Consider the following 142,500-nt stretch of genomic DNA (forward strand, 5'->3'; position numbering starts at 1 on the left):
CGATGGATGGACAAGTGACCGTGGGTGCACTTTCTCTCCCCCGGTGGGTCGGTTTTACAACACGTATAAAAGAACCAGCTGTGAGTTTGGAAGTTTACTGTGTTTTCAGACAAGGTTATTATTTTGACAACAGTACAATTTATTTTATAACATTCCCTGCTTCGACATCCGCCACTGGACCGCTGGACACATGGTTTTCTGATTGCATGCTCCACGGTCCGAGGACGGATCTTTATGCACCACTGGTGACCGGAATAATATTTTAAGATAAGTATACTGTTTTCTTCAGTTATCTGTGCGCGATGAGTCGCTTCTCAGTTTGAATTATTGTTTTGATTTTTGATATTTCAGGGAGTCGGACAAGGCTAAATAATGTTTTAGTATCGCTCAGTCTATTTTACCTTCACTTGTTTTAACACATAAATTGCTCGGACACATCCTATCATAGGCTATTGTCCCCGCCAGCCCAACATAGGGGAAATACAGTAGGACAGGAGACACCATTCATTATAACATTCTTTTAAATTATAACATTTGTAATTACTTATTAATCCTTTATAGTTTACGGTTGGCCCCTGTAACATTATGTGTCGTGTCTTTGAATTTTGAATTAATGACAAATTATTGTTCTCCCCGTCGGAGGAGTCAGATAACTCCTAATTATGTTCTGGTTTGACACGCGTCGTAAATTAACCCTTATCTGATAACAGTAGATGGTCATTTTATCGGTCGTTATTTCTGTGATTTTCAAACTTTATTATTTTTTTTCTGTACCTTTTTGTTGCACGTTTGAGTAACAGAATAGGGACTGCAGTTTCCTGTTCTGAGGACATAGCAGACTGTTGGTCACAGATTCATGCTTGTCCATATTATTAGTTGGTGTTATTAAGCACGAGACTTCAGTTTAGCCAGGACAGAAGTTATTTCTGTCCTGAAGGAAATCTTTACAAGATTTCGTTAAGTTTAGCCAGGACAAAAGCAATTGTTCTGAAGGGAGATCTCTTGGCCAGTGCAATAACCCAGCCACTTAATCACATAACAAATCGCGTGGTTATTTTATTAATAATAGCTGTACCCAGCCACTTAATCACATAAGAAATAGCGTGGTTATTTTATCAATAATTGTCCAGTATTATTTTGTTATCTGTCTGTTTTGGTACCGAATTCGCTCCGTTTACTCTACGCCTCTCACTCCCCCGCTTGCCCTCGCGAAGCAGAGTGGGGGAGTCAGAAGCAATATGTTATTTTTTAGACCGTATTTTGACCATTTCTGTTCTGGTAAAATAATTGGCATGAAGGCCTCTAATAATATTCAAATGTTTGGACTATAATGTATCTGACAAGTTAAGTTAAGACAGAACTAAAATGTCTCCTTCTCCACTTTCTCAAGGAGTGGACCCGATTGGACCTGCTGTCGGTGACCCCCCAGGATTTTTTTTCTCCCCACCATGGCACGTGAGCTCACTGTTTTATCATAAATGTCACTCAAAGTGGCAAAGGGGCAAGCCGACAGCAGAGCCAACGGTAGCTTAATACAACTCACACACTGTCAGACTAGGTTAATATGGCCCAGGAAGTTAAAGGCTCAGAGACAAAAAACTTGTATAAATGTTGAATTTATACAATTCAACATTTATACTCCTCTCTTTCTCTAATATGCCGTCTGTCTCTCAATTAACCTAAAATAAATCAATATTGTTACTTCCTGTCTTTCTCTATCTCCCTCTCTCTCGCCATGTGAAAGAAAATAGCAGCTCTACAAGCTCATATAATGTAGTCTCAAAGTCTAATAATTTAGTGGAAATAACAGTCTAATATTTGTCTTAAAATCTAGTAAAATAGAAATAAAAATACTGAAACTTGGAACTACTCAGAAAACAAAGAATATACCTCAAAACCATACTTGATTACAGAACCCAAGTAAATGTACTCAATTACTTTCATCACTGCATCTTAAATCTTGGTAGATATTATTGCCGGTGAACTATACTAGATTATTATACATTATTGATTATCACAATAATAAAGACACTAAATCAATTTACAAGGAACCCCAATTCACACACTTTGTCTAGAATATTTTCAAAATAATCCAACTTGCTACAGAACAGATTGCCTTGAGTAGCCTGAATCTATCTCTTATCAGTCTCTCTGCTCTCACTACTACTACAGGCCTTTGTCCACTAAAGAAAACCTGTATGTCTCTCATTACACTCATAACACTTCCTTCGATAGTTATGAGACAAAAACTTGCTTAAGTTGTTATAAATCGTATTTTTTATCCATGATTTAACCTTGTCCATGAGGCCCCTGTGTCCTAAATAATGTGTTCCAAATTCCGTTGTTTCGTCGTTCCGGTTTGCCTTACAAATTACTTTTTATCTGCGGCCCTGTTAAAATCAGCCATTAAATCGGTTGTGTTATTCTTTTTAAGTCTTTAAAGTTCAGAGGTGGTTTTCTACACCTTAACTTTCTTATCTATTTCTCAGTTTTGATTGTAGGCTATTCATGCCTTTTTGCACCGTAAATCACAGAGGTGTCCAGTACTTTAAGATTTGTAGCCTACCTGCTGTCTTAAGAGTCTAGCTAACTCTTAACACAGCTGCAGTTTTTATTGTTTAATGTTGTTTTTAGTCTATTGTTTTCGTCTCTTTTTGAAGACCTCACAGCCGTTGGTCCGGAACTGTGGGTCTTACGTTGGCAGCACAAAACTTCATTTTATTAAGATTTGCATTCATCCTGAAGTTAGTCAAGTCTCCTGAGTTGCACTCCCACAGAAGTTGTTCTTACTTCTTCTGTTGTGAATTAAGTCAAGTCAGGATTTCACCGCCAGACCAGCATTGTGTTTCCTGGTTCTGTAGGAAGTTTTGGCCAGTGCATAAGACCGACACAGCTGGTTTTCAGCTATCTTATTTAACCAGATTACTGAGAGAAGTTATGGTTATGTTATGCTTACATGTCTTTGTTTTAGTCTTATTATTATTTTTAATTCCATCTCAGGCCAGCTGAGGTGTTGAGAACTAAGAAGCCCCCTTCTGAATGATGACCTCTAAACTGACTGACCCATGTGTGTAAATGTATGAGAAATTGTCTACATGGATACATGTACTGTATGTATGTGTGTTTTAATCCTATTTTTCTCCCCTGGTCTATTGAGTGAAAGAAAAGGAAAAAATCAAACCCAGTATGAAGTGAGCAGTGTTGCATGTGTGTGTGTTTGTCCGGCCGTGCAGTACTGTACGGTATGTGTGAGTCGCTGGCTCGCATTTAGGCTTGCTGCTTAACGCTTGCTGCTTGCGCTAGCTCTGCCTATGTTTTATTTTATTTGGAGAAACTGTGGGGATCGTTATAAACTTCAAGTGACTTGTTACATACTGTTTCTCTCAAAATGGGTCTTACTCTGTTGTGTGAATCTGTTTCTATGTGTTTCTCCTAAAAGTGATGTTTGCCACTCTATGTTCCTTAAAGGTATATTCAGTGATTGTATTTCATTCAAATAAAAATATAATTGGTACATTTTCCATTCATTCTCCTCACTAGAATGTGTGCTGACCATATAAGGACTTCCACCATGGCCCGTGTTACGAGCATAGCTAGATTCGGGTTTCAGAGGTGGCCAGCCAGTCCTTGACCAATCAGGGTAGAGTATGGCCGTAGTTATGTTATGATGTTTAGTTATGATGGTCGAAATAAAAGTTTTGAGAACCAGTTGCTCTGAATTAAGAACGCCTGCTAAATGCCTAGATTGTAAACTACTGAACACATAAAATGCCATAGTCTCGTAATAAATCAGTATCATACATATCCTGAAACTGGAGACGTAGGCCTAGCGATATTCAGTGATTGGGTCTAATGATCAAAACGAGAACATAATGATGTAAAAAATCTATAAAAAACTAAACATTTCGACACTGTAAGGCCAGTAAGGAACAAGATGACCCCCGGCCACTTTCATTATCACTGAATACACCTTTAACACACCCTGGTATTCTAACATCGTGATTCCGACAGCCTTGACACTGTAACAAGTGTCTGATATTTCACTGGTAAACCATATTTCAGTAAACAATCTTTATCCTCATGGGGTGACGGCAAGAGCTGTCAACAACAAGATTCACCATCATGTCAACAACTCAGTTGTGTTCTGTCCACTGATTAAGGTCAACCCAGCCCATGAGGTGACCACTTGACATGATATTACATCATGTCTTACAGTAACTATATAAATTCATGTCAACTGTTCATTTCATTTTGTTTTGTTTTTCCAGGTTTATGACAGGTTTATTTATTTTGGTTGGACTGGACGGATTTGACCTCATGTTTTATTTACATTTGATTTTGTCCGTTTTTCTCTGTCCTCCTGTCTTGTTGAGAAAGGGGCACCATGTCCGGTGGAGCCGTTCATTTTGTTTTTGCTTCCCTAGGGGCTGGTGTCCATTTAATTATATTTTATTTATTTTGTTATTATTATCTTTTATTTGTATTTAAACCTTCTGTCTGTGTTCTGATGTCAAAGGGGCCCTGTTCATACAGTGCCTATGTTACAGAAGAGGCTCGGACACTTTACTCCCTCTCTGCCTCTGCGTGCGTGAGCGTGCGTGTGACTGTGTGCCATGGCCATGGCGGGTATGTGTGAGAAAGTGTTAGATATGTTTTGTCTTCCTTTCTACTGATTTCATCAACATTCTGATTGTGGAACTTCCTGTTCCCAGGTCCTCTTTGGGTGACTTACTGGTAGGCCTATTAAGAAACATTTGACACTGATTTAACTATTTTATGATTTTAAGTCATTTTTAATTTGTTTTGAAAGTTTTGAATAATTGAAGAACTGTGAACAGATTATAAATCTGTGGTCTGAAAATGTATTTTTATTTTTATTATTTTAACCATTTAGCCCCAAACATCAACAACATCATTTTTGCCACACCTTGTGTCAAGAGGGGGGAGTATGCTTGATTGTTTGGATTAGGCTTTGATTTTCATTGTTTAACGTTTAATTTTGATTTTGAAACTTTTGATTTTAAAACTTTGTATGTTTTGAGTATGTTTGTGTTGTGTGCATTAATCCTTCTGCCCAACACAAACAGACTATCAGAACGGCTTACAGCCACTCAACACCTATAAGGGCTAACCATGACAACACCACAGCGGAGGAAAAAATACAGAGGGCGGAGAGTGAAAAGGGGCACCACCAACAGACGATGGGTCACCAGTGCACGAGCCAATCAACCGCAGGACCAGAGCTATGCTCTGGTTGTCGGTGGGTAACGGAAATGCACTGTGAAGAAAAACATTTAGGTGGAGAAATTATGATTGTAAATTGTTGAAATACAAGTGATCTGCCGCCAAGCACTGTCATCCTCTAGGCCCGATGGACGACAGGCGGTGCCAAGGAACCACCAGAGGCCAGAGGGCAGTGCGAACGCGCCATCATCACAGCGGGGGGCTATTGCAGCCTCCCGGGCCTGTGAGTATTCTGAAATCGCACTGTCGAAGAATTAAGCCGCTATAATTATGACTGAAGAATCCATTGTATCGATATTAGTGAACTGCCGCAAGCTTCTGTCCATAGGAGCTGTCTGAAACCCACCTAAAGAACCCTCTTCCACTCTTCGACCCGTCTCCGCCCATCTCCGACCCGTCTCCGCCCTTCTACAACCCATCTCCGACCCGTCTCCGCCCATCTACAACCCATCTCCAACAAAACCTCAACTCGATCCCTGGACTTTGCTCTGTCTCTAGCCCTCATCATATCGAGGACTTATGGACTTATGGACCCCTTTTTATTTTTATTCTGTCCTGACAGGTTGCAGGGGAAGACTGATCAACTAATCTTGACGTATCAATCTGATTACAAGGGGTTATTTCATTTATGTGTAAACATGATAACATTTTTGTCATTAATGTCATGTCAACTCTAACCCTAACGATAATTACAGTCCTTTTACTATTGAAGAAATGTTTTAACCCTAACCCTAACCCTAACCATTTTTCATCCCACTGTGTGCCTATTTTGTTTTCTTTTGTTGATCTATTTGATAAAAAGATCAATATTAACCAGCCGGTGGAATTGATAGGTATTTTGTTATGGTTCATATCATCTTTTTATCAATACATATTGATGACCACCTGAAGTTGAAGGCACAGTGACTGTGTCATAAAATGTCATGTACAGTACAACACAAGGTCTCCGTCTGGTTGAAATCAGACCTTATCAACTGCCTGGAGCCTGTACCGAAAACAATGAGAATTGTTTTGGTTTATAAGGCTCAGTGTCATCCAGACACGAGCAAGGACATCTCTCCTCCCAGGAACCCTGTATATGGACTCTTTGTCTTGTGTTGAAACGTCATCCATTGACTGATGAAATGACCATACTTATACTCATGTCAAAACATAATTTGTCAGAGAGAGCACGAACCATTGATTATTCTGTACTGTACCTGTCTTGAATACTCTCTCTCCATAGTAAACATACCATTCTCACTCTGATCACTCTCCTGTCTTATTTCTGTGTGATGGATTATTGTATCTCATTATGGGAATAAGAAGGTGTTGTTGTTTAATAATAATATATCAATCAATAATGATTTGTTGGCTTTAAGTCTAGCTATTTCTGTTATAGTTTCCCCTTCTAAACTGACCTCAGCACCAGGAGGTTGCTGAGAGATTTGCTGAGTGGGAGGGCCGTGAATAGGGCTTATTAGTATAAGAATTGGCAACACCTGTGTTTAGTTTCATGTCAATAGGTCTTTAAATTCTTGAGATCACCACTAGATGGCGCTGATGCAGAGCTGCAGCTGCTACACTAACATACTGTAACAGAAAAGCACAGAACCTGATTTACCCGACAACATGACAGAGAATGATCATTCCAAGTGGGAAAGCAGGATGCAATATTCTGAATCTGCAACACTGATGCGTATTATGCACCAGTAGTGTGTCATCAGGGGCGTCACAAGGGGGCGGAAAGTGGGACTGAGTTACTAGGGCCCAAGTTGGAGGGGCCCTAGTAAATTTAGCTATTGAAAAATAGCAGATATACAAGCTCACAGCGCGGCACTCGGTGCCGCGCTGTGAGCTTGTAGATCTGCTATTTTTGAAAAGTCTTGAAAATGTGTGCAAATGACTTTGAATATATCTATTTTTTTAAGCGAAAATGTGTCACTCAAATTTTGCTTCTGGGGGGGTCCCTGGAACTAAATATTTTGAGATGGGGGTCCATGGTCAAATACATATAATTTTGGGGGTCCTTCACATGAAAAGGTTTGAGCACCACTGGCATAGAAACATAGGGTTTCTCAAAAAACCTTAGAAGGATTTTCAATATTCAAAAACTTTCACGATTTTAAAATAGCAGATCTACAAGCTCGCAGCGCGGCACTCGGTGCCGCGCTGTGAGCTTGTATATCTGCTATTTTTCAATAGTTAAAGCATAGGGGCCCCACAGTGAATCCTTGTACCCAGGGCCCAGAATTTGGTGGGACATCCCTGTGTCATTAAAACTCGGTGCTCATGACATGAGCTGAAAGGCCGACAAGAGCCTCATGTAGAGTCCGACACCACTTTGTGCTATGGGTTACTGCATTGTATCAAATGTCCATTTCTGGGGTTCCTGCTGGCCTAGTGGTCAAGGCGCATACCACATACAAGGAAGGCTATGATGCCTGCTGGCGTCGCCGGTTCGATTCCCGATCCGGAAGACCTTTGCCACATGTCATTCCCCATCTCTCTCCCCATTTCCTGTCAGCCTACTATCCTATCAAATAAAGGCATAAAAAGCCCAAAAACAAATCTTAAAAGAAAAAAAAATAATGTCCATTTCTGTTGATGCAGTGCAGTCCCTAGGGTAATGATCCAAGGAATCGAGGGCGAAACATGTTTTTTAACTGTACAACCCAGGGTTCAAGAGAGGCCAGTTATAGCGGCACCATGAGGCAGATATGAAAACTTTGGGGCAAAGCAGCACTCCTATCAGTCCAGCGGTGCCTGGGATTAGCTGTTCACAAATGGACGGACAAACAAACGGATCTGGCATGGCGGAGATAATAAAATATTACAAATTTACAAAAACAACAGACAAAAACATACATACAGTGGTATAAAAACAGTACAACTGATTAAAATGACACACATTAAGTTTAGGCAATAAGTTAAAGGGATATTTCACTTTCAAAAAAACTTTTGGTAATTTTATCATCTAATCAGGCTTTTATGAACACCCTGAACAGTTTTTAATTAGCTTGATTGAATATTTAGATATTTGATGTAAATGTTACCAGGCCCTCCAGGCCCAGGGCCTCTCCCCACACACACCCATTGTAACTTCAAACTTCATTTTAACCATGATAGATTCATTAAAACACCCATTATTTTTCTGGTGACTCATATTACCCTCCTAATACGTGAGCAGGCCGTGTCTTTTCGATAACTTTTTTCATTTATTTTTAATAATTATTTTTTTGTATTTCATTTTTTCCATTTTCCCACATAATTATTAAAAATAAATGAAAAAAGTTATCGAAAAAACACAGCCTGCTCACGTATTAGGAGGGTATTATGAGTCACCAGAAAAAAATGGGTGTTTTTAATGAATCTATCATGGTTAAAATGTTTTGAAATTACAATGGGTGTGTATGTGGAGAGAGGCCCTTCCACTGCTCCCTGTTGAAAGTGGAATATCCCTTTAATTATTACACCCTGAACAATGTAAAAATAAAAGAAATACAGGGTATTATTATTACAATTTATTTACTGATCTTTCAAGGAAACAAACAAACAAATAAATAATCATTGTACCCCTATTAGGGCAAGAAGTTCAGTCACACGGAGGGTAGTCTCTCCACGACCAAACTTTTCCTTGTCGATGGCTAGCCAGATTGCACGGAGGGAGACTATAGCGCCGCTGCTCCTTTACACGGAAAGGAGACAGTTAAGGTCGTCGTCTAGTTGGGATGCACCTTGGGCATCTCTCGGCGGTCCTCTGAACACATCCTGCTGGGAGGAGGCCAAGGGGCAGACCAAGGACTAGATGGGGATATTATATATCCATGCTGGCCTTGGAATTCCCCGGTGTAAAGTGGCCAGGCACGTGCACACATAGACGATCAAAGGGGGCTTGAGCCCCTGCCCTTTTTTTGTCTGTAAAAAGTGCCCTCTCCAGACCATGAATGCAGTTTTTACTATGGTGAATGCAAATGCCCTCTTTCCATGCCATATACCTGAAGGCAGCATTCAAGAGCGCCGTCCATGGCTGCTGTGGTGACTACGTGTTGCGTTCTGTCGGTGTTTTGGTGTTTGTCTGTTTTTTGTTTTTGTTTATGTTATATGTGAAAAAATTGATTTGAATGCAAAAATGTAGTATGCCAAAGCAAATTCCTATGTGTATTACACAATGGTTAATAAAGAAATCTGAATCTGAATCTGAAGAGAATTGCCTTGTCCAAACTCTCCTGAACTTGAATGCAGCATCTTATGATGAAAGAATAGCCCTCTCTGTGTAGAAACCCATGCCGTTACGACACATCTCCAGTATTGACTTGATTATGCTTAGTTCAGTGTGGTATCAAGCACCGAAAATATTTTCGATATTTTAACCAAAAGGCCCTTTTAGAAATGTCAGCCCCTGCATCTCTAACATTCTCTGCACGTCCCTGAAAATGGCTAATGCGGGGGTCATCACCAGACACCATGCTTGCTGGCTTTTAGTAGACATTTTGTCAAAATGCTGTGTGTTCTTTCCAGGCATTCATCATTTGGTGCAATCTTAAATATAAAAACCTGAAAGAAACATGGTTTGCAAAAGGTTTCTTTTAACTACTAGACGTTATTGTTCATGAATATATCAAGAGATTGATGAAACATGGATGACGTCATCCATTCTCCATTGTTGTGTATCCACAGTTGTGCTATTCCTTGGTGCAGTGCATCGGGCCTCTGCTGTCTCTAGTGTTTCCTCATCGTCTTTGTCTTTAATCTCAATGCTTGATTATTTTGTTTTACTAGGCAATTTGTGTTGCATTTGACTGAAGGCTGTGCCATGTATAAATACCATTTTGATAGATTGATTGATTGAATTGGGGGGCTGAGGTTAGAGAACCAGCATCTGGGTGGCCACCTTGGACTCCTCTTTCCACCTGCACTTGGCCTCCACCCAGGGTATCAGACACAGCACGGCTCCTCCAATGATAGGCGGGATGCCGGCCACGTAGAAGGCCACGTCGTAGCTCCCCGTCCTGTCCCTCAGGAAGCCCACGAAGGGCGCCCCCAAGGTTATAGGCAGTGACATCATTCCCATCATTAAGCCGATGGCCTGGGACACATTCGCGGCCCCCACCAGCTCCAAGGCGATGGGGGACATCATGCAGAAGAAGCAGGAAAAAAGACCCATCAGAAGGCACACGGCAATTAGTTCACCGAAGGTGTGACACAGGGGGATCATCATGGACATTAAGCCAACAACCAGGAAGGAACACACCTGTAGGTACACCTTGTTGACTCCTTGGATGTGGTCACCCACCCAGCCACAGATGAGGCGGCCCACACCGGATGTGATGCCAATGCACATGAGCAGGACCTCTTTATCGGCGTCCAGTCCAAAACGCTCCTCTGCGAATTTCATCAGGTGAACGAAAGGCACAAAGTAGGTGTAGAGGGCAATGTGGATTCCAAAGGCCCAGATACGGTATCCCACGGACTTCCAGATGTTCACATTGAACAGTGGGTGGCAGCGGCTGCCCGTGCAGGCGCTACTCTCCTCCCTTCTGCTGGGCAGCAGTGGCGTGTAGGTGAAGCCGGCCAGCATGAGGATGAACATGAGAATGCTGAGGAGGCGCAGGGTGTGGTGCAGACCCACGCGCTCCAGCAGACCCGGAAGCACGAAGGCCAGGATGACGGTGAAGACACTGCTGCCCACTGTCACGATGCCGTTGACCAAGCCCAGACGTTTCTTGAAATAATGGCCCAGGATGACCAGGCTGGGCTGAAAGGCAAAGGAGCAGCCAGAAGAAAACACAATGCCGTAGGTGAAGTACATGGGCCCCAGGGACGTTACGAAGGAGCTGGCCAATAATCCGATCAGGGCCACGGCGGCCCCGCCCACTGCGGTCACTCTGCAGCCCAGGGTGTCAGTGAAAACACCAACGATGGGAGAGCAGAAGAAAATCATCCCGAAGTAAAGAGAGCCCACCCAGGACGTCCTGAAGCTGAGGTCCTCGTCATCCTCAGAGCCGAATTCCTTAAGGAGAGAGACGAACAGGATTCCGAAGACGTTGCGAGACCCGAACACCGCCCCGTTGCACCACATGGCAGCCAGCATAACCAACCAGCCCCACCCGCCCTCTGGGTGCACAAACCTGACCTCCTCATCAGCTCTGGTTGTGGTGGCCGGGACCTTGGCGACTGTGGTCTGAATATCAACGGTCTCAGTTGAGACCTCAGTCGTTGTGGTCTTGATGTCAACCATGGATGTAGGATCTATGTATGATGCATCCTGGTTGGATGTATGGAGGACGTATCTAGATGTATCTGCATCCATTCCTTGCTATTTGCTTCCTTCAGACGTATTGTGAATGTCTTAATCTATAACCTATCCAGTATTACATACTCATACCTGTAGGTAGGATGTATTCCATCAGCTGTAGTTTGTTTTCTACAAATATTGAGGATTGTCTGAAGTTGTATGCTCCCTTCTGACACAGCTCGGGACTGTCTCTTCCTTGTGTGCCGCCTAGGTGATGCCTAATAATATTTAACTTCACAAAAACTATGCCTAAACCTAACTTTTAACCCAACCCTAATCTCACGAACACTATGCCTTAACCCTTACGTCATTAACACTATGCCTAACCTCAAAATCACTTCCTGTTCCACATTGGCGAGACACCGGGAAAAGAGGGAGTCCGGACCCAGTTAAGGCAATCACTCTTTCTGTCTCTTTCTGCAGTGCATCTCCAGCTTACATGTGAGCTGATGGAATTAATGCCTCTACCCAAAAGATATTATTCTATATACACAGGGTTGCTATGACAGGGACATTGATGTCACATTCCAAAATCTGTACTGATCATAGACTGTAAAAAAGAAAAATATGTAGTGGCTGTGATGTCATCCATTGGCTTGTGGATTCCCATTTTGGAAGCCTTGAATTTGGCAAATTGACCGTCACAGTCCATGGGTAGACACATGACGCCACCATGGATGTTTGCAGACAGAATTGAACAAAATGGAGATGAGAGAGTGAACTGGAACTGGGGATATGCATTGCATCCAAGCGTGAAGTCAATATGACGTCACCTTGATATGACTAGGACAATATGACATAACTAGTAAGACACCTCAGGGTGACATGCGACCTCGCCCTAAAGGGCGAGGTCGCGCCAATTCTTGACTATCTGGCCAACCACAGTGTTTCTCTGACGATTCTAGTTGTTATCATTCTGGGGGGAGTTTGTTCATGTTTTTGTGAGAAAGGCCCTATCGCCAACCCCACCTAGGGTGTGAGCGATGGGGCCTAAACATGGAAATGTGAAGAACACTATATATGGAGATAGTCCAGTCCATCATGTCATAATGGGACTACCGTCATAGACAGTAGCCATTGTTAGGCCGGAGTCAATGGCTGTGTCTATGACAGTAGTTCCATATGACATATTGGACTAGACTATCTCCATATATAGTGTTATCCACATCTCCATGTTAGGACTCATATATGGGCATAAAAAGTATGTCATGTGACATCACTTCCTGTACAGACAGTCAGCCATTGACTCCGGATTAACAATGGCTACTGTCTATGACGGTAGTCCCATATGACATATTGGACTAGACTATCTCCATATATAGTGTTATCCACATCTCCATGTTTAGACAGCCAATGACTCCGGCCTAACAATGGCTACTTTCTATGACGGTAGTCCCATATGACATGATGGACTGGACTATCTCCATATATAGTGTTATCCACATTTCGTGTAGCCGCCCTGTACAGGAAGTGATGTCACAACTCGCTGACATCACACTGACATCACAGAGGATACGGAAGGACGGTCACGAGGATACGGAAGGAAGGAAGGACACTCAAGCGACACGGTTCTTCAGAGTATATGCAACATTCATTGTGATGGCACACTCACAGAATCAATTTTATGCCCATACATGGAGTTCCCTGACTATGTTATGTCAAAACATGCCCATATGTGGACATTACCAAATATGGGCATTTCCAGATATGTCCTTAATATTGATAACATTGGGACAGGGATCTCCATATATGGGCATAAAACGTATGTTAATTAGTAAAGCCAAGCTTGGGTTTGATGCCTTGGGATTTCTATATTTGGACATAAGTGTGTACCCAATAGGTCATCATCTGGAAAGGTAGGGTGTAAATCAGAGTAAAGCAGGCTTTTGAGCTTGTTAGGGCCAGAGATTGATGACATCAGAAATCCCCATATATGGGCATAAAGGGATTTTGCTTTTGGGAATACCCATATATGGCATTTTTATTTTATTTTATCCTTTATTAATAAAAATACATGTATGTATCCATATACATATGGAGTTCAATATTGATGTTTTTGGAGAAGGTATGTTGTAAATGTATGCTACTTCCTACTACCGAGGTCCTTGGCGTCGGTTAGTAGTATGCCCAGCACATAAGATGTGGGACGTCACAAAGCCTGCGGCCATGTAGCATTTTCCATCAGGCCTGTTGGTTTTCTATGACGGTAGTCCCATATGACATGATGGACTGGACTATCTCCATATATAGTGTTATCCACATTTCGTGTAGCCGCCCTGTACAGGAGGTGATGTCACAACTCGCTGACATCACACTGACATCACAGAGGATACGGACGGTCACGAGGATACGGAAGGAAGGAAGGACACTCAAGCGACACGGTTCTTCAGAGTATATGCGACCTTCGGTCGCAATCAACATGATGTCTGAGATCCTCATGGACGCCAAAGAATTATAAGACCCTGTATGCTAGTTATACTATGCATCAGATGTTGGTTACTTGTTTACATAATGTTTTTTTGGGTTTAGACATATGCCGCCAAATGTTAAGAATGTTATTTAGATAGCATGTTGTTTGGACAGATGGGACGCTAGCTTTGATTGAACTGGTATCCTAGTTTCTTTACTTGTTTTTCTTTTTTGCTGCAATCTATTTACTTGACCATTTACTCTGGCCTTGATATTAAAGTCTTGCACTTTATGAGTTGCTCTAGATAAGCGTGTCTACTATTTTTTTTTTTACAATATATTTATTGAGTTTTCTTTTTTTTAACAGAGAATATCAAACATATTTTTTTACAAACATAAAACAAAAACAATCCCTTAACAAAACCACAACACAATATAAAGAAAAACAACAACACAATTACAAAAAAAAACAAAAAACAATAATAACAATTTACATATTTTCTTTTGACATACAGAGCACACATACCAACAACACCCAGATTCCCATGCCACAAGGCTGTATAATTGGCTGCAGAGGGAAAACGTCTACCCCGCTCCCGGTTCCTCCATCAAATGCGAAAGATCGTTGCCCTTGACATAATGAACAAAATTCCCCCATATTTTCTCAAATAACTCTTGTTTGTTTTTGAGAGTGTATGTGATTCTTTCCAAGGGAAGGCACAAAGAAAGTTCCCTAAACCACTGAGCGATGCTGGGTTTCCCTGTCTTTTTCCATGAAAGGGCGATAACCCTTTTGGCTTGTAGGAACCCACGGTCCAGAAATTTTATCTCGCAATTTTTTATCTTATGGCCAATCGGGTAAAGGCCTAATAGGAAGAGTTTTGGGTCTAGCTCAATATTAATAAGTAGTATCCGTTGTAACTCCTTTCTAACCTCCTCCCAAAACTCCTTTATTTTGGGACATGTCCACAAACAATGGAACAGAGTGCCTTTATCATCGTTACATCTGATACAAGTGTCTGGGTAGCGTGTCTACTAAATGCCTAAATGGTAAATTGTTGATTAACTAGATGCCTACAGTCTTGTCATAACAGTAAAATGTAATACAGCTTCACATAATTACATTAATAATAATGGATAATAAATAGGGCATATATGATATGATATGATATATGATATGATATGATATGATATAGTACTTTATTGTCAGTTCACACTGAAATTTGTCTTGCGAATACAAAAAGGTTAAACAAAATCCATTGCAAGCATTTGTTTTGCATGAAAAACATTCCTTGGGCAAAAATTCACACAGAAAACGGTGAAAAGTGATGAATCATCACCTTTTTTACCTTGTTTTTGATGACTCATCACTTTTCACCATTTTCTGGGGTCGAAATGTAGCCCAAGGAATGTTTTTAATGCAAAACAAATGCTTGCAATGGATTCAGAATCATGAAGAACCCCCAGTTTGACCCCTCACATGCTACTTAAAGCAGATTTTTTTTTTTTTTTTTTATATTTTTCTTTTCCTGTGTAGTCAGTGTAGTGGAGTCAATGGGACAGTGAATATACAAATGGCCATAACTTTTTTTCGCGATGTTTCCGGCAGAGCAGGCCTCTCATTCTGTGGACCTTAATGACCAAACTAATAGATAAAACAGAAATAAAAAGTACGGCAGAAAATCACAGATCACCCTATTCCTTGAGCTTTTGGGCACCACTCCTCCATTGAACTCAATGGGCTTTTGGGTTTAAGTATAAAAATGTGTTACGAGAAAAATACAAGCACACACAGGCTACTGTAGGGTGCCAAAGAAAGTTCTGAGGACAACTATAGCCCAAATAATGAAAACAACTAACATGTGCTCGCTGCAACTAAGGTGATGACCGGCAGGGGAGACTCAAGGCACATAAAGAGGTCTCTGACAGATGTGAGGGTGTGCCACTGCCTGCCACTCAATGGGTGAGGGAGTGGGGTGCATACTAGGATACAGACAACAATATACCATATACAATATATAGAGGGTATGCGCATGCATAAAGTGAATGACATATCGAGTGGCAAAGTGAGTGGCATAGTGAGTTAATCAGATAAGACTTCTTTTTTGGATATATGGGCTGTCAAAGGCCAGAAAGTAGTTTTTTTCCCACTCAATAGATGTTCCCACATAACTTCCAGGTATGAGGCTGATCGCTGATGTCACGTGCATACCCTACAATACAACTTTAAAAATATATAAAAAGTCAACAACTTCATTACACAAAAACAGAAAACTCAGGAGCCAACAATAATAAATAAATACTCAATTCCCCATTTAGAAACAGCCTCTATTGCTGCTGGTGAAATATGAGCTAACAGACTGCATGTAGTTTAGACAGAGGTATGCATCCCGACCCAGTGGACCCACAGCAACATAGCAGAATATATTTTGAATGTATTTTTTTCCCAAGTTTTGAACTAATACAAGGTGGGGGAGCTCCCTTTGGTGGTGTGATTTTGAACATCACTGACCTTGTGTTTTTAAATGTGGCTTATTTGTTTAGATGTGTTGTTTTTATGCAAATAGTTATATTCTGTATTGTATCACTGAGATTTGTTTCAAATGTAAATTGGAATATAAATAAAATATATCATTAAAAGGAAAATCAGGCTATTACTATGTCAAATATAATCATACCATATGGAATGGGGATATATGGCTGCTGTTGAGTGGAATAAAAAATCAACACAATTCAGAATTTAATTTCCTCATCTTATAAGAAGAAAACCCTTATTTCTCAGAATATCTCAAAGTTAAGACTTGCAAATAGATAATTTTAGCCGCAAATTTATTAAAGGGGAAGACCACCCATTTTCAATATTGAACTATGTCATTAATATACCTTAGAGGAGTTGTGTGGAAATAAAAAAAAAGTTCCCCCCCTTCTGTGTTGCCTAGAACTGGAGGATTGATTTTGGGGTTTGTATTGTAAATTACAACTTGATGACATCACACATTGTACTTTACAATACAAACCCCAAAATCAATCCTCTAGGCAACACAGAAGAGGGGGATTTTTTTTCCCCCCACACAACTCCTCTAAGGTATATTAATGACATAGTTCAATATTGAAAATGGGTGGTCTTCCCCTTTAAGGATTGTGTGTATCCAAACATTCCTATGGCTGGCTACAGACATTTAAGCACTAAGTTGAGTGAGAGTTGTGTGGGGGAGGCGGGGGGCAGAGACAGCACACTGCATTCCGGATGGAAGTCACATGGTTTGAAGTCTAGTGAGAGTCCTGTGGTGTTCTGTTGCATGCATCAAAGGCTGGCTACAGACCTGCAGGCACAAAGTCTAGTGAGAGTTGTGTGGGGGGAGCGGGGGGGCAGAGACAGCACAATGCATTCCGGATGGAAGTCACATGGTTTGAAGTCTAGTGAGAGTCCTGTGGTTGCTTAAGCACAAGCACACAAGCACACAACACGCACAGGGACTGTTGTAGGCAAGCATTAGAGGGCAGACAAGCTGCACTTGATGAGACAGAAGGGCAGGGTTCAACTGCCAACCAATAGGGCAGAAAGGCCATGATGCAATCCCACACAGCCGTGTTCACTTGTAGTTTGTAATCCACAGCAGCAGAGCCTGTCTGCACTGCAGTGACATGAAACCTCCATTTCAGAACGAAAAATATTATAAATAAATTAAAGTTAAGTGTGTTTCACAGTAAAACATTTGAAAATAACAATGAATATCACAAATATTTCTTTGCATGTCATACATAGTGACAGTGATGCCTACACAGATGCAATTGATTAATAATAAAATGATTCATAATAAAATGTAAGCTTTATACAGTGGTGGAAAAAATACTCAAATTCATTGCTTAAATAAAAGTATCCATACTGAAACATACAAAAACTTTGTTACAAGTAAAAGCCTGGAATTCAAAATGTATTGAGTAAAAGGTACTCTGCCTTCACCCGATGACAACTCCAAAAGAACTACATGGCCAAATACCATAACCGCCCACGTCCGCAAAGCATTGTGGGAAATGTATTCTTTTTTGGAAGAGACTTTGACTGAACACAGAACTTTGATGAACACAGTGCGTTCCAGTGTGATTGCAGCCTTTCACCACCCAACTTGCTTAAGCACAAGCACAGAGAGTTGTAGGCAAGCAGTAGAGGGCAGACAAGCTGCACTTGATGAGACAGAAGGGCAGGGTTCAACTGCCAACCAATAGGAGAGAAAGGCCATGATGCAATCCCACACAGCTGTGTTCACTTGTAGTTTGTACTCCACAGCAGCAGAGTCTGTCTGCACTGCAGTGACATGAAACCTCCATTTCAGAACGAAAAATATTATAAATAAATTAAAGTTAAGTGCGTGTCACAGTAAACATTCGACAATAACAATGAATATTACAAATATTTCTTTACATGTCATACATGGTGACAGTGATGCCTACACAGATGCAATTGATTGAATGTGCTATTCATAATAAAATGCAAGCTTTATACAGTGGTGGAAAAATACTCAAATTCATTGCTTAAATAAAAGTATCAATAGAAACATACAAATACTTTGTTAAAAGTAAAAGCCTGGAATTCAAAATGTTTTGAGTAAAAGTATTAGTGTTGGCATTAGAATGTACTTCAAGTGCCTAAAGTAACTTTTTTAAATAGCAGATCTACAAGCTCACAACGTGTCGCATGGTGACGCGCTGTGAGCTTGTATATCCATTTTACGTGTCACCAAAAAGCAGCAAGTACTCTGCCTTCACCCGATGACAACTCCAAAAGAACTACATGGCCAAATACCATATCTGCTTCCTCCTCAAGCAGAACCGCCCACTTCCGCAAAGCATTGTGGGAAATGTATTCTTTTTTGGAACAGACTTTGACTGAACACTCAACTTGGACTGAACTCAGTGCAGTTCCAGTGTGATTGCAGCCTGAAAAGTTCAAAGTATGGGTTTAGTGTCCATCCATACATGTGATTATTTGTTTTAACAGTCTTTAAAATGATCGCCAGAGGGCGGTATTGCCTCATGTAAGTAGTAGAAATGACCTCGATGTTTGTACTTAATAGGCTGAGGCAGATATTTAGTCATCATTGTCCACGTCCTGACGGCTCCTGGCATAAGCAATATAAGCTGTTGCTTAGGGCCACAACCACTAGGGGAAAATCTTCTAGCTGTGAGGCGAGGCTCTAACCACTGCACCACCGTGCCCCCTTAAATCATTCTTAAAATAATAAATACAATACTGGCTTTCAAGCAGTTTCAAGGGGCATACTTGACCCTTCTCAGGGGCACACCAAACGTCCCCAGGCACAGTGGTTGAGAAACACTGATCTATCATAAAGACAGGTAATTTATTAATTAATTTATATGAGATACATAAAGGTTTCCTGTGCAAATAAGCCGAAAAGCTTACTAGGATCTCCTTTTAGTTGACCTTGTAGGCTTGTACCAGTGAACTGTACTGTCATGAAACTGTACCTTTTCCTATGCAAACTTCTAATAAATTCTTCAATCAATCAATGAAAAGCTGATGTCATCCAATGGTAAAGTCACCAATTGGTGACCTCACCAACAACAAGTGCAACCTGATATAAATAACAAGGCGCAAGTTAGCCTTGGAAACCGGGCGCAAGTTGGCACCTCGGCAGAGTGCCAACCTGCCCACCCACATACACAGATCGCAATACTTGCGTGCTCTGCTGGCGCACAAGTGTACAAGACGCAAGTTGGCACCTCGACAGAGTAAACACAGGGTTGGTGATTTTAGACCTATATACAGACAGATCTAAAGATTTGCACCTTTTCTGGGTTTTTCAAATTGTTCATGACCCAGCTCCCAGCTATTGTTTTAGAAATGTATAGTTTTGTTAGAAATACATGGCTAATACTACATTAATTCGTTTACAAGACAAGGACAAAACTAACTGTAGCTTATCAAGGATTGTGTGGACATCAATGTGAAATCCACGTTAGGTTTAGTTTAGTATCCATGAATGTGATTTTTAAATAATCCGTCTTTACAATTACCACCAGGGGGCGTCATTGCCTCATGTAAGTAGGCTTAATAGCAATCTGAGTTCCCAGAGGTTCTTTTTTTCGCCAGCATGTCTTCAGCGGACAGAAGACATTGCCGCTGGTCAGACTCCAAGAGCCTCTTTTCCACTGACATGGCCCAACACCACTCCACACCGCCCACTTGTGCCAGGTTTTCCACTTAACTACAAGGACCTGGGTAGAGACGTAGAGTGGTGTGAAAGCGGTACTAAAAAGTATCCAATCTAGAGTATAGGTCTGAGCAAGGCCAAACAGGGCCAAACACTTCATAGCAACTGATCACTCACTGACTTTTCATTTAGACCAGGATATAGTTGTAATACATGTTAATAGATTCTATTGTGTTGACCGCAATTAAACCACAATTATAATCTATTAGTGTATTATAATTATCACAGTAATACATTAATACTTTATAGTGTATTATAATCACAGTTATAATCCATTATAGTGTATTATAATTTAGGATAGATGTAATACAAATTTATATTGCATTATAATCACAGTTAAAGGGTCAATTTGTTTCTTACCTTTAGGGGTACTTTTGTATAATGGAAAATGTAGATATTTTGGTGTGGTGTGGAGTAGTGTTGTGCTAAAGCTGCAGTCAAAAAGGGGCTCAAGAATCAAACTCCCAGATGGGTCAAATGCCTAAAGTTGTAGGGTATGATTCAGTGACCAAGATCGATGTAAACACAAATGAACATCAATCAGATGGTAGAAGGACGTGAAAGAAAGTTGACTGCATTGCTAAATTAAAATAATTTATTAATTAGCTACCTGTGAACTATTATGTATTCTATGTGCTCTTGTAATTATAAAGTAGGCTAATGCATTCTCAACCTTTTTTTAATTTCTCCAGGTAAATTTGATCTTTCACAAATATATTATGTTTATAAATAGCAGATCTACAAGCTCACAAATTCAATGCTTTACATTGCTGCAAGCTTGCAGATCAGCATCATCAGCTGTATTTAACAATAGGTTAAAGTGCAAACACATTTTAATGCTAATACAACTACGATGTACACAGATTAAATAGATATTTGTGTGTTTTCAATGTATTTCAGTGAAAACTGAATGTATATCAGGCCCTGAAAGCTCATAACCTTTCCCCTACTGAAGAGGTTCTCCTCTTCCCAATAATTTCCCAGTAATGATGTAGTTGACCATTAGTGATTCAATTATGCCCCACTGACAAATGACATGTCATTAGCATGTCCTAAATGTAATGCATTTAGAACCAAACCAGGCACTACCTAACCAGGTTTCTCTCAGACGTGTATAGCAGATCTACAGGCTCACAGCGTGGCACTCGGACATACGACAATGTATGGATATATTTAGGATGATGTAATGTTACACGAGTCCTGCCGGGAAATTAAGCATGGTACATTCATCATGATATATCATTTACTGTCAATTTTCCTTGTAAGTTGCACTAGGCTATATAAGGGCTCAGATTTGAGCATTTTGTTGGTCTTATGCTAACTGACTTCGGAAGACTCCTCCTGTCCACTCCTCGTTAGGATGGAAGTAAAAGTCTAGCTCATTGAGGAGACTTGCTGTGATTTTCAACCTGAGAAGAAAAGTGTGCTGTTGACTGAGAAGATACACCTGTGAACATTGAAAATAAACAAGATCTGTTGTAACTGAGAAGTTGTTGTGGACAATCCCTTTCATCATTTTTGTTGTGACATTGTATACAATAAACTGTTTTTAATTTACAAAGTTACTGCCCGTCTCATCTGTTCTGCTGTCTGCAGAGGAAACAAGACTTCTCCTCAAGCCTGGTTTACAACAATTTCCTTTGGCCAGAAGCACTTGGCACCAACCACAGAGCCAATACTAGTAACCGGTGTACTGACCATGGTATTACTGTGCTTAACTGACCAGCCAACTGGCCTGACCTGAACCCTACAGAGAATCTGGGTTGTGTTGTCAAGAGGAACATGACAGACACCAGACTCAACCACACAGATGAGCTTAAAGGAGTAGTTCACCCCCAAAATGACTTTTTCATCATTTTGGGGGTGAACTACTCCTTTAAGGCCTCTATCAAAGCAAACCTGGGCTTCCATAATACCTCAGCAGCACCACAGGCTGTTCACCTTCATGCCACGCCCCATTGATGAAGACATCTGTTCAAACGTTTTCAGACCAAGTATCAAGTTTGACATTTCTGTATTATACATCCTTCTTTTGAGTGGTTGTGTGTAATAGTATGTTAAGTAATAGTAGTATAGTAATAGTAATATTCTGACGTATGGATTTGATTTTCATGAGCTGTATGCCATAAAAATCCAAATTAAAACATGCACTGCATTCACAATGAATCTAAAATACATGAAAGTTTAAAAAATAATTATAGCCTATTACAGAAAAAAATGAACTTTTACACAATACTATGGGGCATAGCTCAGGCGTAGAGGAACCTTTATTAGAGCACGAAGGGTTCCCAGTTCCCAGTATAAAAGCCATCTGTGTGCAAAAGTTGGAGTCTGTAGAACCAAGACTCACAAATAGTCCTGTTTGTGAGTCTCTCTATAATATATTATAGCCTATATTATAGGCTATAAAATAGTGACTCCCGTGACACTTTACCTTCATCTGTGACTGTCTCACAAATAACTATGCGGGAGGGATCGGCGGTCAGAAATGAAATCATTGAGGGGACAGGCGGCAATGGTCAGAAATCAAATAGAGCGTGATTTAACCTGCGCAGGGCTCTACCACAATGTTTCATGGCCAAATTTGTTGCTTCATTTCCAGCATTTTACATCGATTGCCTTCACACCAACAGTGAACTGTATGCTGTTGCACATCCAAACCACCGTTTCTTTGTGGATTCACATTTATTTGTTTGATCCACAACAGAATACCCATGAGTCTTCACACCAGCCGAAACAATGCACATTTTCCAACAATGCCCTTGGGGATTCATTTTAACCGCAATAAAACATGCCTGTGAGGATGCACCCTTATGGAACCGGATGCTAGAGTTATGTTTCTCCACTCAGTTATTCATGTTTTTCCTTTAATTTGTCACCTGTCTGTATGAATCTGTATAACATTTGACATGATAGGCATCAAAAACATAATAATACAGTTGTTTAACATAACAATAAAATACCATGTGTACTCAAATCCATGCAGGGGCCAAATAGTTTCAATATGAAAAGAAATGTTCTCATTGGGCTTTGCCGCAATGAGATGCGTCACAAACAATCATTGAAGTAGTAATAAAACGTTTAAAAGTAGAAAACAATAAAACACCATGTACTCAAATCCATGCATGTGACAAATAGTTTCAATATGAAAATAAATGTTCTCATGGGGATTTGTAGCAATAAGGTGCGCTTACAAAGAGGAGCCAAGGATTATTCATGATGACCATCCCAATTCCATTGGGGAGTCTCTGCCTACGACAAACATGAGAGAATAAAGAAAATGGGTTACAGCATCAACACTTCAAACAAGCACAATTGGTTTAGTCATTTGATAATAAGATCACTTGAACAGCCATGCAAGATTAAAATGGGGAAGAAGGAATATGCTTCATACCTTTCTTATTCTTATCTCTCCATTTGTAATGTGTTAAATCCTTCGAGCCACCTGTAATGAGACAGATAAATCAGGCACTTCCATTCCGAGCTCCATACTTCAAAAAAAGTCATATATCAGGTCATACTTGTCGCTTTCTTTAGCATAACAAAGAACACAGGTCTCTTGCGCGCGCACACACACACACACACACACACACACACACACACACACACACACACACACACACACACACACACACACACACACACACACACACACACACACACACACACACACACACACACACACACACACACACACACACACACACACACACACACACACACACACACACGGGATGCGAAGATATACCGGTACGGATCGTAATCGCGATACAAACGTCCGCGATACGGTTGAATCGGTTCATTCAGTGTGTACCGGTACAATAGACGGCCGAAATCGTGATGGATCGTACCGTGAGTGTCTGGATCGGTAGATTCCGCGAGTGTATCGGTTCTTCCATATAGTATTTAATTCTATCTTGTGTTTCCGAGGCGCCATGAATGCACCATCATCAGCCGTTCAACCCCCTCCCCAAAAGCCAGTCTTTAACGCGAGCTGCGACTCGGACAGACGGACAACATCTGCACTCTGCATGCAGGCAACCAGGGAGACAGACAGTGCAGCGAAATGCGAGTGAATCAACACGGACGAACTAGCAGCCCCACGGGTTAAAAAGATGCAAGATTAGTTGTACAGTACTTAGCTTTATAACATCCAAGTCCGCTGCGCTGATTGTTGTCACAGAGTAGCACAGGCTGATCGAGTGATATGTAATCAATAGCCGTTTCTTAGCGAATCTCCGACGGACAATTGATTGAGATCATCTTCTGCGCTATATTAACTGCACACACACAACAACAATGTTGCTGGGTGTTGTAGGACTACTGCTTGCGTTTAAAACAAAGTATTTGTCACTGTTCTACAACTTTCCTGTTGATGCAAGCAACTCTCTCACTTTCTCTGCTGCTGCTCTGCTCTGGGAAAGAAGCCTAATTTATACATCGCAGTACAAGGGTGTCGCACCTAAAATAGCAGACCTACAAGCTCACAATGCGTCGTGGATGCGACGCGCTGAGAGCTTGTAGGTCTGTTTTAAAACATTTTGGCTATAAAAATTGCATAATCCTGGATTAAATATAATATAATATAATATAATATAATACAAACCAGGGAGGGACTTTATTGTTTTTCAGGTCAAGGACCCCTTAGCTCAGACAGAGATCAAGCAGGGACCCTCGCTGTAGGCTAGGCATTATAGCCTACTGTATCACACAAATATTTGGCAGGCCCTCTGTAATAACCCTGGATTGGGGTCCCTGACTCCCAGTTGAGGACATATAGGCCTACTAATAATGACATAGGCCTTCTATATGATTAGTTATGAAACAATTCTACAATAGCCAGCAGCTTTGTGTTCTCCCAGAATACTATAGGCCTATGTTGGGTTGTTAGACAGAGCCTAGTACTACAGTAAAACAATAAAGTGCCTTGAATTTAAATTTCATAATTTTTTAGTCGCTATGTTTTGTAAATTTTGGGATTTGGGCTTGAATCGTGGTGAATCGTGAATCGTATCGCATCGTATCGGGAACAGGGGTGGATCGCGATGTATCGTATCGGCAGGATTTCAATGTATCGCAATTATATCGTATCGCTGGCAGTGTATCGAGGTCCGTATCGTATCGCCTCAGTGGTCGAGATTCGCATCCCTAACACACACACACACACACACACACACACACACACACACACACACACACACACACACACACACACACACACACACACACACACACACACACACACACACACACACACACACACACACACACACACACACACACACACACACACACACACACACACACACACACACACACACCTGTTGGTGACGGTACAGTGATCTGTACCGTCATGAAACTGTACCTTTTTCAATGCAAACTTCTAATAAAGTCTTCAATCAATCAATAGATAGGTAGTCAAAGTACAGTGTAGGTGTAGGCTACTACTTATTTAGCTCTCACTTTTTCATTAACAAAGAATAATAAAGTCATATCGCCGACATTCCAGCGCAATTACACTGGAGTATTCGATTCAGTTTTTAAGCGCGACCCGCTGCGTGCTGTCTGCAGAGACATAGCCTAGGCTTCCAAACCCTATTATTAATGAGGGAAAATAGCCCTCCTCATTGGCTGTAGTGGCACGGCAGAATGATGCAAATGAGGAATCTTGGGTTTGGAGACATTGGAGGCATTGACAGGGCGTATTTCTACGACCTGATAAAAATAAACTAAAAGCCATTTTCATTCAATCATTTATAGACAACTGCTATGATTAACAAATCAATGGGGGTGGCATAGCTCAGGGATAGAGAAACCGTCATTAGAGCACAAAGGGTTCCCAGTTCGAATTTGGGCTCCCCCAGAGTGAATGTTGAAGAGTCCTTGAGCAAGTCTCTGAACCCCTAGTTGCTCCCGATGAGCAGGTTGGTTGGTGCCTTGCATGGTTTCCTCTGCCATCGGTGTATGAATGTGTGTGTGAATGGGTGAATGTAATGCACAATCTATGTAAAGCGCCTTGGATAAAAGCGCTATATAAATGCACCAAAATAAATGAAATACATACTTTGTTCGGTCGGATGTATGGGGGTTGACTTCCGTTTGGTCTCACCCCTGGCCTGCTCCATGGTCTTCTTCCTCAGAGGGTGAGCAGATCCGTGAGAGCTGTGTCTCTGTCTGGGAGCGGCTCCGTGAGAGTTACGTCTCGGTACGGGAGTAGACTCTTGAGAGTTGTGTCTCTGTCTGGGAGCGGCGTCGCGAGAGTTAAGTCTCGGTCCGGGAGCAGATGCATGAGCGTTAAGCCTCTGTCCTGGAGCAGACTCTTGAGAGTTGTGTCTCTGTCTGACAGTGGCATAGTGCAGGGGTCCTGGCACAGTTCTCGTCTTCTCTTCGTCCGTTCCCACGCTGGTCTTCTTGCCTAAACGACTGCCTAAAGGATTCAATTCACGAATACTACCTTCCAGTATTTTCCTTATCCCTGAAGCTGCAGAAGATGACTTTCTGGGGCCTTCCTTGGAGACGGTAGGGCCTTCTCTGGGTTTAAAACCATTTGCTTTTAAAACAGCTGAACTTTGTCTGGAATTTGTAGGCTTTTCCCTTGCCTTCCCAGAATTTACAGTGGATTCAGAGAATAAGGATTCCTGCCTGGATTTGAATCGTCTCGAGGGTTCCAATTCAGGACGGCATCTTCCAGAGTTCTCCTCTTTGTCATTTTTGCTTTTTCCGTTTTTGGCTTCCTTCTTTTCAGAGTAATGCTTTGGAGTTTTTAAAATTGTCTCCTGTATCTTTTGAGTCTCCGTTTCAGGTTCGTGTGACATGCTCCTGCGCACTGGAGAACTTGATTCAGCGTCAACATTGTCATGCACACCACTCTCAGAATTGGATATTGACCTAAATAAAAGCGATGGATTTGGGACTGTTAGGCGGTTTCTCTGTAGTGGGGATATTGAGCAATCAGAGCTGTTTTCAGTTTCAGAAGAATTGTACTGTGGACTTCTCTGCGGAGTACAAGGCCCCCCCTCAATGTCAAGGGAGCTTAAACCTCCCTTTTGGCAGTCAGCTGGCTTGTTGTGTTGTTGGTCACGTTCAGCCTTTGATTCAGAGTATTCAGAGAACATGTTTTGACTTTTTGAACGTTTTCGTCTCTTCACTTTTCTTCTATCAACCTTTCTCTCACTAAAATCGGAGTCATCAGAGCTGCTCTCCTTTTGGGGCATTGGGTATTCTGAGCCGTTTTCAATACTTTGCTGTGGACTTCTCCGAGGCACTGCTCCAAATGGAGGTTTGCTCCTGCTCGGGGCAATGGGTACTGCCGTTCCAGTATTAGACTGATTGACCTCAATATCATGGATACGATCAGGGTGTATCCCTTTTGCTTCCTTAAAGCTATCCATGTCGTCAAACACTTCCAGCTGAGAAGAAGCTGGTATGGACTTTGAGACAACATCTGGGGGTATATATTTAAGGGATGATATCCCAATGGGACCAATAACGATCCAGTCATCGTCTTCCAACTCATCCTCGGTTTCGTTTCCCCACTCGTGTGCATTCACAGATGGAGATTCATCCACCATCGATTCCTCATGCTGTTGAGGTTTTAATAGCCCATCTTCAATCTCATTGTGTTGCAGGAAGCCCACGGCATTAACTGCGGCTGGGTTGCAAAGGACTCCGTCTACAGAGGGTATATCAGTAGCATCCTTTTTCACACACGCAGGACATGGCTGGGGCACAAAATCACCATCATCATTCTCAATATAAACTGGACATTTGCAGGCTGGTTCTAAAACACTCTCTCCTTGATTGAGCGGATTCATGTCCATTTGCGGACCTTCTTCATCAGTAACATCTTCATATTGTAGGTCCGATTTATTTTGGGTGTCTGACAGTATCTTCAGGGCTTCCTCACGTGGGAGATCAGTCATGCAGTACAGATCGTCCTCCATCTCCTCTGCCACAGGTTGTATGCTCCAGGTTCCTCCTTTCCTCATCTCTGGTAGGGAATACAAAAAAAAAAGAAAAATTATAAATGTGTAACACCAGAACTAATAAAAGCCGTCTTTTCTCTGAACATTTACTTTAACAATTATCTGTTAATTTGCTGCCAAAACAAAGTCATACTTACATACCTAATATAATTATCATATGTCAATAATCATAAAACTAGTAAGACGCCTCAGAGCGACAAGCGGCGAGGTCGCGCCACAGTGATGTGGACATCAGGGATCTCCATATATGGGCATAAAAGGGATTTGTTCCCCTGGTATCATAGGGATCTCCATATCTCCATATATGGGCATAAAAGGGATTTGTTCCCCTGGTATCACAGGGATCTCCATATCTCCATATTTGGGCATAAAAGGGAGTTGTTCCCCTGGCATCACAGGGATCGCTTTAACAGGGCATCATTAATATTGATGACATCAAGGAACTCCATATATGGGCATAAAAGGGATTCAGTGAAGCCAGAGCGTGATGTCAGAGTGGCAAACCCATTCTGTTGGTTGGTTCCCCTGACATCACACAGTGACATCAGAGCATGTCAGTGCAGCAAACCCAGTGGTGTGTTCTAGACTATTTTTGAGAGCATACTATAATCTATGATCTGCGGCTATTCGTGTGGCCAGCACATACGCCAGTGCATAATGCCTATCAGATACGCTATATTGAAAGGTTCACGAGGGCAGACGCTTTTTCAATGTCTTCACAGCATACTCTGTATACCCGCGTGACAGGTAGAACACAGCACTGGGCAAACCCATAGACCGTAAAAATGTGTACACATCTTACACGTCCAGACAGACGGACACGGACAACCCTAAAAACTAAGATAAAACAGTATCCTACAATATTTTTCCATATCACCCACCCCTAGCGTGATTCTAGAAGGCACGTAAGATTTAGGATAACCATGCCCCCGGAGAGCTGCTGTAATCCAAACCGTGCCACCCCCGACCGTCTGTTTCCTGTTGCTGTCAAAATGAAAATACGCTTGTCTGTTTTAAGAGTTTGAGAATACTTATTTTAATCGTTTTTTACAACTACTAGGTTACTTGTGCATATAGGTGGCTTGGTGCATTAGCCCCCAATATAATGCCTCATCATCTCTGCTAATCACTATGTCATTCAGGCAGCACAGAATAATTTTAAGAGGTGAATGGATGGAGGCTAATCACTCTGATGGCTCATCTCTGCCATTCATGCAGCATTGAAGTATGTATTATTTTATAATCTAATATCCTTTTTACAACTACTAGCCTACTTGTGCATAGGTGGTGGGCTTGTTACTGTTATGCCACGCATTGCACGCAAGGCACATATTTGCCATGGGGAAGTGTGTGTCATTTTGGAGCCTACATTGTGTTGCGAAGTAGAATCTTCTCTTAAAATCTTCATGGCTTGTGCGTCAGCAGAGAAGCAATTAACTCCCCACATATGGCGAAATATCACCTTGTACGTCGTAACACGCTGATCAGTCATTTTGAGAAACGGGGACGGCCAGCGAATACTAGAGAGACACCCGGCCTAGGCGTCTCCAAGTATTAGAACAGACAAGCATTCATAAACGCTTTGGATAAAGCCAAGTATTATAGCCAACAAGTATTACAGCCTACATAACGCACTAGCTGTGTTTGACAGCAACAGGAAACAGCCAACCAAAAGAGTCGGGCGCGCTTTGGATGCATTTGGCTGCGGACCCCCACGTGAAAATATGTTGTGCCAGGGACATCCATACAAAATGTGTTTTTAAATTGCTCAAACATATTCAAAAAATAATAATAAACAGCCTTTCTACAAGATCAAATAGCTGTGTACAGGGTTAAACTGACTGTGATAACTAATTTTACCGGGGATTCCCTGGATCCCCCTCAAGGACCCCTGGGGTAACCAGACCCCACTTGAGCCAGTTACAGCAGAGACTGTACCTGATGGTCTGGATCTTGTGTGATCATCCTTTTCATCGTTCTGAAAGTGCCACAGTGTTTCATCATCGACCGTGGAATCACAGGGGGTCACAGGGGAGCTGACTCTCTCTGGTATGTCCCCCGTACTCGTGGAAGATGTCTCAATCACAGGGGAGCCGACTCGCTCTGCAATGTCATCCGTACTCTGACTTTTATTACTTATTACTTGTAAAACATTGGCCAATATCTCATCATCTGTCGGAGGAATGTATGTAGAACCAGGCGGGCAATGAGGCAATCCAGCATTATGTCTTGTAATGAATGTTTCTGGAGTTTGAAAAATATGGGATGAATACGGGGCAAATTGTCTTTCAGAATGCTTGCTCATCATAAATTGTCTTATCGAGTCAGCCTAGGTACATATGAGGTCATCAGCGTGGCGTGGTGACGTGCTCATTCCCAGTCACCTGCTGCTCCCACACCCTCGACACTTAGAAGTGATCTGGACAGCTGCAGTCTTCTTTGGTCTAGAGAACAAAAACAGAAATAACATGTGTTGTTAACTCATTGACTAAATTTGACTGCTACGAGTTACCCAAGTTTTAGCCGCAGTTTTCAGATTATATTGTATTTCATATTTATAATGATTTAAAAAAAAAGATTGACAAAAAAGAAAGTGCTGAAGTGCCGAAAAAGGTGCTTCCTGTCTGGACCGGAAACAGGAATCGGATCTGCATTTAATTCCCTAAATTATAAAACAAATGTTTAGGTAGTGAAAAGAACAGATCTTCTAGCTCGCAACAAGGGTTGTCGGGTTGAAAAGTTGGATCTTTAAGTTGCGTACAGACAACATTGTGTTTAGATGCACTGTAATCAGATATAACTGAATTCATGGTTTGTTCACTACTACTCCATTCACATTCACACACTGATCTTGTACAGAGGGAGGGAATTCCCCTCACTATCTTGCCCAGGGCTACAGTTTCCCCTATGATGGAGTTACAGTGGAGTAACAGTGGCGGACGAAATAACTGCTAAAGAAATAACTGCACTAGCCTAAGGACAATCCACTGTGTTAGTTATGAGAGAGCCCGTGAAATCTAGCAACAGGGGCAGCCGAAATCTAGCAACAGGGGCAGCTATGAAAAAAATCGACTAAAGGGGTATGATAAAAGGCAGATTTGGCCCTATATGTGTTTTGGTCTGAATGACTCCTTTAAGAAATTGCGACATACATTTCATTTATAAAAATGGCTATATATGTAACATTAATGATGATTTGCCATATATATATATATATATATATATATATATATATATATATATATATATATATGGACTGGGGGAAAAAAAGGTTGTGAACACCCTCTGTCTCACGGGGGAGAGGGGTGAACCGTGGGTGTACTCAAATAGCCTGGTATAATAACCAGCCTAGATACTAATGCATCTAGCTAACTAACTGCAGTATCATTCCCTCCTTGTTTTAACATGGGTGGATGATGGTATAGCTGCAGCTAGGCTAGTACTCAAATGTCCCTTTTAGCTTTTCACGTGTTCAATTTGTTCTTAAAGCTTAATGTTTTATGTAAAGCACTTTAGAGTTGACTTTGTTGTTGTTCCAGCCTACACGTGGTGCCATGCCTCTTGAGTATTGGCATTTCTGCCTGGCACTGGATGTTATCATCTCTACACCAGACTCAGCCCCTTTTCGACTGCAGCTTTAGCACCACACCACACCAAATAAAAATATCTACATTTTCCATTAGACAAAAGTACCCCTATTGGTAAGAAACAAATTGACCCTTTTAACTGATTATAATACAATATAAATTGTATTACAACTATCCTAAATTATAACACACTATAATGGATTATAACTGATTATAATACACTATAACGTATTAATGTATCACTATGATAATTATAATACGCTATAATCGATTATAATAGTGGTTATAACACAATAGAATATATAATTGATCATGTATTACAACTGAACTATATACTGGTGGTCTAAATGAAAAGTCAGCGAGTGATCAGTCATTATGAAGTGTTTGGCCCCGTTTGGCCTAGCTCTAGCCTCGGAAACCCAGACTTTTATTTTGGCGATAGGAAGCTAGCTCAGACCTACTCTAGATTGTTTACTTTTTAGTACCAAGTTTAGTACCAATTTCACACCACTCTACCCAGGTCCTTGTAGTGGAGAACCTGGCACACGTGGGCGGTGTGGTGTTGGACTTGGGACTGTGGAAAAGGGGCTAAAACTAATGCAAAACTTTGTTTTTACAGCGATATTCCACAAATAGCATATACCCAAACAGCTACTATCCTAGCCTACTGCTACAGCACGCACACACACACCCGCCCCTACCACCACACCACACACACACACACACACACACAGTCCTACCTACCTAAATTATATGTACAATCCTACGCACATAATTCCACATACATTCAAACTGGTTGGGAACGGTCAGTTGGTCACTCACACAACGTGATGTTAGTCTATAAACTTGTTTAGCTCGTTTTATTTTTCTTCTAAACGACACTGCCGTCGAACGACGCGATGTTTATCGCCTGAAGGGGAGCCATGACGTACCGTACCACGCTGTGGGGTGCAGACCTCCATTCAGAAAGACCCCCACTTAGAAACATCCCCATTCGGAAATACCCCCACTAAGATTAAGGTTAGGTTTAGGTGACACCTTAAATGGAAGTCAATCTTCTGAGTGGCAACCTCCATTTAGAATAACGGAAGTCAATCTTCTGAATGGCAAGGTTTCTGAATGGAGATGTGTAACCCCACGCTGTGACGCTGCCTCGCGCTTCCCTTTGTAACAAAAATACAGAAAACAGACCCGAGATAAAGAGTAGATTCGAATTGTTTTGCTTTCATTTGGCGTGCCGTGATATTATTCCTTTAAGTGTGGTTTAAAAACACGACACTTGGCCGTGCTGCAGACTAGTGCTGTATCCTTGTTTTCGAACATTTACCCCTTCTCTTCTCCTTTTTCCTCCACTGCGAGTTGTTATTCCAGAGACTGGCGTCGATAAATCCAACTCCAACGGTGCGTCCCTCCAGTTTGAGTCAAGTCAAGAGATAACTGCCTGCAAAGTTGCCAACTCACGGAATGTGTTGTATATCCAAAATAAAAAACAAGTAAACGGTCATTAAATCCACTCCGCTGCAGCTGCTGTTGAGACGTTGACGTTAAACGTGTTGTGTGCGTGTGCGCCCCGAGCTGTGTGAGTGTGTGTGCTCGCGCCTGTGCTAGAGATGGGACGTTCGTGAACGAATCGTGTCTTTTGAACGGCTCTTTGAAATGAACGATGGAATCTGGTTCGCAGTATAGGGAACAGTGGTGTAAAAGGTACTCAAATTCTTTACTTATGTAAAAGTATCAATACTGCAATGTCGAAATACTCTGCAACAAAACAAGTAGAAGTTTGAAATGTACCTAAAGTACCAATAGTAGAAAGTACTCATTATGCAGTAATGCAGAATGTCCCATTTCACAGGTTTTCCAATTACCGGCAAGCGCCGGTATAATACAATTTAGAAAAATCATTGTTAGCTTGAGAATGATCGGCTATTATCGGAAATGTATATATGACCGAAATGTACAGCCTTTATGGTTGAATTGATTTGAAATGAGCCAGTCTTTTGAACGGCTCTTAGAAAGGAACGGATCCTAGAGCTCACTTCAAAGAGCCATAAATCCCGAACTGGAAGCTATGTAGGAGGAGCCTCGCACCCCTCCCCCTCTTTCAACTCCAACTTCCAGACCTCTGAAAAGTGTCCAAAAGACATTGCCAAAAAGATATTGTGAAAGACTATAAAGTGGCAGAGTGCTGCTGCAATACAAATTGACCCAAAAAGCTTTACCAATTAAAAAATAAGACAGTGAAAAACCCTATTGTGCTACATTTCCCATTTAATAATAATGTTCAAAGTATTCAAAGTAAATTTACCCAAGTAATGTGCTTAAAAGGATCCATCCCTGGCTAATGCCTTAAATATTTTATTTAAATGTAGGAGCCAAAATATGTAGCCTATAGTTTGCTTGTTGATCTTTAATGTACAGGCTACAGGTAGAGTTTTGCCTAACACCGCAAAATAATAAAATTTGTATTGCTAACTTGAGCAATACAAAAACAGGCTCAGCATGTGTCCACAGTGGATTCCCACACTCCAACACGCCTCCACATAGATGCCAGATGAAAAATATACTACAGAAATATAAATATACTATTACTACCGTAGTACTATGAGACATTGTTATGACGAGGTCAGCCAATAACAAACAAGGTCCTGACAGCTCAATGTCTTCCCAGAAGAACCAGGAGGTAGCGAATGCGAACCGTGAAGCCAACATGGTAAACAACCACATTTTACTTATACATCCTTTAGCCCTTGATATTAGGATATGGAAATTGAATAGGTCTGCCTGCAGGCAGCACCTGTTTCTGTAAATTATGAAATTATGTAAATATGACGTTTTTTAGGAGGTTCAAAGGAAAGGGGATTAACCAAAAAGTCTATATATGGGTCAGTGACGTGACGCCCCAAAAAATGTGTTTTTAAAAAAACTTTAAATTGCAGGCATAAAAGTTATTTACTTTTGTTCTACTCACTCTCAACCTTATGGAAATACATTTTGTTTTTAGATATTTTATTGGAATCAGACTTTATTCAGCAGTTTGTTGTACTTGTGCCTAAAATCGTCATATGGTGTGACATGAAAATAATTGTTCATAAAATGAAAATGGAGTACATCTTTCTTAAGTTACTCACTTTATCAAAGTCCTTTATCATAACTAACCAGTGATCCACTATAGTTTTTTGAAAATTAATTATATCTGTATATTACTGTATATTTTCATAATCAACACTCTGTGTGAGGCCCATGTTCATGATCTTACAACATATTTTAAATGTATTCTGTCAAAACTTTCTCTAAAATTACACAAATATTTGTGACTCTTCCTGATAATATTCTCTATGTAATCCATAAACATATTTTTGGTTTAATCATTAATAAAGGTATGATTTCTCACTATTTGGAATGTCACACCAAATGATTTAGTGTCACACCGTATGATCATATCTTCATGTGTCAAAGCAAACTGTGTTTTAACCTACCTATTAGTGAGTACTGAACTTTACTGATTGATTAAACAATTACCCAGGATAACATGGCCTTAATATTTCTGAACAGGATATTATTGTAGGGCTTTAACATGGGATAAGAAAGAATTGTAGTAGTAGATGGATGATGAGGATGTGCACAGGAATGCTACGCACACCTAAGTCTTCTGCCGGCCCACGGCAGAAGGATCCTAAAGGGACAATAAGGCGCATAGCCACACTTGGAGCCAAGGCATTGAAGGCAACATTTTATTAACACCAATTAGTGGAAACAGAACTCAGCATTCAGGTAAATTGCTTTTTTCCGAAGTCTCCTGAACTTGAACACAGCATTTTTTTGTGTTGAACAAATGTAATTAGGAATCATGACATTACACCACATCTCCACTAGCTAAAGAGTGCTGGGTTGCGCAACTCCGAAAATAGCTGATCTACAAGCTCTCGCAGCACAACGTGTTGAGAGCTTGTAGATCAGCTATTTTCGCTAGTTTTGTCTCGGGTCCTACCTTAACACTGTCCACTGTCCAGTCCAGTGAGTGAAAGTACAAAAGTATTAGATCAGATTAGATTATACATTTAGACTGTATTGTACATCAGCCAGTCGTATTTGGTGAGGGTAGCAAACCGGCTGCCTTGTTGCGGTTCTGCTATGCCACAGACAACCTCCTGCTCTTCGTAGAAAATGCAGTCTCGCCCCTTTGGCTCCTCTCTCCTTGCTGGGTCATTGTTTAGTTTCTCCCTGTACTTTCTCGTTCTCTCAGCACTTGTCATTTTCCAGCTGACAAAAGAAAATGGAATGTATAGTTTAAGACAAAGAGAAAATATTGTTTAGATTGAAACAATATGTTAAGGTTTCTGTGAAGGGGTTTCTGCTCTGTCTGATGAATTTGAAGTATCACTGAATGAAGCTAAATTACATTTTATGTAAAAATGTTTAAAACAAATGTTTAAATGTACAAAAGAAACATGGAACTTTGTTATTTGTTGTTATATCTGTAGTTAAATACAGTATAAATCATATGGTGTGACAGTCAAGTCATAATGGTGTGACAAGCAGACATGTCACACCATATGATTAAGTGTCACACCATATTACTGTTTTCTCCATTTAGGTTTACCTTGAGGCTACTATGTACACATTAGCATGCTAACAGCATGCTAGCTATAACAAAGCAGCCTAGATCTACATGGAAATATGACCAAAACTTCAAATAACTTAAGCTTTTTTTTAAGAAAAGGTGTCACACCAAAAGACATCCAGAATGGTGAGTTTGTCAACGTTTCAACAAGATGGCATTTCATGAAAATGTTAAAATCATAACTCACCTCAGACACCTGTCTTGCAGTTGTGCTGGGAGTGCTGAATAGCCTTACAGAAGAAGGACCTCTCTAGCCAATAGGTGTCCAAATAATTGCCTGTTTAATTTTTCCAAACTAGTGTCACACCAAATGATTTTGGGTTGGGGGACAAAATGTTTTTGATCAGAAATGACTGAAAACATTATGCTTTGACTTTGAAAAGATATAGGCTCAAAATAGACATTTTTTTAGCCTAAATTCATTTTCAAATGATTTTTAGCAATTATTTTTCTTAGTTTTATTCAAGTTCCCACTTTGAGAAACAAGGTCAGGACAGTCACACCATATGAGTTTTGCCATGTTTGGTTGAAGATTCTGAAGAAATGAGGAATGAAATGTTTTAATCTTGAGTAAGTTCACATAAAGCTTAAGGTCCTGCACAATATTCAGAAGGTTTTTGACAAATATATTTTTTATTTATACATGTTTGACACCGAGGACAGCAAAAACGTTACGTCACGTCACCCACCCATAAGCGAATTATGTTAAAACTGAATGAAAACAACAGATACAGTACTTTACAAAAGTTTTCGGATTTACACAGACAGGTCATGCAGACTGCAGCTTGTGTTCTAGTTTACATGATAAGCAACCTGTAAATATTTTGAAATCTATCTATACAGTACATGAGACAAATATCATGTAATCCCACTTTTTTTATTGTGCATGGTATCAGATGTTTTCTGAGTAGCCTAGTCATTTTTACCTGCAAGTTAATATTAGCCTTTGTGAGAGCACCCTCTTTCATTGTACTGTCCAGAAAAGGGGAGAAACTGAAGTGAACTGTGTCTGTCTCCCTAAAGCCAGTGATTCTCAACCTTTTTAGGCCACAACCTCCCAAAATAATCATATTTGAAATGGGGACCACACTGACAAGCACTTGGAATTTTAGTTGAGGTATTAAAAGTCCTTAAATTGTACCTTTACAGTCATCTGGGGAGTGGGGACCCCACCCACACCACCCCAACCCAGATCATGTGGGTCCCGGCCCACAGGTTGAGAACCACTTCCCTAATAAGGGCTTAAGGTAGGGTGACCAGACGTCCCGGTTTACCCGGGACAGTCCCGTTTTCAAGCAGTGTGTCCCAGTGTCCCGACAAATATCTCTAAAACACCAATATGTCCCGGTTTTCAACATTCACTGCAAAATTGTCCCAGTTTTTGCCAGAATTAAAATAATATTAGCTGTTTTCAGTGGTTGCAACCGTTGCATAGACATTTAACATGTTCTTTTCATGAAAATGTGCTCACCTAACCATCAGAAAACATGAACAAATTCATTGCGTGTCTGAATTCAACACTGAGCATGTTTGTCAATCACTCACTGCCTGTTTGCAACCTTTGCTGTTCGTGTGTGCGCGTGCACGAACGTTAGAGAATGGGCACACGCGTGCGCGGTAACGTGCACATTGCTTTGAGGGTCCCGGTTTTAGGCAACAGTGTTTCACGTCCCGGTTTGAGTGGCTGAAAATATGGTCACCCTAGCTTAAGGCTTAGTAGTTTACGACAAAAACAAAAGTGAATAATCTACTTCAAGGCAAAGAAGCTATTACAATGACAAAGACGAATGACCAACTATAAAGACAAAATATGCAAAAGGCCGATATACATAAATCATGTATATTGGGGGTAGTAGGGGATAAATAGTCCAGTCATTTTAGGCCAAAATTAGGCTAAACCTCAAACAAATTGCAATAGTAGCAAACTCAACTGATTTTGTATCCTCAATATGTCCTTAGTGAGGGAAAAAAAGTCCCAAGGAATCACACCAGGGCAAAGTTAAAAACGACCTACCTACCTTCACTATACACTACAATATAAAGGAAAACATGACTGAAAAAAAAATCTGCTTTAAGTGGGATGTGAGGGGTCAAACTAGGGGGTTTTAATTATTCTGAATCCATTGCAATCATTTGTTTTGCACGAAAAACATTCCTTGGGCAAGAAATAGCCACTCAAAACGATGGTTTAGTGATGAGTTCTCAATTTTCAGTCTTTTGGGGTCCGTTTTTAGCCCAAGGAATGTTTTTCATGCAAAACAAATGCTTTTTTTGAGTGGTGGTCACACCACTCCTGTAATTCGCTTTCACGATGTTACTGGCCGTGTATGTCTGTCGCCGTGTATGTCTGTCGCCAGCCATACCTCTCCTGACCACACACACAGACCACAAACACACACACACGTTAAAGGAGGGGCGCTATTGAGCAGGCAGACTCAACACCCTCTCTCTCTCTCTCTCTCTCTCTCTCTCTCTCTCTCTCTCTCTCACACACACACACACACACTGTAGACACACGCGTAGCAAGGAGGGCGCGCGCGCAGACACACACACAGTCACACACACACACACACACACACACACACACACACACAAATGTCCGCGACTGGGTGGCTGCAACAGCACGCACAACGTTTTTTCACTCTCTCTGATGATGCACGCAGCGTGCAACTCCTGTGTGTGTGTGTGTGTGTGTGTGTGTGTGTGTGTGTGTGTGTGTGTGTGTGTGTGTGTGTGTGTGGCTGCTCGCGCTAATGTTGCAGCCGGAGACAACTCTGATTGGAAGTGGCGTGCCGCTGAATGGAGCTCCCTGCTTGTGTTCCCACTACTTTACCTCGCATTGGATTTTTATTATTTTTCGGCGCTGTTGTGTGCACTCTGCACTGCAGCTCCGTCCGTCCGTCCGTTCAACACACATCACCCAAGTAAATCCTGGTTTATACTTCTTCATCACGGCGTGTTCCGTGACAAAATGTGGCTGATCTACAAGCTCACAACGCCTCGCATCCGCGACGCGTTGTGAGCTTGTAGATCTGCTATTTTCCAGGCGCAGAAACTTGCAGCGCACGTTATTATTTGTATTATTTAATAATCTAACATAGCCTACTATTTAAATACTTTCACAAGCCACATTGTGGCTTAATATTCACATTAAGGGTAACAAGCAGGCATGCTGCATGCCATGCACTGCACATTAGAACAAGTTTGCTTGTGAGTGTAAATCAGTGGCTTCCTCAAAGAAAAAGAAAGGAGGGGAAAAAGCGTTGGAAACATAAGGTTCGGGCCTCGGCGCGGGTCGGACGCATTTTAATGATTAATGCTCGGACGTCGATTCGGGTCGGACAAAAAACTGTCGGACACGGCCCACACGGGTTCAGAACGGACAGAAAAAATTGGCCCGATCCCAGCTCTAATCTAGAAGCTCACAATGCGTCCACCCCGTCCATCATTAGCCGAGTTTCTTAAAGCAGGTCAAAATAATAATAAATAAATAATAGTTGGAAATAGTTGGATTTAAGATCACAATGCGTCCGTCCGGCCGTCCGTCTGTCTCCCGCCACTGTTGAGCATGAGCAACCTTGCAATCCATGTATTTGACTCTTTTTATTTGACTCTTTTTATTTGACCACCACTCAGTTCACAACAAGGTGTGATTTTCATATAATGACTGGACTAAAAGCACAATGGGAACTGAATGGGGTCAAGAGAGGGGGAGGGGCAGGGAAGAGAGAAAGTAAGAAAAGTAAAATGTCTGTGGTGGCTGATATTGCTGACTGAGTTGGAATAGGATGTAGCAGTGGTGTGTTCTACCGTGTTACAGTATATATACTTAGTATGCCGTCTAAGAAAATGTGAAAATATGCAGTCTAAGAGAATGTATTTCCAGTAACCATCCAAGGAAGTGTACAGTATCTTATACGCAGGAGTAAGGGCTGGGCTATTTAATTCAGTGACACGCGCACATGGAGTGCATCTCTCCATTCCGACATGTCTCCTTTCCGACAAACACTAACCCTATCTCTTACCCTAACCCTAACCTTAACCTCTATGGAAGTGTTGCCACTCAGACAATAAGAAGACACTGTCGGAGTGGCGACATGTCGGAATGGAGAGCGCCCCCCGACACATGTGCGTGTGCCGTGCATGTGGGAGGGAATAATTATCGTATACCCTCTAAAAAAAAACTGGAAAACACCACTGGGATGTAGTGATGTCACAGATCATAGGATCTTGGTGACTGGGCAGTCTTCCGCTTGGTCCAGGAACAGGGTCTGAAACATGTGGTTGTAGAAGGAAGGGTGGTAGAGGCAGGCCCGAGTGCAGTCTGGACTGAAGTTCACCTCCAGAATCTGAGGCTTCATGACACGTTCACCTGATGGCATCAAAAGACACACTAATTAGAGAGTGTAATCAAGCAAGGTGTCTCTCCACTCCAGGTCAACCTTCTAGCCTAGGGCTCCCCGTCTTTTTATTTTCCCGAGCACCCGGGCCATCACAATATTTTCAATATCTTCACAGATTTATTCATTATTATCCAGCCACGTGTATATGTATATAAATGTTACTGCCTTTAAAATAATGTATTACTTATTAACAAAGTCACACAATTTAGTTACTGTATATCTTATAATTTAGGAAACGGCAAAGGAGAACAATGTAGATGACCATTTTGTTAAGAGCAGAGTTGTTTTTCACTTGGGTGGCACAAGGGGGGTAATAAAGCATCTATCCACCAATCCCCCACGCTGCATCCTGCCTGGGCAAGCATTTACATAAACACAAATAACTACATAAATAATAATAATAATAAATAAATAATAAACTTTATTTCTACAACACCTTTCATGACTTAAAATGCGTCTCAAAGTGCTTTACAGAGTAAGAATAAAGCACATGTGCTTTACAGAAAAGGTACAAATAATCAACAATAAAGCAAAAAAGAAAAGCAAAAACATTAAAGTATTAGCAAAAAGGGCAGTGAATCAGGAAAAACAGTGAGGACATGAATAACAGAGATTAAAAAATCAACTAAAAGTGAAGAAATAGGTCTTGAGCTGAGCTTTACTGTAAAGCCATCTACAGACGTTGCTTGTTTCAGGCATTTATTCTCCCATTACACCTTACATCTTTGTTCAGCCCATTGAAGCAGAATGCTGCTTCACCGTATTTTTTATACGCCATTGTAGGCACTTCGAGCAGGTCAGCACTAGAAGCCCTGAGGGGACGGTTTGGAGCACATCTAGGCAGGCAGTCATAGAGGTTAAGAAGGTTCCAGCTAATTGGCCGTGTTTGGGGGAGGGAAGTCGGGCCGGAAGGGATTGAACATGTCAAGGCCAGACCGCAGTGATTCACTGCTCAGTTATCTCTGTTGAACTCGACCGCGACAGGTCTAACGTAATGACGAGTGTTGATGGCTTTTGCATACTTGCTAAGAACAGAGTGTGCTTCAGGAAGAGAGAAGAGGAGCACTCGTCAAAAAAGTGGTTCACATAAACATTCGTCTACTCTAGGGTGCTCGGCTCAGGCAAACAATGAACAATGAACATGGACGCCGGCACTCACTTTAGAATGAATTCTTGTTTATTGTCTCCACCAGCCGAAGGCTGAGGGAGAGTATGTTTTCCCCTCCGTCCGTCCGTCCGTCCGTCCGTCCGTGCGTGCGTGCGTCCGTCCGTCCGTGCGTGCGTGCGTCCGTCCGTCCGTGCGTCCGTGCGTCCTCGCAGTTTGTGAGCAGCTAATCTCAGTCACCGTTGGCCCGATCGCTGCCAAACTGAGCACACACACTCCCTGGATGCCAATCTAGAACCTCTGCCCCACATTTTTCAAATCAGCCTCATGGTGGCGCTATAACAGGCCGATTTGTGTGGCCTGGTTGTTACCAGCTAATCTCCGGCGCCGTTGGCCCGATCGCTGCCAAACTGAGCACACACACTCCCTGGATGCTAATTCAGAACCTCTGCCCCACATTTTTTAAATCAGCCTCATGGTGGCGCTATAACAGGCCGATTTGTGTGGCCTGGTGGAGACCTGTGCTCGGAAGAGCACTGCTTCTAGTTCAAAATGTTCCCCCAGCAGCCGCCAATACATGTGGACGTTTCGGCCCGACAGGCCTTCCTAAGCGTGTAACTCGCTGGGTCCCACCGTCATTCTTAAATGACCATGAAAACAGTGGAAAGCAGGCTAAGTGCAGTACTTTGAATACTAAATTAGTGTGCCATTGTATCTATTGTTCAGTTAACGTGTGTACTTTGACACTCTCATGGCCAGCGGTCATCGTCACCTCAGTAGCCACACCAAAGCCTTCACATCAAAGTAAATGTCGGCCGGAGGGAGGTCTAGTAAGGAGGCATGTTGCGCAATAGAATAACACACACACACAGGTTGTCTACACATCAATGCTTCTCAACCTATTCAGGCCAAGGCTGTGACCTCCCACCTGACCCCCCGCCGCCAAATAATCATATTTGAACTGGGGACCCCCTCAACCCTGAGAAGCACTTGGAATTGTAGTAGTTGAGGTAATCAATTTAGTTTGACATGTTTCCACAGATAAATAGTGTGAAAATAGCAGATCTACAAGCCTCTTTCTTATAGTATTTGACAATTTGGCCAATGTTTGACAAATTGTACATTGCATTTGCAATCCTCCATCACATACATTTGTTTACAAAATCTGTGTATTATTAAGAGATATAGGCCTCTAGCCTGCACAGGTTTCAGGATATAGAATGGGTCCAAGATAGAGGTCTTCACAGGGGCCCCCCGACCCCGAAATTACCCGAGAGACCTGTACCGGGTTCGGTCAGTGTTTTATCATAGTCACTCGGAGCCGGGTCGGAATGGCCGCATCTCCCTCGGAACACGGGGCTGTCAATCATTATGTGTATTACCCGAGAGGACCCGAGACGACCCGTACTGTGTGTGTACTTTCTGCTTTTTTAAGCAAACTGTAAATCAATCAATGTGTGTGTGTGCGTGCTGGCGTGCGCTATAAGGAACAAACTACTGGAGTTCTGTTTAACGTGTGCTCACTGTGTGTGCTGTGTTTAGGCTGACCTAGGATCAGATCCGTTAGCCGCGAGGCAGTGAGATGAATGGCTGTGTAACAGTGAGATGATAATGCTGGTCTAGAATCAGTTTAACAGCGGGGGGAAAAGAGCTTGGTGCATGGGTAATGCATGCGTGATGCGTATTTGCGTAGCTACTCCTGCTGCCAGGCTGATGAGAAAGCACCCGCGTACAACGTTTGACAAACAAACCGAAAATGACTTACCTCTGTAGTTAGAAAATAGCCTAAAAGTATTCCTTTATCACTGGCTTTTGTTTCGATCTTAATATTATAGATTCCTTGGCAGCCCTCTTCTGCCTGTCAGTGTCAATCAGTTAACAGCGCATGGCTGCAGTGAGTGAGGGATCTCGGTACATGAAAGGAGGTTTTAATAATGATTAAATGGTCGGGTCTCTCGGAACCTCGGAAATAAAAGGATTTCGGGACAACATGTCACGGGTTACGGTCTGTAAAAAGAAATAAAGTTGGTACGGGACGGAATCGGACAAGACCGTAACGGGGCCACTCGGGTTTGGTTTTGTAATTGTCTCCACCAGCCGAAGGCATGGGGGAGAGTATGTTTTCCCCTCCGTCCGTCCGTGTGTCCGTCCGTGCGTCCGTGCGTCCGTCCGTCCGTGCGTGCGTCCTCGCAGTTTGTGAGCACCTAATCTCAGTCGCTGTTGGCCCGGACGCTGCCAAAGTGAGCACACACACTCCCTGGATGCCAATCTAGAACCTCTGCCCTAAACTTTTCAAATGGGCCTTTTCTAGCGCCACCTAGTGGCCGATGTTCGCAAAACACATTTCGGTGCACTACTCTTACAGATTTTGTCCAAAAATCCTACAAATCGGTAGGCAGTATCTCGACAGTCATGTGATCGACACGGATCTGTCCGATTTTGCATATTCCATCCTGATTGGCTAAGATTGGCTTCCAAAGTTTGTAGGATTGAGCCGTTTGGAACAAAATGCCTCAAATCCCAAACGCAAAGTGCAATCATCATGAAATCGCGCACACACGTTCCCACTATGTCGAAGAAGAAATGCCACTTAAATTTTTTGAAATCAGCCTCATGGTGGCGCTATAACAGGGCGATTTGTGGTTTTACCTATAACTCCACCGATCAGTTTCAAACTTTGTAAGCGCACTCCCTAGAGGCTAAGGATAAACCTTTGCCCTGCATTTTTCACATCAGCCTTTTATAGCGCCACCTTTGGGCCGACTTATGTAAAACGCATTTTTGGATATTACTCCTTGAGATTTTATCCAAAAATCACGCAAATCGGTACACAGTATCTCTATAGTCATGTGATCAAGTACGATCCGTCTGATATTTCATATTCCATCCTGATTGGCTAATATTAGCTTCCAAAGTTTGCAGGATTGCTCCGTTTTTGAATAAAATGCCTCAAATCATCAACCATGCTTGCGATTACCGTGAAATTTGCCACACATATTCCCACTAGGTCAAGGAACAAATGCTACCTTTTTCACATTGGCTTGTTATAGCGCCACCAGCAGGAAGACTTTAGCAAAACATATTTTTGGAACAATGCTTCAAATCATGCATGCAGCGTCCGATTGCCATGAAAGATCTAAGGTGAAGAACACATGCCACCCTTTTTACATTGGCCTATAATACAGTAGCACCACCAGGACGCACGGCCTGGTGGAGACCTGTGCTCGGAAGAGCACTGCTTCTAGTTTGATTATTATTTCGGAACAGGTGGGAATCGGATGAAAATTGACGGTTCATTTCGATTTCGGGACCATTTTTTGGACCTATGAAAAGCTCTAGTCCAAGACTCACCATTTTCTCCGGCGCCCCACTTTAGCATGAGGTCTACAGCATAGATGGCACGGGACGAGGGGTAGGCACAAATGCCGCATGGAGCTGGTCGGGATGTGGCAACCTGGAAGAGCTCCCCAAATGCTTTGAACAACTCCGCCTGAGAAGAGGGAAAAGGAAAGGGAACACGGAGAGGGAGAGAGAGAGCTCATAGCTTGTCACTTCGTGCCGCGCTGTGAGCTGGTAGATCTGCTATTTTTGAAAGCTCTCCATGTGTCTCAGACACATGGAGAGCTTGAGAAGGGCTGACACAATTAATCGTCATAATCGTTTACATGTTGAAAAATGTTCATATTTTCAAACATTTTCAAAAATAGTGGAAATGGTCGATCTACAAGCTTGCGACGTGTTGTGAGCATGTAGATCGGCTATTTCCACTATCAATGTTCTTTTTCAAGTATAAAGCTGTCAAATATGTAAGTAATTTCTTTGTATATTTAGGTTATGTGTCATATCTGCCGTGTGCAACTTCAAAGCCTACAAGCCAAACAGGAATGTAATTGTCAACGACAGAAACACAATTAAATCGTTAATCGCAATTATTTGAGTGACAATTAATCGTCATGTAAAATGTCATAATCGTTCGTGACAGCCCTACGCTTGAGACTATTTTCGTTGTGCAACATGCTTCCACAGAAGACACAATGGCTTCTATGGAATCCAAAGGACTGAACTCATGCACACGCTTACCTCCACTTCTTTCCATGGATACTGTGGGTACTGCTTCTCAAACATGGGGATGTACTCGTCGTAGTGTACCTTTACACACATGAATACAGAACGAGAGGATGATGGGGCTGTGTTTTTGATACATGACCTTTTTTATAACACACATTCATGGTGTCCGGCGGTGGAGTAGGCTGTCAGCTTTTCACCATCGCACACCATCTCCAGTTTGAAACGCTGAGGAAGACACGAAACGCGCCCGTTTCTCTGGTGAGACAATAGTGCTGTGCATGAAATAAATAATCTTCATAAGAAATGACTCGAGAGTGCGGATATTCCCTTCACTTTGATATTGACTAGAATCTGCACCCAGCAACATTAAAAGACTTTCAAGGCTCCTGTAGAGAGCTCTATCCGGTATTGAACCGGGTAGGAGACTTGTCCGCCATTATTTATTGACCATATAGTCAGGTTCACTATGTTGACACATATGGTGCCAACCCCGAGTTTCCCGAGTTTGTATTGGTACCACCCTTGTGCCAACCCCGAGTTTCCCGAGTTTGGGCCGTTTTTGAAGAAAAAAAATTCTTTTTTTTTCAAAAGATTTTTTTTTCAAAAATGATTTTTGGACCTCCAGAAATGTATTAGGCATGATCGCGATCGCGAAATTGCATGTTTAACCCCCATACCAACCCATTCTTTCAAACATGGCAGCCATGTTTGTTTACATCTGAAGAAAACATAATGGCTGATAAATTATGAATGCCTGAACGGATTTCCAAGCGGATATTTTTGTTTGAAAGCTGTGAACAGCCTGCACAGCCTGCACACACGTGGTGCATCATCTAGGCATGGGCGTGCACGATCCGTGCACTATGAATTACATGGAAGTCTATGGAGACCATGGCATCGCGGGACATTGAAGAGAAAAAATCATTGCAACATAAGTGTTAATAAAGGTTTATTCGTTGGAATTCTTTGGGGATTTGTAAAACTATACATTTTTGGAATCTTCAGAGCATGGGGAATCCAAAATCTTTGTTTGCATTTGCACAGACACCTGCAAAGCCGCCATTTTGGACGTTCAAAATGGCCGACATAAAATACATAATTTGTGCTATCTTGGCTTCTAGACAACCTAGAAACTTAATTAAACATGCTAATCCTATGTTTTCTGGGTCAAGGAATCGAATGAATGAATGATGGATGTAAAATGTTCTGGACCCCCACCTCATTCTGGGGGTTATCTATTTTGGGACCTCCCAGAACAGTACGCCAGCCAGTTAATGTCCGATTTTCATAATATTAGAGTTGTTTTGTAGGTTTTAAAACATCCTGAGTTCATTTATTAGACTTTTAAAGCAGCCAGAATAACCTTTCTGACTTTTGGTTGGGGTCTTTCCTCACCTGGGACCCCCTAGAGAGACCCCTGAGCCTATCTCAGTAATCGCTCTGCTACTGCTCCAGAACAATGTTAAATTAGATCAGAATTGAAGCATAAACGTTGTTGTAGCTGGGCTCTGAAAACAAAGATGAGTAGTAGCAAATAGCAGGGGTCTTCCACAGGGGGTCCGGGACCCCTGCTGGGTCCTCAGAGTTACTACAGGGGGCCTGCCAAATCTTGATGGGATCTTTTTTTTCACACCTGGTTTGTTTTGTTATTTGTTTCTTTCCATAAATTAATGGCATGTTTTATCCTCCATTGTATTTGCTGCTGAGAAGGAGCAGAGTGCGGGATTTTTGTTCATGAATGTTTGTTCATGATTGCTTCAAACTTAAATAGCCCATCTACAATTGCGTGTGTGTGTGTGTGTGTGTGTGTGTGTGTGTGTGTGTGTGTGTGTGTGTAAGGGGGGAGGGGTGTATGTTGCTCTGTTTGGTTGCCCCAAAGTCCACCTCAATTCTATTATGGACTCTCAAAGTAGGATGCCCTAGGCAGTAGGCATTAGGGGCTGGGAAAATCTATCACAATTTCTACACCACGGACTATATATATAGCAGGGCATGACAAGGCAACTTTTTATTAAATTTTTCATAAAAAGTTTAATCCTAAAATATTCATGCCCAAGCAAACCAATAAAAATCATAAAAAAGAGCTTGTGACTAATATAAATCAAAACGTGATCATAATCATTAAACACAGTATATTTTTTAAAAGTTCCTGACAATCAACATGGTTTACTGGCTAACAGCGCTGATATGGTCAACGGATCATTTGATCACGTCAATAAGGTTCTGTAAAGCAAGGATCACCTGTTTGAGTTGCACACCCTCTGCGTAGTTCATGACCGTGAAGTGCTTTTCATAATCATCAAAGTGGTCCAAGGAGAAAGGTCTGGTGTGGAAAGACGATACAGTATGGGTACAATAATAACAAAATAACAGATGTCTCACACACCCACACAACCATGCATAAAGCACATGATGTGTTCTCTACGGGGCACTTAGAAACATCACCACTTAGAAACACCCCCATTCAGAAAAAGAAACATCCCCACTTAGAAACATCCCCATTCAGAAACACCCCACTTAGAAACAGAGTCTGAGCATTCACCAGTTTAGCATTCACCAGCGTCGGCAGGATAGCATTTCACCAGGTTAGCATTCACCATCATTGGCAGCAGGTTAGTATTTCACTAGGCTAGCATTCAGCGTCTAAAGCGTCTAAAGACTTGTTTTGTGACTTTTCATCATTAATCATTCCATGACAATATTTTTGTTCAATGAAGTTTGGCCTTATAGATGTGTCTGTTTCTGTGTTTTCCCTTATTTTTTTAGACTACTCATGTAGTGTGTTACAAAATCATTATATAAACGTCCAAAATAGGACTGTCATTTATAGCTTGCAGCCCCTGGACTTTTGATATTTTGCTGAGTGGCCCCTGAGCCATCTTAAGCTGATTAGCCCTGATTTAGAATAATGGAGAAATAATGTTTCTGAATGGAGATGTGAATGTTTCTGAATGGAGATGTGTAACCTAGGTTTAGGTGACACCTCCATTTAGAATAATGGAAGTCAATCTCCTAAATGGCAATGTTTCTGAATGGATGTGTGTAACTGTTTTCTACTGAGGCGGAAGTGATGACGCGACTCACTTGTTGGAAAAGCGCAGCCAGAAGACGTTGTAGGCGTAGAGACGCAGAGGCTGCACCGAGCGTAGCATCAGCATGTAGCGGATGTCAAATTTCACCAGACCCACTTCCTCTCTGTGGAAGAGCACCGGATCCTCAATGTACTTACACACCACCTGAAGAAAACACAATGCACAGCATGAGAGGTGATTGGAGGTGTCGGGAGGAGACAGAGGTCACTGTGGTGTAAAAATACATATTAACATAAATTGGACTAAACTATCCTACTGTGTGCCCAGCGCCTCAAACCGTAGAATTGGATGCTACAGTGTCAGTCTGTGTGAGATTTAGGCCTGATTTACACTGCCAGCCAAATCCAGCCTGAATCAGATCTGTGTCACATCAAGATTGGAATCGGATTTGCTTAAATGAGTCTAAATGCAGACAGGTCACATGCAGGTCACATGAAATCTGATTTTTACAAACCACAATTAGTGCAATATATGAAGACATATCTCACGGCATGGCAGAAAATGGGTTCAAAAGGTCCCAACAGCAATGTCAGAGGAAAATTGAAAAATGGAAAAACACATAAGAGAGAAAAGTCATGGTAACCAAGGCACATAATACGCAGTGCACTTTGGGTTGAAGTTGTCCAAATCAGTCTGAACAGTGAACACACAGATCAGATCTGTGTCACTTGCAAATACAGTGTGAACAGTCGGGCCAAAAGATTGAGAACTAAATCAGATTCAGGCTAAATTTTACTGCACTCTAAATCCAGCCTTATAGTTCTCTATGGCACACTTGTTTAGTGTACCCTCCCTGATCTTCTTCTTTGAATGCCTCTGTATCCCGAGAGACATGTGTCACCTTATGATCGACTGTCATAATGAATGCTATTCTGTGCATCCCTGGTCAAGTGTTTGAGTCTCTTTGTCTCATTTGACTAATGATCAGGATCGAAGAGCTTACTCTGAATTTAGACCTGTCTGATGCTTGAACTTTGGCTGATTGCACATACAGCAGAGTGCTGTATTATTGACCGTATTACCCTTTGTATAGTTTAATGAGTTTACCATGTATTTGCCAATTTATTGCACCTAGTCTGATGTTCTAATAAAAGGGAAGCCCAGCGTGTGAAGTGAGGATGTTGTTCAAATAATAGATGCTAAAAGGGGATTTTATCAGGCCAGGTCAACACTGTTCAAATAGAGTATCCCCGATCATAACAAAGCTTTGAAGTTTCACGGAAAGTTGTGCGTGTACCCAGGTGTGACCAATGGCAAGAGGGGAGGCGAATTTACGCCCACTTAAACTGTATAAATAAGGCTCATGCTGCCAGAACTCAGTCATTCTCTCATTGACACGATGATGTCGAGTTGACTTCTATATTGAAGCCTTCAATAAGATTTGACTCGTTATATCCCTCACTCTAGAGGAAATTCAGTACATTGTCCACGAGAGTTCCTGATTGCGGTACAGCCTGACACCCATGTAGCGTGGCTGTCAATGGTCTTTGCTTCCACGACTATTGTAAACAGCACACTGTTTTCCCCCTGTATTTGGAGACAGAATAACCTCGGCGCTGGATAGGAACCAAGCATCACAGTATTGCATGCAATAACAGGTGAGAAGCCTTTCCTTCTTGTGTGTAAATAAGTGTGTATTTGGAGGAATGAGTATTTTGTGGAGACAAAACCAAATAAGTGTACACTACACTTATTGACACAATGATGTGAGTGTGTGTGTGTGTGTGTGTGTGTGTGTGTGTGTGTGTGTGTGTGTGTGTGTGTGTGTGTGTGTGTGTGTGTGTGTGTGTGTGTGTGTGTGTGTGGGTGTGTGTGTGTGCACCTTAGGTATGCTTTCTCTCTGTCTGATGATGTAGTTCAGGTTGTTAGTGATGTGTGTATCCAGTCCACGTGCCAGGTTCCACGGTTTGCAGATCCAGTGGTTGTCCTCTCCCCTGGAGAACACAATGAGCAGTGCTGGAAAGTAACTATGTGCATTTAGTCAAGTACTGTACTAAAGTATTTCCAATTTTCAATCATTTTACTTCTACTCCACTACATCGCAAAGGCAAATATTGTACTTTTACTCAAATATATTGATTTGAAAACGTCTATATTTTATTTTTTATTATGAAACCACTTCAGACATTTTCAAAACATTTGTATATATTTTATACATTTGAAGACTTGTGAAATGGGACCTTCTGCATAAAATAATGTGTACATTTACTTTTAAGTATATTTTGATGCAAATCCTTTTGTCCATTTTGACTCAAGTACATTTTGAAAACAGAACGTGTAACAGACTATTTCTACAACAGGGTATTGATACTTTTACTTAAGCAAAACATGTGAGTGCTTCTTCCACCACTGGTAAGTAAGAGTTCAAGAGGGCAAGAGAGCAGAGAGACACATGAGAAGTAGTGCACTTGCAGTGCCATGTGGGTTTCCTGCAACCGGAAATGTATGTTCCAAGAGAAAAAAAGAAAAAAGGTACGAATTAGGCCATATACATTATGTGTTAACAACTTTCAATCTGGCATCCCTATTTTGGGCATGTCATTATACTGTAGGCACACACACACACACAAGTAAGACTCCCTAATCGGGAGATAAGCGACAAAAGTGTGACATGTGACAGACAGACAGACTGACTGACAGACGGACAGCTGGTTGAGGTTTTGATAGTAACTGCGACCTGACGGTCGCAACCAGTAAGACTCCCTAATCATGAGATAAGCGACCGTCAGGTCGCATGTATACACGCAGCCTCATGGTGGCGCTAGAAGAGGGCCATGTGAGAAATGAGGGGTGGAGGTTGTGGTTTGGCAGCCAAGGAGTGTGTGTGTGTGTGTGTGTGTGTGTGTGTGTGTGTGTGTAAAGTTTGGCATGGATAGGGGCAACAGTGCCAGATAAAAGAGTAGGGCCAAAAGTGTCACGTGACATGACAGACAGACGGAGGGACTGACTGACAGACAGCTGGTGGAGGTTTTCATAGTAACTGCGACCTAACAGTCGCAATCAGAAAAGGAATAATACCAGTAAGACTCCCTAATCGGGAGATAAGCGACCGTAGGTGGCTTTGCAAGAATCGGCCTGATGGTGGCGCTAGAAGAGGGCCATGTGAGAAATGAGGGGTGGGGTCTGCGCGGCGCCGAGGCGGACGAATAGGTACCGGCCCCGGCTCTCCCGGTCGCTCCTAGCCGGAGTTACGGCATTTTATGTGAGCTGCAGTGTAGGGGGTCCTCCACTGGGGGCACCACCACTTTTGCATCCGTTCTGGAGCACCAGGAGTCGGTGGTCCCCGGGAATTCCCCGTGAGCAGCCCCGTTGGGGTGGTCATTTGGTCATTTTTGCACATTTGGGTTTTTTTTTTTACATCTGGGGGTCCCCCAGGGAGCTGGGGGTCCCTGTAGCTCCGGGGGTCATTGGAGGTTGTAGTTTGGCAGGTAAGGAGTGTGTGTGCAAAATGTGGCATGGATGGGGGCAACGGTTGTGGAGATATGAGCAGGGGAAAAGTGTGACGTGTGATGTGTCACTCACGGAGGGACATTTTTGTACACCTGGGGGTCCCCCAGGGACCTGGGGGTCCCTGGAGCTCCGGGGGTCCTTGGAGGTTGTAGTTTGGCAGGTAAGGAGTGTGTGTGCAAAATGTGGCATGGATGGGGGCAACGGTTGTGGAGATATGAGCAGGGCAAAAGTGTGACTCACTGACTCACTCACTGACAGACAGACAGCCTGTGGAGGTTTTGGTAGTAAATGCGACCTACGGTCGCAATTATCAAAGTGTTTGCAAGTGGAACGAATAGGGCAGCATTTATTCTTGTGGTTCATAAGCAAATTGGGTATGAGAACAAAATATACTATGATAGCAATAAAAAGCCACAATCGGTGCACTTTTATGTGTGCCTTCACACATAAAAGGGGGGAAAAAAAGAGTGTAACGGGTTAGTTCTCCTAAAAACGTGAGAAGGGAACCTGGAAAGCACCCAAACAGTTGTGAAATTAGAGCGGACATGCTGAACAGGAAACACCTGTTAAGTGAGGACACCAAAGTGCACCAGAAGTGTGTTTGTTTGCTTTAACAGCATTACAACGGATGTTCCCATTTTGGGCATGACATTATTGTGACACATCCGGTTAACAGCAGACATACAAGCTCACGTCGCGTCGCAGATGCAACCATTGTGAGCTTGTAGATCACTCTTGGCTGCGGCTCCGGAACTGCCGCACTCCTTCTGCGCAATGCACGATGGGACGTTGGAAAGTTGTGGATAGGCAAATAATTAATAAATACATGTTCAGAAATAACATATTTTCAAGATCAATAACATGTCACATGTGAGTTTGTATTTGTTGTCGGAAAAGCAATGTTTCGGAGTGCCGATGTGTAACCACTAATGTTTGAAATGACCATGATAAGTAAGTACAACTGTGTAATGTGGTGGATTCTTGAGGAATAGGCCGAAATGAATATGACTGGTTTTAACTATCTACTAGCAATATAACACTTGATGGCCATTCTATAGCATGAGCTCCTAATCTAGTAAGTAGCTGCCTATTCAAGCGCGCCGAATACTTATTCTTGGACGGTTTTTATCCCCTTCTCTCTGCCCCTGTCAAAGCAGACAGATCATGTATATTCTTAACCTACCAATCACAAGGTGTTTCAATCGGTAATCGGAAGGCTCACGCCTCAATCTTTTCCATGGACCGCTCTCCCTCAACAGTTCTAGAGTTCTTGTATTTGTTTCACTAAGCTTTTCAATGAATTGAGTACTACAAAAGACCCCATTGGAAACAAGCCAACGTGCTTTCTTGGTTTTAAATCCTCTTAGCAGGCCTTGTATTGAACTATACTTTCCCAGTCATATTGTTATGACTAGGAAAGTACAGCATCAGCATCCTGTCTTTATTTTAATCAGAGACCTTTATTTACCAGTACACAACAAGTGTCCAGTAACAGGTCAGTTTGACCCATCTAGATATCAAAACCATATGCATCATCAGTAGTGGGAAAAAGTATTCAAATGTTTTACTTAAGTAAAAGTACACTAAACACCAAACAATCTCCACAAATTCAAGGCTTCATGGGGTGTGTAAATGATAGAAAATAAGTAGTGTCGGGGGTGAACGACTCCTTTAAGAACAGTACACCACTGCTAGGTATCAACACCATGTGTCATCACTCTTAATATAGCAGTTCAAGCAGACAGTGCTGAGTCGGGGGGTCTACTAGTCTGAATTCTGTTACACACATACACACAACAATAATAAGAATTCTCGGGAACCAAACATACAAAATAATCACGTGAGCCCCACGATTTAGAACCTAGAACCTTTTTTCTCCACTTTCAGTAGATGCTTTTCCCCGCTTAAAACATTTTTTTTTTGTAGGAAATCGGTGCCTATAAAAACGTGGTCATGACCCCATTTGGGTCATGACCCCATTTGGTGACCCCATTTGGTGGCCCCATTTGGTGGTTGATTAGATAAGTAAACATAGGAGGGACAATGGGCAACAGAAGAGCAGAAAAGATAATGTGGTATCACACATAGTGTGATTACACACACCCGAAGTGAGTTTAAAAACATGACCAATGATGAAAAACTCCCATACCTACTGGGAGAAATACAACAATGTGCGAACACAGCAGCACGATTTGTGAACTGTTGCGACAAAAGAAGGCTAGAAACACAACCACCCTAAGGACTACAAACCATGGATTGACATCTAGACATCTAGACATACTGCACATACAGTATGAAACAGAGCTGCTACCTTTAAATGCATTTTAAGAAACAATAAGGCGGCTATTTATTCCAAAAGCTTTATACCCTGTATATATATATAAAAAGTTACATAGCTCTGTTTACACAATGCTGTACCCCCTCCAACTGTATATATGTTACCCATATATACAAAGGCCATACAAAGGCCATATGCCTTTGTAGAAAAGGTCCTTTAGCACGCCTACTAAAATGGACCTGTGTATAGGAGTATTGAACTCAAGAGCAAAAAATCACACTTGTGTGAACTGAGCGGTGGAGGCTGCGTGTGTGCATGTGCGTGCGTGCATGTGTGTGAATGTGAGTGTGAGTGTGCCTGGCCTGAGGCTGAACAACAGCGCCCCTCCCTTAACATGTGTGGTCAGAAAAGGTATTGCAGGCTATATACAGACAGACAGACAGACAGACACGCATGCACGCATACACACGGCCACGTATAGGAGACGGTGTGACCACCGCTCAAAAAGGGGGGAGTTCTGCACACCGTCTTCACTTACAGCAAAAACAGTTTAATGCAGATACAATGTTTCTGTCGCTCTGACACTCTCAAAGAGGCGAGGGCCAATCAAAGCATGTTGCGTCTGCATTAACAAATTAAAACTTGAGTCAGATTCCACAAATGTCTCCTAAATCCAGTTTTCTGAGTTAAAAATTGTGTCTTAAAAAAATACATGTATATATATAAGATTAGTGCAAATTTCCAAGGCTTAAAAAAAATCTACAAGCTCATATTTTTTGAATAGCCAAACAAAGCATAAAATGACAGATGCTTTTCCGGTTTTAATGGGCTGAACTTTTTTTTTTGTTGCTCTTATCAACCAGATACCATAACTGCCAGTGCCAACTGTCCCCTGTAGCTCAGGATAAACAGGAGTCAACGGCTGGTCAATTTATGGCAGTTGAGACTGCTGATAGGGGTTTAGATTATAACTGTCACCACTCTTGATGTTTCCTAAAAGACAAGTTGACTGACTGTAAATGATTCATTAACACATCAATGTTGCCAGATTTTGCGAGAGAAATAAGCAACCAGGTCTATAAAGACTAGCCCAAAAGAAGCGACCAGGCCAAGATCACTTTAAACCTATATAAATCATCGTAAATACAAGCTCACAACACGTCGCAATGTGAGTTTATATATCAGCTATTATCAAAATAATCTTAAAGGAGCTATAGTCAACTTTTTCTTGAAAAACGGATGATTAAATAAAAATAATGTTTCGAAAATATTTTATAAAAAAATAAGCTTCATATATGTGTTTCAATTAAAAAATGACCACAAAAAGCGTAAAATAATGATAAAATAATCATTTTGGCCCTTTGTTTACATTTACAGGGCCCGTACTTTGTTTACATCCTAGTCTGTAGACTAGGATGTACACCTACAATGAAAAAGTTGACTATAGCTCCTTTAAAGTAAATATAAAGAATTTATATTTTGGAACATTTCATGAAAATATTATCTGGGGTCCCTGGCAAAAAATATAAAGGGGCCACGAGAAAATAAATGTTACATTGGGGGTCCTTGACATGAAAATGTTTGAGAACCACTGATTAGGAAGCAAGCCCAAATACACAACTATACTTTAGAAAGAAGCCCCAAAAAACCACAGCCACCAATATTTACAAGCCCAAAATCGCTTAGAATAAGCAGACATGGCAACACTGCTACACAGCAAACATTGCTGTCCTGACTTAGCCTAGTAAACTGACTCCTCCCATCTTCAAGAGAGACTGGTTTACAAGGCTAGTCCTGTAGTGATGGGCAATCCCGTTCATTTCAGTGATCGGATCATTTCGTTCACGTTCATGGTAATGATCCGTTCAAAAGATTCGTTCAAATGATTCGTTCATAGTGCGATCGTCCCGTGAAAAACACAATCGCGGGAGCGTTTTTATTACATCGCGAGTACAGCCCGCCCGCGTCCTGTCTGCTGGCCGGGGCTTTTAGGGGGAGGGGCGGGGGTGTGAACGAAAGTGTGAACGACCCATTTCAGGGATTTGAACGAATCGTTCACGAGTCATGCTAATGATTCGAATCTTATGAACGAATCACTCATGAACGACACATCACTATAGTCCTGACTACCACAGACTATATGCGGAGGTCAGTCGGGTGAAAGGGGTGAAACTCTCTACATACCTTACTGACAGTACCGTGACAAGCGGTACGCAACAAAGGCATTCGCTGAACTAAAGCCCAGTCCACAGCATTGATGCAACTGGGACAGTCCCCTGCGACACATTTGCCGTTTCCACAACAGACAGGGCCGTCCCTAAACTGGACAGTGTGGAGAGGAGGTGATTTAAGAATGTAATTAATGGGGGGGGGGGGGGGGCACACAGTCTGTAACGCTGTCGCCACACTGCTAGAAGGTCCTGGGTTCGATTACTGCCGGGAACGCTGGGGGCGCTACCTCTTCTCTGCATCATCAGCTCCCATACTCTCGGTGGGGTTGGCGAAATGGCCTTTCTGTGTGGATTTTGCATGTTCTCCCTGTGTCCCCTAGTACCCTCACAAAAAAAAAAAAAGTACAGTAGGCCTAATCCTGGTCTCTATACTGCCTCTCGGGGCTCTCCCCAGGTTGGCAGAGGGAGAGTAGCGCCCAGGATTACAGCTTAGGCAATTTGCAACGGGTGAAAAAATGGGTTAAAAAATCGTGGGATAAAAATGTTGAATTAGGGATGAAATAAGGTGGTTAGATACGACTCTACACCCACTGTAATCCAAATTAACTTCAATCTTACTTCACTTCAATGCTTGTCGCTTTTACATGTGCGCGGACTTGGAGTCCAAAACATGAAATGTACTAAATGATCTTCATTTCTCAGGCATTTATTGATTTAGAATGATAAGTTTCAAATGCATTATTGTTTGATCTACTAAAAGGAGAACATGTATGGAGAACTGTAATAAGTGAAACGGCCTTCGCTGCATATTTGCAGTTGGGACTTTTCAATTCCTTCAAAAAGGGAACAAGAGGTGTTTGCAAAATGGTCTCTCAGGTTTGCATGTACTTGCGAAATGCAAGATTCATTCAGTTAACCTATTGTTATTAAGCTAAGACAAAAATGCAAGTCTCACACACAAATGTGGTAGAGCAGTAAACTGAACTACCTAGGAAAGCTTGAGTTAAAACACAGTCAATTGAACTGGTATAAATTGTTGAAATCCAAGAAAAGGTCACAGTAGTTTTAAGGATAACTTTAACAATATTGGCTTCAAGGTATTTATAAAATCACAAAAGAAAAAAAAAGAGAGAGAGAGAGAGAGAGAGAGACAGAGAGAGAGAGAGAGAGAGAGAGAGAAACAGAGAATGCCACAACACACGTTGTGTGTGGCATTCTTTTTGGAGACTTTGCCGACCTGCAACTGGGTATTTAAACGTTGCAAAGCCCGGGACTGGGCTTAAAAGCGGAGCATTCGGAGAACTAAAACCAAATCCCCCCCAGCAACCAATTGTGCAGCTGTAGAACTGATCTACTCCAGTGCTGCAGGATCCTGGATGTTTGTGTTGGAAATCGGACTAAGTTAAACTAAACAATTCAGGGCCAAAGGGGCCGTAACATGCTTTACTCCCTGCGTCACCAATCTGCCCCCTCCGCCGAGGACAGGAGACAGGAAGCTAAAACAAAGCCACAGTAGGAGATAACAGACCATGGAGAGAGTTCTAAACACTAGACCTTACCCGTTCGAAGATATGTGCTCCAAAATATGTCAAACGCACCCGGTGAAAGTGTGTGAGAGAGAGAGAGAGAGAGAGAGAGAGAGAGAGAAACATTCCTAACTGTGAGAGAAAGGGGTGTGTGTGTGGGGCTACAGATCCCATGGCCTGGAGGAACGGACCGTAACCCTGGCAACAGACAGCAGAGTTCAACAGAAGTGGTTAAGAAAACGCTAAAAAAACTGCTTTAATTTGGGAGAAATGAAATTCGGGCTCCGTCAGTGTTGGTATAATGCTAATGGCCAATACCATGAGCGTTAGAGCGTGAGCGTTAGAGCGTTAGAGCGTGAGTTTGCTCCTTTATTAGTAGGATGAGAGTAATCGCAGACCAGAGGAAGAAAAAGTCCTTCACTCCTCGAAACCCTCCCTATCCTCATCAGTCTTCTTTTCCTTCACCCTCCCCCTCTTGGAAGTGACTGACCTCCACACGACCCGTCATGCTGACTTCTACGCACCCCACATGGACCCTGGCCTTACTACACTCCTCCACGTTCTGTGACTCATTCATTTATGGAGATTTTACGACTCAGATTTACGGCGTTGTGTGACTATTGTAACATTCTCTATATTCTTTCACACCAGTGGTTCTCAACCTTTTCAGGCCGCGACCCCCAGAATAATCATATTTTAACTGGGGAAAGTTGTCATTTTAGAGGTATTAAAAAGGACTTAAATTGTCACTTTAGAAATGTGCATATACCCTCTATAGTCTACTCTATACACTTCAACTTTATGTCGGTTTGTTTACTGTTGAGTGCACATTGAGTTAATCATCTGGGGACCCTCCAAAATAATTTGGCGACCCCCCCTGGGGGTCCCGACCCACAGGTTGAGAACCACTGTTTCACACGACCATCCAGGCGACAAGGAAATGGGAAGAAATAATAATAATAAAAGAAATAAAATCTAAGCGCTCAGGAGGCGCAGTGCCGGCCCAGGCACCACCACGGAGGTTGTTGGTTCGAAATCCACCGTGGTGGTCACTGCACATACTCCTACGGGCTGGGGCGACACCTGTCAGCAGGGCAGGCACGTGCACACATAGACATGAAAAGGGGGCTTGAGCCCCTGCCCTTTTATCAGTCTGTAAAAAAAGTGCGCTCTCCAGACCATGAATGCAGTTTATGGTGAAAGAAATGCAAATGCCCCTCTTTCCATGCCATACCTGAAGGCGCAATTCAAGAGACTTGCCTTGTCCAAACTCTCCTGAACTTGAATGCAGCATCTTATGTTGAAAGAATTGCCCTCACTGTGTAGAAATCCATGCCGTTACGCCACATCTCCAGTATTCACTTGATTATGCTTGGTTCTGTGTGGTATCAAGCACCGAAAATAGCCGACCTAGCTCACAACGCGTCGCGCTGCGACGCGTTGTGAGCTTGGAGGTCGGCTATTTTCGATATTTTCACCAAAAGGCCCTTTTCGAAAATTTCAGCCCCTCTGCGACGCGTTGTGAGCTTGGAGGTCGGCTATTTTCGATATTTTCACCAAAAGGCCCTTTTAGAAAATTTCAGCCCCTCTGCGACGCGTTGTGAGCTTGGAGGTCGGCTATTTTCGATATTTTCACCAAAAGGCCCTTTTCGAAATTTCAGCCCCTGCCTCTCTAACATTCTCTGCACGTCCCTGCAGCAGGGAGTGTTGGGCGGGAGGAGTAAGACGAAGGATCCATGTCCTCCTGGTGGGGGCTCCTCACTGGCAGGTGAGTCAGTAGGATACGACAGCAGTGACAACACAGAAATGTGTGTAGTGACAGACAACAGAGCAAGATCTTAAAGTGAGGAAGGCACTGAATGGCATGGCTAGTGTATGGAACTCCAACCTCCCCCGACAAACCAAACTCAACTTCTTCTATGCGACGGTAGAGTCTGTTCTCCTCTATGGCAGTGAATGCTGGACCCTGAAGCCAACTCTGCAGAAGTCTCTAGATGGGTGCTACACCAGAATGTTACGTGTAGTGATCAACATCAGCAAGGGTACACATGTTACAAACAAGAATCTGTATGCTGGAATATTAAGGGTGAGCGATAAAATAGCTGCCAGGAGAATGAGACTTGCAGGACACTGCCAAAGACACCAGGAGCTGCCAGCCAGCAAACTGGTGCTGTGGGAACCAACACATGGGCACCGGTCACGAGGACGTCCCACACTAAGGGCAGTTTTCCATACCAGTTTTTAGCCCGACACGGCACGACACGCACCGCACCGCATTTTTATATGTAGGTTTTCCACTACAGTTCCCCCCCCCTAGAGAGAGAGAGTGAGGAATCAATTGGCATAACCCCTAAATTGGGGACAAAAAAAAACGTGTAAAGAGCAAAAGAAAAAAATCTAACCTCTCTTGTCCCTGTTGATAACGTCTGATGAATTGGGGCAGCTCTGTCTGGAGGTTGAAGGTCTCTGGCAGCCACTCTGCTCCCAGGCCGCCCCGCGCTCTCCTGGAGATGGCAGCCAGGCAGTCCTTCACGGTGACAATGGTCTCACAGGGAAACTGGTTGGTCATGACGTGAGTCCGCTCCTCACTCATTTTCCTGTCGGAATGAGAAAACTCCTTTCGTCAGGGATTTAGTCACACAAATACGGTAGATCAGGGGTCTTCAACGTTTTTCAGGCCAAGGACCCCTTAGCTGAGAGAGAGAGAGTTGAAGCAGGGACCGGGGGACCCCCCCCACACTACATATGGCATACAATTGTGTTTGCAGATTAAACATTTCCTACTATCACTTGACTTGTTTGACAGCACTATCAATGTGTAGCGTTACATTAGATTTATGTTGATGTGTATTTTCAGACAGTTAACCACTAAATACCTGTACTTGGTCTGCTCTTTTTTCCCTTCTACACCAAACCTCCTTGATCTACAAGCTATGAGCTTGTAGATTGGCTATTTTCTCTCTTTCAGCTATTTTCTTTTTTCCAGCTAATGTTCCCCTAAGAAAATGGATGCTAGGGTTCAAGTGGTTCACACAATGATTTGGTGGCGTCCATGTAGTAACTCTGAGGAGCCCCTAGGGGTTCCGGACCCCCTGTTGAAGGGGGGTGAGAAAACGTAGAAATATGAGTGCCCTCAGAACCCTGTTTTAGCATAGTCTGAAATAGTCTGGGATGCTTTTGGGAATACAGATTGATTAATTGATTGAATGAATACTTTATTAGTCTGAAATGCAAACAGCACATGGTACAGCAAAAGATTAAAGCAAAAAGTACAGCACAAATAAGTCCTGGGGACTTGTTTCCATTGTGGTCCTATGTAATAATTTCATCAACATAGCATACAAAAATGAACACAATAATACATAACAACAAATTCAAACAAAATAGATGGAAAATTGACATTTACCTCCCCTTTTGGTCTCCTGATAGATTTATGTTATGTAATTCTGAACTAATATAATAGTATATATTTTGTGTATTTATAGTATATTGTACCCACTAGCAAATGATGACTTCATGTGTATGTCCTGTATGTACAGTCGTGGCTAAAAGTATTGGCACCCTTGCATTTAAACAAATGCAAGGGTGCTAATACTTTTAGCCACGACTGTAATGCACTTAGTGTATTGATTATCTCTCTAGCCGGCACTTGGAATCCAACCATAAATTTACTACCATGCACTTACTGTATTACCTAATTAGGTTTCTCTCACATATGTACTCTGACATACGACAATGTGTTTTAAGTGGATGCACTAAAAGATGATGTCGTTAGAGATGGGACGTTTGCGAACGAATCGTGTCTTTTGAACGGCTCTTTGAAATGAACAATGGGATCTGGTTCGCAGTAGTCTGGTAGGATTCACCTTGAAACATGGGCTGCATATTGTTGTAGTGTTTTTGGTTGGTTTCTATTCTGAATGTTTTGAAGGTTTGCACTTCCTGTATTGTCCCAGCTCAGATTCTGAGCCTGGAACAACTTCCTGGCCAGGAATATCATAGTTTTGGCCCAGAGGTTCTTCTCGCCCCCCTAGTGGCGAAAAAAAGAACCTCTGGGAACTCAGATTGGGTTCCAGTAGCTGGGAGCCGTTCCTTTCTAATAAACAGTGGTGTAAAAAGTACTCAAATTCTTTACTTATTAGTAAAAGTATCAATACTGCAATGTTGAAATACTCTGCCACAAGTAGAAGTTCGGAATTCATAATGTAAAGTAGGCTACACAAGTATTGGTATCAAAATGTACTTAAAGTACCAATAGTAGAAAGTACTCATTATACAGAATGTAACATTTCACAAGTTCTTCAATTAATACAATTTAGAAAAATCATTTGAAAATAGCCAATCTACAAGCTCACAATGTGTCGCAACGCGACGCATTGTGAGCTAGTAGATCGGCTATTTTCAAATGTATATAGGGTTTAAGTAGCCTAATTTGTAATCATAATAAAAATCTACAAAGTAACTAAAATTAGACAGTCTTTTGAATGGCTCTTTGAAAGGAACGGATCCCAGAGATCCAGCTCACTTCAAAGAACCATAAATCCCATCTCTAGATGTCATGTGTTACATGTGTCCTGCCTAGCACTTAATATGGTAGAGAGCACTTGAGGTGATTAATGATGACAGAAAAGCACTTGGGAAGCTGTGGGGGATGGAGGTATATGGTTGCCTCCTCCCTTTGCCTTTGTTCACGTGCACGGTCCATGCGACTAGTATGTTCTCTGCAGTTGATAGTGACCAGAATGTTATTAGCTATGTCCAGGAGAATACTCGTATGTACCCACTACTATATATAGGAGGTGCGAGACAATTCTACTTCAGCCCAGACCTGTACCGCTAGCAGCGCGCACAATTCGACTACCAGGGCTCCGTCCTATTTAGGTTGTACCAAATTAACAGCAGACGTGTTTCAACTTGAGAAGAAGCTTGTAATCCTCATTGATGACGAGTATACCTTTTTTTTGTTAAAGAGACTGTCTGGACGTCTCTCATTCTCGCTATACATTATGCATCATTTTCTCCCAATATATGCAATTTCTTTTGTCAGGCCAATTTGGAAATAAACCAGCGTTACACATCCTTTTGGTGACAGATCAGTAGAACTTTCCCATGTTTGACAGAGTGTGCAGAAGCTTTGGTGCAATTGTGTGTAATGAGCACATTGCCGTGTCTGTTACGCACCTGTAGTCCCTGATGTGAGCGAAAGTCCAAATGATATCTGCATCCTCCTCTGTGTCTGCGAGTTGGAAACGAGGATGCGTCAGGTTGTCTCGAACTTGCCTCATGTCTGTAAGAACTCTGTCGAAATTAATATCAGTCAATTCATGTGTGTAGACAAAACTGCTGATTCACTTTTCTGTAAAAACACAAAATGGTAAAATAAAACTGTAAATTGTGCCTTTTTTATACTTTTTTTATTTTTTATAATTTTTATAATTTATTTATAATGTGCATTTACATATTCACGCACACATTCAACGAGCTCTGAGAATCTACAAATGTGCAGTCACATCTACAGTTTATTTGCTGACCTAAATGAGCGAACATTACAGGACTATGAAAGTTCCTGTGATGCATCCCATCTTCTGTAATAGAACACAGCCTTCCTGCGTGATGCCAAAAGACATAATAAAATGAGTCATTGACTCCCTTGAGGTACATAAGCAGTATATCTCCAAGTATAGAAAGATAAAAGTACATCTAACTATTAATCAGTCAGTCACACTCAATGCATTCAGTCAGTCACGCTCTCAGTAAGCCACACTCAATGCATTTCCATGTTTATGCACTAGAAGGGCCGGGCGGGAATTTGCGCCGATGTTTTTTCATTTCTTCAACGTTTACCCCATCTAGTCACGTGACAGTGTGCTGACATGAAAGTGTCATGGCGGCCGCCATCCGAGTGCAGATTGAGCTGTAAACATGCCAGCCTTGGGATGAAAATGTATTTTTTCGAGTAAATGAAGTCTCTTTATTGAAAGATCAATGGATTTCTAATGGAGGAGCTTCACTTCGCGTGTACGCCCAACGTTGTAACCAAATCGCGGACATTACCGATGCAGAATGGACAGCCAAGATGTACAGTCATAACAGTGTTACTGTATTTACAGTAAGAGTGACGAGGAGCCTCGTCAACGGCGTCATGGTATTAACCCTTTCATTGACGAGCAGCATAAGTGTTAAGTAACGTTTTCCACCACAACACCTAGATCATTCTCTCCCATCAAGCAGGTACACAGATCATGCCCAATACGGTCACAGGGGTTAAAGCAAAAAAAAAATCCCAAGACGGAAATGTATTCGCTAGGGAGGGATGCATTGTAATTTGGAGATCACTTGACTTGACTAGCAAGTATTATGCTGCATTTTGAAGATTTCGGTCATGTTATTAACATCGCGGCCATGGCTACACCCCCCACTCCCTTTATAATTTTTTTAGCAAATCTCCATTGATCTCATAAATAGCCCCTAGGGACTCCTCAGGACGGAAATCCGTCCCCAGGACGGAGAACTTTAACCCCTGCGGTCGTCTACCACAATAGACATAATGACAAAGCACTACTGAAGAGACTTACTTGAGAATTTTATCACTGGGGATAGTGTAGGGTTGGATATCCAGAGGTAATGTCTCTTTGTTCTCCTGTGAAATGGTCTAGAGGAGAGGCAGGGAACAGACCAAGGTAAGAACAGTGTTGAGAAAGGCTTACGAGCATTATGTTTCATTTGAGGCATACGTATGCACATTATTTGTATGAATGAATTATAAATCACTGTGTTTCAACAATGGCTGAATAATGTGGTAGCGGCACTCCCAAATAATAAAGACAGCATCACATACTGTCCAAATTAATTTGGACCTTATTCACATAAGGTCCAAATTCATCTACACCAGGGCTGGCCAACTGTAGAGTAAAAATATAATCCCAGGTGTTCATGTAGTAAATGTTTCCCCCCTCTTCCCTCACCCCCCCTCATGCACGTGCGCTCGCACAAATGCAACACCTCTGTGTGTGTGTGTGTGTGTGTGTGTGTGTGTGTGTGTGTGTGTGTGTGTGTGCCCCCACCCCCTCCACCACCTGCCCTCCCCCCCTCACGCACTCACACGCAGCACCTGTGTGTGTGTGCGTGCCGTACAGTATGTCTTGCAACATATTGCTAACCTTTGGCCTGGAAAGTTCACATAGGCATCTGTCAATCTGAAGAGCTGGTCTGAGACCATACGCTCTACGCGACCTGGCGTTTGCCAACAAGTCTGAGGCCTTAATTTTTCAACCCCGTCTCCTACGGATTCCATTATCGCGTACAGTTTATGGTCTCAGACAAGCTCAACTCCCCACTTCATGTCTCACCATCTACTATGTTGCTTGCACTGAACTGTCGCCCACACACACGAAGGAGGCCCCACGGTTTCTCGCCTTGATCCCAGCGAACGAATCATCCATAACTTTTCACATTGTGCAAACTGTTTAACCCATGTGACAGCCACTGGGATGTCTTAATGTCAAATGCATTAACCCACATGACTGCCACTGTGATGTCTTATTGCCAAATGCATAAAATGTCTTTTCTTTCTGTGAATAAAGGAGAATTGATTGAAATCAATTAACTCCTGTCTGGGCTCAGTCCATTCCCAATGCATCTTATCCCTTTTCGGCTGCTGCAATGACTTTTCACTTTGGGTTTTCAATCATAAAACTTCTCTCATCCACATTATCCTGACAGGGAGACGTATTGCTATATAAAGAATAAGGATTTGTGTTGTATACTGCATACTGATACAATTCTATGTGTAATCATACCGTAATGTTACATATGCAGATAGAAACACTATTGAGATCGTAATAGGATCACAATAGTATTATTGTACAGTACAGGCTACAGCCTTGAATGTGTTTTAGTTCATTAAAAGGTTACAAAAAGGACATTTCTTATCTGGAGACAGTCATACTCCTTTTCAAAACAGAGATAATAAACAAGAGCTCTTTCATAGAACACTTCAAGGAGAGTTCAAGGTCTCTTTGGAGAGAAACAGTGTTTAAGGCATGTTACCAGGTAAAAAATACACCAGGTTAGCATTCACCAGCTTCGGCAGAATAGCATTTCACCAGGTTAGCATTCGCCAGCGTTAGTTTTACTGAGGTTAGGGTTAAGGTTAGGTTTAGGTGTATCTCCGCCTCTCCCCCCGACCTTCGGCACCTCCGCGCAGCCAATGACAAGCTTCCGCTGCCTTAACCCAGTTGCCTTTTTGATACACTCAGACTGAAAGGCCTGCAAAAAGCATTAGGTTTTTACATTTTGTGAAAATAGCCATCTACAAGTTCACAACGCCTTGTGTTGCGAGGCGCTGTGAGATATTATTTGACAATTTGGCCAAAGTTTGACCAGTTAATTGCGACCGTCAGGTCGCAGTTACTACCAAAACCTCCACCGGCTGTCTGTCAGTCTGTCCGTCTGTCAGTCTGTCCGTCACGTCACACTTTTCCCCAACTCATATCTCCGCCACCGTTGCCCCAATCCATGCCAAACTTTGCACACACACTCCTTGCCTGCCAATCCACAACCTCCACCCCACCAGGGACCCCCGGAGCTCCAGGGACCCCCAGGGACCCCCTTCCGCCACCACCAAAAAGTGCAAAAATCACCAAATGACCACCCAAACGGGGCTGTTCACGGGGAATTCCCGGGGACCACCGACTCCTGGTGCTCCAGCATGGATGCCCCTAGTGGAGGACCCCCGCCACTGCAGCGCACATAAAATGCTGTAACTCGGGCTAGGAGCGACCGGGAGAGTTGGGGCCGGTACCCACGCATCCGCCTTGACGGCGCCAAGAGAGCCGTCAACATGAATCTGTCCCATATAGCGCCACCATCAGGCCGATTTTTAAAAAAACATTTTTGGACACTGCTCCGACAGATTTTGCCCTAAAATCACGCAAATCGGTACACAGTATGTCTACACTCATGTCATCAACATGGATCTGTCCCATATAGCGCCACCATCTGGCCGATTTTTTCAAACACATTTTTGGACACTGCTCCTACACATTTTGCGCTAAAATCACGCTGCGACCTGACGGTCGCTTATCTCCCGATTAGGGAGTCTTACTGGTTTCTATAGTGTCGTTTATTTTATTTTATTTGTTTTAATGCAGTAATGGTATTTTTTCATAGGTATCAAAACGCCTTGCAACGCGAGGCGTTGTGAGCATGTAGATCTGCTATTTTCCCCAATAGAACCATGTTATACAAAATGTAATGCCTGAACTCTTAGTGCTCGTCAGGGTGGGGGGGTCCCCAGTTAAAATATGATTCTTTTGGGGGTTGCGCCCTGAAAAGGTTGATAACCACTGGTTTATTAGGTTTGGTCCTTACCTCATAGTAGAGGTCGGCTGGTTCAGGGGTGACAGTGCTGACGCCTTCCAGGTCAGTTGGTGGTACCCATGGCAGCAGACGGCACTGCCTCACAAGGGGCTTTGTCTCACCATATGCGTAATCCCGTGTTATTTCATCTGCAACAAAAATAGTATATACATAAAAAGACTTGAGAGAGTGAGAAGACGTTAAATTCATGGCATTTTTAGTGGTTTGTTTTGTGGGTTCTGCATTTAATCTTGGTTTGTTTTGAATTATAGGCCTACCTATACCATAATATTTTTGGGTACAGGCCCAAAATATACAAAATAAAGGCAACAAGTACTGTATAGCCCACCAGGCTAATATGCTATCTGTCTCTACTCTCTGCTATGACAACTTTGATCTAAATTGTCAAACCATAGATTACTTCTCCTTCTTGTTCATTTACCAGAGGGTAGGGTATACCAAATCGTCACTTTCGGGCAGAAACCTTGTATCTCCAAGTTTCAAATTTGTAGATGTTTTCGCAAAGCAAAGCACTGCTTCATCACACAAGGCCGGCGCACAAAAGCAGTGAAAACAGCAGATCTACAAGCACACAACACCTCGCGGTGCGAGGCGTTGTGTGCTTGTAGATTGGCTGTTTTCACTAGTTTAACTCATTTTTAAAATGATAAATACAAAAACGAACGGTTTTGGACATACAAAGTTTCCACCCGACAACGACGATATGTGGCTAGCAGGATGCTGGGTAGAGAGTGTGGCTAGTGTGATCAGTTATGTTGTCCCGGGTCAAAGTCGCATTTTATTCCAAAAGGAAGCAATAAAGTCACTACAGATGTGTCCCCTGGAAAGAAGAAGATATTTTTCCAACAATAATGCCTACACTTTCATTCACTGTCTTTTTTTCCCTCTATGATAATAATTAGGGCTGTCACGATTATGACATTTTACATGGCGATTAATTGTCACTCAAATAATTGCAATTAACGATTTAATTGTATTTTTGTCGTTGACAATTACATTTCTGTTTGGCTTGTAGGCTTTGAAGTTGCACATCATAGATATGACACATAACCTTAATATACAAAGAAATTACTGACATATTTGACAACGTTATATTTAAAAAAAATATATATATATAGTGGAAATAGCCTATCTGCTATTTCCACAATTTTTACTTAAAAAAAATATATGAACATTTTTCAACATGGAAACGATTATGAGGATTATGAAAAATAATCACGATTATGTCAAATAATCGTGATTATACGATTATGTAATAATTGTGACAGCCCTAATTATAATTACATCTAAAGATGCTTCTCTTTAATTCACATTTGGTGAATGTAGCCTTGGCCAGGGAGAGTTGATGTCTGACTTCAGGCAGGACCGCAGGAACCATCGTTCATCAGGTGTTTCGACCCTGACCCGCTACACGGTGGCCAATTAAATCACTGCCCCTCTCCTCCTTCTGGCCAAGGCTAAACTCCTCTCTCCTGAGGTGTTGAGTTGACACAGGTGCGTAGAGACAACATACCATACATCCTTTACACCCACGCAGTATCCTCTTTAGTCTTTAGACTCCCACACACATTCTTCTTCTTGCAAGCATGTACATGTACACAGCAGCTAAGGGCCCCAACTTAAGCTGTCGTGATGGAGGGGGGGGGGGGTCCCAGGATGACAGTAAAGCAGCACTATTCAACCTGCGGCCAGTGGGCCGCATGCGGCCCCTGCGGCATGTCTATGCGGCCCTTCATGGTCACACCAATAGGATATATTTTGTCTACTTTAAGTGTGGACAAATAATTTCTCATGTTATTTTTCAGTTTCTCTGAAACTATTTTTGCTAGTTTGTTTGTTCCAAAAGAAGAAACATTCATTTCACCACTAATAATCATTCCACAAGAATCTTTTTGTTCAATGAGGTTTGGCCTTATAGATGGAAATGTATCTGTTTTCTGTTTCCTTAATTTTTAGACTACTCATGTAGTGTGTTACAAAATAATGTCTAAATGTCTAAAATAGGACCTCGTTCTTAGTTTGCGGCCCTTGGACTTTTGGTATTTTGCTGAGTGGCCCCTGAGCCATCTTAAGTTGAGTATCTCTGCAGTAAAGCACATTCCAAGTGCTTGTCAAGGTGGGGGTCCCAGTTTAAATATGATTCTTTTGGGGGATCACAGGGTGTAAAGATTAAAGAACACCGGTGTCGCACACCAACAATAGCCTACCTACACTCTCACAAGGCCTTGTGAGCTTATAGAGACAGCTTGTAAGAGACAGCGAGCAACTGAACATTCTGTAAATCGTTTTTTCCAAGACAACTGCTGGGAGCACAGTGAGAACTGAGGAAGAAAGGGTGCTTTTAACTGGGTCAAAAGGTTAAGGGTTTTCCATAGCAACAATGTCGCCTCCCAAGAGGCGCTGCTGTTGCTATGATCTGCATTACGCACTGCCCAAGGAATGCGGTCCCGGACAACGAAACCACACATTATTACATTTCTTCAGTAGTCAACAGAGAGGCAGACGTAGTCACTAAAAAATAGCAGATATACAAGCTCACAGCGCGGCACCGAGTGCCGCGCTGCGAGCTTGTAGATCTGCTATTTTTGAAAAGACGTGAAAATGTGTGCAAATCTTTGAATATATGTATTTTTTAAGCGAAATACTAAACTTAAATTTTGCTTCTGGGGGTCTCTGGAACTAAATATTTTGAGATGGGGGTCTGTGGCCAAATACATAACATTTTGGGGGTCCTTCAAATGAAAAGGTTTGAGCACCACTGACATAGAAACATAGTTAAAAAAATAAAAATAAAAAATAAAATAAAAACTTTAGAAGGATTTAGAAGACAAAAAAATATTCAAAGACCTGCACAAATTTTCACGATTTTTCAAAAATAGCAGATCTACAAGCTCGCAGCGTGGCACTCGGTGCCACACTGTGAGCTTGTATATCTGCTATTTTTCAATGGTTAAAGCACAACATAATGCATAATGCGTTCCCATTCATGGGGGGCCCACAGTCAATCATTGTACCCAGGGCCCAGAATTTGGTGTGACACCCCTGATGATTGGTACAGGAACAAACAGACAGGTATAATGGAATATAATAATGAAAAATAGTATGGAAAAGGACCAAAACCTGCGCAGAGAAAAGACAGGAGTAGAGAGAAAACACCAGTCTCAGCTGAGAGGAACAGAGCAGAAGTTCAGCCAACACACAGAAGCAGCCAAGGAGGAGCAGCGGTGTAAAGTAACTAAAGTATATTTACTCAAGTACTGTACTTAAGTACAATTTTGAGGTATTTCTTTTACTTTACTGGAGTATTTCAGATTGTCAGTCCTTTTACTTCTACTCCACTACATCTCAGTGGCAAATATTGCAGTTTTACTCCACTACAAATACTTGAAAACGCTAGTGAGTTTGATCATTATTACAAAACATACATTACGCATTTCAGCCCTATATATACATTTCGGCCATTTGAAAACAGATCTACAAGCTCACAATGCATTTGAAAACTTTTAAGTACATTTTTACACCGATACTTTTGTACTTTTACTCAAGTAAAGTTTTGAATTCCAGACTTTTAACAAGAGTATTTATTTTCTACATTGCAGTATTGATACTTTTACTTGAATAAAAAAACACAGCCTGGCAGGCCACTTGTATTGGCTGACCACACCAAAGAGTTTTCAGCCAGAGGTCAGACAGTGACACTTGAATGGTCAACAACATCTCCCAGTCCCAGCCGCCTCTGCCACCTTGGGAGTGAAAATGACTTCCAATTCTTTTTGTCATCTTTATCATTATATTAGGGGTGCGTTCGGAAACCCGCACCGGGTGTGTGCTCAGTGTAGTGAGTGCAGTGGGCGTGACGTTGGAGAGTGCGTTCAGTGTGGCTTATTTAAGAACGACCAGTTTTAAGAGGCAGCTGAGCGCTTTTTCACTCTGAACTCTGAAGGTAAACTTTCTGAAAGCAGCAGTTGCGAAGTATGCTAACGTAACGTTGATATTATATTATAATATAATGAAATAAATAACATTGAGTTTATAATGTATTGGATACATAATAAAAGTATAATTAAAAATACATTTATTTGGATGCATCCTGCACCAAATATACAACATATTATGCAAGTTTGAGCCAATAAAAAAATATATTTTTATTATGCGATTAATCGCATAATCGAGACATGGCCATGAAAACCAACCAATAAGAACACCGCACTGCCGCACCACACCGTCAAACCCCATCTTATGAGTAGGGTTGGTGAGTGCGTGCACTCAGCACACTGGTGCGCCGCGCACTGGATTTCCGAACGACAACGCACCAAGTGCACCGAATAAACGAACGACAACATGGCACACCAGTGCATTGAGTGCGCATTTCCGAACGCACCCTAAATCTCTCAACCGATCTGGTCTGTGTTTATTTCTTTATACACACGAAATACACAGCTTTAGTGAAACAGGGGTGTGACCCCTTGGGATGGTGTTTTCCTCTGGTGTTTCAGTCCGAGTGTATCAAAGGGTGCGTTCGGAAATGCGCAACGGGTGTGTGCTTAGTGTAGTGAGTGCCTAAACCTAACCCTAATCCTAACCTCAGTAAAACTATGCCTAACCCTAACCCTAACCTTAACCTCAGTAAAACTATGCCTAAACCTAACCATAACCCCTAACCCTAACCACAAACGGGGCGCATTTACGAACGCACCCTTTGATACACTCGGACTGAATCACCAGCAGAAAACACTCTCCTGTGACCCCTTGTGGCATGTTCTTCAACTGCTAAAGAAGGAGAACCAAGTCATGTATTCTCATATACAGTAACTGAGATAATGGAGAAACAAGATCATATTGTGAGGGACCGAAGAGACATGAAACTGCAATCCAATGAGGGAACCAGATATAAGACATACCAAGCCATCAAACCAGATTATCTGTTCATCCACTATATACAATAAACTGCAGTACACCTTACATTGAGGACTATTTGGGGATAACATTTACAGTTGTCCTCTCAGACTGCATGTGTAAAATGGGAAGGTGGAGTCGCATTATCGCATACCACCTGAACAGCTTACATATCAATGTGAGACTGGTATACAAAATGAACAGCACATACTGGTGTGTCCAATGACACAAGACATCAGAGGGAAATATGGACTTGAATGTAATGATCTGAGCTCACTCTTTGTGGGCACTAACAGAGAAACGTTGCGTATGCTGCATGCCCGCCTGTCACTTTTGGAGCAACAGAAAGCTCTGGTTGTATGAGTAAAGGGATTTTGTGTTGTTCATTATTTATTTATTATTTAATGTATTGTCATTTGTACTTTTTAAAGTTTTTATTAAAGGGTTTTTGATTATTGTTTGGACACAATCTTTTATACAATTGTGTCAATAAAGTAAACAAAACGGGGCACATAAAAACAACATGTTAACACTTCCTAGTGTGATCATAATACCTGAATCTGATCATGTTTTTGGGGGGGGGGGGGGTCACGGCTACAAGGTTTCTACACAGCATCCTCTAGCCACATATGGCACCCTGGCCTCTACGGGAAGACAGCACAGCTTTTGTTACCCGTTTCTGCTGACCTTGCTACGATGGCGTAAGTTGCTTCATTAACTACCATCATGAATATGTCACAGGGAGCATGTGCTGATTCTAGTTTGTTATCACTTTAGAACAGTCTGCGATGTGTAGTCTACTGGATGGAGCACTTGTTCATGCAATAGTTGGTCAGGGTAGTGTCGCCGCTCTCAGTCGCTGAGCGTGGAGCAGCACATTTCATAATCAGGCAGAATTGACCTTCCATACTCACGTGCTGCTGAGAGAACAGACAGAAGGAATGTCAGTCCTCAGGATTATCCTAACAATGTGTCCTTGCAGAATCTGTATTTAAAGGAGTAGTTCACCCCCAAAATGACTTTTTTTCTATTGATTACTCACACCTCACGGAGACTTGAGTTCAATAATACTTTTAGTTTTTTGTCTCATTCCTAAAATAATAATCTGATTACAATAAATGTACCCCCATTGATTCTAGATGTCGGGTCCCCATCCGGAATCAATGGGAGTACATTTACTACAATCACATTTTTGTGAAAGCAAAAACAAATATTGAACCCAAGGTCCCAAGTCTCCATGAGGTGAGTAATCAATAGGAAAAAAAAGCCATTTTGGGGGTGAACTACTCCTTTAAGCTGTCTCAACATCCAGATTGTGTCAGACTCCTTCCAAGACAACTGGACCCTGTCCACATTTCCTTCTCTCTTTCTACTCTTTACTCTTATGATCTGAGCTCACTCTTTGTGGGCACTAACAGAGAAACTTTGCGTATGCTGCATGCCTGCCTGTCACTTTTGGAGCAACAGAAAGCTCTGGTTGTATGAGTCAAGGGATTTTGTGTTGTTTATAATTTATTTATTATTTAATGTAATGTCATTTGTACTTTTTAAAGTTTTTATTAAAGGGTTTTCGATTATTGTTTGGACACAATGTTTTATACAATTGTGTCAATGGGGACTGCCCATAAGTCCGAAGGTTCATTGGTCCGAAGGTTCATTAGTCCGAATTTAGTTAGGGTTACTGAGGTTAGGGTTAGGGTTAGAGTTAGGCATAGTATTCTTAACAAATTCGGACTAATGAACCTTCGGACTAATGAACCTTCGGACCAATGCCATGGCACCGTGTCAATAAAGTAAACAAAACTGGCCACATAAAAACAACATGTTAACACTTCCTAGTGTAATCATAATACCTGATCATGTTTTTTTTTGGGGGGGGGGTCACGGCTACAAGGTTTTTCTACACAGCATCCTCTAGCCACATATGGCACCCTGGCCTCTACGGGAAGACAGCACAGCTTTTGTTACCCGTTTCTGCTGACCTTGCTACGATGGCGTAAGTTGCTTCATTAACTACCATCATAAATATGTCACAGGGAGTATGTGCTGATTCTAGTTTGTTATCACTTTAGAACAGTCTGCGATGTGTAGTCTACTGGATGCTGAGACCGTTAAATCATAATGACATTAGATACAGTAACACAGAACACATTGTTTTCACGGTTTGTTTTGGTAGCTCAAAAACATCCCCATCTTCCAAAACAGATGGTAGATGGGGAAGCAAAATAAGTATAGAATAAGTTCTTTGTCTTGACAAACATACATGGGTCTAGGGATGGGACGATATGAACATTTCATATTACGATTATTGTGACAAAAGAAATCACGATTTACGATACCATTATCCTGGGGCGAACATCTGCCAAAAAATAGAAGATCTATAAGCTCACAACGTGTCGCATTGTGAGCATGTAGATCGGCTATTTTTTGGCAAAAACATTTGACAGAGAATGAAAAAAGACTGTATATTATTAGTACCTTTTACCAGTTATAGAGGGTTTAAGTGGTACCGGATAATATACAGCTCGGCAAATAAAAGGTGAATTGATCCCAGTGCATGACGGAGGACGATATCACAATAAATTAAGTGTTCTTTATCACGATAAACAATAATATCGCCTATCGTCCCATCCCTACATGGGTCACCACATGATCAGAGCTAAAGGCCCAAGGGTCATAGGTCACAAATCCCTCAGGTCAGAGTAAAAGCTTTCTTTGGCTCGGGCTGTCAAGAATATGTCAAGATATAGCAGTCATTACAATTGGTTGAGAATCTAGCTCAGGAGCAGATTTATATCGGGATGTACAGTAGTTATGATAGCAGAGACAGGAGAGAGGGAATGCAACGGAAATACAATTCATATTCCTTTTTAGGCTATTGATTTATCGATTGTTGAGTTATCAATTATATATTTAGCATTCATCTTACTTTGGTTTTTCACAGGACAGTGTAACTTGTTTTTTTCCCCCAGGTTAATCAACCAGCACTCGTGCCATATAAATAGAAGTCTACAGCACAGTAAAAAAACAACAACATTGGTGTAAAGTAACTAAGTAGATTTACTTAAGTAGCCTACTGTACTTATACTGTACAAAGGAGATTTTCAGGTATTTGTACTTTACTTGTGTCGTTGTGAGTAAATGAGAAGATCTCTCTCTCTCTCTCTCTCTCTCTCTCTCTCTCTCTCTCTCTCTCCTCTCTCTCTCTCTCTCTCTCTCTCTCTCTCTCTCTCTCTCTCTCTCTCTCTCTCTCTCTCTCTCTCTCTCTCTCTCTCTACGCAATCTACGACTCGCTGTGCAGCTGTGTCACTGTCAAGTTGACCTAGGCTAGGCTCGCCTCTCAGAGAACTTCAAAAGAAGTTAACGACCGTCAATTAAGCAGCTGCATGCGCTGCTCTGCTCTCCTGCCAGTGAGGCACAAGTAACTTCACATGGCTGCCATGTTTGAAAGATAGGGTTGGTATGGGGGTTAAACATGCAATTTCGCGATCGCGATCATGCCTAGTACATTGTTGGAGGTCCAAAAAGTTTTTTTGAAAAAAAAAATATAAAAAAAAAAAAAAAAAAAAAAAGGATTTTTTTTTTTTTTTTTTTTTTTATACCCTTGGGGGGGCGGGGGGGTTTTCTGGCCGGGCGGGGCGCCTGGCCTGTAAAGTGCTGCAGGAAACCCTGATATATATATAAATATACATACATACATATACCGGTATATATATATATGACTGTATGTTTATGTGTCTGAATGTAATGTCCTAACACGGGAAGTACATGAGTATGATAATATGTCATATGAGTCTAGTACACCCTCAATGTACTGTGTAGTTATGAAGCAGCAGGCCCATACAGCAAAGTCAAGTACAGTAGCTATTCCCCTGCGGCAGACCCAGACATCAAGACGACAAGTTATATGAGGTGTTGAAGTTTCTTGTATCAGGCGTCAGTATTTTGGCAAGGGCAGAGACTATGGCCTCGGCATATAGCAGTGGGCCTTCCATTCTCAGTCGATAAGAATGGAACACTTGTTCATGCAATAGTTGGTCAGGGTAGTGTCGCCGCTCTCAGTCGCTGAGTGTGGAGCAGCACATTTCATAATCAGGCAGAATTGACCTTCCATACTCACGTGCTGCTGAGAGAACAGACAGAAGGAATGTCAGTCCCCAGAATTATCCTAACAATGTGTATGTGTCCTTGCAGAATCTGTATTTAAAGGAGTAGTTCACCCCCAAAATGACTTTTTTTCTATTGATTACTCACACCTCACGGAGACTTGAGTTCAATAATATTTTTAGTTTTTTGTCGCATTCCTAAAATAATAATCTGATTACAATAAATGTAACCCCATTGATACCTGGATGTCGGGTCCCCATCCGGAATCAATGGGGGTACATTTACTACAATCACATTTTTGTCTTAGGAATGTGACAAAAAGCAAAAACAAATATCAAACCCAAGTCTCCATGAGGTGAGTAATCAATAGAAAAAAAAGGTCATGTTGGGGGTGAACTACTCCTTTAAGCTGTCTCAACATCCAGATTGTGTCAGACTCCTTCCAAGACAACTGGACCCTGTCCACATTTCCTTCCCTCTTTCTACTCTTTACTCTTATTTTCTCATCGTTATATTCCTCATTACATAGGAATTCTTGTCATATTATCATCTTTTGTATTGAATAAATCTTCTAAAATGTACATTAGTATTTACTCTTCATTCTGTTCAATTTCCACAACAGGGAATAAAGTGTGGAGAGGCACAAACCTATACCAGTAAGTAGGTCACTTATCTCCACAAATAGGGCAAACATTTTTTATTCCAAAAACTTCCTGATCCATGTTAATGACATGAGTGTAGACATACTGTGTAGTGATTTTCGTGATTGGAGGGTCAAAACTGTAGGAGCAGTGGCCAAAAATGTGTTTTAAAATTCGGCCTGTAGGTGGCGCTAGAAGAGGGCCATGTGAGAAATGAGGGGTGGGGTGTCCGCGTTGCCTTGGCGGACGAATAGGTACTGGCCCCGGCTCTCCCGGACGCTCCTAGCCCGAGTTACGGCATTTTATGTGAGCTGCAGTGGCAGGGGGTCCTCCACTGGGGGCGCCACCACTTTTGCATCCGTTCTGGAGCAGCAGGAGTGGGTGGTCCCCAGGAATTCCCCGTGAGCAGCTCCGTTGGGGTGGTCATTTGGTAATTTTTGCACATGTGCTCATTTTTTACACTTGGGGGTCCCCGAGGGAGCTGGGGGTCCCTGGAGCTCCGGGGGTCCTTGGAGGTTGTAGTTTGGCAGGTAAGGAGTGTGTGTGCAAAATCTGGCATGGATCGGGGCAACGGTTGCGGAGATATGAGCAGGGCAAAAGTGTGACGTGTGTGACGGAGTGACGGAGTGACTGACTGACTGACTGACTGACTGACTGACTGACGGACACCTCGAGCAGCTTTCTGTAGTAAGTGCGACCTACGGTCGCAATAATAGCGAAATCCTAGGTGACCTGCTGGGCCTTCAAAGAAAGCCAGTGAGGCCTTTTGAGCCCAGGCCTCTCAACACACAGGGTGTCTACCCTGACTAAAGTCGAGATTTCAAATCCGTCCGCCGAGTGCCTTTCCCGACTTGAGTCGGGATATAACGTTTCCTATTGTTAACGGTAGCGTGCGGTCTGTGGAGATGTAGTCATCCGGAAATGAAAACCTCAGTTTACTGCAATGGATTGCTGTGAAGGAAAATGGATTTATCTCGTAATCTATCTCCAGATCATGTTCTTGTTTAAAACAAGCCCTTCTCTACGGACCATAACAAAAGTACAGATGGCAGCGGTTGTAATTTTTCTCTTCTGGGTGAAAAAAATACGACCATAGCGATGAGCAAAAGTAATCGGATAACATTTGGACCGGTGGTGCGTTCAAGGAACCTCGGAAATAAGGTTAAAACACTGATAAACCCTGGCACTGGCTACTGAATTAATTATATACCCGGCAATAGATGTGTTAAGTATTAGCATATAATCAGCTTAAAACCTGGTTGAGTAAATGTTCTGTGCATTCAAAGTTCAAGAGGCTCTCACAGAAGTTTACATGCAACCAAAACACAGATGGAAAGTTTGGCAAAAAACAAAGTTCTTGGAAGTGTTATTGGGATATGGTCTGAAGGATTCAAACGGACACAGCCAAATAGGGACAGTAGCAGTACCAAACAGCGATAGCCGGGAAAGGCTGGAAAAATAGCCAAATAAGCTGTTTACCATTAAAAAAAAAGAGTAAGGAGACAGGAGAAGATGAACAGCGACAGCGGCAAGCAGTAAAGCTGGTTGCGTTTTTCGGGCCGAATATCGGAGTGAATTTCGGATCACACAAATAAAAAAATCAACCTCACGTTGTGTCAGTCACGTTTGCACACTGCCGCCCGTTTCGCGCACCACTCAGTCCCTTGCTCTCTCTATCTCCCTCTCTCTCCTTGTCCTGAAAAACGCATTTCGCAACGAAAAACGCAGCAGTGTGCAACCACCTTAACAGTCCCAGTGTAAAAATGGAACATTCTAGATGAGAAAGAGATTCTGGGCATACATGACAGATGTATTATGGAGTCAACAAAGGTCACCAGCAGTGCCAGTTACTATCCGCTAGGGAAGACCTTGAAGAAGAAGGAGTAGGCGAAGGCGGCGGGGGCTGGCAGAATATCACAGAGCCGTTTATCTTCTCATGTGGGAAACAGGTAGCAGTTTACTGAACCATTACAGACTTCAATAATCCTCAAAGACAACATGTTTATTTCCATGTTTGTTTCAAGAGTTCAACTTGACCTATGAAAGAGTGGACAAATAAGGTACTTTCCAGTGGCTGCTGCCACCGGAAAGTAGGGATCAGCACCCAGGGGGTCAGCACCCAGGGGGTCCCTGGTGGCCGCCCCACCACCGGGGGGGCGGCCACCAGGGACACTCTGGAAGACAGAGTGACATGTGGTTCTACATCTCGGATACAAATATTCTACTTTTATTCCACTACATTTAATTGAAAACTTAGTTGAAGTTACTATAGTCATGTGGAGTGGAGCAGCACATAGCTTGTAGATCTGCTAGATTCGCTTATTTTTTCATTTGCTTTTTCCAGCGCTGCTGAGGTCCGTGGGGGTCCGTGGTGGGCCCCGGTGGTGGGGCGGCCACCAGGGACCCCCTGGGTGCTGGTCCCTGCCTACTTTTGTGTACTTTTGTGTAGTTTGCGGTAGTTTTGTGTACTTTTGGGTAGTTTGGGGTAGTTTTGTGTACTTTTGGGTACTTTTGGGTATACTTTTGGGTAGTTTGGGGAGGTTTTGTGTACTTTGGGGTAGTTTTGTGTACTTTTGGGTATACTTTTGGGTAGTTTGGGGTAGTTTTGTGTACTTTTGGGTATACTTTAGGGTACTTTTGGGTACTTTGGGGTATACTTTTGGGTAGTTTTGTGTACTTTTGGGTATTGTGGTGCAATTAGTAGGACCCATTTTAGGTGGGCGACTTCATGACATGAAATAAATGCAAATATAAAACTGGCATCAGTCTCAACACTTTATCACTTCAACTTTGACTTGTGTGCGTATGTACTCGTGTGTGCGTGCGACCGTGAGTGCATGTCTCAGTTACCTCCTTCCTGTAGGTCCTGCAGAGGCCAGAGCACGGTGTAGGCCAGCTCTCCCTGTATGTAATAGAAGGGAGCCATGCCACAGCTGGGCTGGTCAGAGTGCTGTACCTGGGAGCCAAACTCATCCATGATGTACCAGACTGGCACCTTCTCCTCTGCCGACTGGATCCACAGTGGAGGGGGATGAATTCGAGTGAATCAGGCTTTTCATTATGAATTTCAGTTTATTTGAACATTATCACATGATGGAACCAATGATGAGAGAAACAATTCTCTATCTGTTCTGTCCTTTCTTTGAGGGCAAGCTATAGCCACAAAACCACGGACAATGACAATGTCATGGCCACCGAGGGTAGCACATACAGTAACAACAAACACACTAAGTAAGGGTTGTAGGTTTTGCATTGACTGATTCTACAGCACCAACTTTTCAGTACACATTTTGCAGCGTTTCAGATATAGCTCTATAGCTGCTTAATTGTGACTATCAGAACCGTCACAGCTTGTCCGTGGCTGGACGGGTAACGCCTGACACTGTGGTACCCCCTAACACATCACTGTGACATCACAGGTGACATCACAGTGATGTCAGATACTCAGAGCAGGGATCTCCATATATGGGCATAAACAGGTGACATCACAGTGATGTCTGATACTCAGAGCAGGGATCTCCATATATGGGCATAAAGGGGATTGTATGTATGATGTCAGATGCCATAGATGTCATAGGACTTTCACATAACGAATAACTGAGTAAGCATGTTTGGGTTCTCACAGCAATATCTCCATATACAGTACATTGATCTCCATATATGGGTACCAGGGGTCTCCATATATGGGTAACTAGTCCAATATACATCACTGGATAGATTTGATGTGACAGATCCAATTTGTAGCCATGTTGCACTCATTATTTTGCCTATTGTTAAGCCTTAAATTGCAATTATAACTGTATAGATTTCTCACCCCTTGGGACAGGTGATAGGTCTGGTTGTACTTCCACATGTCCTCCAGCACAAGGTCCACTGTATCGGGGTCAGGGACCTCTCCATGAAAGTCTATCCCCATAAGGGAAGCCATTCTAGGCAGAAGCCCGGGGATTTGCTCCAGCTGCTTGCGAGCATTTTCCACACGATAGGTCCATGCATGGTCTACCAGGAACACACTGGAAAGGTTAGAAGATGCATTCAGAACTTTATATTCATCTCTGATCCTGTTCATAGACTAAATACAGTAAATCACCTAGTCCTAGATCATGGATCCCTAACCTGGCGTCCGGACCCTTGCCATTCGCTGGGGGTCCGCGAAGCCAGGCCTCACGCAGATAGCTCATAATGATATTATCACTATGCTAAATCTTGACAGCAGTGCTTTGTATCTACCGTTTTTGAATGGGATGAGAGATTAAATGCATCCATTCCATGCGTATGATAATGTCATAAGTCATATGATGTATGATAATACAGGTACATGTATGATAATAAGTAAATATCCCCATTATGCAAGTAGGCCTATAAAGACAGTACAATTGTGGTTAATAATATTGTTATTGTATAACTGTACATCTGTACTTTTTGCAAACTGTTAATAAAGTAATCATTCAATCAATCAATTCATATATTCATTGGTGATAAATGTATATTCATTAGCGATATACAGTACAGAAATGTATTGATAGACTATGTAACCCTAACCCTTCTCTCTTTTATTGGCTCTTGACACCCAAGTATTTGTTTATTGCTCTCACTGTTGTTGCTAGCCCACTCACTAACAAATTGTTGCTGATGTGCTCTCTCTTTTATTGGCTCTTGACACCCAAGTATTTGTTTATTGCTCTCACTGCTGTTGCTAGCCCACTCACTAACAAATTGTTGCTGATGTGCCTTGCTTGCCTCTAAACTAAAAATAACCCCACTACTACTGTGACAGCTAAAAGAAACAGGTGGAGAATGTCTGCTGACTGTACTCAATGTGAGCCGAACAAAATGAAGCTTTAGACTTCTGATGGGATATAAAGAGGGGAGACACAACTCTGACTTACAGCTAAGTGATGACATTACGTGTGCATCCCGCATCAAAAACTCATTCAAGTCGCCCAGGGACTCATTCATGTCATGGTCCTGGAGTCCCGGGGATGCACCCCTCCATTGGAGTCCATGTTAAAATAATTTACTTCTTCTACTTAAGTTGCTATATTAGTTTAGATAGTTTAATTCGTTTTTTAATGTATTGTGTAAGATAAACACAGTAAAGATTTATTATCAGTTAAACCTGGAACAGCTAAAAACTATTTTCACTAGTGGTTCTCAAAGTGGGGTCCTGGGTCCTTGAGGGAGTTCCAGGGGGTCCCCAGATAAATGATAGTTAGGAACCAAATATAACTTTATGGGTCTGTAACTCGGTGAACAAATGGAACCAAATGGACCTGTTCCATTTGTACTCTAGTATTTTAACATTTAATATAAATTGGGGTCCCAGTGATATAAATATAATTAAATGGGTGTCTGTAGCCTAGTGTATTTAGAAATCCTAGTTCTAAGTTCAAACATTAGCCAAATTGTAAAATAAATATAAGAAATAGGCAAACATTTTGAAAATAGCCGATCTACAAGCTCACAGCGCTCGAAAACATTGTATTGAGGACTCATAAAACTTTTCTGGGACCCATTTGAATAACCACCTGTGGGTCCCGGGACCCATTACATTGAAAACCTAGTAACATCACTGCAGCTTGTTCAGCTGTAAATAAAATATTTGCCAACATTTGACATTTTTGGGGCCCCCAAAGCCCAAAGGCTGTTCATGTTTATTCAGCTTTCAGCATGATCAAGTTAAACGGTGCCATTAAAAATACAGAATTATTTTACTGATTACAATATACAACAGTTGAGGATCTAAAATTTGCAGTTATCCATCATAAAAATAAAAATAAGTAAATGCCCTATCGTCTAAACCATCTGATTATTTTGGGCATCTTTTTCGGGGGCAGTTCTCCATTCCTAAACCTGCCATTCCTACCCACTGCCATTCCTACTGAGGTTAGGGTTAGGGTTTGGATGGCAGTGCGTAGGAATGGCAGGTTTAGGAATGGAAATGTGCTTTTTCAGCACCTTTTTCTCCATTTAGAAAGGAGTGTAGGAGAAACAGGAACCTGAGAAAATGTGAACGACACGCAACACAGGTCTCCAGCCGGAACGGGAATGGGGATGATGTGATAATGTAGACTACCCACTATCCAGTCAACACCTGCATGTCCAACTTCACGTTACGTTTGATCTTTACACAATCGGACACTTATATATTCCACATAGGCAGCCATAGCTGAATGGTCCCCGACACTTTTTAGCCCGTGACCCAAAAGAGAAACTAGATGTTTGCCCGGGACCCAAACTAGTGAAAACAGCACATCTACAAGCTCATAACGTGTCGTTTTTTGAAATATTACAAAAAATAAAGTAGGAAACAAAAAAACTAAAAATTAAGGGACCCAGTGTTTGGGAACCAATGACATAAGCCCTTACTGCTCCCCGGGTCTTGACCGCTCATAATAGTGATGGGAGAACAAAATGCATGCATGTGTGCAAATGTACAGTGATGACCATTCCCCTTGTTATGGTAACCCATGTGAACCTGGTATCCATATTTACCCAACACCAGGTGGTATCGTCACAACTCTTCAGCAGCTCTTACACTGTAGCACTTGTGTTTGTGAAAACTTGTTTAACCACTTAATTCTTTAAAAAAAAAATAACCAGTCCACAAGGCGACTTAGGCCCTACTCGTTTCAAAAGTATTTATTTATTTATAAATGTATTATTCTTTAATATTCAGTCTACAAGCTCACAACGTGTGGCAATGCATTGTGATAATGTAGATCTGCTATTTTTGGGGAAACATTTTTGATAAATGGTATGGCCAAAATAGGGACATAGATTGTATAGGTCCATTATCAATGTTAACCTTTCTATGCTGACAAAATTAGCAGGACAGATCTCCGACTCATATTACCACTTTCATATAAAGACACGATTATAATGAAGTGAAGATAACAGGGGTCAACAACCCCCCAAAATACTATTTTGTTTTAAAAAGGACCAGGTCACGGTGCCCAAGCCATGTCTGCATGCGAGTTGTTTTTAAAGCTCTAGCGCCCTCACCTGGTTGGGTCTGATGCATGTAGCCCACTCTCCCGTGTGACCACCACTTTACAGGACACCACAGGCACAGCCTCACCCTGGTCCTCCTCTCCATCACTGTCTGGCTGGACTTGCATGATTCCAAACACCTCCCCAGCATCATAGATCTATTAAGAGACACAAGAGTTCACCCATTAGATGCTTTGAGGTCTACAAAGCAGCGGTGTAAAGTAATTGCGAGGTATTTGTACTTTACTTGAGTATTTCCAATTTCTAATAATTTTACTTCTACGCCACTACATCTTGGATCCAAATAATTGTACTTTTACTCCACTATAATTAGCTGAAAACTTCAGTTACTAGTTACTTATTTTGATTATTAGGGTATTACTACAACACATATACATTAACCACTTAAGCCTTCAGCCATATACATTTCTGCCATAAAAAAAAATTAAAATAACTTAACTTGTAAAAGCGTATTTCTACATTGCAGTAATTGACACTTTTGCTTAAATAACTACTTTTTTTTTAGTACTTTTTCCCACCACTGTCTGCACTAGCCATAAATTATAACTTCCAGCAGAGATCGCTAATATTCGGACGTTGTGTCTATTAGCGATCTCTGCTGGAAGTTATAATTTATGGCTATGTCTGCACTACAGCCACGCATCGTCAGGCTTTCTGCCTGGTGTCTATTTACTTTTCAAAGCTCGTATCCGGTCTATGGTCCGCCTACGATATCCGGTAATTTCCCAGTCCCCTACACAAACACTTTCCGTATCCCCTCTAATCCGGATATGGCAAAACTGCAGAGCAAAATTACAACTTTTTAAAGGCAACACAGGCTGCAGGCTAGCATGGAATTAGCCCTGAATACAGGACTCTCATATACATGAGAGTCCTGGTGCCGCCTCAACATGAGGAGTAGTGGGCAATCGAGCCCTTAACGGTTTGCGCTAGGAACGTCAGATTTCAAAAATAAAGTGCTTACCTAAGCCAACTTTGCTAACAATTTGACGCCGCACAACGTTCATTACACGCCGCTTCCGGATTGTTGAATAAAAAGCATTTTTGTCCGAAATTATTTTGCTTAACATAGGACGTCCGCCTCTAGTGGACAGTCGCGTCATCTCCGGTTGATCATTGTAGTGAACGGAGATGATGCGATGACGCGACTGTCCACTAGAGGCGGACGTCCTATGTTAAGCAAAATAATTTCGGACAAAAATGCGTTTTATTCAACAACCGGGGAGCGGCGTGTAATGAACGTTGTGCGGCGTCAAATCGTTAGCAAAGTTGGCTTGGGTAAGCAGTTTATTTTTTAAATCTGACGTTCCTAGCTCAAACCGTTAAGGGCTCGATTGCCCACTACTCCTCATGTTGAGGCGGCACCAGGACTCTCATGTATATGAGAGTCCTGTATTCAGGGATAGCGTGGAATCAGACTATTTTGAGTTCATTTTATTATTGTTATTATTAGTAGAAGTACAGCCGAGTACAGCCGGCCAATCGCGACGGTCGGGGGCGTGGTCTGGGAGCAAAAACGGGGAGGCGGGGGTAGCGGGGGGCGATCGGCCACACATGTTCCGGTAGACGCATGCACGCTTTCATGATAGCAAGTTAGCCAGACAGAATGCACACAGACCTCGTTTACTATTTTATAGTAGAGACTCTTCCAGTAAATCGGAGGTACTCTAGAAGCCTGCAGTGAAGCGACGTGCAGAGCCAGGAACGCGTTAAACTCCTCGTCCTCTTCTCCATTCATAACGGCAGCAGAGTTTGTTGTCATCATTCTCAGCTGAATGTTTTCACGTGTGGACAAGGAGGAAGTGTGTGTGGCTGTCAGCTGTGTGCGCACTGCACTATGGGGGATTTAATTAAAGGACCCGGGTTCTATGGTTGAGGCTTTAGATATAACACACAATTCATAATGATAATCATCATAATAAAAAATACAATAGGGATCAATCAAATCAATTCACATGAATCATATAGTCATAATTACAAATTCATATGCTGTAAAAAATAGACCTATAAATGGACCTACAGCTACAGTATGTACTGGTATTTGCTTGGCAAACTTAGAAACCTGTAAAACCAATCACACAGAACAAAGACAGATGTTGAGGGAGGGGGGAAGAAAGCATATCCAACCCAGCCCATGTGCACCATCTCATAAGATGAATGAATTAAGCAAGGAACCCCTGTTCTCGGAAGCAGTGTTCTTCCGAGAACAGGTCTCCTTTCTCCGGCATGTCAGGTAGGTCTTTTTGGCCTCCTGGTGGCGCTATAATAGGCCAATGTGAAAAGGGTGCAACGTGGTGCCCTCGTTGTTCACAAAAATGTGTTATGTGTTACCTGCTGGTGGCACTATAACAGGCCAATGTGAGCAGAGATGGGCAGTATTTGAAATACATGTATTTGAAATACTTTTTTGTATTTTGTAATTTGTATTTGGCTGGGACGGAAAAAATTTGATGTAATTTGTATCAAAATACTTTCAGGTCTAGTATTTTCTGTATTTGAAATACAAAATACTTTTTATGTAATTTAATTCTCAAATGGACACATTTTAAACATTCACAAAGGTTTAAACTGTAGGGGGAAAGACACATTTTCTTTCAATCTAATTTGCTGTTGGTTTGTGTGTGTGTGATACAGCCATAGCACAATTGACTTTGGTTTGCTTCAAATGTATCGTGCATTATGATTACAATTTCGAATTACTTGCGCGCAAGTACTGCGTTCATCTGCGTATGTATGTAGGTTGGTAGGTAGGTAGCTGTGTGTGTTTAAGCATGTAGCACAATAAGGGACCAGCATTTCTGGCAATGTCATCAAACAGCCAATGAGGGACCAGCATTCCTGGTGATGTCAGTGGTGATATCACTGGCATCGCCAGTGGTGATGCCAGTGGACTGCGCACCTCATGGCACGCTCTGCTGGCGCACAAGCAGGCCATACATGGCCATACACAAGCAGGCCATGCAGGCCATACATACTATTTGTGCACAAGGAGCAAGTTGGCACCTCAACAGAGTGCAGTTTTAGTTATTATAAGGCTGGCAGAGCCGGTTTTGCACTCTATGAAGTACTGGCACAGAGGCAACTGTGCATTCAGTCTCATGCCATATAGTTCCTTTAGAAGATAACGGTAAAGTGGGTTCCAGACGATACGCAGTCACCGCCTCCTAGTAATTCATATTCAATGAGAGGCGGGCGGCTATATCTGCCGCGCAGCGAAGTATTGAGGCGGCGAGGCGAGCGGGCGCAGTGCTGTGAAAATCCCCGCGAGCGTGCTCGTTTGTGCATGCGTACATGGGCAGTGAGAGATGGATTGTGTTCATCTTTGTGAAATACCTTGTGGCGTTTACTCACTGAGCAAGTGTGTTTGTGTCTCACCGCGGTGCGGTAACCCAAGCGGCAGCCGTAGCGTTGACCGCTTATCGTGTGGAAGGCACTTCTGGCCTGAGCTCTCACACACTGGCACACAGTGGTAAACATTTAGGCAGCCTGCTCAAGACTAACACCATAGTATGGTCAATTTAAGTGCCTACAACACGATACACGGTCACCGCTATGGCTGCCGATTGGGTCAGCGGTTACCGCGCACGGTATTTCACAAAGATGAACACAATCCATCTCTCACCGCCCACATATGCATGCACAAACGAGCACACTCGCGGGGAATTCACGGGACCGCGCCCGCTCGCCTCGCCAGTTAATTTAATACTTGGCAGTCAATCTATAAAAGTACTAATCATTGCATACATTTTTATAAAAAGTATTTATGTATTTTCAAAATACAAAATACGTATTTGAATCTTAAATACATTTATCTGGCCTGTATTTATATTTTGTATTTTGATACATTTTTTGACCCAGTATTTGTATTTTGTATCAAAATACTTTTCAATGTATTTTCGCCCATCTCTGAATGTGAGAAGGTTGGCATCTGTTCCTAAAATGTTACGCACATCGCAGGCTGTGTTTATGATTTGAGGCGTTTTGGCCACTTTATCGCTGCTTGCATCTATATTTATTATTATTATTATTTTGTGCACTTCATAGGCATGTTAGATAAAGGTCATTAGATTGTGTGTAGAATGTTTCGTGCAAATTGCTCAAAAACCCAGGATAAAAACGGGTTTAAGCGTTTTACAAACTGCTCAAAATGATATAGCGCCCCCCTTTGGCCAATTGGAGTAAGATTGGTTTCAGTCTAACCCTCTAAGACTAACCCTCTACAGTAATTCATCATGAAAATGCGACTTTGAATGTATGTTTTAGAGACAGAAGAATAATTTGCATAATACTGCAATATTCATTGAATTATAAAAAAAAGAACATTTTTTTCAATTTAAAAAAATCACACAGATCTTTAGCTATTGGTCCAAAGTTCATGTAAAGGAAGTTCCGTGCACGTGACACAAAAATCCCAGGAGGAGATAGATTTTTACTGTTTTTCATATAATTCAAAATGGTGGGAGATCTAAATTTCAGAGGTCAAGTTGTTTGGCATGAGGAGACGCATATGTGTGTAGGTTTCATGGCTGTATATGTCAAACACAGCATGAGCTATACCTGTTCAAAGTTTGCACTTTCCTACAGCGCCACCCTTTGGCCAATTGTTTGCGAAAAGTAATAGCACACCACAGTAAGCTGAACACATTAAAGTTTAAAGACCTGATTTCTTTTCCCAATTTTCCTGCTTTTCCTGCTTTTTTTTCTCTCCTTGATGCTTTCTTTAGCTTTTTTTGGCCACGTTATCACTGCTCGCAGCTATATTTTTGCATTGTTCTTATTGAACTTTTAATCTATGCTCTTTAATGATCTCTTCCATTAAGGAAAGGATTCCAAATAAACCTGCCGGCTTCTTCCTTTCCTTGCACAGTATCTTGTTCCTTGATATATATTGTTCTATTTTATTATATTGTTGTAAAACAATGTGCTAATAAACTAAACTAAATTAAACTAAACTAAACAAGTATGAGAATAAACAAATATTGGCGTGTTGCTGTGGCATGATGTTATCAATCAAGGGCCGGCGCTGATGAAACCCTGTCTAAGTTTGCATAATGAGTGATAAATACTATATTTCCATGAATTAGCTATCAAAACATATGAAAAATCTTATACGTGCAGGCATACAACAAGCAATACAGTGGAAGGAGAAGGAGGGAAGGGAATAGTTAGAGGAGGCAAAGCAGAGAGGACATCATTTGGAGGATTTACTGTCTGTCTGCAGAAGGAACTTCATCACAACACCCAACTCAGAGATCTGAAACACTCTGCTGGCATCCAAAACGTGAGACACTTTAACCTTGTGTTCCTTGTTCATTAGAATAGTTATTGTTTTCAGAAGAATGTTACAAAGAGTTGTTTAAAAGATTTTGTTGTGTCAGTGTTACATTCAGTCAACTGCATTCAAATCCAGCCATCATGTTTTGTTCTTCTGTACCAGTGGCAGGACAAACACAGAGTCAAAGATGAATGACACACTGGAAAACGGCATCAACTCCTCCATCAACACCTTTCTCTTTCTGGCAGTAGACACTGCTATCAACTCTATCCCCATCATCCTGGGAGTCCCCATCAACAGCTATGTTGTGTGGCTGATACTGAGTGGAGCTGGTGGGACGATTGCCTCAGAGTTCTTTTATCTCAACTTGACTGCATCTGTGATCATCTTTTCCCTGGCCTCTTTCATTTACTTTGCATGGACCTTCACAAAAAACGTTATTGCTTCAAAAGTTTGTGGCTTTGCTCTTTATTTCCACCTCTTCTCTGTTCCATCGTTCCTGTGTTGTATCTGTGTGGAGCGTTACATAGCCGTGGTTCACCCTGTGGTATTTTTGAGGTACAAACCTCTTCGGTACAGGGTGACCTGTTGCTGCGTTGAGTGGCTGATGGTGCTTTTATTCAGCTTGTTAATTATTTGGGTAGAAAATGCATTTAGCATTTTACCGGGATTTTACATTGTATGCATTTCTGTAGTGTCTTTCTGCTGCCTCTCGGTCCTCAGAGCTCTGAAACAACCTGGGCCAGGAGAAGGACAGAGGGACAGTGGGGAGGGAAATGACATGAAAAGCAGGGCTTTTAAAATTATTCTGATCAGCTTGATAGTAATGCTACTGACTATAATGAGTTATATTCCCTTTGTTCTGTCTGTACTAGTATGGCATAATTCCATCTCAGTTCTTACGATCACCACATATACTATAGGCATGATGATATCAGTGTTTGTTCATCCTTTGCTCTACATCCACAAAGCAGGGAAACTGCCTTGCTTCCAGGGGCTCTGAAAGCAGAATAGATCCCTTACCAGACTGGGTGTAACAATATGTTTTAAATCTTAAACCTAAGTCTTAGAAACATATTGAAATCATTGAGCAATGTGTTACGTTTCTCAGGCTAAATGCCTGTGTGTCTATTGTTTAAAATTAAACGTGTACAAAAGCTGAAATGATTACTCCTCAAGCTGACCCTTATCGCAGGTGATTTGACACCACTTTATCTGAAATGGTTTTGAATATATAACCACGTGTCTTTTGATCATTTCAGTTACCTTGAATCGACAAATACATTATTCATTTTTCAAATTCAAATTTCATATGACATGAGACCATGTTCAATATAAACTTAATTAGATTCATGTTGTGCTGGCTGAATTTAATACATTGCCAAATATATGTATTTTTGTGTATTTTTATGCCTTCCATTTAATCAATCATTCAATAGTGACAATTATGTGTGACGTTATTGACAGTAGATTATGCTCATCTTATTATATTCATCTATATTCTATGATATGCCTTATGATACATTATGATATTTGATAGTGTAAATGCTATTGTTTTGGTAAAGCCTATCTTGTTATGGTAGAGCTTGTCCTCGAGGCCTTGAAGCAGCCACAGTATCTACTGTACTACAGTAGATAGGCTACTGTATATGTGTCTGACCTGTGCCTCTGGGCAGAATACCTACCACTGACACAAGTGTAATAGTACTTCTGACCATGATATCATGTTACATAAACATTAAAGAGATATTTCACTTTCAAATTTGTTTTTGTCATTTTATTGTCTAATCAGGCTTTTGGGAACACACAGGACAGTTTTTGAATTTCTTCATTCAGTATTTAGATATTTGATATTAATTTCCCCCTTTCCGGGACCTTCCTATACAAACCCAATATAACTTCAAACTCCATTTTAACCATGATAGATTCAATGAAAACAACTTTCCTTTTTTCTGGTGACTCCTGACACCCTCCGAATATGTGGGCAGGCCAATAACTTTTTTCATTTATTTTTTTACAATCTTTTATCGTATTTAATCATTTTCATTTCCCCAAATGATTAATAGAAATCAATGAAAAATGCTATCGAAAAAACACGGCCTGCTCACGTATGCAGAGGGTGTCAGGACCAGAAAAAAGGACAGTTGTTTTCTTTGAATCTATCATGGTTAAAATGGAGTTTGAAGTTATAATGGGTTTGTATAGGAAGATCCCGGAAGGGGGAAAAAAGTCAGCCACTTTTCACACCAACGTAAACAATTCTAACTATGGCAGCTGTTAAACAGCTGATTTCCCCCCTTGGACGGACTGTGACGTCCACTCTGTCTCTTTGTGTCAGCATAATTATAATCTGTACTTGCTGTGACTTCATGTGTTGCCTTTAGTACATGCCATTATATATTACTAGACCTTACCCGTTCGAAGATATGTACTCCAAAATATGTGCAGGGTGTGGGTTATGGGGAAAGTAACTATAACTGGAGCGTGCGTGAGAATATGTGGGAGCATAATGTAAGGAGCAGCCCATGCATGGAGGAGTGTATATTTATGATGGATACAAATAATTTAACAGCAAAATTAGGTGAATAGAAGTATGGGGATGTATGCACTTACTCCACATAGTTTTTCCATACCCGTTGGAAGATGACCCGGTGCATGCATGACTAGGGTTGCCACCTTTCAGAAATTGAAATAAGGAACACCTCTTCCGGGCACGCGGTGCGTGCGTTCCGTGCGCGTGGCACAGCCGCCGGACGGCGAAAAAATGCAGTCCCAAACCCATGAAATGCATAGAATAGTTATAACTATAACACACAACATGGTATAACCTATATTGTTTTGCAGTTTGAAGTGGCCAATTGTTTCTAAAATATGAATAAGTTAATTTTGTATGAAATAAAGCAATGTATGAATGATTTGAACCTGGCTCTTGTATTGGGTCACTTGGTGGTCAGTAAAGAGAAGGTAGTCAAGAAACCATTAAGTCATATACTTAAAGTTTAAAGTGCTTTATTAGCAACGAAGATTAAACATTTTTTACTTTAGGCTGAATAGGCTTCACTAGCCTGAACCTGAGCATAGCCTAGTTTAAAGTGCTTTATTAGCGATGAACATTGAACATTTTTACTTTAGGCCAGGGGTAGGCAACCTTAGGCACGGGTGCCAACATTGGCACAGGGAAGAGTGATCACCGGCACTGGTAGAAGTGTGAGAGAGAGGATTTCTATTTTAAAAACGAATCTTTTTTTTTTTACGTGGTCAATTAAATGAAGTTAGCTCATTTATAGCAAATAACATCTTGCACAAAATGTTACATTCATTAAAACTCTGAACTCTGACTGTGGAGGGAGTCAGGGAGACAGAATATCAAAATATTAATGACAAAATATTTGTCATTAAAAAAAATAAAAATAAAACGTGGTCAATTAAATTAAGTTAGCTAATTTATAGCAAATGACATCTTGCACAAAATTCTACATTCATTAAAACTGCACTCTGACTGGGAGCTCTGGGTCTAATGACCGTTATGTCCTGCCAATCAAAATATGTCAAAATATTTTTCATTAAAATGTATGTTGACATGGCACACTGACATTCTAAAAAATAAAAACATGGCACTTCATTTCAAAAAATTGAAATTGAACAGTCTGACTTTTATATTGTTGTCTGAAAACTATGTATTTATATTATTTATGAATTTACATTTTTTTTAAATAACTGTTAATATGCAGAATTCAAATGAGCATAACATAAGAGTTCTGATTCTGAACATGAGTTGCTCTTTAAATGGACACAATATTTATTTCTATGCATTCATTTATATTAAATACATGCTTATAAACTTTAAAAACTCAACATGAATAAACAGTCAACCATAATTAGTCTATGAAATAGCCTAGCTCACTGGTTCCCAAACACTGAGTTCATTGGTTCCTTTATCACTACCCTGTTTTTAATTATTAGCCTATCGTAATTGTAATATCAAAACATCTTTAAAAATCCCATGAATTAAAAAATATATATTAATTATTTTCCCTCCTCAGTAACTTCATGGAGTTGAATATTAGAAAACAAATGTCTAAGAAGTGGTGAAAATAACCAATCTACAAGCTCACAATGATGTGAGCTTGTTGATCTGCTATTTTCACTAGTTTGAGAAAGTCTGTGAAAATGTCTCATTTCTTTTTTGTGTCATGGCATGGGCTAAAATGTTTGGGAACCACTCAGGCTACTACTGACATGATGACATCTTAAATCATAAATAAGGACATCTTAACATGACATGAATGACATCTCAAATCATAAATAAGGTCAATATGTCCCATACCGAATCAATCTCAGGAGCTGTTTCAGGTATGAAGAACTGCGACACCGGTCTGCGGTGTTCTTATATTTCGGGAATGTGTTTCTCCTCTCTCATGCTGTCTGATATCAGACACTCCACCATGTGATACAGAGAACGTTCGCCGACATACTCTGCAGTTCGCTTTATAAACGTCTTCACTGACGCTGTCAAGCCACGGGTTTGTTTCTTCCCACTCGCGTCTGTACCTTTGTAGGCGTCTGTCCTTTTTTTGAGGCGGTGGAGTATTGAATTCAGACGACATTTTTAAAGCGCGCGGTGTGCCTGATCTGCCTGGTGTAAGGAGGAAGTTCGACTGTAACTAGGCAACGGTGATTGACAGCGACATGCAGTGCATATGCAGACAGGGGCTGTCTTTTCCTGTGTTTTATTTCATTCATTATTGTTAAATTCTGTGTTGAGGTTTGTGTGACAGACCTTTATGGGGCATTTGGTTAAATACGGAACAAACCGCGTTCCGTATTGGTTCAATACAGAACGCATCTTTTAATTGTCCAATACGGAACGATTCCGTATTATACGGAACGGGTGGCAACCCTATGCATGACCCATGCATGCAGAGAGAGAGAGAGAGACAGAGAGAGAGAGAGAGAGAGAGAGAGAGAGAATGTGTGTCTCTTCACTGCAACATTCCTAACTGTGAGAGAGGTGTGTGTGGGGCTATGGGATCCCATGGCCTGGAGGAACGGACCGTAACCCTGACAACAGGCTGAGCTGAACAGGCTGAGCTGAACAGAAGTGGTGAAGAAACGCTAATAAATATCTTGAATTTGGGAAAAATGAAATTCGGGCTCCGTCACCGTGTGTATAATGCTAATGGCCAATGGCATGTGAAAATTGGGATCAGTCGCTCAAGCGAGTGAATAGATAAAGGTGAAAATGCATTGTGTGACCTACTGACCTACTGACTTCACTAATTATCTGATAGATATGCCCATTCAGAATAGCATCCCATTTAGAGTGGACTATGAGAACAGCATGTAAACTGTGTAAATGCTGTTTCTGTTCCTGAATCTTGCTAATAAATAGCCAACGCCACTTCTCCTAGACTGGATCAATATTTTCCATTATAATGTCAGTTTATAAATGACTTTTTAGCTAACTCCAGCAGGAACCCCTTAGCTGAGAGAGAGAGATGAAACAGGGACCCCTTAGCTGGGAGAGAGATGAAGCAAAGTCCCCTTAATAGCTGAGAGAGAGATGAAACAGGGACCTCTTCACTGAGAGAGATGAAGCAAGAAGCCCTAGCTGAGAGAGAGAGATGAAGCAGGGACCCCCTAGCTGAGAGAGAGAGAGATAAAGCAGGGACCCCTTAGCTGAGAGAGAGATGAAGAAGGGACCCCGCTCAAATATATTGTGTCAAATTGTGTTGCAAATAAAACTTTTTCATAGATTTCATGAAACCTCTTAGGGTCGTTTCATACCGTTATAAGGAGCCTAACTAATTTCGGTTCGGGAGTGCTCCCCGACCCGAAATTATTTAGGTTCGGGGGGAGTTCATCCATACTTTCTTAACGGCTAGTGCCGAAGTTGCTTGTATCATGACAACGTTTGTGGCCGTTGAATGAGCATTGCAGGACGGATATATATTTGACTTGCCCTCGCGCTGCACGCTGAATGACTGGAGGTCCAGTGAGTGAGTAGCAGCACCAGCGGGGTCTCCTCTCTCTCTCTCACACTCACAAACGCTCGATCGAGCTCTGTCAAAAACATTTAATCTACAAGCTCACATTACATTATAGACGTGCCGCCTCCCTTGCTGCATGCATGTCATCACCATCACACAGTCACAACTCGTCGTGGAAAACCTATCAACACAGAACACTAGCAAATAGCAATAAGCAAAGTTGTGTTAAAGCTCTTCTTTTGTCTTTAAAACGGTCGGCGACGCGTTAGCGATACACGCAGCAAAGGTGTGTGTGTGTGTGTGTGTGTGTGTGTGTGTGTCACAGTGTGTGTGTGTGTGTGTGTCGCGCGCGCGCCTCCCAGTCCACCACTCTTCGTCTCCAGCCAGCTGACTTGTGTCCGCTCTGCGAAGCCCAATACACGGCCACACAAGCATTTGGAAGTCGGCGTGTCTCCCTCCCAAAAAACAACCGCTGTTTCCTTGGATTCACAGCCGAGCATATGAACTTGGAGCCGGGCTGAATGAATGAGAAGACACCGCTGAGTACCGAAATTAAGTCGGGAGGTCACAACATTTCGTCAGCACCGTAGAGCCGAATTTAGTCGGTTGACGCCCCCCCGAACCGGGGGATGCGAACCATATTTGGGTTTGCCTAGTGCCGAACCGAAATTAGTTAGGCTCCTTATAACGGTATGAATCGACCCTTAGCCGAACATAGCCGACCTACAACATAGCTGATCCAGGATATGTCTGGTGCTGCTGATGCTGCTGTTGTGTGAGACATTGTGGTGACAGCAATAATAACAACACCTCCAATGAGTCTCGCTCCAGTTCAAACATGTCGATGTTGGGAGCAGAACTTTACATATTGGCTTCATGCATCATCAGCCCAGTCTGCTGCTGTTGTTCTAACAGGCAGGTGGTGGATGGCGGAGCATCACGCACATCAATCATTAGTATTTGAATGTCACACGCAGATCAGTGTTGCCTGATTCTGCGAGAGAAATAAGCAACCAAGCTCCATGAAAACAAGGATAGCCCAAAAGAAGTGACGACTGTATAATGTAAAAAAAAAAATATATATATATATATATATATATATATACCGGTATATAGCAGATCTGCAAGCTCACAACGTGCCGTGTCAAAACGTATGGCCATTTTTGAGCTGGATATATAAAGAAGAATTGGATTCGGCATGCATATTTTCAGAAAATTCTGCCTATTTTGGTTTCATTGGGGTCGGTGTGGAGTGGTTCAGATGCCATGCAGTTCAGCTGTGTGTGTGTGTGTGTGTGTGTGTGTGTGTGTGTGTGTGTGTGTGTGTGTGTGTGTGTGTGTGTGTGTGTGTGTGTGTGTGTGTGTGTGTGTGTGTGTGTGTGTGTGAATGGGTGAAAAAGTAGTGTACAATCATTGTAGAGCGCCTTGAATAAAGGCGCTATATATGGTAAATGCCATTTACCATTTACTGTAAGAGCAGCAACATCGCGATCTGCACATGAAAAATACCTTTTCACTGGAGCAGTAGAAACAGGGGCTATAGGTGTGTGATAAACAAAACAAATAGTTGTTGTCCGAGGTTATTCCAACCAAAGGCAAAGTTTGCATAGTGTCCCGGTAATTCAATATGAATTTCCATGAACTAACCATCAAAATAAATGCTTGTAAGTGCCAGTTGTACAACAAGCAGTAGGATACAGTGGAATGATTGATTGATTGATTGATTGATTGATTGATTGATTGATTGATTGATTGATAATTTAATCTGCTTGTGAACTACTTTTATTTCATTCATTTTAAATATATCTACATTATAATTGTGATTGCAAACAAATTTTAAATAGTAAGAAAACACGTTGCAGTGTATTGTCTGAGAGAACCACAAATAGGACTAGACAAGAAACAGTGGTGGGTTACTGCAGTGGTGTAAAGTAACTTACAGTTTTAGGTACTTTTTCTACTTTAGTGGAGTGCCAATTCAATACTTTTACTTCTACTCTATACTCTACTTATCTACTACATCTCAGAGGCAAATATTGTACCTTTTACTCCATACAATTATTTGAAAACTTTAGTTACTAGTAGACTTTGTGGATTTTGATTATCATTTGATTAAACCATACATTATCCACTTCAGCCCTAGATAGGCCTATATATATACAGTACATTTCGGCCATTTGAAAATAGCATATCTACAATCAAAATATTTGTAATACATTTTAACTTCAAAATGTAAAATGGGACATTCTGCACAATGAGTACTTTTACTTTTGATACTTTAAGTATGCTGATTGCCATGAAAGGCAGAGGAAGAAAAGCCACCGTTTTCACATTGGACTATTATTATATATAACCTACCTGACCTGGTGGAGACCTGTCCTCAGAGAACTTTTTCTAGTTATTATTATCTATTATTCTTTGAGCGGCGCTCCTCAGAGTGACCTATGTCCTATGTCCCCATGTCCCTATGTCCCTCCACATCATGAGCTGCAATACCACTGGTGACCATGAAGTGGCACTGTTGGTTGTAATGAGAGCAGGACATTTTTCACAACAGGCACAATTAGGCATAGTTTTCGTGAAGTTACTGGGTTAAGGTTTGGTTTAAGAATAGTTTTTGTGGTTAGGGTTAGGTTTAGGTATAGTTTTTGTGAGGTTAGGGCCAGGGCTAAGCTGGTTCAGCCATAATGTCACCACATTAGGCATATGGTCCATCCAGAGGGTGCGTTATCATTCCGTCTTCTTTACATATTATTTCCTCCACATCCACTTCTTTCTGTTCTTTTTGTACTTGTCTTCATAAGGCCCGTACACATATTATCAGACTGCCAATCAAAGCCTTTTGCAAACTTGAAGTCAGGCTCAGCTTGAGGTGATGGAGGTGTAGTGTTGATGATGTTTGCATCTCTTGCCATCGTTGATTTGCCAAAGAAACGCTTTTTCTCCCTCTTCCAATAACTGGCTGTTTTTCTCTTCGCTCCCCTCAGGAAATGGGACGTTTTCCCTTTCCTCCCTTCGGTGGCTCCAGGTGTGGCATTGGTAGCTGGCTCGGTTGCATGAGCTGATGCAGCGGGCTTGGACACTTCCTCACACCCGGACATGTTGTCTTCTGTAGTGCACTCTCTCAATCCTGGAGCAGCATCTGTGAGGTTCCCAACTTTCCTTCCCAAAGTTAAGGTCTCCACAGGCGTGGTCCTAGGGAATGCATGGCATTTGTGCATCTCACGGTCTCTGTACTCTACCTTGGCACTCTGTCCAGTGACCCAGGAGGCCGGCTGATGTATGAAGACCATTTCCTCAGTGTACACTTGGACACCGGATGGGATATTTGTCTTTTTGGGGGGAGCTCTTTTTCCATTTCCCACATTATACGATGCAGGGTCGGGCACACACCTTCTCACTGGCATCAGATGAAGTTGGTAACCCCTTCCTTCATCTTTGTCTTCCTCATTATTCCTCTCAGACCTGAGCTTCAGGTCCACCAGTTTCTGACAAATGTAATCCTTTGCTAACTTGAAGTTAGGCTGGGCTTGGGGTGATGGAGGAGTGCTAGTAATGTTTGCATCACTTGTCCACTTTGATTTCCCACAGAATCGCTTCTTCGCCCCCCTCAGAAAATGGGCTGTGTTTCCTGTCCTCTCCTCCCTGGCTCCCTGGTTAGTGGTGGTGGACAGCTGAGTGGATGCCACAAGCCCGGATACCTCCTCAAACCCGGACACGTTGTCTTTCACGCAGCACCGTCTCGATCCTGGAGCAGCATCTGTGCTGTGCTGTGTCTGTGCCACCATGACGTGCCCTCTCCCAGAGTGCATATACAGTGCAGAGTCAGTGAGACACTGACTGGCCCTCACTGGCTGAAGCGCTTTATTCTTCTTAGCCCTGTGCTTCAGGTCTACTAGTTTTTGACAGATGTAATCTTTTGCAAACTTTAAGCGGAATTTGTTGGGGGTGGCAGATAGTTGAGTCTCCTCTGAGATGAAGGTTCCTGCATGTTCAGACGTTGGTTCATCCTGGGCTTGACACAATTGAGGTGGAGTGGTGATGATGATGGCATCGCTCGTCCCCTTTGATTTGCCAAAGAAACACTTATTCCCCCTCCTTGGTAAACGGGCTGTTTGTCTCTTCACTGCCCTCCAGAAATGGCCTGTTCTTCCTGTCCTCACCTCGCTCGATCCAGGTGTGCCGTTGGTGGCGGTGTGTGACCGGACAAAGAAATGCTTCTTCACCTTCCTCTGGAAATGAGACGTTTTTCTTTTCACCTCCCTCAGGAAATGGACTGGTTCTCCCGTCCTCTCCTCACTGGATCCAGGCATCGAGTTAGTGGCAGAGGACGGACCCTCATGCACGGCTGATGCTACAAGCGCTGAGTCCGTGGACACTTCCTCATAATCGTGACTGCACTCTCTCGAACCTGGAGCAGCATCTGTGTTCTCCAGTTTAATGGCCAAAGTGGTGGTCTCCACAGGCATAGTTTCAGGCCATTCCGTGTGACTGTGACCCTTATACACCTGAGAGTCCCGGTACTCCATAGGCGGAGTTTCAGGCCATTCCGTGAGACCTTGACCCTTATGCAACTGACAGTCCTGGTACTCCACAGGCATAGTTTCAGGCCATTCTACTGTGAGACTATGGCCCAAATGAACCTGACAGTCCCGGTACTTGTCTTCATCAGGTTGTGTCAGGGCTGCATCCACTGTAAACTTACTCTGAGCCTTCCTATCAGTGTTAAACCTCTGTCTGAAAGACACTATCTTGCAGGGTAGTCTCCTGATCTTCTCCATTATTTGTGTCCTCTTATTCAAACTTTGCTAGGGCTGCCCCCTCTGAAGACTTCATCTCTTTCTTGAAAGCATGCTCTCCATCAGCCCAAATTTGGGTGCAGCTCCCCCTTCAATGAATATTCAACCCCTTAAAATGTTATGGGCACCATCACTGAGACACCAGCTATATACAGTATACTGTATATGGTGTGGATCAGTTACGTCACTGGGAGTTCTATGTCTGTTTTGCCCATATCAACAGATGTCTGTTTTGTCATAGCCCATAGCAACAGTTCTAGTTTGATTCAATATTTGGGTATAAAAGGAACACCTGAAGACAAAGAGATAACTCCATATATGGTCATTATAATGGGACACAGACAGACAGATACAGAGATTATTGGATTTTCAGATCTGGACCTGGTATTTTTTTTTTTTTTTTTACTCTTAATTTTTATCCCACGATTTGTCAATTATTAATATAATCCTAGATGCTATACTCCCTCTGCCAACCTGGGGAGACAACAGACCGACCTCATGCTTCCTTCTATGCGTGAGGAGTCCAAATCGCTTCTTTTCACCTGACAGGGGGGAGTTTTCCCGGGTGGACGTAGGGCGTGGAAGGAACACGTTATTCCAACCAGTTCCTTTCCCCTCCATCAGGTGCCCCGGCGTGGTCCATCACTGGTCTAACCGAATTCCCAACACACCCTTGGGCATGACTCACCACACACACACACACACACACACACACACACACACACACACACACACACACACACACACACACACACACACACACACACACACGATTCTATGCGTTTATAGATAGATCAAAATAACAAGTACCCCTTTGGTTGAGTTAAAACAGTACACTGAATCTCTGGGATAGTTCTACGACTGCTCCTCGAGTCGAAATCCCATGAATAGGCTATCACAAAAAGTATAGGTGACAAGGCGCAGCCAATGGTGGAGGCCAATCCTCAATGGCAGTGAGCCTTTTGGACCTTTGGATCTGATCAGGTTCAGATTTTATTTTTATTTTGAACAACTGGTCGTTATTTTCATCAGGTTCTCCCAATTTAGTAATTGCCGGTTCCCCTGTGTAGGCTAGCCTAGGCCTACTGACTGTACTGAGGTCCCTGTTGCTGCCAACCTCCACTGCTGATCTGTGGAGGTTGGCCTTGGACAACAGAGTGGTGAACAACCAGGCTAGCTTTGAACTATTACACTGAATATTACCATGACAATGGCCCCACCTAGTGACCAACCTCGTTACCACATTATTATTACATTTTGTGATAGCAAAATGTCTTTACCTAGCCCCTGGAAGTCACTTTGGCAGTGACGTCAGAATGGAAAGTGGATAAATGTCCCTTGATGATAAACGCGGGCGGTTCTCTCGGCTGGCTCCACGTATTCTATTGAAGTCAGTGGGCGCCGCCCCGCTCAGCGTGTAGATCATGTGGAATCAACTGCTCCTCCTTCCGTTGGCATTGCTAGTCGCTTTTTTGCCCCCCTTCTTTGGTTTGGGAAAGGCGATAAATGTGTCAGAAGGTGGATGGGCGGGCGGCACAAGGCTTTCTCCTCCTATGCAGTGCCCTCGCTATAGCAAATATGTGGAATCGAGCGCCACAGCCCACCAGCCCTCCCTCTTTTGTGCCTTGGTTTCATAGGGGGAGTGGTCTTCCTTTCTCCTCTACGGTTCTACAGCGTACACAGTACACTGTCGTTTTACTCACGTTCAGAGCGATTTTTTGGACTATAGAGACATTGACAGCCAAGAAAAATCCATCAGAAGGACTTCGCCGTCGGAAAGTTCACTTATTATTAAGCACCGATGTGCTCGGATATTTTTCAACGTGTTACACCCATAGAGTTATAATAAGTAGGCCTATAGGTTACACCACGGACAACCGCTTTTCGCTCGCGTCGCGCGCGCGCGTGTGTGTGTGTGTGTGTGTGTGTGTGTGTGTGTGTGTGTGTGTGTGTGTGTGTGTGTGTGTGAGAGAGTGAGTGAGTGTGCGATATAGAGAGAGCGACAGATACAGACAGCGTCTATAAAAACTGCGTGTGTATGATGTTTTAAGCATTGTTGTTTCCCAAGTACTGGGTCTCGACCCACGGGTGGGTCGCGGAATGGGACTGTGACGTGTGTGTGTGCCAATGTTGTGTATTGTAACTGCGTCTTCTATTGCAAACAGTGCTAAACTCTTCAATCAATCAATCAGTCTATACAACAACCTCGCGAATTTGCCTATACAGCCCCCACCCCCACACCACGCAAAAGTCCTCAATTCAACATATAGGCTACGTCAGTAAAAGTACAAAAGTATTGACTTGATTTCATAGGCAATTAATTGTTAGCCTACTGTCAAATATTTTGTCCCAGTACAGTTTTTGCTGAAAGACTGTCAGCCCAGACTACACTGGACACCTTACACATGACAGTTCCTGGGTACCCAAAAAATATATGTAATGTCGGTACTGCCTATCGGTTCCTAGATGTGATGCGCAAAAAAAAAAAGACAGCACAAACAGCACAAATTGCACAATCCAAGCACCGCGATGCGTCGAAGCATAACGCTGGAGCGTCTCTGTGTTGAAGTTCGGCGGTCCTTCGGGCCACTCACCTCTAGAGTTCGGGCCACTTCTAGAGTTCACAGCAAGATACTGTGTGTGTGTGTGTGTGTGTGTGTGTGTGTGTGTGTGTGTGTGTGTGTGTGTGTGTGTGTGTGTGTGTGTGTGTTGCTAAAATGAAACTGAAAGTGAATTCTCCCCAAACATTGGCAGGCCTATTATAGTAATAATAATAACACAATTAGGCCATAAATGTGCAATTATGCAACTGGAGACATATTACCTTTTATTACCCAATAAATAAATAAATAAAGAATGTTTACAAATAATGTGTGTGTATATATAATTAAAAAAAAATCTCTATTCAGTTTCAGCTAAAAATATATATTTTTAACCATTTTGGAACCGAAATAGGAACCGTTAGGAACCGGAACCGATAAGCAGAACCGGAACCGGAATCGTAAAAATCCAAACGATACCCATCCCTTGCCTGAGCACCACTAAACCCCTTATGTTGATCAAATATAGAGCAGTCGTGCCAGAGCGCCCACAGGGCGATCTGTTTTTTTTCCGACCCTGCTGTCCTCTGCCCAGCTCAGCCTCTGGCCAGACACCTAATTGTCCGGTTTTCAGAGTGGTGTTATTGCTTTAATGGTTACATTTACATATCTCTGCTAATCTCCCGTTTCATTGGTATAGAAAAATAGCAGATACACAAGCTCACAGACACACACGTGTGTGCATTTCATTTATAGAGCTCGCTCGGCAGTCATCGCTTACACTGAACTCTCCGGTCCACCGTCACTCCTCCGTCCTCCCACGCTTATTGTGGATGAAACCACGGCGAAAGTAGTTAGATGAACTGCAGCTCAGATTTGCCCAAAAGACGCCGAAACGAAACGTCATTTAGCCAACAATGGAGCAAAGTAAATTAGTTAATAAAGAAGCGCAGAATTGACGAGTATTATCATGCACTTTGCAGCACTGTGTGCAGTGGCGTAGGGGAGGGGCACGCAACCCCCGCAATGCAGAGGGGGCCCCCACACAGCACACACCCAAATGCTCCCTACTGCTCCAGTCTAATTCTCTCTCCCCCTCCCCCGCCTGCTTGCCCAGTCTCCACACAGCTGTGTGGAATGTAGTTAATGAGCACTCCTTTAGCTTTCCCTTACCAAGAAAGGAATATACATTTACTGCACCCAGCATTTAGCTAGTGGTCGTGTTGGAGCGCCTCAGTCCGCCAGCAGAGTTCATGTGCAACTTCTTCCAGAGAGATTGATTGATTGAAGACTTTATTAGAAGTTTGCATAGGAAAGGGTACAGTTTCATGACAGTACAGTTCACTGGTACAAGGTCAACTAAAAGGAGATCCTAGTAAGCTTTTCAGCTTATTTACATAGGAAACCTTTATGTATGACTCATATAACATTGAACAGATATAACTCCGTCATCATTTGCAAAAGGGCCCCCACCCCCCTCCTCGCAGGGGGGCCCCACAATTTTCAGGAATGATGTCAGCAAAGAAAAGGTAGAACGCAATGCATGTTTAGGTTTTCCTCTTGTCACTAGTAACAAAATAACTGCAGCTGAGCATAATTATATCCACAAGTCTCCCCTTCTCTTCCCCTCTCTCTGTTCTATTATTTGTGCTATGCCAGTCATCTGGATTAGATTTCTAATGGGACAATTTAACTCAAGAATAATTGCAAAAAAGATACAGTGTAGGGCCATCATGAAATAAAATAATTCATGAAGGGTATTTGGGTGCATAATAAATAAAGGAGGTAGGCTAGTCTTAGTTTCAGGGCCGTGCAGCCCATACAGGCAAAATAGGCAGCCGCCTGGGGCCCCACACAGGCTGGGGGCCTCATGAGATATATATATTTTTTTTAACTAACATGGGCATGGTGATTCAGCAGTGATTCATGGTGGTCCATTGGCTAATAAGTGTCAATTTAGGGGTCCTTGACATAAAAAGTGGTGTAACTTGGAGGGTGCTGGTTTAAGCTTCGCTTGTTTAGCCTTGGATCAAGACAGTCATAGGTCAGTCTTGTTAACTCAAATATTTACTTCTGGGGGTCCCTGGAACAAAATATTTTGGGATGGGCAGGCCATGGAGCCGCTCCGTGGACCAAATACATATCATTTGTGCATTTCCAGGGGTTAGCTGACATTTGGTGGGTGAACACTAGGCACAATCATTGTCATTTTGTGCCATACATTTTAGGCAGATTACCCCCCCGGACCCCCTGCGGCTTAACACATTAAGAAAACAACAAGCAACAAAATGTTATTATTGAAATATTCAATTCTAGTTATTACAGTAGATTCCACATTAAATCCAGAGTTATACTTCGTTGCCGGCTGGTGTCGAAGTTTGTTGTGAGCCTGTAGATCTGCTATTCTCAGTTGCAACACCATAACCAAATATAATGATATAAAGTAAAAGTAAAGTAAAGTACCTTTACTCAAGTACTGTACTCAAGTACAATTTTTTACTTTTGAGGTACTTTTACTTTATTTTTTCCATTTTTCGATACTTTATGCTACTCTGCTACATCTCCGAGGCGAATATTGTACTTTTTACTCCACTACAATTATTTAAAAACTTTAGTTAGTAGCCTAATTCGTATTATAAGTATTATGCCAAAACTTAATATGTAGGATACTTTAACTCAAGAAAATATTGTAATACAGGCCTTGGACTTTTTAATACTACCTGATTGTCATTAACGTAAGAAAAACACTGATAAATGGGTATAAAAGTGTTTCAACTGGTAAGCCAAATGAGATATCGGCATATAAGGGATATTACACTAATTGTATATTTGTTCTAGAGGTAATTGTTTATTCCCCCAAAATCACAAAGGCTAATTTGACCTTCGAAATACACAAATACATGTCGGTGTGTCCAAAAACCGGCTACACGAATCTGGATATTTCTGAAGCTAGAAATTTCTTTGTGCGAGTGGGGCTTGCAGCCACACAAAGCTGGATATTTCGTCCGCAAAACTGAATACTTGTGAAACCAAATAAATAAGTGAAGATATTTAAACATATCCGATTCACTGGATCCGTGTAAGCATGGAACACGGATATCTCTGAAGACTTTACTGTGTGTGTGCTTGTCCCCCTAGTGGAGGTCTGGGGACTCAGATTATTTTAGACCTAGATATCTTTGTCGTGTGGAGTGGACCTAGATATTTTTCTATGTGGATATCTGAAAATCTGGGATATATGATTCGTCTGGCCTAGGCCCTAGTTACTGCACTTTGGCTTTGTAGTGCAGTAGGCCTAAAATAGCATGCTAACTTCTCTGGAACAGAATGCCTGCCTGCTGTTCCCCATCAAGCATCAATGATGTCAGAAATGTTACTATATTATATTTATAATGAGCATTCGTGAGGAGGACCAATTATATGAATATAACTTGAAAATCAGGTGAAGTTGTCTTTTGAGTTAAAAATCTGAGTACTTCTTCCACCACTGGTTTTAGGTCCAATCCAATCCACCTTTATTTATAAAGCACATTTTAAAACAACAGAGTTGTGTGCTGTACAGTCGGTTAAAACAAAAACAAACACAAGCATAAAACGTAAACCCAATCAAAACACAATTAAACATAGGTACGAACGAACAACTCTCAATCTAGGGTAAAAGGCCAAGGAATAAAAATGAGTTTTTAAAAACAGGTAATCTAGCCTGACATAATGGCGTAGCTCCTTCAACAGTTTGGGGTCTAAAAATGCGAAGGCTCGATCCCCCCTGTGCTTAAGACTCGTCTTAAAGGGATAGTTCACCCCTAAAATGACTTTATTGATTTCTTTGACTGACAGCCGTTCCTTTCCCCTCCATCAAGCGCCCCGGCTGGCCAGGGGGAGGCATTATTGAGACCAGGATTACTGCATGTTTTTGTGAGGGTATCAACCCTAGGAGACACGGGGAGAACATGCAAACTCCACACAGAAAGGCCCTATCGCCAACCCCACCTAAGGTGTGGGCGCTGATGACGCGGAGGTAGAAACACGCCCCCAGCACCCACAGCGTCCCCCGGCGGGAATCGAACCCAGGACCTTCTAGCTGTGAGGCGAAGCGCTAACCACTACGCCACCGTGCCCCCCTTAAAATGGATTCTTAAACGCACTGGGTGCGTTTAAGAATCGAGGGGGCCAGAATGGGGGTGGTATGTTCTCGCTTTTGAGTTCCCACCAACGGGTGTGTGGCAGCATTTTAGAATAGCTTAGTTATGTTGGGCTTCACAAGTTCACATAGGAAGTCAGGGGGCCAAGTTGAGGGTCCAAAGGTCATGACCTGTTTTCCCTTCTTAAAATTCAAAACGTTTAAAGCCTTCCAGGCTTTGATGTCCTCCATACACGACAGCAGTGGCTTCAATGAGGTAGCATCATCTCTCTGGAAATAAGGAAATATTTTTCCATAATGAACTCTGAGGGGAGGAGGTAGAGAGAGAGAGAAGAGAATTGGCACCAGAATTGATCCCTGGCAGACTGCACATGGATTGGACGCAGAAGCCGATGTACAGTATAGCCACCAAAGCTGACAATACAGTATTTATGCAGAAATATAGACACTTCTAAAAGGTTCTCAAACTTCAAGCACCAGTGTGTTTTGCTGACATATTCCAATAATATGTGTTTTCTTGAAATACAGTAATTTCACTGCCTGATACCAGCTGAACAATGGGCCATTGGACTAATGGCATGGCACCGTGCACTGACAACTTGGGCATAGGTGCAAATGGTTTTAGACGTGCAACTCTGATTGCACATATTTGTAAACATGGTGACCAACATGTTAACAATAGACAAATAGACAGATTTGAGACAGACATAAGTCAAAGGGCATGTGAGTACAAAACAAAAGTTTTGTCAGATCATGTACTGTAAGTAGCAGAGGCTCTTCGTTCAACAGTTAATCACGCATTGCCAAACAATCAGAGATCTGTGCCTACTAGGGATGCGAAGATATACCGGTACGGATCGTAATCGCGATACAAACGTGCGCGATACGAGTGAATCGGTTCATTCAGGGTGGATCGGTACAATTGACGGCTGGAATCGTGATGTATCGTATCGTGAGTGTCTGGATCGGTACATTCCACGGTTGGATCGGTTTTTGCATAATAGTATTTCATTCTATACTGTGTTTCCGAGGCGCATTGAATGCCCCATCAGCCCTCCCCCCAAAAAGCACTTGTAGCGACTCTACAGACATGCGTCTTTTACAGCAGCACTGAGCTGCTTAGCGGAGCGCAGTGAACACCCGACCCGACGGAATGCAGAGACAGACAGACAGCACTCGTGAGCCCAGTCAGCCCACTGGTTAAACATGCAAGATTAGTACCACGTTTAGCTTTATAACATCCCTGTCCAATGTTCGCTGATGTGATCCGTTGTTGTGTCACTGGACTGGAGCACGCTGCGTGATATTATGATCCACATTCCACACCCGTTTGTTCTTCTTGTCGAGTCTGCGACGGAATTGATTTAAACACGCTTTAACTACACACACATATGAACTACAACAACGATACTGGGCGTGCGGCTAGCGATTAAAACAAAGTATTTGACAATGTTTCACAACTTGTTACTGTAGCAAGCAGAACACTCTTCTGCTGCTGCTGTTCGCTCTGCAAAGAGAGGCTGGAGCCTGATTTATACTTGGCAGCTCGACGGTGTCGCGCACGCACCTAAATAGCAGACCTACAAGCTCACAACGCGACGCGTTGTGACTCAAATATCTACGTTTTGAAACATTTTGGCTAGAAATGGCAAAATCCTAGATTATATTCATACAATATAATAATAATACAGGTCAAGGATCCTTAACTGAGAAGAGAGAGATCAAGCAGGGACCCCCACTGTAGGCTATTTTAGACTACTGTAGGCTATTATATAAAACTGTTGCAGATTAAAACTTGTCAGAGACTTGTTTGACAGCACTATTACTATGTTGTGTTTATTTGTTCACACATTATCTTTTCTATTAATATGATGGATTTATGTTATTCATTATAATCCATGAATTATTATCTCTTAAACCCTCAATAAGTGTTAATGTATTGGCTATTGTCCCCCCATAGGGTTGCTACTTGCTAGGGTTCAATTGGTTACTGTAAAAACGAACTATTAATATTTGGCCGCCTCACATAACTCTGAGGACCCTAGGGGTCCCTGACCACCTGTTGAGGATGTAATGATATATAATAATGATATAATGATATAGTATTAATCAAACAATTTTACCAGCCAGCAAGGAGTGTTCTCCCAGATTTCAATAAGTTGGATTGTTAGACAGAGCCTAGTACTACAGTGAAACAATAAATTGTTTGGAAATTAAATGTAATGCATTTTTAGTAATTTTTTGGGGGGGAAATTTACATGGGCTTTAATATAAATCCTTTGCATTGTGTTGAATCGCACCGAATCGTGAATCGTATCACATCGTAAGCACCAGGGGTGTATCGCAAAATATCGTGAATCATATCGCATCGTATCGGGGTCAGGGGTGTATCGTGATGTATCGTATCGGCAAGATTTCAATGTATCGCAATTATATCGTATCGCTGGGAGTGTATCGTGATGCGTATCGTATCGCCTCAGTGGTCGAGATTCACATCACTGCCTACCGATGCAGCAGTGGCATCTAAATTCACTGTACCGTATTTGCTACGAGTGGGTTGAAACAATTTGGCGGACATACCGGCATGAGGATATCTACGATTGTCTGGCAACACAACAGTATCTACAGTTTAGTAGGCTAGGTCCTGTTCATCCCCTTATTAATTCAGGGTGCAGGACAGCCAAGCACAAATTCACACTTGGACAATGTGATAATGACATGAGAAATAAGTGCAACATTTGAATCGACTGAAATAGGTAGACAGAGTTGTAGATATTTGGTAAAAGTAGACACATTTGCTCTGTCATTCAATACAAAACCTCAACAAACCCATCCTTTGGCCTGAGTGAGCAGTAAAGCCAAGTTAGCCGGGGCAATGACTTCAATGGTACTGATTGAAACATACTGTAACATACTCGGCAGCACCGGCTGGAGTGTTCACAGTCAGAGACTTATACGTATGTGCATCCATAAAAGAAACTAACCTGATAGGCAATTAGTCATGGGTTCAATAACTTAAATCTCATTCATCAAATCGTCATCCATCAATCCAACAGCCCTTCAACCTTTCCGGGTTCCTTCAGAACCAGAAGTCCGGACTGGTCAGGTCAGGAGTACATGACAGCCGAAACGTGACCAGCCAGTCATTGTGAAAACACAGACACCGACTGTGTGTCCTTTCAATGGTCTGTGTGATTGTGAGGTTCATCCTCCGAGCCCACAAAGAAGCAGATCTGCCGCGGCGAGGGGCTGGGCGTTCGGGGGGTGCTAGGCTGGTGCTCGGAGGAGGAGGAGATAGAGTTTGGGGTGTCCCAGTACTTGCTGTGGAGGTCCAGGAGGGAGAGACCTGGGATGGTATTTGCCTCTACGCCGCGACTGTCCTCCAGGGAAGGGGGCAGGCTCAGGCTCCTCCGTAGGCATTGCTCACTAGAGAATCAATCAAATGGATTCTTGTTTGTCCACATTTATTTGAAACAGTATTTAAATATATACTATATGTGGCTACAGAAAAGATAACACAGTGAGGAAGTGTGCTAGCGATACTCCAGACAAGGCAATTTGAAACCAAGCTTAATGTTATTACCTGTTGTCGCCTGCTCTTTGTCCTCTCCAGGTCTGTCTGTACACGTCCCCAGCCACCCCGAACATCCAACGCACATCAGCTGGCACCTCTGGGATCCACTCCACAAACCTGGGCCAGGGCAGAGCATTTACAGTCAGTTCACCACCACAGGTGGGGCAACACCTTCACGTTTTGGCCACTAGGGGGAGACCATGCACAATTGCACATTAACTGGTAGTTAGTTTGGCCTTGCAGAGTTGTGGTGTAAAAATAGCACTGTTTGTTTGAGAGCAACACCAGCGTCCCTCTTTACAGACCTAGCTTTTGATAATGGGCTGTGTGTGTGTGTGTGTGTGTGTGTGTGTGTGTGTGTGTGTGTGTGTGTGTGTGTGTGTTGGATGTTATATCAGTTTGCACAATGTAATATGCACAGTGATATACTGTCTGTCTATTATCAGATTTTGTGAGGTCATGGCCTTTATTACCAAACGAATGCTAATGTTTTGCATCACCATCACTATGACTACTGTACCGCCCAGTTGGTTGTACTTGGCAGATGAACTGAATTGGATTCTGATCGGTGGGATCATTACACTTACCTCTGGGCTGCAGAGTAGGCTGACAGTACAGGAAGTGTGTAAGGCATGAGCATGTATGAGGCCACTCTCATCGGCAGCAGCTCTGAAACCTTAGAATACAGGCCAGTCTTGTCTTGGCACGCTTCGCAGAGTACTGAAAGAAACAAACAGACAACTTGACGTTCAGTAACTGAAATATATGCACACAACATATTACCGGTACTTTCTTTAACCGAAAAAGCAGTGGTTTTCAACCAGTGGTCCTTGAGCGGTTTCCAGGTGGTCCCCATCTAAATGATGGACCCTTATGGATCCCTTATGGAACAAATGATTGTTAAACATCAGCATTACTTAATTTACAAGAAGTCTACACAATTAGAGCATGTAGAAGTATTGTTATTTTGATCGATATTTTGACTGTTATCTCTCCTATCAATAGTACCACATCAATACAGCATGGAATTGTGAGAAATCCTATCCAACGATAACAAAATATTAGAAGTTTTGGGTCTGAGAGGCTAAATCTCCTCAAATGGTGGTCCGTGGCTCAAATGCAGAATAAACTAGAAGCAGTGCTCTTCCGAGCACAGGTCTCCACCAGGTCAGGAAGGTTATTCTGGCCTCCTGGTGGCGTTATAATAGGCCAATTTGAAAATGGTGCCAGGTTTTCGGCCTTTCACAGCCGCTTCACGGACGCTGCATGCATGATTTTGTTCAAAAGAATTGTCGACCTGATGGTAGCGCTATAACAGGCCAATGTGAAAAGGGTGGCATTTGTTCCTTGATGGACAGGGGCGAAAACATAGTCTCCCCAAGTCCCCATGCCTTCGGCCTGGTGGACACAATAATGACGTTGATGTGAAAAGGGTTGAAAACCACTGGATTAAAGAGTGACATTCGTGCCAGCTGTGTAGAAATAAAGCATTGTTTTTAATCCGTCACAAAATGGTGCTGCTTGCAAAACGAAAGAAGGGTGATGCAACGCAACGGGTTGTTAGCTTGAAGGTCAGTACTTGTCAGCAAGTGACACCGTCATGCAATGGAGCATTTATTAAGCTTAGGATGACTGCATACCTTTCTTGATAGGCGTTGGCAGGTCCATCTGCTGGTCCAACCACCAGTGTTGTTTATTTAGTAGACAGAGTCTCCGCAGCAACCATTCTTTCCTGGTTTCAGGATGCTCGCAGCAGCAGGTGGCCGTGGCCTCTGTTATCGCAGATTCAGCCGTAGGACTCTCTGTTCTCAACAGGTCTGCCATCGCAAACATGACATCAGCAACACATTCCAAAGGTTGTACTATTATGACAACAATACATGTATATTAACAGAAACTTGACACAATAAAACTTTGACACTGACAAGTAACACTTGCTAAGGTTGAGTAGCGACCGCAGTGGTACCAGCTAATTTGATTTAGACTTACCTAAAGTTTTTAAAAAATTGCAAAAAAGAAACATGGGTTCGTGCATGTAAACTTACAAGCAAAGAGTCTTCAAAGCACACGTGATAATATGTATTCATAAAACTAGACACAGGGCTGGGCGACATGATTTCAAATCAATAGCACGATTATTTCAAACTTTTGCCGCAATTATGTTTAATGAATGATTCTTTTATTTTGTGTGTGTGGAAATAGCAGATCTACAAGCTCACAACATGCCACGATGCAATGCTTTGTGAGCCATTTTGTGTGCCACCATTGTACAACAAAGTATAATACAGGGTTAAGTGGTAAATATGACTAATGGATTATTAAACAAATTGATTTGTTGACATATAAGAAATGCTATTAAAGAAAACCTGCTTTTTCGATTATTTGATAATTCTACATGAGCAACATTAAGTCTGTAATTGGTCTTGAAATGTTCTGTTGATTGCCAAGCCCTAAAATGACATGATAATTTCAGTGTCAGTTAGTTAGTAACACAGTAAGACTCACTGTTTTCTTCTAGGAAGCGTAGAGCATCCTTGTACCCACTCTGACACATATCTGCCATTACCTGTCAAAAGACAATATGATAATATGAAAGAAATGTCACAATCACATTATGTGTAACCCAGCCGTCCCTATTTTGGGAAAACTTTCAAAACAATGCAAACTTTTTCACTGTTTATTAAAGAAATTAAAATAGTGATAATAGTCGATCTACAAGCTCACACCATGTCGCAATGTGACGTGTTGAGAGCTTGTAGGTTGGGTATTTTTGAACAGCAAAGTACAATATATTGGGCTTACATAAATAATAAGGAAAACCTGCACATATTTGTAATCGGTTACTTTCTTGGGGCATGGTCTGCATATTATTTCATAGTAACTCTTGAGTATTTGGGGTTCACAGCACACGTGCCACTAGAGATAAGAGCATGCTGGACATTTGGCTTATGGGAGACTAGTGCTGAGGTTGCTGCCCAACACAACATACAGCTGTATTCTGTAACAGACGTTTTCTTGATTATGACCATTTGAATAAGCCTTTAAGTACTGTTTGTAATGATTGATTAATTCACAGAAGTGTGTTGTTATGACATAAGTCTATAAATGACCTATTACACATATCATGCTCTTGGTTTATGACTTTAGCAACCTATCATTACAACCAATATTATGACATTCCTTTTATTGCATGATTGCTTCCTGACTAAAAAGACAGCACTGACATAAGCATAAGTACAGATCCATGTTGACTGTAAAGAGTCTTGGCTTAAAGGTTAAAATGCTATACTGTTATAAGATTACTCATAACTTCCCAATATAATAGACCATAATAAGCAATATGTCAGTAAAGTTCATGTGTAATTGGTTTAGAATGAATACCGGTGAGTGGATTTCTGTTAAAAAAGTGTGTTTCGAGGGCTTTAAAGGAGTAGCTCACCCTCAAAATGACTTGTTTTTTTCTATTGATTACTCACGCCATGGAGACTTTTTGTATGTGTTGCATTTCTAAGACAAAAAACTATTTAGTAAATGTACCCCCATTGATTCCGGATGGGGACCCAAATGCATTACTCCCCATCCAGATCGCCTTCCAGAATCAATGGGGGTACATCTTTTGTAATCACATTTTTGTCTTAGGAATGTGACAAATATGACAAAAAATATTATTGAACTTGAGTCTCCATGGTGTGAGTAATCAATAGGGGGGGGAAAAGTCATTTTGGGGGTGAACTACTCCTTTAATGAGTGGTATTACATGTCTCTGGACCAAGAGTTGCTTGGTGCGGGGTGGTGACTCACTGCACCTTCTAATAATGTTCCCACAATACACATGCAGTTTACAGTTTACAGTTTACAGTTTAGGCATTTAGCAGACGCTTTTAATCCAAAGCGACTTACAATAAGCAGATAAAACATCACAATAATAAACAGGATAATATGTCAATACATCAACAGCAATATAACAAATGCAAATGGATATCTATCTAGGAAACTAAAAAATCAGTCAAGAAAAGTTTCTAAAAACCTAAAAAAAAACAAATGCTGACTAGCTTCATGTATGGTCATTGAATGTTTCAGTAGTGCTAAGGGTTTAGGTGGAGTCTGAAAAGGTGTGTCTTCAGTCCACGGCGAAAGCTAGCGAGTGAGTCCGTTGTTCTAAGTGCGACAGGGAGTTTGTTCCACAACTTTGGGGCCAGGAGGGCAAACTGTCTCGGACAAGTGGATTTTTGCCCTGGGGTTTTTAGCGAGGGTTCTGTCAGCATCCCTGAGTTGGCTGATCTAAGTGCACGGGTGGGGGTGCCCCCCACATGCCCCCTTGCACCATGAATTATATAACCATGGATTCCAGCAAGCACAACATTCCAGCCCAGGGAAGAGTTAAGGCCCATTCCCACTGGGCCAGATAACAGATATCTGGAGATATTTCTCCAGATATTTTTCCATTCAAAGTGGATGGTAGATACAGATAAAAAAAATATATACCACAGATATTTGCCACAGATACTTTTATCTGTGGCAAAACATTTTTTTATCTGTATCTACCATCCACTTTGCATGGAGAAATATCTGGAGAAATATCTCCAGATATCTGTTATCTGGCCCAGTGGGAATGGGCCTATAGTCTTACAACACAAAGCAAAGGAACCTATACCCAAGTAGGATCGAAGTTCACATCTTAGGAAACATTTGATATCATTACGGTACACAGTAAATCTGGAGTGTTATTTTAACTCTGAGAGTTGAGTGGAAAATGTTTGAATTATGGTCAATGCATTGAGAGTAGTTTGAGAAAGAAATGTCTCAGAGTAAGACACAGTCACAGAAGTATTTTCAACTACTTGAACCCTAGCATGCCTTTTATGGGGAGAACATTTGGCAAAAATAGACAGACAATCTACAAGCTCACGATGTAACTATGTCCATTTGGCTCTATTGCGCCGTTGATTAGAAATCGATAATTCAAAAAATGTCTACTCATTGAATCACATTGTACAAATAAACAGCACTCAAAGCCATTCTTTTGGAACATAAACAAAGCTGATTCTACCGATATGAAACATCACAAAACCCAGTGCAGAAACCTTTCTTTATACAGTTAGTATATTAATAAAAATGTCAACTTCCTGTTGATTTTACTATTTTTTAAGATCCAGGTTTTCTTCCCCTTACAGATGGCTAAATCGACATCAAGTTGTTGGTGATGTACTGGGTTTTGCCATGTTATATATTGGCTACTTTGTTTGCATTTGTTTATGTAATTTTAATTATTACATGCGCCAGTGTAGCGCGCAACTACTACTTTTGGTGCCGTCTGTTTCTGGTCGACAGTACAAAGGCAGGGCCATTACCCAATAAGGGAGCATCGTTTTTGGTGACGTCACCACCAACAAGTGCAACCTGATATAAATAACAAGGGTGCAAGTTGGCACCTCGACAGAGGGCCAACTTTCCCAACCACATACATACAGACAGCACCGAACAGCACCGAAAGTAGTACCATATGGGCCATATGGTAGGCCATATATGACCACGAGTGCACAGGCGCAAGTTGGTACCTTATTTTAAATTTTCTTTTAAACTAGAACATCTCTGCAGTGGTTAGAGGTGGTCTTGTGACATTTTGGACCTAGCTGGTATTGGGGAAGACGACTACATACTGACAACTAGGATGCCTCATCAAGCAGAGTGCTAGAAATATGTCTCTCATGCAGGAGACTTGGTAGGATATGAGAGTTATTGGATTGCAGCTTTAAGGTCCTGCATTATGACACTCCTAGTAGGGATGGGACGATACGCGATATTATCGTTTAATCGTGATAAAAAACACTCACGATAATCGTATTGTGGAGGTTTCATTTATCGTGATATTGTGCTCCGTCATGCCCAGTTCACCTTTTATTTGCAGAGCTGCATATCCTGTACCACTTAAACCCTCTATAATTGGTAAAAGGTACTTAGTTATAATATACATACTTGATTCAGTCTTTTTTTCACCCTCTATCAAATGTCTTTGCCAAAAAATAGCCGAGCTTGTAGATCGGCTATATTTTGGCAAATGTTCTGCCCCAGGATAATGGATTTTGATTATCCCGATAATATCGTAAATTGTGATTTTTTTTGTCACAATAATCGTGATATGAAATTTTCATATGGTCCCATCCCTAAAGGTGGTTGCACACTGCTGCGTTTTCCGTTGCGAAATGCGTTTTTCAGGGCAAGGAGAGAGAGAGAGATAGAGAGAGCAAGGGACCGAGTGGTGGGCGAAACGGGCAGCAGTGTGCAAACGTGACTGACATAAAATGAGGTTGATTTTTTTATTTGCGTGCTCCGAAATTCAGTCCGATATTCGGCCCGAAAAACGCAGCAGTGTGCAACCAGCTTAACTCCTACAGTAACTCCCTACCTTGGGCTCAGGTGGGAAGAGGGCCTTGCTGAGGCGGTACATGTTCCCCATGTTCATCTGGATGCTGGTGTTGGTGAAGCGAAGCTCATGGAAGCTGGTGGAGTTGTCACGGGGACAGATGTCACTCTCCCCCGAGAACGGAGAGATGGTGATGGTGTTCTTCAGCTCCGACTGGGGGAGGTTGTCGCTGATGCCACCGTCTACGTAGCGCTGGGGAGGGAGTAAAAAAAAGCAATTGGAGGGACAGATTGGATTTGGTCCACACAAAAACTTTGCACAAGCTGTTGGTTATTTTGCCATCACATATTTTGGATCCTTTGCATTTCTTAGTCATGAGAGTAAAGGGGATAAACAGGGGGCAAAACAAGTGGGCAAAACAAGTAGGGTGTGTTCACATATTTTAGCTTATTCACACAATTTGTGGCAGGACTTGCTTAAGGCTGGATAAACACCCCTAGGCCATTTCAACATGTTCACATTCCACAGGCCAACTTTCCCTACATTAACAAGAATCGAGTACCTCGCCTAGTTAGTTAACTCTCCAACACTAACTTCTTTGTGGAAACATACATTTTTGGTTTGTTTTGTCACATTAATATGTAATGATGTAATGTTGTCCCGTTTCAAGGTGAGATTCTACGTCTTAATGAATAAATTAAGGCTTTGCTATTTAATACCCTTGGAAATGCATAGAAATGTTATTCACCTTATTCTTAACACTTAACACTAACACTTTTTTAATGCCAATTCTAAAATCCTGAGGACATGATGGAAAAAAAACTTCTGTGTCCTAATTTTAGAGAACACCCTCAACAAGTGTACACTGGGCTGACTATACCATCCATAAATATATGATTGAGACATTGTTTGTCTATTCCTTTGAGTATTTGTCCCAAGCACTAATATTGTACATAGGTTTTATACAGTTCATGTACGTACAAAGTTAAGGAGTCACGAACGGTTAACTTGGCTCTGAGCCAGCATGTGATCTTGACACTGAAAAGTACACAATGTACAGCAGCGCTACTCAACCCGCGGCCCGCGCCGCCTGTCTGTGCGGCCCGTCATGACCATACCAATAAAAATATGATTCTTCTAAGCCTGTCAAAGTTAACGCGCAACGCAAAATGCGGTGATGTTTGAGCCTCGGTGGACTCCGTAGTCAGGAAGCGAATACAGTCAATGCACTGCAGACTCAGAGCACAGACAGCAGTGCGGAGATGCTGGCGGCTACACTAGATCTATTGTACAACGAGACGGTCAGACAGACAAATCTGCGGAGATTTTGCAGCAGACAACCACAGTCGGGCTCACTGGAGTGGAGACGCATGACGGTCGTGCGATATGAACGCTCGCTTCCATAGCCTCCGCGGCTCCGCCAGTCAGCACCGACAGACAGTGGCAGTGCACACATTCCAACAGATCGTAGCAGCCAGGGAACTATGCTTGTACCCCAAATGGGGAAGTTTTCTCATGCCAATAACGCTCCTTTTCATTAATAGGACGGATTTAAAATAAATAGACGTTTATACTTATTATTCAATCACTCAAACCCCAGCATCCCTATTCTTGGGAGACATTCACCAAAAATAGCCGATCTACAAGCTCACCACAAGATGCATTGTGAGCTTGTAGATCGGCTATTTTTGGTTAAGAGTTGTTTGTTTTATGGAAAAATAACTCAAGTAAAGTTCAACTCAGCCAGTTGTACTGTACTTGTAAAACAGTTTGATGCTTTGAGCTTTGTAATTTAAACACAACTAACTGCTCATTGAAGGAGATTGACCAAAAATAGCCGATCTACAAGCTCCAATGCATCTTGTGGTGAGCTTGTAGATCGGCTATTTTTGGTTAATGTCCCCCAAGAATAGGGATGCTGGGGTTTAAGTAATTGAATAATAAGTATAAACGTCTATTTATTTAAAATCCGTCCTATTAATGAAAAGGAGCGTTGTTGGCATGAGAAAACATACCTTTACATTGCCAAAGTTCACTAGCCTTGCATACCCAGACACAGGGGCGGTTCCAAAACGATTGAACCAGTTCTGTTAATTTTCACTTCACATTTTGTGAATAAAGCCTAATTTGATCAAATTCGATAATTTCTTCATTCCATCCATAATCTTTTGGTTCAATGAGGTTTGGCCTAGCTTAAATAGATGGAAATGTGGCTATTTTCTGTGTGTTTCCTTAATTATTAAGCTTGTCATGAAGCCTGTTACAAAATCATTGTAAACGTCCAAAATAGGACCGTCATTTTTAGGTTGCGGCCCTTTGGACTTTTGGTATTTTGCTGAGTGGCCCCTGAGCCTTCCTAAGTTGAGTAGCCCTGATGTACAGTGTACTTTTTCCTCCTATAGGAAGATAAAGAACAGTGTGGTGATGGTGAGGTAGTGTGTCTAAAGGCCAACTGCCTGTCTGACACATGGGGGACACTCTTTGAACAAGCTATATTTGGATTTTAACCACTTAAGCCGTACAGTAAAATTTTGCTGTGGGCTTTTTTTGCACCAAATGGGGACGCCGGGCTAAAATGTCTCATGTTCTTAACATTGAACTTTGACACTTTGACAGATGCCCAAAACTGTGAAATATAATTAAGCAACCACAGATAACAGCACTGGCAGTTTCAGTTCGTGAGGATTCAATGTTCCCTTCTGCTGACGTCTTTTGACAATGGCGCCCTCCCTTTCTGGCCTGCCAAAAGGAAACTGGTCTACTACCAGTGGATTATTTACCGCTTCTAAAATACAGTAGAGTGGTGCTTATATACTGTATGCACACACAAACAAACATCCATATTGTGCCACAGTGTTTTAGAAAAGGTCAGTAGTCAGTATCATTTTCAGCTACTCATATTACTATCAAAGACAAGTCCACTAGCAGCAAATACGTCAAAGTGAAGCTAAAGGTCTTCAAGGACCCTGACCAAGTGACCAACGCCAGACAACCCCAGGACATGCAACCCTCAGAGACTCACCACGCCTCGGAAGGATGGGGGAATAAGGCCACAGTAGATGGGGATGATGTCTCATGTGTCATGTTCTTAACATTGAACTTTGACACTTTGACAGATGCCCAAAACTGTGAAATATAATTAAGCAACCACAGATAACAGCACTGGCAGTTTCAGTTTGTGAGGATTCAATGTTCCCTTCTGCTGACGTCTTCTGACAATGGCGCCCTCCCTTTCTGGCCTGCCAAAAGGAAACTGGTCTACCAGTGGATTATTTACCGCTTCTAAAATAGAGTGGTGGTTATATACTGTATGCACACACAAACAAACACCTATATTGTGCCACAGTGTTTTAGAAAAGGTCAGTAGTCAGTATCATTTTCAGCTACTCATATTACTATCAAAGACAAGTCCACTCGCAGCAAATACGTCAAAGTGAAGCTAAAGGTCTTCAAGGACCATGACCAAGTGACCAACGCCAGACAACCCCAGGACATGCAACCCTCAGAGACTCACCACGCCTCGGAAGGACGGGGGAATCAGGCCACAGTAGATGGGGATGAAACAGCTACAGACCAGGGCCTGTGGACAGAACACCATATTAGATAACACCTTACAGACACCTTACAACACCCATGTCCCCATTAGATTAGAGTAGACCACAGTGACAAGCTGATAAGAGTTCCACAATAGCATGTGTCAAAGGCACCTATGATGAGTAATTCAATGACTTTCACTGACAATTTCACAGACTGTACTAGAGTGCCCTAGAATGTGTCACAATGAATTCAACAAATTAATTATCGAACTGGAAACTTGTGTCAACCAAAGCATGATGATTGTTTTGTTTTTTTCCCCACAAACATGGATACATCGTATGATCAGGAGACTGCAGGTTAGTACTAGAAGTTTAACAAATCCATCTGACTTGCTGTCGTGTAATTTCCTTATAAAATTACATCAATGAGAGTTAACATGCAATGGTAGTTGGTTTAATTATTATCCTTAGCTTAGCTTATAACAATGTGATTATAACTATTAAATAATTACTCTTTTAGTTTTTTGTTGTTGTTGCTAGTACTGCAACTACTACTATTACGACTGCTACTACTATGATTATTACCACTATTAGGACTATTACTATCCACAATCACCAGGGACGTGCTGGGCCCCTGATTCAGCCCGGGAAAAAGAGTTGGAGAGGCCCTCATTGCACGCTTAGAGAGAGATCTCTCTCTATAGCGCTATAGAGAGAGATCTCTCTCTATAGCGCTGCTGCTACTCAAAGATTTGTGACAAAGTGACAAGCCAGTGGGCCAATTACAGTACATGAGTTATATTTTGTCGTTGTCGGGTGGAAACCTTGTATGTCCAAAACCGTTTGTTTTGTATTTATCATTTTGAAAATGATTTAAACGCGGTGCGAGGCGTTGTGTGCTTGTAGATCGGCTGTTTTCACTACTTTTGTGCAACGGCCTTGTATGATGAAGCAGGGCTTTGCTTTGCGAAAAAAAAATATATATAAATTTGAAACTTGGAGATACAAGGTTTCTGTCCGACAGTGATGATTTACTTTGTTGGCCACCCAGCCCCCAAAATGGAACAAAGGCCGACATTTTATTTTTAATTTTTTCCTAATGGCCGGCCTGGACCGGCCGGGAATGAACCAGCCGTTCGGGAATTGTCCCGCTTTTCCCAATGGCCAGCACGTCCCTGACAATCACATTACATGGCAAGCCTCACACACCTGCATAAGCTCTTCTTTGGAGTCGAACTCGGACACCAAGACGTTCTGTCCATCAGACACACGAGTGAGGGACACACACAGCCTCCCAGAGGCCAGTTGGTGTGCGTCGGCGGGAAGGTCGCGATCCAGGCCCGACCGGAGCACTTTGACCAGGTTGAAGGAGGGATGGAGAGGGCCCAGGTTTCTCTTCCTGGCCTCCTTAGCCACCTCTATGACATCCTCGCAGCATTTAGCTAAAGGTGGCAGACAGAGAGACAAGAGCATGAGGTCAGGCTAATAATAATAATAAGAATAAACTTTATTTATATAGCAGTACCTTTTTAAACAAAGTTACAAAGTGCTTAACAACTTGGAATCAAACCGTAAATCATAAACATGAAAGCAACAAAAACAACATACAATAGCAGTATCAGTGAGAATAGATGCATTCATTTCTGCCATTAGGGCGTTAAAAAGGCATTTTTAAAATAAAATGTGTTTTTTAATTCCGATTTAAAAATGGTTATATGGAGTTGGCAAGCCTGAAGTTAAATTGAAGTCTATAGTCGGGGGTTTGTTCGTGCTAATCAGTCTAAAAGCGCCACATTTTGCACAGATGTAGCCCATGCTCATTAGGGCATGCTCTAATGATTTAGCTAGGGCACCCGAGTCGGCGACCAAATCAAGTTGGGCTCCCATCGACTTTCTATACTGTGAAAAGTGATGACTCAGTTATCATCACAAAACAATCGTTTTATGGGGCCATTTTTAGCCCAAGGAAAGTTAAATGCTTGCAATGGATTCAGAATCATGGCAAACCCCTAATTAGACCCCTCACATGCTACTTAAAGCAGGTTATTTGTCCTCCTGTATGTAGTACAGTGTAGTAAAGTCGGGTTAGGGTTAGCCCAACTTGATTTGGCCGCTGTGGCACTGGTGACCCCGAAGGTCGCCGACCCTCTTTAACTTCTTTAACTCTTTATCTTTGCTTATTTTATGTGAGACTGAGAGAAGGTCAACACTACTGACCAGTTAAATCTTTCCAGGGCAAGGACATGACATGTTCTGCATTTCAATTTTAAATGTAAATAAATCAGAGCAACTATAACTTTTATTTGTACACATTGTTTGTCATAGCTGGATGCCTGGATCTCAACTTTGATTGTGCCAAAAAAGTACAGATTTTTATTTATTTTATTGTATCTTTCTGTTATAAACATATAACATTTAAAGTACTAACTATGGTTATAACTGAATAAAGAGGTCCCTTTTAATAGCCTATATTGCTATATACTGTCTGCTGCGACTAGACTACCGAAGTACCGATATGATCACACAGATCTGACAGATGTCAGAGACAGTCAGTCATCATGGCAGGCTTACTTATGGACGCTTGGCTGGCGAGCACCGATGCCGTGAGCGCACCGGCCGAAGCCCCGTAGATCTTGGTGGCCTCTTTGACGAGGTAGGGCGCCTTCTCCAGCAGACAGCTGGCCACACCGATGTGATAGATGCCCAGGAAGCCACAGCCGGCGAAAGAGAGGTTCCACCCTGCCTTTAGGTCGAACATGGTCGAGGCACAGTGACAGGCAGCAGGCAGGCAGGCTGCTACATGCCCCGGTGGTCACCCAGAAAAAAAGTTTTGGATGAACACGTTATTACTATGTTATTTTATAGTTAAAAGTATCGTTCCCTCATGCACCGATGTGTTGTTATTCCACTCGACCGACGCCTATACTACTCTGACAGGAGGAGCGGCGTGTTGGTGTTGTTACTTGAGAAACTCTCTCTTTCTTTCTCTGTAGAGGTGGGACGTTCGCGAAAGAATTGAGTCTTTTGAACGGCTCTTTGAAATGAACGATGGGATCCCTTTCTTATGGTGGGAAAGGTAGAAAAGAATCTTTACTTTAAGTACTGCAATGTAGAACTTAAAGTGTACTTGAGTAAAAGTACAAAAGTACAAAAAAAAGTACAGGTTCTCCAGTGAATAAAAATAATGTAGAAAAAAGAAAAACATTTGAAAATAGCCGATCTACAAGCTCACAATGTGTCGCAACGCGACGCGTTGTGAGCTTGTAGTCTTGTAGATCGACTATTTTCAAATGGTGGAAATTTATATAGGTCTATATATGTAGACCTATATAAATTCAGTTGAAGTGATTTGTAATCATAATGAAAATCTACAAAGTAACTAAATAACTAAATTAACTAAATAACCAAAGTAACTAAAATGAGCCAGCCCAGTCTTTTGAACGGCTCTTTGAAAGGAACGGATCCCAGAGATCCAGCTCACTTCAAAGAGCCATAAATCCCATCTCTATTTCTCTGAAAGTCCAAGAGCACAACATGTTTCGTAGAACGCCGATTGGCTGAGCACACTGTCAGTCTGCAGCACCGGTCACGCCCCCGTTCTCGACGAGAGCCAATCAGACTTCAGCCCGGCTCACTTGCAATTTTTTTTACTAAATCTACAAGCTGACAACGCGTCGTTCCACGCACGGCACGCAGATGAGTTGGGCTTGTAGATCAGTTGGACTGATGACACACAGACGTACTGGGCGGGGATCATAAGTTAACTAGCAGCATTAGCCTACTTCTTCTGTATTATGTTATGTAACGTTTAATGTCACATAATTTATCTTTGGAGGAATAATCTAGTTTAAACATGTTATTTGAAATAACATGTTTAAACTAGATACTGGGTTATTTCCTCCCAGTCAGGGTTTATTCTGCTGTTGTTGCAAATACAAAATAAATATGGACAAGGGCCCCAACAAATGTCAAAAACGTTTCGGTTAAATCATGGCTTATTTTGGCTCATGGGACGTCATGCATTATAATCCTAATCTTTGAAATGACCTTAAAACACTGTAGCCTAATGTACAAACACTAAAGCTATGAAAACTAGAATAATCTGTGATGAATATCTTGCCTAAATGTACAACCTCGAGCTTATTCTTTTCTTCTTTGTTTTATAGTTATGTGACTGCTTTTTGTCCTGTTCTCTTTATTGTGATATTTTGTCAATAATAAAAAATAAAAAGAAATCACACAGAGCCAGTGGTGTAACTAGGCCTACATTTACTCAAGTAATGTACTTTTTTGAGGTATTTTTAAATTTACTTGAGTATTTCCAATTTTCAGTAGGCCTACTTTTATTTCTACTCCACTGAGTCCACTGCATCTCGGATCCAAATATTGTAGGCCTACTTTTACTCCACTACAATTATTTGAAAACTTTGCGTTGCAGATATAAAAGAGTAGACCTATAAAACATAGGCTACATTAATCCACTTTAGCCCTATTTTATACCTATAGGCTATTTGAAAATAGACGACCTACAAGCTCACAACGTGTGGCATCGCAACGCGTTGTAGATATTTTCAAATATTTTGCACTTTTACATTTGGTTTAAGTAGCCTACATTTTGATGCCAAAATTGCCAACACTTTCGTAGCTACTTTTAGCTACCAGCCTACATTTTGAATCCCTGACTTTTAATTGTAAGTAACAGAGTAGGCCTATTTCTACATTGCAGTAGGCCTATTGATACTTTTACTTGAGTAAAACATGTGAGTGCCTTTTCCACCACTACTGCACAGAGCACGGGGGACGCGCATCCCCCAGCTACCTCATCAGTGGTCCTGATGCTGAGGCCGGGGGCGCGCGTTACAATGACATCACTTCTCTCCTACGCGATTGGCTGAAGGTCAAATCGTTCCCCGAGCCATAACATAGCGTCAAAAACGCACGGCAAGAAACATCCCAAGCACCAAAAAAAAAGCATCGGCAGCGTTGAAAGAATCTTAATGCTATCACAGCTCCTGTTTGATTTCAATTCAGACATATTTTTGGGGTTTGGGTGTTGATCGCGTCGTCTTGAGGATGGCCGAGAGCGAGGCAGACACGCCGAGCACGCCGATCGAGTTTGAGAGCAAATACTTCGAGTTTGATGGAGTGCGGCTCCCACCCTTCTGCAGGGGGAAGATGGAGGAGATCGCCAACTTCTCCCTCAGAAGTAGTGACATATGGATTGTCACATATCCCAAGTCCGGTAGGCTAATAAATAATGAACGCACGCACACTCTATGCATGAATTTAAAGTGTGCATGCAGCGGCGTTATCGATCATGCAATAATATATAAGCTATAGATGGAGGACGATAGAAAAGAACAGAACTGAATGGCTCTGGTCCATCGCGTTTACAAACATGTCCTCGGAAGGAACTCCTTCTACGCTTTATGGACCAGACCAGAGCTGTACGTCCATTGATACAGTATATGCAGCATGCAGGCCTGCCTCAGGTAAGAAGTGGCCTGAGTTTCGTCGCACAAACAGACTAAATCATGTCAACAGGACTTGCTAGAATCGATATGCTTTAGCCTTTTCATTAGGCTATAGGCTATCCTGCGTAATTCCTGGACTCCATGGCCATCAGTTCCTGGCCAAACCGCCGTTTCTTCTCTCTAAACAGAATCAAGTTTGTGTTTACATTGAACATAATTATTGCAGCAGCACTGCTGCTAATAACAGGCTGACGCACGCATAGACCTGGGTGCGTGCACGACACGCGCACGTACTGATTATTCTGAACGATTGTACGTGTCAAGTCATGGGTGGGTCTGGGTCTGGTCGTGGTCATGTGACGAATTGGTGAGAATCTAATTTAAGCTTATACCCTCAAAATAGAAAACATGTACCTCTAACGTGTGGCCTGTGCATCTTTAATTCACTAATAGCTAGTGCTATAATAATAAACAAACACCTGAGCTACATAAAATAGCCCCAGCTGCATCCAATTGAATGAAAGGGCATGCAGCAGAAGACACACAGACAGATTTACTGCTTTGATAATAAAATGTACGATGACAGAAAGACTGTTACCTAGCATACAAATCATATAGCCTATATAGAGAAAGCATAATCAGAAAAACATAATTATAAACAATATGCAATATTGTAAACAATAATAAATGATAAATCTTTACAACTGATAATGATTATATGGCCACCTTATGGCCTCAACCTCAAATTCCTTTACCACAGTTTGAGATTGAAGCTATGCCGTTTGAAAGTCTCTAAAAACATATTCAAATAGGAGCACATAAAGCAGTTTTTTCCATGCTTGGTGTTGACTTGAGGGACCTCAAGAACCAATGAATCCCGAGACCCTGTCTGGTACTAGAAAATGCAATGTAAGATCAGGTAATTATGGACCATATTAAGATTGATTGCTTGATTGATTGATTGATTGATTGATTGATTGATTCTTTATTAACAGTTATTAACAGCAAATAATGCAGAGGTACGATTTAACAACGATTGTTAAAAGGATAACACAAAAAGCCCTACGCTGGGGTCTTGTTTCCATTGTGGTCCTGTGTATTCAATTCATATTGACATTTAAAGACATACAATAATATACAATAATAATAAACAACATAATCAACACTAGAAGCAATGAAGTATGGGCTACAGTAAACATTTGAAGGACTTTTCAAGGACCATTTACAAATTGCAGACAGGTGCTCTTTTATGACGGTTTTGAAGGAGGCTGAGGAGTTACACCTTTTTTTGTTGGAAGGGCATTCATCCACATTTTGGTGGCATAGCAGTATAGAACGAATTTGACCCCATGTTTGTGCCGAATCTGTGTTGAGTGAGATCAGAGACATAGATATGGGCTATATTTTCGTCCTTGCCTTACCCCTTATCCATAAACATTTTTGCATTTTTTTACTATTTTGGAAAAAAAAAAATTAAATAGTTAGATTAACTGATCTACAAGCTCACAACATGTCGATGTAGATTAAAGTACATATATTTGAAGTATTAAGAATAGTAAAATATTTTCCAAGATAGTAAAAAAGGGGCAAAGGAGTTTAGAGATAAAGGGTAAGGCATGAAAATATAGCTCTATTAGACTACAAGAGCCAATGCTGCATTCTCCTAGCTAGCGGTGGTAGCTTATTAAAGCAGAAATAAGCCTACATTTAATAGTAATTTACCTTCCAACACTGGCAGGTGTTTACTATGAATCTCATTGCGCTAACACTTTTAGCACCATAACACCCACAATGTTAATGTGTGGGCTTGTGCACAGCAGCTTTTCTGTTATATGATACTGGGAGTAAAGTGTAGAGCCAGCTTCTCTTGTGTGTAGTAGTAGTAACCCATAGCAGTTTAACATTTGGTGCTGTAAGTAAGCACCAATGTTTTGCTAGCATGTTCACATTTTGCTGCATCCGGAGAGGTGCTTGTGCTTTCTGGAAATGTTTGGCTAGTGGTTGATTGTGGTCTGACTGACATGATCACAAAGAATGGCGTGAATTTCTAAATATTAGAACATAGGGCCTATACCGTCTGGTACATATAGCCTATGTAGGTTTTTGGTTGGCAGATATTGTTTTGTTTTGCCAAGTCTAACATAGTAACATGGTCGCAGTTACTATCAAAACCTCTACCGGCTGTCTGTCAGTCAGTCTGTCAGTATGTCCGTCACGTCACGTCACGTCACGTCACGTCACGTCACATCACGTCACGTCACGTCACGTCACGTCACGTCACGTCAACCTTTTGGCCCTACTCTTATCTCCGGCACCGTTGCCCCTATCCATGCCTAACTTTGCACACACACTCCTTAGCTGGCAAACCACAACCTCCTGCTTTTTGCAAACAACATACATGCGACCTGGCGGTCGCTTATATCCCGATTAGGGAGTCTTACTGGTTTAGTTTATGGAAAAATGTCTCAAATGGCTTCTTTATTTTCCATGACTTCCATCTCTGTGTCTTGTTATTGTTAGTGCCCATTTCAACCTTTATTTACCTGGGCAGGACACTTAACAACTTTTCCATCTTTTCTTGACCCTTTCCCTACTTTGGTGCAAGAGTGCTGTTGCCAAGTAACACAGAGTAAAGGCCTCTGCACACAGGGTCTGATTTTCCGGAAATACCGGTAACCAGTTTCAAAGATACCACCATCTTGGATATCTCGGTATGTGCAAGCCCTTTGGGAGTTAAGGTCCAGGAGCATCTCTCCCGTTTGGGATAGTCTCGCTACAGCGTACGTGTCTCTGCACTTCTACGTGATTTCCAATTAGAAAAGTCGTTTTTGATAACATAACAATGGAACAGATCGATGTGCTGTTTACATGTGCAGCAATGATCTGCGATATAAAGCCAAAGTAAGTGTAAATACATCTGTTGAATTGCTCTTGTCTTCAGTCAAGTTTTACTGCCTCACTCTGAGTCTGGATGGATCTGTTCAAATATGTCCCTTAGTTTTTATTATGATTTAATTTGCATGTGTTATTGTTATTAGTATTAATAGGCCTATACTGGCAGAAAAAAGCAGCAGAGTACAAAGACAACTCAGGTCCAGTTGATAGAGGGTTTAATAGACTTGTTTGCTAGTTTAAGACAGTGTAGTTCAATAATTAGGTTCAGCTAAATCAAAGAAGTTCATGTAGTAGCCTATTGTAATAATAAAGTAATGCAATTCCACATGCATTGACCAATTTGACGACTGACATACCAAATCTAAAGACATTTACTGATTATTTATTTTACTTATTTTCTAACTGCACACTGTAATATCATGTTGTAATTTCAAGAAAACGTAGCCTTCTGTTGTGTGCAGCAAAACAAGGCAAAAGAAAAAACAAGAGGCATCAACAATACAGAACGGTATTTCAGTAAACATAAGTCAGTGCTTCATAAGTGTCTCACCGTCTCTCGTCAAATAATAAATAATAATCATCAGTGCAATACCAATTAAAAAAGGTGAGAGAATTTCAAGCACATGCTGCACAGCAAGCAACGGCGTCCGTCATCACACTACAGCCCAAATTTCTAAAAGAAAATAGCAGACCTCCAAGCTCACAACGCGTCGCACTGCGACGCGCTGTGAGGTCGGCTACTTTCAGTGCTTGATACCACGCTGAACTGACTTAACATTAACATTATCAAGTCAATACTGGAGATGTGGCGTACGGCATGGATTTCTACACAGAGAGGGCAATTCTTTCAACATAAGATGAAAGAACACACGTTTAGGAGAGTTTGGACATCAGGTATGGCATGGAAAAAGGGCATTTGCATTTTTTTTACCACAGTGAAAACTGCATTCATGGTCTGGAGAGGCCAGGGCACTTTTTACGGACGGATAAAAGGGCAGGGGCTCCCTTGATGCCCCCTTTGATGTCTATGTGTGCACATGCCTGCTTAAAAGACAACACATGGCAGTCCACATGGAGGGAACACTGCAAGGCTGCAATCCCATTGGCTCAGGAGTATCAACCTTGGCCAATTGGGATCATTCAGGGATACATGGCAAATGATGCTTCTTCCTTAAAATAGCAACACATGTTACAGTAAGACTCATTATGGATTCATGCAACCGAATAAGGCTTCCTTATTAACATCTATGAGAGATGATTTGAACAGGTCTGTCTGAGAAAAATATCCTATACCAGGGGTGTCCAAAGTGCAGCTCGAGGGCCAAATGCGGCCAGATGACACATTTTATTCGGCCAGCGGCTTCATTCCTAAAATGTACTATAAATAAACGGCTCGCCAGCACCGCCAAACAAGAATATTTCATAGTATAATTTGTCAGTATTCCTTGTTTCCTGTGGGGCTGTTAAGTCTGACATCATTTTGTAGGCAGAGGAGAACTTTTGGGGCCAAAAGGCCCCAGCGCCCGTGAATCTTTTTACTATTTTTACTATTTACTAATTTTTCTTCTCTTTGTTGTTTGTTGTGTATACTTTAGTCATTATTTTTGTCTCGGATCTGTTGAAATAGCGAGGGACAGATATTGATAATAAATCTGCTTGGAGGTCTGACTACAAAATGATGTCACGGCTTAAAAGCCCCGTTGTCTCATTCGGAAGGGGTCAAAGGCAGGCTATTTTGTTGTATTCTTTACCTTGCACGTCTTGTTACATTTGGTAATGTGAGTTATTTGTGTTTTGTTTGTTCAGAGCACAAACCTGACAAAAGACCATTGATATTAAATATTGATGATGATAGTTAAATAAAATATTGTAATTGCGATGCATATGTATGTGACTTTGTTATGGTCCGACCGAAGGTTTTGTCAGGACTCAGGAGATACAGTCGGCCTTGGGTGTTTTAATATTTTCTAAGGTGGCCCCCTTTGAAAAAAGTGTGGACACCCCTGTCCTATATAAAGAAGGACACACACACACACACACACACACACACACACACACACACACACACACACACACACACACACACACACACACACACACATGCGCACACCATCGCAGTCTGTTGACAAAACACACCATGTATTACGTAAGGACACGCGTACCGTGCGAATGCACGCACATGAACACACACACACACACACACACACACACACACACACACACACACACACACACACACACACACACACACATACATTCTGGCCCTGAGCCAGTGCACCCATCAGCAGCTGCAGGTTTAATTGATGGCCTCTATGCAGAGGTGAATACTTCTTGCCTGAGAAGCTGAGAGCCGTGCACGTTTTTGGGATTACCTGTAAGTGATAATGAGTACCATTTAACTAACACACACACACACACACACACACACACACACACACACACACACACACACACACACACACACACACACACACACACACACACACACACACACACACACACACACACACACACACACACACACGTAACCATGTAACTATATCCGATCCTCTTCTTACTACACTGTAACAACTGAGTTAACATGTATGCTGGCTTGCATCTTGGTCTCCAGTGTTTCCAGTGCAGATATGAAGCCAGAAACACATGGTCCAATACTCTCTCAGAGGGTGAAAGGGAGCTGACTGGTAGATATATATATATTGTTTGACTGAGTAGAAAATAAAAATCAAACCCAAGTTTGAAGTGAGCGGTGGTGCCTGCACGTGTGTGGGGGTGGGGGTGTGTGTGCGTGCGTGCGTGCGTGCATGTGTGTGTGTGTGTGTGTGTTGCTCACAGAGGTGTGTGTGTGTGTGTGTGTGTGTGTGAGTGCGTGCGTGCGTGCGTGCATGCGTGCGTGCGTGCGTGCGTTGCTCACCCAGCTGGAGTGTGTGTGTGTGTGGGGGGGGGGGGGGGGGGGGGGGGTGCGTGTGCGTGTGCGTGAGAGAGAGAGTGTGAGCCATACTTGCTCACTCAGGCCCCAACTGGTTGCAGTTGATGCTCAGGGTAAGCTAGACTCAACAGCACCTCTCTGGTCACCCAGAGGTACTGAGGCTACATACACCTCAGGCTACAGACAGACAGACAGACAGACAGACACACACGGATACACACACGGCCACGCTATGGAGACGGTGTGACCACCGCTCAAAAATGCACAAACAGTATCAAAATAAATGTGCCTCAATAAGAATTTTAACCATGTTTTACTTCCTGACATTGTATACAGGAGGCATGTGGTGTGTGGATAAGCATAGTTCAGGGGAGCGTTCTTTAGGTTAAATATACTTTATTGACAAGAATGGCAGATGAGCGCAGCAACAACATAGCATATACAGCAGCAGGATAAGAAGGGCAGCAGCACAATACATAGAGGCAGCAGCATACACTAGGCATAGGCATACTAACAGCAGCAGGAGAGCGGCATGGCATGACATGTATAACTGTGATACTATACTAAAGCAGCAGCATACTAACAGCCTAGGAATAAGAACAGCATCTATAGTAACCTAAGCAGGAGCATAGCTTTGGCGATGGATTCTGTATTCGGGTCATTTCCTGCAGGCCCACGATCGCAAGTGTACCATGTACGGCGAGTACATGTATGGCCGATCGCACGTGTACCATGTACGGTGAAGTACATGTATGGCCATGTACATCGTGGGCTTAACATATCTCTGCAGGCAATGACCCGAGACCCCCCGCGGGGTCTGACGCAGAACCTACGGTGGAGCTGGGGTGGTGGCGGGGCAGCAGCTTGCAGTAAGAATAATTACTTGCGGGCAGGAGTCCCTAAGTACTGTGGATAGGGGGCGGGACGCGCAGGTCCCGGCCACGTGAGCGCGCGCAACCTCCAGACCACTCCCCCGAACTGGCTGCGTCATTATATTCCTACGCTAAATTTGAGGTATATTGAAGCAATAAGCCACAAGAGGCGAGTGGTTACCTGGTATGTTACACCGGCTGAGAGGCGTAGGGAGACACGAGGCGCAGCCGAGTGTCTCCAACCCTCTCAGCCGGTCTAAAATACAGGTAACCACAAGCGGTTACAATATGGCAACATGAAAAATCATAGACATGTACCAATTAAAACTGTTCTATGTCACTATAATAATTCACTATAAGGTCTGCTCTACAAGAAAGTAGTTCCCGCCCAGCCAGGCAGCAGAAACAACACACCTGTTACTTGCAATCAAGTTCTCTAGTCTAGCTTCACAACACTTGTGGAAAGAAATAACACACCTGGGTTTGATATAAACTGTGTGGGCAAACATACCACAGCAATTAAAGGGAAACCAGCAAATCAGAATCAAGGAAGGAATGGAACTAGCCGTTTTAGAAATCTGAATATCAACTTCAAATATCAACAATTCATTGTATGTGCAAACATACCGTTGAATAAAAAGTATTCTGATTCTGAATAAGGACACCACAGAGAGCATGCATGCAACAGCAAAAACTGAATGAGTGATAAGGCTACCTCACAATATGACCAAAAGTCAACAGTATGGTTAAAATCCAAATACAATCCAGGGTATACATTATTTGCATGATATAAGAATATTTAACTACAAAAGTTACAGATCCATAAGGTTCCCTAAATAACAATCATCGAGCTGGGGACCCCCTGGAAATCCCTCAAGCACCCCTGGGGGTTCTGTGACGGCCCTGCCCCTCTGCCTCACTGATGACTAGACGGTAGCCTTGGTGATGGCCAGAGTGGAGCAGGCCTTCAGACAAACTGAGTCCAACTGGGTTTATGGGTTTGGGGGAGTATTATGAAACCACCTGGACTGAGTGGGCCTAACCTATAGTTTTGAACCTTTTTTTATATAATACTCAATGCAGCATACATGACTGACCACTGACACTGACAAGTCAAAATGTTTCAATCATGTGCGGACATTATTTTTTGGCATGTATCCCCTTGTACATGACAGCTCCCAGATCCCACTTTGAGACCTATTCTATGCAATTCTCTTTCTCCTATACTTTCTCTTCCTCTGATCATTAACTGTCTTTCTGTCTCTTCTCCTAGGTACCAGTCTATTACAGGAGGTGGTGTATCTTGTGAGCCAGGGAGCAGACCCTGATGAGATTGGCCTTATGAACATTGATGAACAGCTGCCTGTCCTGGAGTATCCCCAGCCTGGCCTAGAAATCATACAGGTAATGTTGCGTGTAATTTATTCTTCGCTGCATGCCAGGGGGGGCTGGGGGGATCACAGCAGCACACAGATAACGGTGTAACTTCATCTGCATGCTGAGCCCTGCAACACGAAGGTACACAAACAAGCAGAGACATCAGCAACTATAGCCTAATGCACTTCTCGTTGTCAAGAAACGCATGGATGGTGTCACATACCAAATAATGTGGTGATCATCTTGTATCTCTGCAGGAATTGACGTCCCCTCGTCTGATCAAAAGCCATCTGCCCTACCGCTTCCTCCCCTCAGCCATGCACAACGGAGAAGCTAAGGTCAGCTCATGGATATGGGACATTAGCTGTACAGCTTTGTTTAGCTACAGGCTTTTCAGTTTGTATGTCCAATATGGCAAAGTTTTAGCTTCCTGCAGGATGTTGTTGGACGCTATTATACTTCAGGTTATTACAGGGTAACAAATCAACGGTGTATTCTGCACTTTGTTGAAATTAGTTTGTTGAGAGTGGGCCACGGCAGACACAGTATGATACCATGTAGCTGTTTATGGAAAACTATTAGATTTATTGGAAAACTATTTAGATTTTTAACTTGGAAACAACCATGGGTGGCCTCAAGTGCAAGGTTGTACCTTGCACGACTGCATCGCTATAGGGATACATGTGACATATTGAGTATCTAACCATGTTGTTGGGTGTGGTTGCCCTCCAGGTGATCTACATGGCACGTAACCCCAAGGACCTGGTGGTGTCCTACTACCAGTTTCACCGCTCACTCAGGACCATGAGCTACCGCGGAACCTTTCAGGAGTTCGCCCGGCGCTTCATGAACGACAAGCGTAAGTTGTGAGAGGACGGGTGTCCTATGGGGTGACATGGAGACATTCAGTGAACGTCCTTGCTCTGTCAGGATGTCCTATACAGGATGGCCCTACAGCTTGTCTAACTCTGTGTGTCTCTCTCTCTCTCTCTCTCTCTCTCTCTCTCTCTCTCTCTCTCTCTCTCTCTCTCTCTCTCTCTCTCTCTCTCTCTCTCGTTCGTAGTGGGATATGGCTCCTGGTTTGAACATGTTCAGGAATTCTGGGAGCATCGTATGGACTCTAACGTACTCTTCCTAAAATATGAGGACATGTACAAGGTAACTGATGATTTTCAACGCTACATGTTAAGGCCAGTCCACACCAATGCAACTCCTTGCAACATGCAACGACTGTACATGCAACCACTTGCAACCATTATCCCCAATGGCAGTTGCAAGGATTTGCATTGTTGTGGACTGGCCTCAAAACCGTTCCCATTGCCTCCTATCTTTTCCCATAACTTCATGTAAGCCTGTGCTGTGGTAATCTGCTGTACAGCATTTGATGGATATGCAGTAGGGCATTAACCAGAAAGTCGACAAGTCGACTCAGTCGACTTCATTACACAAGTCAACTCTCACCAGGGAAAGTAAAAAAAGAAAAAAGAAAAACATATTTTTTCATCATTATTTTTGCTCCATGTGTACGTGTGTACAGCATTCAAACCGTATGATTGCTTATTGTCAAGGAAATAATGATTCTCTCCTTTTCCAACTGTGTTTTTTCATTGGAATTGAGCACAGGGTTTGGGGTTTTGTCCCCCTGTTCACGCACAGTGTGATGACGTCATCAAACAATAAAGTCGACTTCAACTCAACTTTTTACTGAGTCGAGTCGACTTCCAAAAATCACAAGTCGTTAATGCCCTAATATGCAGTATACAGTATAAAATCGATAGGGTTTTATTTATCAATCTTGCTGAGTAACACCCTGCATTAGACACTTTAGTGCATTGGTTGTTTTGCATATTTACACCTGGGAACTGTCTCGTACACTCAGGATTTGGGGTTTAAGTGCTGTGATCAAGAGCACATGATTGGATAGACTAGATGAGCACAACTTAAATGTTCATGTTTAGCTCACTGACTGTGACTCACAGAGTAATTGACATCACTGCTGACCAATTTCCAAAGCATGCCGTGGTTTGGTTGATTTGATCAATGACGTTATTAGATTTCATTCTTTGTATAAAAATCTACTTGCAAAGTGAATAGAATAGTGAATATGGCGGTATGGTGGTTGCAATACATTTCTCTGGCTAGATTTTATTTGAATGATTTGCATGAATGTCAATCAGGGCAACAGAGTCACCACCTGACTTATGCATAGTACAATAAATAAACTGGGTCCCTCAAAAAGTACAGCCTGTTCCGAGTTCCACAAGCATAACCCTGCATCCTACACAGTGAAATCTGGGTCCATATAGTTCCATTTATACATTCTCTGTGAGGTTACGTGAGAAGTTATATAGGTGACAGCCAGAACTATCAGTCCTCTCTGTAGGGCGTTCCTGTGGAAAACGTCAGCAGTCCCAGTTAGCTGAACAGGACAGCTCAAATCAATGTGTCTGTTTACTTTTCCAAAGGTCCCTTTTTACAGTACAGTACATGACCTTAACGCGTTACATGACGTTTCCCTTATCATGTTTACAACTCGTTACATGACGTTTCCCTTATCATGTTTACAAGCACATGCTTGTCCTTCCCTCTTTGTGCATTTCTTAGAAACCACCCAATTTATCAGAACAGATCTTCTGTGTGTGTGTGTGTGTGTGTGTGTGTGTGTGTGTGTGTGTGTGTGTGTGTGTGTGTGTGTGTGTGTGTGTGTGTGTGTGTGTGTGTGTGTGTGTGTGTGTGTGTGTGTAAGTTGCGGTCCTCACTAAATTTAGGGGTTGTGTTAAGGGTTAGGTTTAGGGTTAGGGTTAGGTTTAGGGTTAGGGTTAGAGTTAGGGATAGGGGTTAGGTTTAGGGTTAGGGGTTAGGGTAAGGCCACAGGAAAGGAAGAAAAATGAATGGAAGGCAATGTAAAGTCCTCAGTATGTGTGTGTGTGTGTGTGTGTGTGTGTGTGTGTGTGTGTGTGTGTGTGTGTGTGTGTGTGTGTGTGTGTGTGTGTGTGTGTGTGTGTGTGTGTGGGTGTGTGTGTGTGCACGCGCATGTGGGCTTTTGTTTGATGTTGTGTATCTGGCCTCACATGAAACATGTCCATGTTAGGAAGAACAGACACTCAAGAAGAAACTGTTTTCTTATACTAATAAGTGGGTCAAGAGTATCAGTTACCTAATAGCTTCTTCCTCTTTTGAACCTACAGAAAATACTCAAAGGAGGAACTGTGGCAAATACACATGGTTAAACACACTGATTGTAAAGAATAAAAATTAAATATGATTAGAAATTATGGGGGCGGGGGAACAGGAAAGAAAAGCAACGTGATATTCTGGCCTAACAGGGCAGGAAAGACCTTCCAGTCAGAGCATTTAACCCACTTGCTACTGTAATCAATGTACATTTTGTTCTTATCAAGTCAGGGAACTCTTTGTTCTTTATTTGTGTTCTTCTTTCTTCATGGAGAAGTGGCAGCTTTCTCAGTATTAAGCTGGTTGCACACTGCGTTTTTCGTTGCGAAATGCGTTTTTCAGGGCAAGGAGAGAGAGAGAGATAGAGAGAGCAAGGGACCGAGTGGTGAGCGAAACGGGAGGCAGTGTGCAAACGTGACTGACATAACGTGAGATTGATTTTTTTATTCACGCCCTCCGAAATTCACCACGATATTCGCCCCGAAAAACGCAGCAGTGTGCAACCACCTTTACAGAGCAATGTATGAGTCACTGTTTAATTGCTTTTTATCCTCTCCTTTCAACTGCTCTTCTTTCCTTTCCTATGATTTCACCTCCCATACTCTTCCCTTCTCTTCTACACTCTCCTCTCCACTGCTCTCCACTGCTCTCTTCCTCACCTTCCTGACTTTCTCTTTCTCTCTCTCCTCTCTGCTTTTCCTCTGCTCTCCAGGACCTGGGAACATTGGTGGAGCAACTGGCCAGGTTCCTGGGCGTCTCCTGTGACAAGGCACAGTTGGAGGGCATGGTGGAGAGCTGTAACCAGCTTATCGAGCAATGCTGCAACTCTGAGGCCCTGTCCATCTGCAGGGGTGAGTGGGGGGAAGAGAGGAGGACAGACATAAGAAGGGAGGGGGCAAAAACACAGAGAGAGTAACAAAGAGACAAAGTGAAAACAGAGAGAAAGAGAGGGTGTTGAAAGCAGTAGAAACAACTTAAATACAATTTGCCGGGTGCACAGCTGAAGAAGAGTCACTAGCCTATATGAAAAGATTGTGTTTCGGCGTCAAGCCTTCCTCAGTATGTATTTCAGTATGGATTCCCTAGATCAGGGGTTCCCAAACTTTTTTGGCTCGCCTATAAATATTTTTTTTATCCGAGGCACCCCTACATTATTATATTCCTAAATTTCACTCCCAACACTTTATATTTATAGCACATTTTAGCGATTATGTTGCGAGGAAAGCGAGAAAGCGTAGTGTAAAATGAAACCAAATGGACCCTTACGGGTATTGTTAAATAACTGCATTACTTAATGTACAAGAAGTCTACACAATTAGAGAATGTAGAAGAATTGTTATTTTCATCAACGTGCGCTTGTTATCTCTCCTATGGTACCACATCAGTACAGCATATCGGACAAAATCTTATCCAACGACAACAAAATATTCTAGGTTTTGGGTCTGAGAAGCTAAATCTTTCATCAAGCGTCCCTCTAGCCATTCACGTTGAGCTGTTTGTGCCAAGATGTAGGTCATTTCTAGGCCATATGTAGGCCATGCTTCAGTTTACTTAAGCCCCAGACATTTTACACAACAAACTTTGAGCCACTTATGCAAAGATGCAAGCCATATCAAGACCAAATGTAGGTCACGCTTCAGTTTACTTATGCCCCAGACATTTTTTACACCTTTTTTTGACCGGACAAAGCCAGATGTTGGAGCTAAAGTTTCTGTTCCAGGAGCACTGCTCAAAAACCAGAAGTACTTTGGAGTGCTGGCTATTCTTTTCATATTGAGGGTGTTGCATTCTAAGAAAGCTTCTCCAACTCCCAGAGTCATGGAGATGGAGAGAAAAACAAACATCATAATCTTAATTTCTTTTTTTACAAAGGTCAATGGCAACAGAACTCAACAAGCCAACTGGAGGAGGTTGGTTTCTGGGGGTGGGGTGTGAGGGGGTTGCAGATATCACTGGGTTTATGGGAGTTATCATAGGACATTGACCTATACACACAGTGAACATGGGCCATAAGTAGGACAATGCTTAGTACAGAGAACACATTGACTGGTAAGGAGTTCTTGATTTTTTTTTCAATACTGCATTGTAGAAATACTCAAGTTAAAAGTAAAAGTAAGCCTACAAAAGTATTGGTATCAAAACTTACTTAAAGTACAAAAGTAAATGTACTTGAGTAAATGTACTTTACACCACTGCTGGTAAGCTGATATGGTCGAAATGCCCCAGCCCCATTCAGACCTCTGCTCCCCCCATCGTACATCGTCTGGGCTAAAAATAAGTGTGAGCACAATGCAGGATATGCAGGATCACTGTCAATGAATATTGTATACCACAGACAGGAAAGGGAGGGAGCGAGAGCACTGAGACAGAAGCAAACGGCGTATAATTAAATTCACCCCAATGCATTTAAAAATACAGGCGTGGAGGTGCTTTTCCATTAGCAAAATCCTTTATCTGATTATAAATCTTGATGCTGGTTTGGTTTCATAAGAACATTATGTGCATGAGTAGCTCTAACCTTGAATGTGATTTCTTCTCTACATGCCTAGATGCATACACAAACCCATATGTTGTTATACTGCTGAGTGCTGATTGTATATTGCTGCTCATGTTCAGTGCCCTATATTTCTAACCTGTATCGTGCCTACACCTGTCTTTAAGGCTTCAATGAGTTAGAAACGTATCTGTCGCTCCGTCTTGGGATGTAAGACAATTCTTTCTGATAATTTGTGGGGTAAACAAACTCAATGAAATATGATTATGAGCAGATTGTATTGTAAGGGGCAATAGCTAATAAATCACTGTAATATGTTTGGAGAAGAATGATTGGTACTTATCAGAATATTGTGTTTACACTGCTAAATTAATTTATCACATACAGATAGTCAATTTGATCACTCCCAGAATGATAACAGCACCACCATGTGGCTAAATATTGTACACTCCAGGAGCCTGTAGTCTTGTAGTGTATATGGCATCGTAAACATTCATTCAAATATCCACTGAGCTCATGGTATCAATTGGTTGCATTTGTATGTTTTCATTATGCATAAGAGATTAAGAGTGGTGAAAGACATTTCAGCAAATATTTATGTTTAATTGCGGGAGTTACTGTGGAATGTAAAGCTCATTTACATGCAAATAATGTGGTGTTGATTGGGATGTATAAAGATTACTAGTTTTCATGTCAGTGTACAGTATATGTACACTGGTATTACACATCATTATCTTAGAAGTAAGGCCTGTGGTATTCTATCTGTAGTTTTGTCTGTGGAGGCCATCTCTTGTTTTATCGATTCCCTTTTGTTTCTTGTTTCTGATTTTCACATCAAACCGGTCATGGTCAATTCATTATAATTTATTTTTCTTATTTCATCCCTGGTTTGACTTCTTTTTTGTATGATTTCATCCTGTTTTGCATTATTTGTTTTTCTCATGTCACCTTTCTTTTAGTGCATGGGAGCCTTCCATCTGGTCTTGTATAGAGCTAATAGGCAGCTCAGAGCTGACAGTTCCAGACAGACACGGTCTGTCTCGTACATGTCGTGAGAGGTGAGTCACAGTCAAGTCTGAGCCTGAGTGAGATACAATTAACTTTTACATCTCAGGCATTTAGCCAACACGTTTGTGTCCATGGTAACTGAAGTGTGATTCATACTTGTGAAAATATCACTCGACGAAAATAGCTTACCTGCAAGCTCAAAATGCGTCGCAACGTGACGCGGTGCTTGTAGATTAGCTATATTCAGTGAGCGACACCAGGGCCGTCACACCAAATTCTAGGCCCTGGGTACAAGGATTCACTGCGGGCCCCCCATGAATGTTAACTATTGAAAAATAGCAGATATACAAGCTCACAGCGTGGCACAGAGTGCCGCGCTGCGAGCTTGTAGATCTGCTATTTTTGAAAAATCGTGAAAATGTGCGCAAGACACCTATCTTTCTATGTCAGTGGTGCTCAAACTTTTTCATGTCAAGGACCCCCAAAATGATATGTATTTGGCCACGGATCCCCATCTCAAAATATTTAGTTCCAGGGACCCCCCAGAAGCAAAATTTGAGTTACAAATGTTCGTTTAAAAGACACACATATTCAAAGATTTGCACACATTTTCACAACTTTTCAAAAATAGCAGATCTACAAGCTCGCAGCTGCTATTTGTCAATAGCTTAAGTTACTAGGGCCCCTCCACCTTGGGCCCTAGTAACTCAGTCCCACTTCCCCCCCCCCCCCCCCCCCCCCTTGTGACCCCCCTGAGCGACACAGTCGTGTGTCAGAGTAGCCTAATAAATTAAGCATTGCAGCGAGTGATCAGGTAGGAGTTCAGATCTCCTTTTTGACAAGACGTACTGTAGCATAACCACCATGCCTATACCACTAGGCCAGCACAGTGGATGGACATCGTTTATTATTTATTTATATTTTCAGAGGATCATAATGATCAATGATTATCGTCAATAATTCCGAATTAAGCCACTGAAATGCAGATATGCATACACACAGAGGTTTATGGTAATTTGCAGATTTTTGTCCTTTGAGTCGTTCCGATCGCATCTCACTAACCCGTGTGCATGTGTGTGTGCGTGTGCGTGTGTGTGCGTGTGTGTGTGTGTGTGTGTGTGTGTGTGTGTGACTGTGTGTGCGACTGTGTGTGCGTGTGCGTGTGCGTGTGCGTGCGTGCGCATGTGTGTGTGCGTGCGTGCTTCTCCCTGCCAGGTCGTGTGGGTCTGTGGAAGGACATCTTCACTGTGTCTATGAATGACAAGTTTGATGCCGTGTACAGACAGAAGATGGGAAAGTCTGACCTGACCTTTGACTTTGGCCTGTGAGGAGGGACACGGGTTAGTGGGACGGACTCCAAACGACCAATCTCAACACAGTCGATACCGCACACCTCCTGCCAACCACCCCTCCCCGACAGACCCTCAAACACAAACATGTTCGCCTCCATTTGTCGGCCCCCAACAGCCCTGACGATCAGTCGATCGACATCTCAATCGGAAAGAATCGACGTTCGGCCTGTCGACGCCACCATAAACAAAGACTTACAGTACAGGCCAGTTGCAGCCTC

At 42.2% G+C, this 142,500-nt stretch overlaps 4 protein-coding genes and 1 long non-coding RNA gene across 6 annotated transcripts; 1 reads left to right on the forward strand and 4 right to left on the reverse strand.

Moving 5' to 3' along the window:
* Window positions 1-10,090: 10,090 nt before the first annotated feature.
* LOC308308893 (monocarboxylate transporter 10-like) lies at window positions 10,091-11,464 on the reverse strand (the record flags this gene model as incomplete). The annotated part of the gene is made up of 1 exon (XM_080754349.1): window positions 10,091-11,464. One exon carries the CDS (start codon window positions 11,462-11,464, stop codon window positions 10,091-10,093), a length of 1,374 nt encoding a protein of 457 aa, XP_080610475.1.
* Window positions 11,465-22,882: 11,418 nt separating this feature from the next.
* Window positions 22,883-33,291, reverse strand: LOC308309052. Its single transcript, XR_013963304.1, has 5 exons — window positions 33,063-33,291; window positions 30,087-30,592; window positions 26,228-28,153; window positions 23,558-23,608; window positions 22,883-23,415 (listed from the first exon to the last, which is right to left on the reverse strand). It is a non-coding gene; the product is annotated as an uncharacterized lncRNA (long non-coding RNA).
* A 6,738-nt stretch (window positions 33,292-40,029) lies between these two features.
* ttll12 (tubulin tyrosine ligase-like family, member 12) lies at window positions 40,030-86,267 on the reverse strand. Its single transcript, XM_080754055.1, has 14 exons — window positions 86,107-86,267; window positions 84,480-84,625; window positions 81,289-81,487; window positions 80,325-80,484; window positions 67,822-67,958; window positions 65,025-65,101; window positions 63,631-63,747; window positions 60,852-61,046; window positions 50,847-50,958; window positions 49,017-49,168; window positions 48,174-48,255; window positions 45,945-46,013; window positions 45,216-45,354; window positions 40,030-40,728 (listed from the first exon to the last, which is right to left on the reverse strand). The coding sequence occupies exons 1-14, from the start codon at window positions 86,251-86,253 to the stop codon at window positions 40,577-40,579; spliced, it is 1,884 nt and encodes a 627-aa protein (XP_080610181.1). The 5' UTR covers window positions 86,254-86,267; the 3' UTR covers window positions 40,030-40,576.
* A 20,328-nt stretch (window positions 86,268-106,595) lies between these two features.
* Window positions 106,596-123,662, reverse strand: pnpla3 (patatin-like phospholipase domain containing 3). Of its 2 annotated transcripts, none has more exons than XM_080753818.1 (9): window positions 123,279-123,662; window positions 121,917-122,149; window positions 120,689-120,751; window positions 117,214-117,423; window positions 113,313-113,373; window positions 112,448-112,624; window positions 111,395-111,527; window positions 110,817-110,924; window positions 106,596-110,659 (listed from the first exon to the last, which is right to left on the reverse strand). In XM_080753818.1, exons 1-9 carry the CDS (start codon window positions 123,463-123,465, stop codon window positions 110,413-110,415), a joined length of 1,419 nt encoding a protein of 472 aa, XP_080609944.1. In that variant the 5' UTR covers window positions 123,466-123,662; the 3' UTR covers window positions 106,596-110,412. The 2 variants fall into 2 exon arrangements, with proteins under 2 accessions (XP_080609944.1, XP_080609943.1); XM_080753817.1 differs by having other exon boundaries at window positions 120,686-120,751.
* A 2,118-nt stretch (window positions 123,663-125,780) lies between these two features.
* Window positions 125,781-142,258, forward strand: sult4a1 (sulfotransferase family 4A, member 1; the record flags this gene model as incomplete). The annotated part of the gene is made up of 7 exons (XM_080754143.1): window positions 125,781-125,949; window positions 134,151-134,281; window positions 134,512-134,592; window positions 134,987-135,113; window positions 135,318-135,412; window positions 138,141-138,279; window positions 142,146-142,258. The coding sequence occupies 7 exons, from the start codon at window positions 125,781-125,783 to the stop codon at window positions 142,256-142,258; spliced, it is 855 nt and encodes a 284-aa protein (XP_080610269.1).
* Between the last annotated feature and the right edge of the window lie 242 nt (window positions 142,259-142,500).

The sequence above is a fragment of the Nannobrachium achirus genome (assembly GCF_963921795.1).
Source record: "Nannobrachium achirus genome assembly, chromosome: 23".
Classification (NCBI taxonomy): Eukaryota; Metazoa; Chordata; class Actinopteri; order Myctophiformes; family Myctophidae; genus Nannobrachium; species Nannobrachium achirus.

What these genes read in the sequence shown, in the direction of transcription:
- ttll12 (XM_080754055.1), bottom strand. Translation starts at nt 86,253, where the DNA reads ATGATGACAACAAACTCTGCTGCCGTTATGAATGGAGAAGAGGACGAG. An exon ending in AGGGTGTGCAACTCAAACAG is followed by an intron (nt 46,014 to 48,173) that starts GTGATCCTTGCT and finishes ATGTGTGTAAAG; the next exon opens with GTACACTACGACGAGTACAT. An exon ending in ATCCATGGAAAGAAGTGGAG is followed by an intron (nt 45,355 to 45,944) that starts GTAAGCGTGTGC and finishes CCCTCTTCTCAG; the next exon opens with GCGGAGTTGTTCAAAGCATT.
- pnpla3 (XM_080753817.1), bottom strand. Translation starts at nt 123,465, where the DNA reads ATGTTCGACCTAAAGGCAGGGTGGAACCTCTCTTTCGCCGGCTGTGGC. An exon ending in TCTTCCCACCTGAGCCCAAG is followed by an intron (nt 113,374 to 117,213) that starts GTAGGGAGTTAC and finishes GTCTTTTGACAG; the next exon opens with GTAATGGCAGATATGTGTCA. An exon ending in ACGCTTCCTAGAAGAAAACA is followed by an intron (nt 112,625 to 113,312) that starts GTGAGTCTTACT and finishes TTGCGATGGCAG; the next exon opens with ACCTGTTGAGAACAGAGAGT.